Source organism: Homo sapiens, chromosome 3 (assembly GCF_000001405.40).
Source record: "Homo sapiens chromosome 3, GRCh38.p14 Primary Assembly".
NCBI lineage: Eukaryota > Metazoa > Chordata > Mammalia > Primates > Hominidae > Homo > Homo sapiens.
Window position 1 is genome coordinate 94,893,236 of NC_000003.12, and position 144,179 is coordinate 95,037,414.

Below are 144,179 nucleotides of genomic sequence, written 5' to 3' on the forward strand. Positions count from 1 at the left end.
AAAATAATGGTTGCTCAAAAATTGTATTAATTGAAGATGAAGCCATGTTGCCTGACTGAAACCACAAAATCATTTCCTTCATGTTGCTTTAAATTTGGCTATAGCCCATCAGCTTTATAGCCTTAAAATGCATCTCTGCTGTGGCACATGATACTCTAGGAATAAGCCTTCCTGGTGATAGCGGACTAAACTCTTGAACATAAAATGAGTCAAAATCATTTGAGTTCATCTATGATGGTTTCTTTGAAAGATCTTGATGAAAAAGGGGAAATATGAAGTTAAACAACTGAAACTCAAAGCTCTTAAAACCTTAAATTACTCTAAGCCTTCAGAGGAATGTGGCTATGTGGTCTGAGTCCTGTGCATGCAGCTGCAGCTTCTGCCTTTTTGTTTGTTTTCTCTGTAAATAGTTAAGAAGACCAAGTATTTCCAGAGATAAGACTCCTTTAGGTCATTACACCTTTTAATAGAGTAATCATCTTCCTCAGAATGTAGCAATCTGTAACCAATCAAATCACTGTAATATGCGCACTTGTCTTCTATGGAAAATGCTGCAATACCAGTAAAACTTCTGTATTTCTGCCTGTAAAAGTGAAACTTTAACGTTTCCACTTCGGAGCACTGACCCCATTGATTTGGAGTTGCTGTCTTCCAGATAGCTGTCCTCAAGCTTTGTGGGCAAATAAGCTCTATACTTAATTATATTTTTATATTTTCTTTCTTTTTTTTGAGACGGAGTCTCACTCTGTCGCCCTGGCTGGAGTGCAGTGGTGTGATCTCGGCTCACTGCAATCTCTGCCTCCTGGGTTCAAGTGATTTTCCTGCCTCAGCCTCCTGAGTAGCTGGGATTACAGACACTGGCCACCACGTCCAGCTAATTTTTGAATTTTTAGTAGAGCCGATGTTTTGCCATGTTGGCCAGGCTGGTCTTGAACTCCCGACCAAGCTGATGCGCCCTCCTTGGCCTCCCAAAGGCTGGGATTACAGGCCTGAGCCATCGCTCCCGGCCTTAATTATATTTTCTGCATCTTGTTATTTAAGGTTAATTTGACTATACTACCTTGGGCAAGTTATTCACCTGTAAAATGATAACTTCTTTCATTCCTTCTTTCCATCTAAAAATATTTATAAAACACTATAAGATGGGAGAATCAGATTCTATAAAACATCTTACAATGGTTTTCATTATTTCATTTCTTTGAATTTAGTTTGCCTGTAGTTTTCCTACAGAATTTTCTTTACTGTATATTTCATTATAGTTGTCTGTACTTTCTTAGTCTTCATATTTATATGGCATCTGTTAGAGTATTTGTGCTTAAGAGTTTAGTTATATCTTGTCATAGCTTATCTTTCTTCAAGGCTTTTACAGGCTTAAAAGTGGAGGCTCAATTGAAAAATAAGAATAATGCATATTATTGTATATAGTATTTAACAAGAGCAATTAAATATTGTCTCTCTTTCGCTCTCTCTCCCTGTCTCTCTCTCTCTCACACACACACATATAAAAATTAAGGCTTACTAGAGTCGATAACTTTTCTTCCTTTATGTTACAATCAAATACTCACTGTTGTTTTAATTCTTATTCCTAACTCTTTTTACATATACTTACATGCAGTAAAAACAGAAACATTGTCTTTTACGTGCCCTACATTTGACCTGCCTTCCTTTATGCCATGCATTAAAAGGATAACAGCGTCCTAAGTTCTAAGAATGCAACAGTGCATATCACGGAAAAATAAATTCTTAACCTTATTTTAATTCCGATTTCATTTTAAGTTCTATTATTATTCACATGTATCAGAGTCAGGGAATAGGTGAGACTTCAATAAAATCCATCGAGTGCATATATGGGAAAAGAGTTGTAGAATATTATAGTTCCAATTTAGTTTAGACATAGGACTAGTTCTTTGCAAATAGAATTTTAATTATGATAATCAACATTAGGTGTCTAATTAGAAAACGTTAGTCAAGTCTATATCTGTGTCAATCTTTAGTTTATCAATTTGACCAACTGCGGGGGAAAAGTTTAGCTTCAGCGGGATTAGTCTTTGCTGAAGAAATACATCGGGGAAACAGTTGCTTCTGTGAATTTGTACTACATAAGCAGGTTTTTTCCTAGAGGCTTTAAGTCTTTGGTATCAATTTCTTATACCCGCTGTAACAAATTAACACAAGCATAGTGGCTTAAAGCAATAGGTATTTATTATTGTACTGTTCTGAATATCAGAAGTCCAAAACTGGTATGAATCAACTAAAATCAAGATATCAGCAGGGCTACATGTCTTTCTGGATGCAAATAGCCAACCAAGTTTTCTTCACATCCCACACTCTGACTCTCTTCTGCTTCCCTATTTTGCATTTAAGGAACCATTGTGATTGCATTGTATCTATCTGGATGATCCAGAATAATCTATTTTATTTTAAGGCTAGTTAATTAGCAAACAATTCGATCTGAAACCTTTTAAATTCTTAATTGTCCCTTGTCACGTAACCTAACACATGCACAGGATCTGGAGCTTTTGGGCGTCGGCATTTTTTGAGGGAGATCATTATTCTTCCTGCTACGTTCTCAGCTATCCCCAACACTAGGTGGATACTTACTGTCTGAAGAAATCCCGGGTTTTCTTCAGGGAACTAATCCTTTCAAACAAACAGTTCTGGGAGTAGAAGTGAGAGGTGTGCTTATTGTTGTACAAAACGGGAATAATTTTCCTCCTCCTGGAAAGACTGATAAATTATCTTCATTTGATAGGTAAAGAATGACTAGTTTTAACCTAGAAGGTCTGAATTTATTACACAGTTGACACAATGGTATTGGCTCTGCTGAATGAAGGGCAATTATTGTTTACTTTGCAATATATTAGTGTTCATTTTTCTTAATTCTTTTCTGCTTTGGGATGTGACTAGAATTCCTACGAACTTGAATTCTCATAGACAGTGTAAAATTCCTAAGTCTTGATTGCCATATCATTTTATTTTTGCCCCTTTACTTTTGTTCTTACCATACCTTAAAGATTCACGTGAATCCCATACACAACACTTCTGATATTTCTTCCTTTCTTTATTTTTATTTTGGAGATAGTTGTTAACAAAAGGGAAACAAATACAAGTGTTTCTCTTTTGTTTTCCTAAAAAGGAAAACAACAACAAAAAAATAAAGTTAGGGGAATGCTGCTACAAGCTGTGAAAACCAAGAGGTATCTTAGTTTAAAAATGATCTATTGGCCGTGCGTGGTGGCTCACGCCTGTAATCCCAGCACTTTGGGAGGCGGAGGAGGGCGGATCACGAGGTCAGGAGATCGAGACCATCTGGCTAACATGGTGAATCCCCGTCTCTACTAAAAAAATAGAAAAAATTTAGCCAGGCGTGGTGGCGGGCACCTGTAGTCCCAGCTGCTCGGGAGGCTGAGGCAGGAGAATGGCGTGAACCTGGGAGGTGGAGCTTGCAGTGAGCCAAGATGGCACCACTGCATTCCAGCCTGGGTGACAGAGCGAGACTCCGTCTCAAATAATAATAATAACAAAAAAGATCTATTAAAAGATGCTATAACTATCTTTTAAAAACTTGTTTCTTAGATTAAAAATTGAAGTCTTGATAGGTTAAATGTCATGTTCAAGTTTACATGGCAAAGTAGGACCCAAATGTGACTTAGAATTCGGGGTTCTTAATAATATTCTGCACTCATCTCGACAAAATAGTGAAGTAACATATTAAACAGCGGTTATGGGAAGAAGTGTGGCTAAAGCCTTTATGGTTCACAACAGTCAATGAAATTCCAGTAGCATTGTTCCAAATTGGACAAATACCATATGAATCTGCCTGCACTTGATAAATATTACCATTTTGACATGATTCCTTTAATGGTAGTTTCACAAGCTATTAATGGTTGTGGTTGAAAGAACATACCTCACACAGTCTGATGTGTCATAATTCATGCTATAGTCACTGTTTTTTTCTTCTAGGTTGATGGCCTCTTTTTGACTGTAAGTATAGCCTGTCTCCCTATTCTAACCTTACATTTAGTATATCACACTGCATGATATGATTACACAACACTGAAAGCCTGCAGTTATAAATGCCACTTCTATAATTATATAACCTGTGCTATAGCTTTGCTATATACAGAAAAGATGCAGAAGCAGAAACAGTTGAACCTTTGTAAGACATGCAGTGAATGTTCTTTTCTAGTATTATTGATTTGACATAAAACGTGGAAATTTATGAAACTGGAGTTGCAAAATCAAAACTGGAAGGCAGAAGTTTGTCAAATATGTAATTTTCATGAAAATGTTAATTATCTCCTAAGAATATAATGGATTAAAATAATTACATTCTGGTCTGACAAGGACTTAACCCAACTCCAGAGTGAATCCATAATTGTAAATTTGTTATTTGGCATACAGATGATGAGTTATTTACATTATACATAACATGCTAACAATGATATCTACCACTTAAATCATACTAAAGTACAGCTTTATCAGTTTTCATTCTCAAAACCATACACAGTAATAACAAATTCATATTTATGTGCTGAAGATTAGTGCCATCCCACCTCTCTTGAAAAATTATTCTTTTAATATTTTTGTTAGTGTTTGTTCACATGTATACTTTTTTATTATTTAGTGATATTAAACATCATTCGTGTTATGTTTTTAACAAAAACTTAACAAACCTAAATTTCTCTCTGATGGCTACTCTATAATTTACTAAATCATTTCCCATTAATTATATATTTATTTAATCTTCAGTTTTTTACTGATATAAATAATTCTGTACTGAATATTTTTATTATTAAAAGTGGCCTGTTTATGTAAATTAATAATTACTTATGATGTATTTTCAGAAAGCAAATTGCTGAGTAAAAGAACATGACATTTTTAGTACCTTTTGATTCAAGTTTAGATATTGATTTTCTCTTAGTTTTTGACAAAAGTTTCACTCACGTTCTGTTATTCACGATTAAAGATTAGTGTAACATTAAATTTTAAGAAGAAAAAATATGAGCATTTTCTGTTTATACTCTAAGATTGGAAACAATATTTATGGATTATAAGTGTAACTGTAGGAATAGTAACTTTAGGATTAGAACACAGAACACAATATCAGCTTATCCACATGTAAGTAGTTTTATTTTTTCTTAAAGTGTTTATAAGCAATACATATTTTATATCACAGGAATCCTCATTGTAGAATGTCATTAAAAAGTTATTATAAATATACTATAAAATATTCAGAAAAAATGACCAAGAAATCACAGACTTGTTAAATATTAGAACTAATTATCAAGATCTTAAAAGCAAATGAAAATTTCAGTGAATTTATGAAATTAAGCAGTTTAGTACCTGATCATTCCACTGCTGGAAAAAACAGGAAGAAAATTAATCAACTTTTGTATGTTCTAGGGAAACCAGGATGTATTTTCACAGTGTTTTACATGATTCTAGAATGTAAATATAGGGATCTTTTTTATGGGTAATAAAGATTGTTGATGTTTTTTATTCTTTTTCCCCAATTTTAAAGGCTGATCATCAAAGCAGGTTATATAAATTAACATAAAAATCACCATGGGAACTAGTGATACTGTGTGGCTATTTATATATGTCTCTAATTTTACTTGGATAATTTCCCTAACACTTTTTTTTTCTACTGAATAAATAGCAAGCCCCTTCCAGAGCCTTAAACATTAGACAAGCCTTAAAACAATTGGTGGATTTTCATATTTAACATCAGTAAGATTGCCAATCTATATTTTTTTATTTAAATAGATAAATCCTGAGCTAATTACTATTTATTTACATGTGTATATTTTGTCCTATTTCAAAGAAGATTCTGAGTGATTCCCTGTCACTTATTGGCAAAGCCAAGAAAAGTTTTCTAGCTTACCTGGAATATTCAAATTCTCTCAGAGGAAATAAAAATAACAAGTCTTAAGATCATGATTAATGGTGAGAATATAAGGATGCCTCTAAATTGAACTAACTTCCTCTTTGCTTGTTCACTGCTTTTTTCTTAGCATTTACCAGTACCAGCTTTTAAAAATCAATTGTACAGGAATAGTTGGTCATTTTAGCCTTAATTATTTAGGCTAATTCCAAAACACATCCATCTGAAAATATATCAGTTTTACACAGTGAGAGGACAGAGTGTTTGGGGTTTCTGTCTGAAAGTTTTTGGCATATATCAGTCGATGTTGTCTACTCCTTTGTCAACATCCCTAGGTCCTATAGCTTGTAGCTTTTAGCCTTACATTTTTTATCTTTTCTTTATCCTTCCCTAATTCTCACAGTTTCTCCTACTCTCTCTCCTGCTTTTGGGAAACTATTTTAAAGAAGTTGAGCCTGAGAAGGATTTAAAGTCTAGATTCTGGAAACTTTGGAGATAAGAGAAAAGCTCATGTATGATTGGCAATCTGTGATGGACGGCAAGGAGTGGACGTACTCAATACTTACTACTGAAAAATTAGATTCATTAAAAAAAGAGAGTCTTTTGCATTTTGGCAGGAGCTATTTATTTTACATTTGGTTTTGCTGTATTCATGCCATAGCATTCAAGGCATTCACTGACCCACGTGCTTACTTTGTCTGTCTGCTGAGATGAAAAGCCAATGCAGCGACAAACATATTTTTAGGAAAAGGTGTCAGACATCTTTTTTTTCATCTCAAAAGCTTATCTATTTTCTATCATAATTAAATAAAAACCAGAAAAAAATGAAAGAATAAGTAGTAGAATCAGGATCAAAATAATTTATGTGTAATTGTCCTACTAATATAGCAAGATACATAGACTAAAGTAAAATTTTTTTAAAAAGCAGACTAAATTGTTGTGATGTTGTTAGCATATTCTTTTCAAACTGTATATTAAGAATGGACTTAAGTATAAAGTAATATAGTTTTAAAAAGCCTTTAAATTAATATATTTTTTGTATTGAACTTATTATATACCTAGTGCCATTTTGATGTTTGGCCTTTGGAATCTAGGTGCCCCATGAATGTAAGATTTTTACCTGCTGAAAATGACTAATCAGGTTTATAAGTCTTCATTCTGTTAGAGTTCAAGAAAAGTGTTTTGGTTACATGAATTCACAAATTGAATTGATTATCTAAAAGGTTTTTCTTATAAGCCCATTTTATGAGTTCAAACAATAAATGCATATACTGTTTATGTAATTCTCATCTATTCACTAGGGCTTGTGCATGTGATTTGAACATATTTTTAGCAATTTTCTGAGCCTTTCCAATTATTGATTTGCCATTATATACACTGCAGAAACATTTCATTACCCAAGTATTCTGTTTAACTAACTATATGAGGCTATTCCATTGTCATAGCTGGAAAACAATTTACTCTAAGGCCACATAAATCTGGGTTCAAATCACAACTATACCCCTTATTAATTCTATAATTTTATACAAATTGCATAACATCTTTTTAGCCTTTTAATTCTCATAAACAGTAGTGAAAAAAATACTTAGTATATTTTATGGTCTATGTAAATAAATAAAATAATTCTCAATTAAATTAGATTTTTTTAAATGTTTCAATATAACGGTTATCACATTCTGTAAACAAACCAGATTAAGTCAGATAGTATTTTCTAAGTGGGAGTTTTCTAATCTAGAAGCTCCTCTCTGTAGACCTGGGTAGCATCTGTCTTTTATTCCCTATGAGTTTTATACTGTCTTTACACTACATTGCCTGGGTGAGTGAAAAAGTGACTGCCCATAATACATTCTTTTGCCAAGGTTTGTGTTTTCTCAGAAATGCTACCATCAATTGATCCATCATCATTAGTTCTATAATGACCAGCATTGATCACAGCCCCACAAGAATTCAAGTGGTAACAAGCTTCCTTCTTAGTTAAAGGTTTTTGAATTTCCCATATCTTCACAAGGAATTTGATTCAGGTGATAACGAGCTTGCTTCTTAGTTAAAGGATTTTGAATTTCCCATATCTTCACAAGGAATTTGGTTCAAATGAAAATATATTATAATGAAACTGTAATATATTTAAATATTAAGCATTTAGAATAGCACTGAGAACAATGCTATACATGTACAAATTTGTAGACATTAAAAAGGACATGGAAATCAAATTTTCTTTGCCTTTGTATGGTTAAAATGAGTGACTCTTAGACCATTTACAAACAGAAAATACAAATATTTTTGAGCCCTCTTCATAAAATAATTCTGAAAGATTTCACACAAGTAACTGGAACTATGGCTTAAATATAAAAAGCTGGTTTCATTTGTGGATTGTTTACTGTGCACTGAATCTGAAATAATTCATGGATTCAAAAGAAGACAGATAAATTTTGTATTAAAAACTGGTGGTAGAGCTTCAGTGAAGGGATTCAGAAGTTACTGAACAACAACAATGGACTTGATTTTCACGGCAGAAACAGGCTTCTGTATATTTGTAACTGAGTTAGTTTGAGGCCAGGTCCTGAAAGCCTATTTCAAATAAAGACTGTGTTATTAGATGACTCCTTGATAGAATTTCTATGTGAAGCTTTAGATCACAATTGAACAGGTTTGTAGTTTGACAGGTAACATATGATCCAACTAAATACACAGTCCTGATTCAGAGAGACTAGAAATATGCCTTTCTTTTTGGTGCTGTCGGTAACAAAATGAATTTGATAAAAAAAGAATCTGGGGAGACAGCCTTGACAGTATCATTTCACATTTTTTTTTTAACAACCTTTTTACATCTAATCTTTTGGCTATCTAATGTCTCTAAAATTTTTGTTTGCTGCCAGTTTTTCATAGTGACACTCAACGAACATCCAGATATTTATTTGTTTTTGCTATACATAGTAAGGAAAACTTATAGTTCAACACTGATATGTTTGTAAATATTCAGCTAAGCTAATTTTGAACTTTCAGTGAAATATTAAATTCTTATGCACTGTTTTCCAGTACTTTGCATTTAAGGACCTTTTAGAGCCAGACTTGGAGGTATGTAGAGGGACTAATTGTGGATTAACAAGGCCTGACAGCTTCTTTGCTATAAAACCCCTTTCCCAGAAGGGTTAAAAAAATTAAAAGTGATTGATTTAACCAAAATATCAGTTTCTTGATTAAATTAATTTTCTTTAAACATCTGTCAGATATGATTAGTTCTAGTAGGACATTTGTTGTGTGTGGTGATGTGGATGGAGACCTGACTTGGTGCAGGTGATGGTACCAGTAACTTCTATTATCTACCTGATAATAGGAGACAGAGCCTGTGTGGTTCAGGAACTCTGAAGCTATGCCAATAGTCCACATTTGCCCTCCCAAAAGCACCATTACTAGTAAGAAGCAAACGGAAGGGAAAGCAGAGCATTAAAAGAGTAGCCAGATCACCTTATGAAAAATGTGAGACTATGTTCCACATTTCAACTTTAATGAAACAGTAAATGTAATCACTTCAAGAGTGAAGTTACTGCCACCATCAGTTAACTGATCAGTTTCAATAAGACATTGGGTCTCAATAAATTTGGAGGAAGCAGAGAAGGTAGTGTTGATAAAATGGCTGAAAATTCTAGATGTAGATTTTAAAATATTTACATATACATGCACTCATACATATGTATTCATTTTTGACTTTGATTCCTTTTGGCATTCTTTACAATACAATTTCCATCTTTCTTTTTCTCTCAAATTATTCTGACTGGTATTACAAACTATCTTTTCTAAATCCAGTATGAATGTCTATCTGTAACCACAACTTAGGTGATTTATCTATTGGCTGATTTCTCCACTTATGATGCTTTACCCTTAATTCCTTCCCGGGAATTCATGATTCTATTTTCTCCTGATCCTTTGTATTTTTAATTTTACTACTGTTTGTGCTATTTTGTGCAAAATATTTTTATTCTTTCTTTTCTTAGTTACAGTTATCTGCAGAACTCACTTTTTGTTAAGCTTTATCTTGTTCTTTAAGAATCAATGCTCCATATCAATTATGACTTAGACATCAGTGTGTACCATATTTATTGTATGACTGTATACAAGGAATATGATTACTGCTATTGCTTCAAATAAGGAGTTAAATAGTGGCAAATACAAAAGTAACTAATAATGACAAGGTTACCATTAGGTTTGCACATGACATTATTTTGGATATAATTGTAAATAATATAAAAGTAAAAAGAATCTGAGTAAAACATCACAACCGTAGTTGGTCAAAACTAGAATTTTAACAACATAAGTAGAAGGCAATGTAAAATCAATAAATTTGACATCTGAATGAGAAAATGAAAGTTAGGTATACAATATGTCATTTAAAAAAACATAATTTAGTTCTGGTTACATTCTTTCTATTAGAAATTTCATTAAAATGTCTAGAAATCAAAATACAAAGATAAGTTAAATAAAAAACTGCAGTATCCATTCAGCTTCAAATACAAATTAGCAATTACTTCTTTTTTTTTGAAAAAAAGATATCTATATTTTCCAATATTTTAAGTAGTCAGACTTCAGGTAATCTATGTTACATTTGAAAAGATTGTATTGAAAATTAAACTCATAAAAATTACACATTTTTCTTATTCTTTTTTACCTTGGGCTCCAATTAACTTTAAAATTTTCTTTAAATTAAACATTTCTTCAAAAATGAATTCTACATGCTTCCACGTGGAAAGAACTAAAATTTGTTTTGTTTTCCAATACATTAATAAAATTTAACAGGAAGCACTAGTATGTTTGTTAATGACAAGAAGCTTGTTACAAAATCTCTTTAGTGTTATTATTATATAGGTATCAGATCAATCTGTTTAAAAGTTTGAACCTAAGACTTCCTTTCATTGAGTCACATACTGAGAATTATTAGAAATTAAAACAACTCTTGGTGCCTCTGTGACATTAGAGATGTCATCTAACCTTCCAGAGGCTTAAATTTATTTCCATAAAATTAAAGTAAACTCAGATAATGTCCAAGATCCCATTTAACTACAAGGCTCTGTTTTGTTTGTTTGTTTTTGTTGTTGTATTATACATCACCCTCAAAAATTCAATGACCTGTCTCGCTTTCTGTTTCACAGTGTGATTTTTTTTCTTCTCTATCTACACATGGACACTGTGAATTGCCTGACATGTTACTATGACTACTTCAAACCAGGAGGAGGCCCTCAGCTGTGTGTGTGTATGTGTGTGTGTGTGTGTGTGTGTGAGAGAGAGAGAGGGAGAGAGAATTATTTTTACCTTCCCAGCTCACCTTGACAGTCATTCTGAACAAGAGGCCTGGGCTGGTTTTATTGGAATCCATGCTACTCTGCTTCCAAGAAAAGCTGAAGTGAATGCGAAGTGGCTACAGAATAATTTGACAGTGACAACATGTTTGATAAGACCCTGTTGAAATTTACTGCCAGATCCCATGCAAGCTAGGCATTTTGATTAAAGCTGTGCTATTGCTTCTGCTTGACTTCTAATAAGTTTAACATTTTCTGATCACTGAAGCCGCCAGCACAGCTTCAGTGCTGGGATATCCTGAGAGTAATGAACAGCATAAAGAATCATGTTCCCTCTTTTCCCCAGCATTCTCATTGTTTGTGGAGTCTCCTCTGATTCAACCTGAATTCACCTTTTACCTAATACTAGTTGTGAACTCCTAATCAGCACCACAGTCTTCACTGTAACTAGCGACACATTAATTAAACTCCTTGATTGAGGCTTCCTTACGTACTGAACTATAACAATCTAAAATGATACAAAATATAGAATTGGCTTTCCATGGTTGAAAACATTACACTTGGAAGTAAACAGTTTTTAAAATAATGTGTAAAACATAATGTTACACTGCACTCCAGCCTGGGTAACAGAGCAAGACCCTGTCTCTAAAACACACACACACACGCACACACACCTACACATGCATGCACACGGTTACCTTTTTAAATAGATATTTAAATCATTACTAATTAACATGAGAAGAAAGAAGAAAAATGATTAATAAGAGAGACAAGGGAATGTGAATATAAACACAGGTGAGACCCGGCTCTGTCACAGCTATTGCTGTGCAGATCAAGCAAGACATGCAATTGTATACGCACACATGCATATATTATTTTGGTAAAACAAAAAGTACTTCTCACCCTTTGACCTTCTATTATCTTTTGCTTTGAAAAAGTCCATAGTAATGGAGTCTTTCTCTGTTGCCCAGGCTGGAGTGCAGTGGCACAATCTTGGCTCACTGCAACCTCTGTCTCCCAGGTTCAAGCGATTCACTTGCCTCACCCTCCTGAGTAGCTGGGACTACAGGCATGCGTTCCTATGCCTAACTGATTTTTATATTTTTAGTAGAGATGGAGTTTCACCATGTTGACCAGGCTGGTCTTGAACTCCTGACCTCAACTCAGGTGATCCACCCACCTTGGCCTCCCAAATCACTGGGATTACAGGAGTGAGCCACCGCACCCAGCCCCAATATCTTTTGGAAATGAAAATATATGTATGTTTTCTGATGGGCGAAATATCTTAATATTTGTATTTTAGAGTTTATTTGTCCCAGGCCTATGCTATGAGGCTCCACGAAACAACACTATAGTATACTTTGATGCCTAAGTCTGTATGGGCCAAAGAAAAATAAGTTATGGTTGGCTTACTTCATAGGAATTTGTGATGAAAATCTTCCTGCTACAGGCTGATGGGTGGTAAATTGAGTGATTTAGGTGTCTGGTCCTATTTAAGTCTCTTTCTGATAATTTGCTGTAGTAGTGACCTGTGATGAGTGCTATTATTGCCATGCTTAGGTACCATCCATTACTATTTAATAACTTCCATCACAATTGCTTTTTATATTATTAAGTTGTCACAAATAATTTATTTGGACATTGTACAATTTATTTTAGGAATTAAAAATAAAAATTTCTAGTTTTCTGTTATAATTATTTAAACATTGCATCACTTTGTTATAGATAAGATTGAATTTTCTGTGGTAAAGAATACTGAAAAGGAACCTAAAATTAGATATCAAACCCCTATTTCAGGAATAGATTTTTATGGAACTTTTTTTTTCTTTGATTAATGTCTGTTTACAGAAATGTTTTAAGTAATTATCTGGCTTGAAAGCTATGTTTTAAAATGGATGTTTATTTACCTCTTCTACCCTGAGTGACATTGACTTATAGGTTTAGTACCTAATGCCAATTAAATCATCTTAGAAACAACTGCATTTGCACATGGGAATATTAGGGACTTTTAAACAACTATTATTGGGAGAATTTCTAGCAGCATATTGACAGTATTATTGAAAATATATCTTTATACTTTTAATCTCCATTGCAGCCATTGTCATTGTGCTACAGGGCTCGAAACAACACGAGATGGTGCCTTCCATCTCGTTTTTTGATCTAAACTTTTAACCTGGTGATCTTATTTCTTGATTCCTAAGGAAATACTTTTCTCAGACTATTGCATTGGGCTTTTTCCCAATCCGTTCAAATTATCGTAGAAAAAACAAACAAACAAACAAATAAACAAACAATTTCCTTCTGTTCTGATTGTGTCACTCCTCCCTGGACAGGTTATCTTCTGGTAAAACATAAACTATTCTCATAAGCACCAAGTACCTCTGGGCTACTTGAGGTGAACAAAATTGCACCAATTACTTTCAAGCGTAAGTATTTTTGCCTGAAAGTGCTGAGGAACTTTTGAGTTTATAAACCTGTTCAATCACAGGAGTCCAGATTATATATAGCACCACACACTGCAGAAGTGTCCAAACCCCTGAGGCATATTGCTACTTATCAGATTCATAAGTAGAAGAAAGGAGGGCTTATAAAGAAGAATTTTTTTAAAAAAGATATAATGACCACAGCTCAAATAAAGGACTTAGATGAGCCAGATAAAATGAGTCTATCTAAGACTAGGAAGTTAGTGATGTTTCTAATTGTGGGGCTGACAAGGAGGAGATTTGGAGAAGGAGACGTCATTTATAGCTCTATGTACATGGTTAATCTGAAAATGCAGTTAGAATCATATGGATGGTTTGCTTCTTTTGGTACTAAGTCATGCTTTGGAAATGCAATGGAGTGTTTCTGAAATCCAGGTCACTTTAGTGTCTGCAAGACAATGGCTTGTCAAATTTGAGAATTTGGGGAATTTTTCTATTGCTTTTAAATTTGGAAGACAATCTAAAAAAATTAATAACTAAGGTAGTGATTAAGTGATTTTAATCATTATGTTAATTATTTTTTAGTCAAGTACTCACTGGAGTCACAGTTGTATTTGTGAATTTAGAGGGTTATCTGAAATCCCGTGAAAAGTTGTCACACTAGATATGAATGGGTGTGGCTCACATCAAATGAGATGGACTGAGGAGGCTGGGAGATGTTTGAAGTGTGTGTGTTTTGTGTATTCCTACTGAACTCAGTTCACTCAGTTGCAGTTTTCCGCATTCATGTACTTTCTCATGGAAGATACCATTCATAAGCAAGCACAGTATTTGTGTTATGCTTAAGTCGTTCCCTAATAAATCATTCACTTTGGAACAAATCTGCAATTTTATAACTAGCATTACAGCAAAACTGATTGTGTGTAGATAGGTACACATACTGTAGTGGTTGTCTGAATATTATTCACATTTTGAGGTGCAAGTTAGCTTTACCAAAACAGCATCATCTATCTCGTTATAATTGAATTATTCATCTGATTTTCACTAAAATTGTATAATTTTAAATTTTAAATTTGTATTGGATTTCTTTTTTTTTTTTTTGAGACAGAGTCTGGCTTTTGTCTCCCAACCTGGAGTGCAGGGGCGAGATGTCGGCTCACTGCAAGCTCCGCCTCCCGGGTTCAGGCCATCTTCCTGCCTCAGCCTCCTGAGTAGCTGGGACTACAGGCGCACGCTGCCACGCCTGGCTAATTTTTTGTATTTTTAGTAGAGACGGGGTTTCACCGTGTTAGCCAGGATGGTCTCGATCTCTGACCTTGTGATCTGCCCGCCTCTGCCTCCCAGAGTGTTGGGATTACAGGCGTGAGCCACCGCGCCCGGCCAAATTTGTATTGGATTTCTATATAGCTGCATAAGACCTATGTGCATGGAGATTTTATGCTGAAGTTGTATTTTTTGTATGGCAAAATTACACTCTAATTCAAAATGATTTAGCACTGGAGTTCTGAGATATTTTTCCCCTGTAAAATTCTTAGTTTCAAGTTGACGATATATGTAATGTTATAGAAAACTTTTGTCATCTTTTCGCATTTCTATCTCCCTAACAGCTTCATGTCAAATACCAAGCAAAGGATCCTAGAATGAACCCGATGGTATAGTTCATTGCCATGTAAATACTCATGCTAAAAGAGATATAACATAATCTGGTAGATATGATTAATAAGATTTATTCATTACAAGCCACCTTACCTTCCATCTTCCACTTTTCTCTCTTTTGGCTTTCAATTTGCTCATAGATATTTTAAAGAAAAATTATAAATTAAAAAAGAGAAAAAAATGTGAGAGGATATTACACATATGGCTATATTCAAATTTAAAATTTCTAGAAGCTAGAAATTATGTTTTTAATATTTCTTTTGCAAATGTTAGACTGAAAAAAGCCTATTCTTTAAGAGCATACTTAGGATTTCGGAAAGGTATATTAATTACTTAAGTCCAGAAGGTACTAAGAAATGTCTAGTGTGCCTATCATGTATTAGGCTTCAAACAGCTAATTCAGGTACCAAATCCACAAACATTTTTCTCTGTGGATGAATATCCAGCCTTTTCTATTTCCAAGGGAATTAAGAATTAATAACTTCTGGCTAGTTTTAGCGAATAAAAAAACCTTATCTCTATCATTCAATATTTCAGTTAAAAAGTGTTTCTTGGTTTTGAGTCATCTATTATTATTGCGTTACTTCTTCACTCCATTATTCTCTGAGATGTCCATTTTGGATCAATATATATTAAATATCATTCATTAAACAGCTGAAATTTGTTGGGTTGAAGACAAATTTCTGGGGAAGATAATGTGTCATCTCACATGTGAATTTCTGCTAGGAGGCTGTTACAAGCAACTATGTTTTAACCATTATTGCTGTGAGACTGATTTAAACTGTTCTAACAAGTAAAACTAACACTTCAGCATGGTATCATCACAGCAGTTCTCTGACATATAAAATTTTCATTTTTACTACTGTTATTTTTTTCTGAAAATTAAAAATTGCAAAGACTGTCTCCTTTCCTTCTTACTACCTCCCTCCCTGGTCCCCCACTTCGTATCTCTCTCTCTCTCTCTCTCATCATTCAAGTCACTTGCAGTATACAGAAAAAATCTAAATATTTTTGCATATGTTCTAATAGAATGATTCTCATATACTTTGAAGAGAAAAAATAAACATGCTAATTATATATGTAAATAATATACATATGATATGAAGGATCTCAGAAAATGATACTCCAGAATGAAGGCCTCAGAAGCAACTCTCTCTGACTTTCTCCTGTCCTGCTATCTCTGGCCTCTCAGTTTCCCTCGAGGATAGCCATAGAAACTAGAATTTCTCTTAACCAAAGTGGGTCAGAGAAACCAGAACCCTTTTTCCAAGAAGCCAGGATTAAATGTTTAAAATTACTCTAACTTTTTCCACTCCTTTTTGTTAAAAACTGCCATAAAGAAATGATCTGACTTACCTTTTTTGACGGTATGTCAGAACACCCACATTCCAGAGATAGATGTCGCACACCAAAAAAGAAGGAATGCTTCACAGAGAGGCCAAGAGGAATCTGGACAGGTCAGGCAGATTCCAACAGTCTTTTAGCATTAAATCATAACCTTTTTGTCCAATTGTCTTTCTACTTGGCTGTTCATACTTTTTGAACCTAAGCATAAAAATGAACATTTTTTTTCCTGTATCTTAAGGTCCTCATTCAGAAGGCTTTCATGTAATGTAAAATGGTGATATATAAATTGGCATGCCTTTTCTCCTATTAATCTGCTTCTTCTCAGTAATTTTCAGCAAACTTTCAGAGGGCAAAGAGGAAATTTTCCCTTGGTCTCTAGAAACATTATAATTATATATATATATATATATATATATATATATGTATATAAAATTTTGCATATTTAAAATATGAGATGTATAAGGCATCATGTTTATATAGAAATGATTATCTGTCTACTTTAAAACTTAGCATAACTCTTATAGGATGTTTCAGGTTCAGGTACACTTTAGAGAAAATATATTTATTAAATAAAAAATTACAGGTTTTTTAAGTGCTTCAAAGTAAAAGTGAAGAATGCTAAAGTCAAAATAATTATAGTTTGGGAAGTGGCATGGCTCGGGAAAGCTGAAAGTGGAAGCACAAATACTAGAATGTTGAATTAAGCAGAAGTGAGGTATAAGTATTTTTTAAGTACTTTTTTTGCAGGCAGAACAGTAGGTATGAGAGCAGTAAGAGACTGATTAGTATGACCATGATACACACCTGGAGGATTCTACAACACTCAAAGAACACTGTGGCCTGGACTCATGGGTGGTCTGTGGAGATGGAGGGCACTAAACATGAAAACAATATCTACTTTGAAAGTAGATTGGGGATATAAGAGGTTGAGGATTTGAGAAAAGATAAGAATATTGCCCTTACACCTTGATGTATATTACATGCATGCACTCTTTTCTGATATAAAAAATAAATCGTCTGGGTGTGGTGCCTCACTCCTGTGATCCCAACACTTTGGGAGGCTGAGGCAGGGGGATAACTTTAGGTCAGGAGTTCGAGACCAGACTGGCCAACATGGTGAAACCCCGTCTCTACTAAAAATACAAAAATTAGCCTGGTGTGGTGGTGCACGCCTGTAGTCCCAGCTACTCAGGAGGCTGAGGCAGGAGAATCGCTTGAACCTGGGAGGTGGAGGTTGCAGTGAGCTGAGATCGTGACCCTGTACTCCAGCCTGGGCGACAGAGTGAGACTCAGTCTCAAAAAAAAAAAAAAAAAGGAATGAAGATGAGCACTTTGTGGGGAAGAATATGATGTTTTGTGAAATCTTTGACTATGTGACAGATTGAAAAGAAGATGTAGACAGGAAAGTATGGCTTAGAGTTCCAATTTCTCACCTCATAACTGAAGTTATGAGAAGGAGGAGATGACCTGAGGGTGTGTTGGTATGTGTTAGAGTAGAAGTCCTGAAACAGAAATTGGAGATGCACCGACATATAGCAGTTTTCTTGACAAAGTAATATCAGCAGAACTGATAGAAAGGCTGGCGGTGCAAAGAAACATGGACTGAACAGGGAAGGGAATATATTTTTGGAAGGAAGTTGTCCTGACGTTTTAATAAAGGTGGAAGCTCAAGTAAACTAAGATGAGGTAGATGTTTTTTAGCTTCAACTAGACAAGTTGTGAACACTACTTTTTAATCCTAGGATATTTTTATCACTTTCAGGTTTCTCTATTCATAGACAAAGACCTTGAATTTGGTAATCTTTGGACATTTTTCTTTACATGATTTTCTTAGGCATATTTGATAACTGATAGCCCCTGCAAAAATTATATTATACTTGATTGGAGTGGAGGTAATTAGTCCTACAATTTAGTGAAATTCTAGATTTAGAAGAACTACCACAAGAATACTTATATGAACTACTATATGATCTTCAGATATCTTCATATTTATTTATCCTTTTGAAAGTAAATGACCCTTAAGGGTATTGTAAATAATTTAAACATGTAAGGTGGAACCATATGAAGTATTTATATAACTATGCCTTCTATATATGCATTAAGTATATTGATTTGTTTTAAAAGGCAACAAATGGTGAGCCTTTTGTGACTTTTACTCCTCTTTCATAAACTACTCAAATATTACTTTCCCTGTAATGCATCCCCTCTATGCCGTCCTCTTGATGGAGCAAATCACTGTGCCCTTGTACCCACACTGTAACTTGAGCACAGGTGAGCATATGTTTTAACAACGCTTTAGATGTTTATGCCTGTTTACCAATCCCTGTGCCTCAGGGTTTATTCCTTTCTGTCACCAGTGCCTAATTTACAGTTTGATACAAAGTAACAGCTCAAACCACACTTATAAAGAAGTATTGCAATAATTTTCTTGGAGAATAAGGATTATAGAAATAAAAGTGTTCTTAGATTCTTTTAATTTAATCTCTTCCATTTTTAGGTGACAATATTGACAGCCCAAAGTATTAAATGCCTGCCAAAAAATTAGTTATTATTAAAGGCTTAAAAATGATCATTTAGTTGGCAAAACATGTTTAAAAAGATGAAAATCAGTACAATGAATGTATTTTACTTAGAGAAACAAAAACTGAGCAACATAGCATTTTCCCAGGGTAGGGTAAAAAAGAATGCCATAATATATAAACTAGGGAAAAATATATATATCCCCATTAGGAAACATGAGGTGAAGGTGCACTCATAAAAGTTTTGGTCTTAGATATGTTTCTTCTCTCTAAACATATTTGAAGTAACTTGAAAAAAAATTATTCACATTTCATATACATATATATGTTCCGTTGTATATGGGTAGAGAATATTTTTATTTTGTGACAAAAAGGAATACTTTCATATAGTAATCCTAAAAGGAGGCATGTTTTCTACTCACATTACATAAATATAATATTCATTTTTTCTAAATGCTGTTGAAACATGATATCTGAGAAACCAAATTAAGCAGACTTCCCTTGAGTCACAAGTGGAGAATTTTCTCTCCATCTGCGTAACAGTGGAGTAGTTTCACCTTTGGGGAGATTGTATAATAACATACAGAAAGCATTTATTTTGGGATCAGAATGAGTGCCTACTTCTCTCTGCCGTGGGATTTATTTACACATCATCATAAAATCTAGACACTGCCAAAGACTTTGGGATTATGCAGTCTAACCTTCTACTAGGCATTTGGATTTCCAGAATAAGATTTTTAACAAAATTCTTCTCCTTCTTGGACCAATGCTAATGGGTTCCTTAATTGCTATAGAGTTTTACTATGTCTTTGAAAATTTCAAATTGTTAAAAAAATCATCTTCATAGTCAGCTAAATTATATCTACGTATAGTCTCCTTTTACTTATTTCTATTTTTTAAAGTCATACCATTGGAAAATCAAATGTCTCTCAAAATGATACTTCAAATATTTGAATATCGTTGTCCTATAAATTCAAAGTTTCAATTTATATAGGCAAAACCTTATTTGTTTCAGATATTCCCTTTGTGAAATACTATTACTATGTATCCATGTTTTAATCGCTATCCTCTGATGCATTTTCTTATTTGTCTATATCCCTATCAAATTGTATAATCCGGAAGTGAATAAAGTATACTAAATGTGATTTCACGAGCTCAAGAATTACTGTTGCTCATTTGGGACATACATTTATTTAGTAGCTATTTATTGAGCACATACATATGAGAAGCAGCAGCTTGCTATGGTCAGGACAGTCAATTCCCCTGCCATCATGGAGTCTACTAATTGTAGACATTTTTTGGGGATTCTCTGCTCACTGTTTAAGCTTTCCAGTGTTGTTTTGAAGCCACCTCATACAACTCAATGATGCATTTCTCTTAACAGTTTCGTTTTTAATGATATACCAATGGCAGCTTGAAATTGGCCACAAAGAAAATATTTACACCATGGAAATCTGTTAATGGTATATATTTTTGGTGGTTGTTTTGATTGGTTGTTTTGCTTGGTTTTGTTTTAAGGAGCTGGCTGCTAAAGATTTATTAGCATATTATTACTCTTCTTTCATTTGGAGCTCCTTCTTCCCACACTTTTGGAATCCTGGCAGTGGGTTTTTACTAAAAGATTTGGTGTTATGTCTATAATTGATTAGGCTAATGGTGAACATAAACTAGGCCATTTACAGATACTTGAAAATAATGGTTATGCTATGTTATTAGGATATAAAATATATTAAAACACATTAATTATGCTTATTCTCTACACATTAATCAATACTTTTAAATTTAATTCCTACATCTGATAACAATGATATTAATATACAAGCCATGTTGAAAGGGCTTTATTGCCCTATTCAAACATAAGCATCCTTGAGTGGACTGAATTACTCTTCATTTGGAAGATATATGCCTCTCTCATTTTTTATTGATGCTTTTGATTCATGTAATACTTATTTCAATTGCCATCTATAGTTTAAAGCAAAGCTTGTTATTATAACTTCCAAACACTGAAATCATTCAAATATCTTTAAGAAGACACTCTTGCCTAGTTGAGAACAATATTGCCATAATACACATATGTTTTATGTAGAAACATCATCTCAGGCATTCAATAAAAGAATTACTACTCTGAGGAGATGCAAAAATATAAAAGCAACTTTAATGGACATTACATAGAATTTTATAATTCTAGATGGGCAGAAATCAATGTATTTATACAATAAAGATCCTTGTATTTAGAAAGCGTGGCAAAAGAGGGAAAGTAGCTCATTGAAGATCCTGTTACTAAAACTGGAACTCAACAAGGCTAGGGATTATTGCTGGATGTGCCATAAACAATAGACTATGTGGGCCGGGCGCGGTGGCTCAGGCCTGTAATCCTAGCACTGTGGGAGGCTGAGGCGGGTGGATCACAAGGTCAGGAGATCGAAACCATCATGGCTAACATGGTGAAACCCAGTCTCTACTAAAAATACAAAAAATTATCCAGGCGTGGTGGCGGGCGCCTGTAGTCCCAGCTGAGGCTGAGGCAGGAGAATGGCGTGAACCCGGGAGGCGGAGATTGCAGTGAGCCGAGATCGTGCCACTGCACTCCAGGCTGGGCGACAGAGCGAGACTGTCAAAAAAAAAAAAAAAAAAAAAAAAAAGAATAGACTGTGTGGAGTATCAACAGAGTTTAGTTGACTAATACCTGTGACAATTATATCTGCAAGCAAAATTAAAAAAAAAATATCTGACTAAATGGAAAGTGTTTCTCATAAACACTTAGGTACAGAAAATGCCTCTGAAATTGCTCTAGAAGCAGCGTTGGCTGCTTTTGTTGTGTTTTACTTGCTAAAATGTAATAAAAAATGTGATCCACTTGTATTGTTTGGTAGACAAAAACATTAACTGAACTTACTATGGTAGCTGATTAGTATTTGCAAAAATTGCCAAGATAAGAAAAGGTAACTTAGGTTTTATAAATCAAAAGCTTTCAAATTTTAGGAAGTAAACAGAGAGTTTATAGAGGTTGAACTACAGAACAAAATCCATGTAAATGTAGAGAATTTTTACAAAGTCTTTTATGTAATAAGCTATGGATTCTCTGAGAAGAAAGATATACATTAAAAAAATCAAGACAATCAACCTTATATCAAAACCTTTCCAATGTCTGACCTGAGATTAGAATTATGCCCAAAATGCACAACAAGCGCTTTCTCTTTTTAGGGCAGTGTGGGAAAACTTTATTAACATTTATGCTCAATTATTTCAATTATTGCCACTAGATCATATTGGTATTTATGTATTTAGCATGCTTAAGTAGTATCTAAGGTTAAAAGCTCATTATCACAGAGCTCAAGAGTTGGATCCCCTAAAAGTCTTACTGGTTTTTACATCTGTACCGATTTTTTGTTGTTGTTGGGGGAGACAGGAGTTTCTATTTTAGATTGATATGCAGGTACAGAATTACTTCTCCCTTATTTATAATAAAATAAAACCTCTTTTTTTAAGTTTAGGTATGTTATATATTTTCCCTCAGATACAGTCTATTTAGAGTTCTCTGCTTAGTAGAAATGTGAGATCACTCTGCCTTAATCGCTTGTAAGAATCAAAATCTACTCTCTCACAAATACAAAATACATATTTTTTCTCTGTTGTCCATTTTTGTTCTCAACTCGTAACAAATTCATATTTATTCAACATATTTACCCAGTTAAGACAATGCTGAATTCAACTAAAACACTTCTCAATTTTTCCAATAGCCTTTCTATACAAAATCGTAGAAAAGTACACATCTCATTAAAGAAACATGGATTTGTGCCAGACACGATAAAATAATTGTTGTAATTTTTTCCTTTTTTCCCACTGAAACGAACTTACCTACATATTTTTAATAAAATGCAGTCCCACTAAGTGGTAGCATTATATACTACCTTCTTTTTATATTCATTAATCTTTGTGGTCTCTCATGTTCTTTTCCATTTCATGTTCTCCAGTATCTTTGATTAGAATTCTTTAAGGTTACCCTGAAAGTTTCTTTATTATTTCAAATTCTTAGAACATTGCATGAATCTACGTTTCCTGAATATTGTGACTTTTATTCAATATATCAGTGACCTTTACTAGCTGTCTCCTCAATACTAGCATTAAAAGAGAGTCTATAATTTTATTTCATTTTTAGCACACAGAGATCACAAGCCTTCTCAAGAGTTACAACAGTTATGTGTATCCTGAATGTTTTACTTAGGGCAGAATTGCTCTGCAGGAGAGCATGCCCGTCTTCTTCCTGAGTGAGGGTTATCCTCAAAATTGCCAGGTCAACTACAGTTATATGAGCGCTCACTTTCCTGGGCATGACTGGCTATTGTCAACAATGTATGCTGAGAAAGGCATCAAGGACTAATCCCCTATTACATTTAATGCAAGGTAATGCTCAAATCCTCAGTCACAAACACCTTCAGAAGGTTTTTCATCCTCAAATAAACCATTTTCAGGTCTTGGAGATTTGGAGTCTGTGATTAAAGTAAGCTTTTACCTAATGTTCTTCTGGGAAAGGATTTGCTTTAGGAATAATCATGTAAATTAAGAGAACAACAATATCCAATTACCTATGCTAAAGAAGCCTTCTTTATACACCTAAGACAAATTTTACCTTTTTCTCCACATATTTCCAGCCCATTTTTATGAAAGTTATATTTAGGTATATTTATCACTTCAATTTATGCCTAAAATGTAATCTACTTATCCAGTATGTTTTCTAACTTGCAGCTGCTTCTACATAGACAAACCACTGATTAAATAAATTATTTTTGTGACTAGACATATTATTTTTCTCAATCATCATTCAACTGATTTGGTGGTCTTTCAACTATGAAATCTTACCATATATAAATAATGAACGTATGAATTTTTTTCAACTTTTAAATTGCATATTTTCTATTTTACTTGTATTGCCTAATACTTTAATATCAATAATGAATAATACAATATTTGTCACTGATCTCTTGTATCTGACTTTAAAGAAAAGCCATATAGTGTATCACCATTTGTAAAGTAATAGCTTTTCACATTTACATTTATTTTGGATTTTTTTGCCTTTTCAAAGGAATTTTACATTATTCAGATTTTAAAAGTTTCTTCTTTTCTTTCTTAAAGAAGAAGGTTAAAATTTTGGAAAAATAACTTTGCAGCTAACATTGCATATTTTTTCTTCTTTGTTTTATTAACATGACAAATATTTTGTTTTAGATTTTTGCTTTTATTATGGTTGAAATAAGTTTTAAGGCTTTTCTGTGGTTTGGAATGGTTTAAATAATAGTGAATTTATCTAATCTTTGAATACTACATATTATTTATGACTGAAGCCTCCAGGCTTGATGTTTTCTGTGTTGATGTGGGGCAGATTATGGAAACTCTTGAATAATTTCAAGAAGTTTCCAGACTTATATGGTTATTTTAATTTTCTGCATATATCAACACTATTAAAATTATACAGTTAGTAGAAAGTAATATAGATGGATTTTCATAAGGTTTCAAAAGTACTCTAATAATATTATTCTATGAACTTTTGCTGTGTTTGTGATTATGTCAATATATTGTTTAACATGAAATTTGTTATATTTTCTTTCTCATTGTAATTTATGTTTATTTTTGCTTTTTTTCTGTTTATTACTTAATGAATTTATCTCATCCTATTTGATTGGTATTTACTGTGGCTATAACAAATTAACACAGATTCAAACAACAAAAATCTATTATCAGTCATTCTGTAGATCAGAAGTCTGAGATGGGTCTCTTGGGGCTAAAGTAAAAGTATCTACAGGGTTGTGTCACTTTTTAACTTTAAAAGGAGAACCCATTTTGCTGCTTTCCTGTTTCTAGAGACTTCCCATATTCCTTAAGCAGTAACGCTTTCCTCCATCATCAAAGCCAGAAACTCTGACCCTTTTTCCATTGGTATATCTTCTTTTGACCTTTGCTAGAAAAAGTTCTCAATATTTAGGGAATCGTGTAATCACATTTGTGAAGTTCCTTTTACCATGTAAGGTCACATTCATAGATTGTGGAATTAGGACATTGCCATCTTGGTGTTGTAGTAACATTATTCGGCTTCTATCTTTGATCTTTCTTTCTCCTCTCCTAAGTTACAACATTTACATTTTTATTATTAGGCTCTTTTAAACATCAATAAGATTCTATTTGTTAATTATACTTATTCTTTATTTATTGAGTTTAAGGGATAGAAAATGAGAACATTATTCACTTATTAATCTTTAATCCTACTAATATTTTTGAGCACCTACCTGTATCCTATTGTAGATAATGGAATTATAACATTAAACAAAATGTAAAAAGAAAATCGTTTCTTTGGAGTCTACATTTCAGTGAGTGTGTAGAAAATAAGCAAATCATGCATAGTATGCCAGAGGTCATTAATTCTATGAAGAAAAATAGAGAGGAGAGGAAAATTGGGAAGGCAGGGCAGAGGGGAAAGACTACTGTTTTGTGGAGGTGTTCTATTTAATTAGGTGACATTTAAACAAAAATATAAAAAAAATTGAAGAAGTGAAACATGAAGATATCCAGACAACTACTGGAGGCAGAAAGAACTCCAAATACTAAGATGCAACTGAAATGTGCTTGACAAATTAAAGAAACCTAAAGGGAAGGAAAGGTGGAACAAGCAGCAGAATTGCGAGAAGTAGACTGAAGATAGAGTTGAGGACTGTATCACAGGTCTTTGTTGGATTACTCCTGGGGTTTGTTTGTTTGTTTGTCCAGGCTGGAGTGCAGCAGCACAGTCTCTGTTCACTGCAATCTCTGCCTCCCAGATTCAAGTGATACTCCTGCCTCAGCCTCCCAAGTAGCTGGAACTACACCATGCCACCACAGCTGGCTAATTTTTGTATTTTTAGTAGAGATGGGGTTTGGTCATGCAGGCCAGGCTGGTCTTGAACTCCTGACCTCAAGTGATCCACCTGCCTCAGCCCCCAAAAGTGCTGGGACTACAGGCATGAGCCAACATGCCCAGCCTTACCAGGTTCTTGTAAGAAGTTTACCTTTTATTCTGAGTAAAATTTTAATCCTTGAGCAGAGGGTGTTGAACTGAAGGCCATGATTTATTCTGTTTTTAAAAATGTACGCTGACTGCTGTATTGAGAATAGTCTGCAAATGAGCATTGAGAGAAGCAAAGATATCAGAAAGGAGGTCACTGCAATAATCCACAGGAGAAATATTACTATGATGAACAGCAATGTTAGCTATAGCAGTAGGAGAAAGTGTGAGTGATTCTAAGCCTACAAGATTTGCTAAAAGACCCAATATTTTGTATAAAAGAGACATTCAGTGGTAGCTTTAAGAGGACTGTGACAGGAACAGGTCTGGGGAATGAAGGTGGGAGGAAGTGTCATGACTTGGGTTTTATAAATGTTATGTTTGAGACATCTCTTAAATACCCAAGAAGATTTGAGAGAAGCAGTTGAGTAAATGAGTCAAGAGTTCAGGTCTTCAGCCTGAACTGAAGATAGAAAGTTGTAAGCACTATAGATAGTATTAAAGCTAGAAGAATGGATAACGTAGGTATAAAAGGGGTTCAAGAGGTGAGTCCTAGTAACTCCAAAATTTAGAAATTACAAATTTGAGAAAACATCAGCCTGAAAGCAAAAATAATAGATTAGTTTAAAGAAGAATAAAGAAAATCAGGAGTGATAAATTGCAAGTTAAGAGAAGAGTTTCAAAAAGAAAGTGTGGGCAACCGTGTTAAATGCTTCTGTTAGGTCAAATAAGACGATAATTCAGAATTCATGATAAGATTTATCAACACACAGTTCTTATCAACTTTAAAAATAGGTTTTTGTGGAATAGTACCAGAAAAAGTCAACTCGAATGGATTCAAGAGAAATAGAGTGGGAGGAATTGAAGAAGTGAGTATTGAATATACAGCCCAAAGTAATTCTTCATGAGTGAAATATCGGTGTGGAAAAAGGAAAAGATTTAACAATGGCTGTAGGAGTTTTCTTCTTTACAATTAAAAAGTTGAGGACAGAATGTAATAAGATGGGAGGGTCACATTAGTGGACTATTTTTTAAGAAGTTTTTTTTTTTTCTTTAAAAGAAGTGAAAAAATGTGGATTATATGTATATTTTGTATAGAAAATATCACAAAAACTTGTATATTAATGAAATACTATTAATAGATATGTAGCACTTAAAATGTGCCAGGACCTATGAATTTATGAATGAATCAATTTAGTCCTGACAACAAACTTATGAGGTAGACACTATCATTTTCTTCCCCTTTAGCTAGATGGGTAAAACTGAGAAACAAATTAACTTGTTCAATTTCACACTGCTAATAAGTTGCAGAGCCAGAATTTAAGCCAAGTTAGATCAGCTCCAAGGCACAACACTTCTTGAGTGTAGTAGGGGAAAAAATAGATGATTCTGAAAAGAGAATGGATAGTAATTTTTTATTAGGCACTGCTATGTCTTGAATATTTGTGCCTCTTCCAACATGTATGTTGAAACTGAATCTCCAATGCAACAGTATTAAGGGGTAGAGCCTTGAATAAGTGATTTAGTCATGATGGCAGAGCCCTAACGAAGGGGATTAATAATCTCATAAGAAAAGTACATGGGAACTGTTTGTCCTTTTTTCCCTTCTGCCTTCCACCATTTGAGGACACAGCATTGGTGACCTCATGATGACATAGCATCAAGGCACCATCTTGGAAGAGGAGAGAGCAACTTCCATGTGACACCAATGGCAAAACTTTAATCTTGGATTTCCCAGCCTCCAGAACTGTGAGAAATAAATGTCTGTTGTTTACAAATTACTCGGTCTCAGGTATTTTTTTATTGCAGTAAAAGAGACTAAGATATGCACAGAGACAGAATTTAGTAATCAAATGGAAGGGTTGCCTTAGATCAGAGAAAGTACAGTTTATCCATAGTAATAACAGGAGAAGAAGCGTGTAAGGATGCCATCATTGCTATGTTGACAGGGATTATGGTGTGCAAATGTAGAAGTTGTCTTCTAATTGTTTCTATTTTCTCAATGAAATAAGATTAAAATAAAAGTCATAAGCCAAGAATGAAAATGAGATGAGATGTTGCACAGTTCAGAGTAGAGAAGAACATGTAGGTAGTTACCTAGGAAAGTGGAAATTGAGAGAACTAAACCAATATGGCATTATTGCAGGCACCCTTAAGGGAATGCTCAATAAATTAATATTCATGAATTTAAAGTAGTACCATTCATCATGTTTGGGTGCTTTTGATATACAACTGCGTTGGCAGAGGTAATTGTCTGGTTTTAGACTGCTACAACTATTCAGAAAAAGAAAATTTCAAGGATTACTTCTGGTAGAAAAAAAATGGCACACATTTTTCTTCAATCTCAACTTAAATATCCTTATTATCTATTTTCACTTCCGCCCCAATCAAATGAAGGTAAAGATAGACAAAAACTTGACATTTGAATATGACTCTATTGATTCCCAGGAAAGAAAGAGTCTATTAAATGTGGATTGCTATGTGCCTTTTCTCTTTGGGTGACCAATTGCATCCATAATATTAGGTTGGTGCAAATGGAAGATTGGAAGTGTTACCAGTTTTAGTAGGCAATTACAGTAGTGGGTAAAGACTTTCATTATATGAGTCATTCTTTCATTTTATCTTGACCTATATACTCTTCTCTGTTCCACATTCTGTCTCTCTTTAAACAGTGAAAGTATTCATAAGTTTTTCTTTTCAATTTTGTACCCTTGTTTTTGTGAAGTAGGAAAAAGGAATGTTGGTGGGAGTAGCTATTGCACTACTTTCTAGAACATTTGTTATATAACTAACATGGCAATTTTCAATGGTCATGTTTTAAGGCTATTTTTCTACTTCTTTATTTGTTACTTGAGTGCTACAGATGTATGTTCATTCCTAGATTTTCCTTTCTTCACTTGTTCATTTTTTTGGGGGGGAGGACAAGCTGTGTTATTAGCTTGTTTAACTGTCATACAGAAATTCCTTAAGTTATCTGTTTAATAAATAAGACTATAGTTCTGTTCTTTTAAAATTAACACATTTGTCTGAATTTTTCTTGTTGAAATAGTATGTTCTCAATCTAATATATGACTTCATATTACCATTTCTGAACATTGGAGCTGGATTTGCCCATCAAAAACCTCTTAGTAATTCCATTTTGTGTATGTGTTTTTAGCAAGGACTACTGGGATTGATTAGAGTATCATATTTTCTTATTTTTTGATATACTTAAAATTCTTGTGTTTGTGTTTGTAGAAATAAAGTAGACGTACTATAAAAATACCTATTGCAAAATTTCTTGAAATATCTGGAGAAAATATAACATTTTAAAAAGTCCATTGCTAAGCTTTGAAAATTAAAAGAAATCCGTAGAGGCTACTAAAGTGGTTTGTGGTATATACGGAAGTAAAATATATGAGAGTCAAGTCAAAGGGCCAAGAAGGAGAAAGAGAAGTATTCATTTGTAAAGTTATTACAGAATTCATTAAGTACTATCAGTTAAAGATAGGATGTGTTAAGTTAAAGATACATGCTATAAAACCTAAAGCAATCAAAATAGCGGACAAGTTGTTGTTAATTAGATAGCAGGGGAGAAAAAAATGAATCATAAAAAATGCTCAACACAAAGGAAAGCAGAAAAAAGAGAAAATAAAGTGGCATCAAGAAAAGGCAGAGACCAGAATCAGTGGCGCATGCCTATAATTCCAGTATTTTGGGAGGCTGAGTCAGGAGGATTGCTTGAGGCCAGGAGTTCAAGCCCAGCCTAGGCAACATAGGAAGACTCTGTCTCTATATGAAATTTAAAAATTATCTGGTGGTGCATGTCTGTAGTCCTAGCTACTTAGGAGTCTGAAGTGGGAGGGTTGCTTGAGCCCAAGAGGTTGAGGTTGCAGTGAGCTATGATCGCACCACTGTACTGCAGCCTGGGCAACAAAGCAGGAGCCTGCCTCAAACAAACAACAAACAAACAAACAGAAAATAAGAAACAACAGAAAATTAATTGCAATACAGTTGGTTTAAATCCAATTATATAAATTAAATATATTAATTGTAGATGATCTGAGCAACCTAATTAAAAAGCATAGATTTTCAAAATGAAAAAGCAAGGCCCTACTATATGTTGCCTACAAAAAACAATTTTAAATATCTAGATACAAATAGGTTAAAAAAGAGAGTGGCAAAAGTTGTATCAGGCTAAACTGATAAAGATGGGCTGGGTTTGTTAATGTCAGATAAAAGTAGATTTCAGATCAAATAATATTACCAGGAATAAAAAGAATCATTTCATAAATGATAAAGAGGTAAATTCATCAAAAAGGTAAATTCATCAAAATTCATCTTAAACATTTATGCATTTAATAGCAAATACATGAGAAAAACCTCACAGGACTAGAAGAAGAAATACATGAAGCAAAAACCTCAAAGGACTAGAAGGAGAAATAAATAAATTATAATGAAGCAAAAGCCTTATAGGACTAGAAGGATAAATAAACAAATTATAATTATATTAGTGATTTCAACACCTCACTCTCAGTAGTTGACATAAGAAGTAGACAAAATATTAGTAGGATAGTAGACTTAAACAAATTGTAGCAACCAACTTGACCTAATTGTTAATGGTAGAATACTCTGTTCAACAGCACCACAATACATATAATTTTCAAGTGTATGTAGAACGGTCTCCAATATAGGCCTTATTTTGGAGATCCCTATGAAAACTCTTCATAACGCTAATATTTTCCACCAACACTAGAGAGAAGAGAAAGTAAAACTGTCTTGATTTCCACTTACTATATGAGTGATATGCAGATGCAATAATTTGGATCCCAGCTGTCATGAAGTTTATTTAATATTATAGAACTGTTTCTTCCTAATCTGTATGACAGTAATGATAATGTATAATTGTCTATCACGTTAACACAAAAGTTAAATGAAATTGCTTTAAAGTTTCTGTCACATAAATGTTACACATATTTTAATCTCACATAAAAACACATCTGCCTGAAGACACAGACACTAAAATCTCTCTCAGTGACACTATTTTCATTATCTTTGTACCTCTGTCTGCTATTTCTAATCATACACTATTGGTTTAATTTTCACAAAAGTACTAAACTCTCTTTCATGGAAAAAGTCTGGAAGATTTAAGAGCATAGGATACTTTTGTTTCACAATTGAAAAGCCTTTCACCCAATATCTTGTTATTTATTTGAAATTCATGATTAAAATATTCCTACTAAAATTAATCAAGTTCAGTGTTCTCATCTACTCCTATTTTTTAGACAATCAGGATACTGAATTACCATAATTGGATGGGTTATACATGTCAGATGTTTTTTTCTTAAGTTAGTCATTTATCTGAAAAAACTTATCTATATTACAAAGATAAAAACGTGGTTCATTTATTTTTATTCATTCATAATATAGAGACATTAAACTTGTTTTTGGAAAATTAATGGAAGAAAGATAATTTAGATAGCAAAATGTTTGGACTACAAAAAGATATGTAAAGTGTAACTCTTGGATATATGTAAGAAAAAAGCTTTGCGGCATCTATATCAACTGCTGATAATGAATATGACAAATGATTCTTTTTGTGATTATTTGATTATTTGTATCTTTTGCATATTTTGATATAAATGTATATAAATTTTGCAGAAAACATGCAACCAAGATATATTCAAATTATGGGAAAAATCTTATGAATTGAATAACAGAATAGGTTGTGTTCATAACCATCAAGTTAGACAAACATGTAATCAGTTCAATCATGTGTCTTATTTTCTCCAGAACTGGCTGATGTTTGATTCACTTAAATTGATTCACAATTTTTTTCCACTATCATCTAGGCAGTCTCTTAGAAGTACTTTTGAAAGAAACCTTCTGCCTATTAAACCTAGTTTTTTTGTTTTTAAAAAGCAATTTTTTCAGAATTCATTTCTTGCTACAGGTGCTGCTTTATGAATATACCATTTGTCCATTGGGCATTCAAGTGGTTAATAGACTAAATCTGTCTAATTATAGAGGAAATCAAGATGTGTTGACAGCTCTGTTATTTTGGTGGAGTGACAACCCTGGGTGCCTGCCACATTCTGACATTCAAGCTATACTTGTTAGTATCAGAAATTCTTTGTAGGTGGCTCACTGAAGAAAACAGTGGCGTGTATTTTGTCAGATTTGTCTGCTCAGCTGTGACTTCAATTTTCCCTCACATTGCTCCAGATTCAAAGTCCAAAGAGTTAGCAAGCCGGGCGCGGTGGCTCACGCCTGTAATCCCAGCACTTTGGGAGGCCGAGGCGGGCGGATCACGAGGTCAGGAGATGGAGACCATCCTGGCTAACGCAGTGAAACCCCGTCTCTACTAAAAAAAATACAAAAAATTAGCCGGGCGCAGTGGCGGGCGCCTGTAGTCCCAGCTACTCGGGAGGCTGAGGCAGGAGAATGGCGTGAACCCGGGAGGCGGAGCTTGCAGTGAGCCGAGATAGCGCCACTGCACTCCAGCCTGGGCGACAGAGCGAGACCCCCGTCTCAAAAAAAAAAAAAAAAAAAAAAGAGTTAGCAACAGAATAATGCATTTTATTGCTACAAGGATCCTTTCCTCTCAGGGTTAGTATGGAATTGCTGAAAGGGCATCAGGGTGGGAAACAAGAAACCTGGGTTCTGGCCTTGGTCTACTTTAACAGATAAGTATGACAGATGCAATAGCTGAAACCCTATCTCTATAACTTGATAGGGATTTACTTTCTCATTAAATAATTAGATTAAATCTTCTCCAAGCTCCAATTTGGATCTAAATTTCTGCTATTTTATTTTTAATTCATGTATGGATTTTGGAGGAGAACAGTTTACTAAGTCTTTAGGATATTTACATTTATCTTAAGACAATAACTTTCGTATATTTGCAAGGCTAGTTTTCATGACACATTTCCTCTCTTAATTCCTGTTTCATTTTAAATATCATCAGAAATAATTTCTCACACAAAAGACTTTGGATACTTTTATAAATATTGTTTATAAAAAGCTTTTCATCATTTAGTAGGTATGGCTACAAAGAATTATATATCTATATCATATATCAGATTTATATCTCTATATCATTATCTATGATCTATATCTATTTATCAATATACACACATATTGTTATAAAAAACCTGTGTGAACTTTTCTCCTATATTTCAACAACCTCTGTCTGATAGACTGAAAACTTCATTTTGTGAATAGTGAATAATATTCTTGCTTCATTAATCAAACTTGGGAAAATTTATGAAATATATTTTCATATGCTTCTCAGATTCCTTATTTATTTCATGAAATTTGGAATAATTAAGAAAATTACAGCTAATTTTGCTAAAATAAAATATGATGAAAGATTTATATAAAGTGTTTTCATATGGAACACACATGATTCACTTATTGTAAATAAAATCAAATTCCTAGAAATGTTTGAACATTTTGAAAAATAATTTTATATTTGATATTACATTTTAAAATTTTAAAACATTAACAATGTATGTTTAGCTCTAAAATATGTATATTGGTTTATTTCTATAGAGCTTGTCAAAATTGGCAAAAAAAAAAAGAGAATTAACTCATTAACTTTGGTAGGCAATCTTGAATGTGTGGCAAATATTTTAATTCATTAAATCAATAATCCAGAAGAAAATTAGAAATAATTTAGTACCTCTATAAGCATCCAAGTAGAAATCACTTAATGACTCCAGTTAAATTAATGTCTTTTTTTTTTTAAGGTAAAATAAAAACTTTCATTTTTCTCATTTTTAATTGGTGTGACAGTAGGCAGTTTGTTCAAAATAGTAATAGCAACAATGTGCTTACGTGCAAATGAAAGGAATGACAGCAATGATACAAGAGATGGGAGGGAGGAATTAGAAATGTTTTGTAATTATAAGATACTTGCACTCCTCACAGAGCAGTATAGTGTTACAAGGATACCAGGGGGCTCTTGTGGGTTTGGCTCCAGACCACTGCAATAAAGCAAATATTGCAATAAATTGAGTCATGTGAGTTTTTTGTTTCCCAGTGCATATAAAAGCTATATTTACCCTATACTGTAGTCCATTAAGTGTGCAGTTACATTATGTCATAAAAAATGATGTACCGGCTGGGTGTAGTGGCTCACGCCTGTAATCTCGGCACTCTGGGAGGCCGAGGCGGGCGGATCACCCGAGATCAGGAGCTCAAGACCAGCCTGGCCAACATGGTGAAACCTAATCTCTACCAAAAACACAAAAAATTAGCCAGGCATGGTGGCGGGCGCTTGCAATCCCAGCCACTCAGGAGGCCGAGGCAGGAGAATCGCTCAAGCCTGGGAAGCGGAGGTTGCAGCAAGCCGAAATCGCCCTAGCACACTCCAGCCTGAACAACAAGAGCGAAACTCCAGAGATATATCTAATGTAAATGAGGAGTTAACGAGTGCAGCCTACCTACATGGTACATGTATACATATGTAACAAACCTGCACGTTGTGCACATGTACCCTAGAACTTAAAGTATAATAAATGAATAAATAAAAATGTACCTACCTTAATTTAAAAATACTTTAATGCTAGAAAATGCTAACGATCATCAGCCTTCAGCAAATTATAATCTTTTTTTCTGGCGGAGGGTCTTGCCTCATTGTTGGTTGCTAAAGTAATGTCTTAAAAATATTCTCCCACTAATCACTCTTTATCATGTCTAAAATGTGAAAATTTGACAAATGTGTGGTAGTCAGATGCTTTAAAGATAAAATTCAAATTCAGGTCACTCTTATCTCACTATAATTGAATTCCATTGTTACAAATATGTATTATGGCTTGAAATTCATGTATTTTTCAAATAAGAAAATAATAACACTTGTTTTCTTCTGTAGTAAAATAACTGTTTTTGTCTCTTTTTTGACAGGGTCTCCCTCTGTCACCCAGGCTGGAGTGCAGTGGCACGATTTTAGCTCACGGCAATCTCCGCCTCTCAAGCTCAAGCGATTCTCCTACCTCAGCTGCTAATTTCTGTATTTTTACTAGAAATGGGGTCTTACCATATTGACCAGGCAGGTCTCAAACTCCTGATCTAAAGTGATCTACCTGCCTGGGCCTCCCAAAGTGCTGAGATTTCAGTCATGAGCCACCATGCCCAGCCTAGAAAATTTTTTATTAATTAGTTTCTCCTTTTATTTTCATGCGTCAGCTTGTGTTACTTGAGCTATTTTTTTTTTTTTATCTTTCATGCATCACCATACTACTTTTACTCACTGTAAACAAGAGGCACATCTACTCCAAATGGTCAGAATAACAGCCATAATAAAAATAATGCCACAAGCTACCATGCTTGTTTAGGAAATTTTGTACTTTTTTAAAAGGATAATATATGTTTGAATTGTTGGTGAATCCCTTTATCATACGTTGATTTTTTTTCAAAACAAAAACCTCCCTTTAGATGTGTGGTAGATTTTAGCACTGGACCAAAATCTCCACTAACCCCCATGCCCTTGACCTTTGCCTTGTGAATTTGTCTTGATCTTCTTTTTGCTCTTATATATAATTCTCAGTCCCTGGGGTCAGCCGTATTTTGCCCAGTGAGAGTGTTGAAAAGGATTTATGCGATAGGATTTTGTCTCTTTTGTCCTTTTATCATTACAAAGGGAATAGCATACTTAAGTTAGTCTTCTGGTCTTAGAAGGGTAAGAGATAATGTAAAGTAAAGTAGAAATGTCCTAGACTAGAATGAGTCAGATGCCTCTCTGACGCAAGAACGGCCTTGGTTGAGATCAGATAACTTCTAGCAGAAACCTAGACTTGTGAGTAATCAGCACATATTGTAGTATGTCACTGAGGTGTGTGGTTGTTTATTTTGCAATAGTTTGTGGTGACAGCAAACTGATACAAGAGCTTTTCAAAATCATCAGCTGTATCAACAATAATTATAGCAAGAATGGCTGTCTCAAAGATACTTTTTCATCAGAAGAATCAATGCCCCAGTATTGTGGCAAATCAATTGTGAAAGCATTATTTCACATGTAAAAATTTTGTGATGAAATTCTGAATTTGTCCATAGTACTAGATTTTAGATCTGTGCTGTGCAACATGTTTCTGTCAAATTATTTTGTCTTCTTCAATTTTTGTCACTTTTGTTGTTAACTAAAAAAAATTTCAAGGTGACATAATTTTTAAAATCACTGAGGGACTTTTTGTTTAAAATTTGAACCAAATTATTTTTTCAATAATAGGCATTTGGAATTTATTTTGAATAATTGAGTAGAATAATATTCAGATCAAAAATACATTTAATATTAAATCAAAAATTCTCCTTTTTCTGTATTTTCATTTCACATTTTTAGTATAATACTTAACATATAAATATAGGTAGACAGATAGATAGATATAGATAGGTAAACAGATTTTTTCAACATGCTTATCTCTAAGGGAGCAAAATATGTATTTCTCATTCTTTATAATATAATATATATAATTTATAATTGTATATTTATAATATAATATATATAATTTATAATTATATATTTATAATATAATATATATAATTTATAATTATATATTTATAATATATGTAATTTATAATTTTATATTTATAATATAGTATATGTAATTTATAATTTTATATTTATAAAATAGTATATATAATTTATAATTTTATATTATATAGTTGTAAGATACTATATATAATTTATAATTATATATTATATATGTATAATATACTATATGTTATATATGTATAATATACTATATGTTATATATGTATAATATACTATGTTATATATGTATAATGTACTGTATGTTATATATGTATAATGTACTGTATGTTATATATGTATAATGTACTGTATGTTATATATGTATAATGTACTGTATGTTATATATGTATAATATACTGTATGTTATATATGTATAATATACTGTATGTTATATATGGTTAAAAACACAACAAAACACGACAGGTAAAATCAATGAATATTTTATGATGCAAAATAATATTTTTTGTCTTATCTCTCTTCTTTCAGGCAGTTACCTTTACCAGCTTTCTGTTTTGAGTACATCTTATGATTACCTCAATTTTCTAAATACTATGCCAAGACACTTTTTCATTATTCATCAATTATGTACACTTTTTTCTGTGCTCCCATTATGATGGATGAAATCCTAGCTTACTCAAACAATGTGATGCCTCTTCTTCCTGTTATCTCTTGACATATTTATATCAGTATTTTCAGAGCCTCTATTTGTCACTCCAGCTTTCAAACAAATCAGTATTATATATTAATTTTTTAATCAACCATATAAATATCTTTATTTTTTCTTTTTAATGATTATAAAATATTCCTCCTTCCCTCTCTTTTCCATCTCCTTTTAATATTCCATCTCTGTTCATTGATTTACTTTTATATTTTTAAGGTGAATACAATCCATAATTTTTTCTATAACTATGTTTTGTGGTTTTCTTTTCCAGTCATTGTACAATGATCCTTTAATCACGTTCTGATGTGCTCTATTTTTTATTCTGCCATTACAGTATTTTCATTTTCTTCATAGGCACTTTACTATGTGAATATTTGAATTGTCCTCTCCCAGATCCAGAGATCCCCTCTTCAATCTCCTCTTGAAGGCTCTGTCATCTTGTCAAATTTGTTATTATCATTTTACGGACCTGCTGATCTTTGATCCTGAAATATACACTTTTCTTAATAGCACATCTTTCTCTACAGTAACTTTGATAGAATGAATCTTTAAATAATTTCTAAGAAATGTACATGAAAATAATAGTTCTGAATACTAGAAATTTCTTTATTCCTGAAATGCTTTTGTTTTTCCCTTCCACTTGAATTATATTTTAGGTAGATACATTATTCTACATTGAAAATAATTTGTCTCTCAGAAATTAGGTCCTTTTTCTTTTCTCCCCCAATTTTTCTAATACATAATACAAACAAAAATTTTATGTATTCATAGTGTATAGAATATGTTTGTATGTATGTAGACATTATGGAATGGCTAAATCAAGCGAATTAAAGTATCTGTCACCTCACATACTATCATTTTTTGTGGTGAGAACATTTAAGCTTTACTGTCTTAGCAATTTTCAAGTGTGCAACACATTATTGTTTACTATAGTCACCATACTGTACAATGGATCTCCAGAATGTATTTATCCTAAATGAAACAGTGTACCCTTTAACAAATATCTCCTTGTAGGCCTTCTTTCTGTTTATTGTACCAAAGAATTTTGTACATGGGTGTTAAGATGCTAGACAGATTTCTGTTCTTTTGTAAAATATTTGTGTACTCATTTCCCTGCTTGCCCTATTCTTACATTCTTTCTAAAAGCTCTAGAATTTAATTTTAATCGAGGTGATCTAGAACAGTGCTAACCCATATGATGGCCACTAGACATTTATTGGTATTGAGTACGTGAAGTTTGTCTAATGCAACTGATGCAAATGTCTTTACATTTTATTTTAAATAGTTTAAATTTGTATTGGATAGTTTAACTAGTTATTAAAAACTTTAAAAAATATTTAGAAAAACTTGTTCATGTAAATCTATTTTTTTGAGCTGTAGATTTTATAAAATCTAAATATAGATTAAATACTTTGTACAAAAATTTAGCATCCAAATGAAATGTGTTATAACAATAAATAGTGAATTTTGAAGACTTATACAAAAATGAGCTCCAAATATCTCAATAATTCAGCATTGATTAAAAGCGAAGTTATGATATTTTGGGTATAGCTGGCTTCAACAACGTATCAATAAATTTATTTTTAACCTATTTCTTTTGCTTTTCAGAAGTGACTATTGAAAAATTTAAAATTACATATGCAGCTCAAATTGTATTTCTATTTGGCCAAGAATCATCTGTTATTCAGAATATAGTGCCCTAAGTAAGGGTTTTGTTTGTTTGTTTGTAATGTGTCAGTGTGAGCCCTTTCAATAGAAAGACCCTTTTCTTAAACTCTGGAAAATTTTCCTGTAATTTTTATTTAATAAATTCGTCTTTATTACCATCCAAGTAATCTACTTTTCTTATGTTATCTCTGTAACTTTTAAAAATCAGATAAAATCAGCGTCTTACTGTTTTATTCGCATATGCTTCATTTCTTGTTCTTTTTTTCTTCTAAATATTCTTTTAAAAAACTTTTCAGCTCTTTTACTGAATATTTGACTTTAGTTCTTGTTCTTGGACTTTTTTTTAATCTTCCTAAGTTTAGATGCTGTGTTTTTCAAATATTGTTGATAATACAAATCACAATTTATGATCTGTGTGCTTATCTGTTTGCTAAAGTTCCTTACTCTTCATGATTTCAGTATATGAGTTTGAGTTGATTATCTCAGTTTTTCTCTTTGATACTGCAATCTCGTAAGATATTGGAGGCTCTTGGATATCCATTTATTTTTATTTTATGGCAACATAAAAGCTGGACTCAATTACTGTGTATTGAGGCATGACTTGTGGACTTTTTTAAGAGAATTCTTCAGTCGAGTTACTGATTGATTTATTGATTATTGTTTGATGATAAAGTGCCAATCTATCTGCCCAGAGTGGTGCTTGAGCAAGAGAAACTTGCAGCTGGTCTATATGGACATTCAATCTATTCATTGTTTCAGCTAGCCTTCTGACTTGAACTTGCTTGTCTGGGGGTCTTGCCTTCATCAGGGTTCTGGAAGTCAAAGACTTTCTCATTGCAGATTTTATTTTGTCACTTTGTCTTCGATTCATCAGGCTCCACTTCTCACCTGATTTATATCATCTAAACACTTTTTATTGCTGCGAGTTGGTCTTTTAACTCTTTACTGAACTTTTATGATATCATAGGAAAGGAGATGAATGAATGTGCTCAGATCATAACCCTGGAGTAGATTGTCATTAGAAGGTGGATGGTCTTTACCATATTTTCATCTCTTAAAAAGTGTAATTTTATTCAGGCACTTTAGTGAAGAGGAACTAGAAATAAAATTCAGTTATTCTAGCCCTTATGATTAAGAAAAATTTTGTTGAAATGTGATAATTCATTCCCTATTTCATTTTAGTTATTTTGTCATTGTCCATGGTCAAGTTTTCAAAATAATACACTGTTCTTTAATCACATCTTTAAAGTAATAGTAAAGTTGCAAGCTTAAAGACATCCTTGAAAAATGTCTAAGAGCAAGGGAGAGGTTTGGGCTAAAGACAATGTAGTTCAAAATTTAGAAGATCTATCATACTAACATTCCACCAAACGAAATAAAAACTAATAACCTTGCAAATGAGTGAAGATATCTTTTTCTATTAGATATACATTAAGCAAGGAAAAGTTGAGTGAAATTTAAATGCATTTTATCATTGCTAAAACAATAAAATTACCTGATCATGCAGTCATTAGCAGCTTTGAGAAGTTTGCTGTGAATTAATTCATCTCTGTTGGGAAATAATTGCAAAAGTTTCTAACTTTTAAGGTATGCTGACACAGAAAATTTTACTTTATAAAGCACACTATTCAAAATTGGACTATGGTCAGCATAACTAATAAAACAAAAAGGCCATACTTTTTTACTCAAGGGTCAGGTCATTATTGTCCTCAGTTCTAAAAAATTTGTTTAAACTTTTATATCAAATGTAGTATCACATGTTGAGAACAAGGGTTATTTCACTTCAAAAATTTATTTTGGTGGAGTTAATGAATCCACTAAGAGGTTTGGACTAAAGACAATGTAGTTCAAATTTAGATCCTTCTAACCTTTTAACAGTAGTAATTTTTGTAGTGGCCTTCTGTAAAAATATTGTTCTCAGCTGCTTTTTTAACATTTTTAATGTGTAGACATGGTTACTTCATGGAAAATAAAGTTTGTGCAAAATTTGTATATTTTCATTTATAAGTTGTCTTTATCATAATAGCTTCTAATTATATTTAGTGTGGAGGTGATATAATTTTACATTATCTCTTTCCTATTCATGTTATTGTTTTATATTTTAAGTGTAACTTCAGAACAGTGAAGTGATGGACTTCATAGAACATCACAGGAGTAGTAAAGATTGTTTTCTAATCTACAAATATTTGTCTTTTTTAACAGAATCTAAATTTATTGGAGATGACAAGTACCCTGTTAAAATCCTGTATTCTGTAGCACTAATTGAAGAAACAACTGAAGCTACAGTTACCATCTTAAAATTGACCTTAAGGGAAAGGACACAGACTTATAGTGACATCAACCCAGAAATCTTTGGGTTGCTACTTTAGATTAAGACTGCCTGCTTTCATTCTTGTTGTTACTTGAAAAAAATAAACCTCAATCTTGTTCAAGTCACTATTATTTGAGATTTCTCTTGCCACTTTTAAAAGGTGCCCCAGGAGAATCATGTGAAGCTCAGGTTGAGAAACCATCCCTCCAAGTGTTCCATTTGGTCTATCCACTACAGGCATGGTGACTTGGCTAAAATAATTAGTCCCACTTCAGAAATTAACTTTATAAATATAATATATACTTTTTGTAACTCAAGTTCTGGAAATGACTAAATGTCCCTTGTATGATTCTTTTAAATGTGATATTTTTCAATAGTTAATTGAACATGATTACTATTATTATTTTTTATTTTTTATTTTTTTTTTTGAGACGGAGTCTCGCCCTATCGCCCAGGCTGGAGTGCAGTGGTGTGATCTCGGCTCACTGCAACCTCCGCCTCCCGGGTTCAAGCAATTCTCCTGCCTCAGCCTCCTGAATAGCTGGGATTACAGGGATGCGCCAACAAGCTCAGCTAATTTTTCTGTATTTTTAGTAGAGACGGGGTTTCACCATATTGGCAAGACTGGTCTCGAACTCCTGACCTTGTGATCCACCAGCCTCGGCCTCCCAAAGTGCTGGGATTACAGGCCTGAGCCACCGTGCACGGCCAGGTTATAATTTTTAAAGTTAAAATAATAAGGAGTAGTGTCCTGAAATTATCTTGTAATACTTCCTCACTATCAGGTATTGACAACGAAAATATTTCCATTCCAATTGAAAAATGGTATGTGCATATACGTGTTTATAAATAAACATTATGAAAAGACAAATGTAATGTTGTGTAAAAATAAATGAACTCATGGATATAAAGTATCCCTTTAATCTCGTGTTATGTTTATTAATTTCAAATGAAACAAAGCAGTGGCCATAATATCATTCATTGTGTCCTATGTAAGAAGTCATATGATAAATTTTCCTTAGAATTTAGCATATAAAGAGTTTGATATACTTTATAACACCCTATCCCTAAATGCCACAAGCCAGACACAGAAGCCATGCAAAAGTGACTATCACACACAGGTACAGAGTACCACCAAGCAGAAAGGGGTTAATACTGCAGAGAGAGCCCCAAAGTACAGCTTGAGGAACACAGGGAGTCATCCCAAGACCTTCACTTGGCTGCCATGGAAACAGCAAACACTATAAGCTTTGCTTCATTCAGTCTTCCGAAATGAAACGTTAATAGGGAAGACTCACTAACACTTGTGGTGAACACGGTTAGCAAGGATGCAATGTGTCTCCTGGGCTGTAGGACTCCGTCTGCTTCAGCTGAACTCTCAGAAATTACAGATGAGAGAGATATATGCATATGCACATACATATACACATATCTGTATGCACACAGATGTATTTAAATGAAGGTGCATACACTGGGCTAAAATACAAACAACAGAAATCAAAGGTCATATAATAAAAGGCTAAATATAACACAGGCCTAGAACTAGCTCCTGGTTGGGAGCTGGGGAAAGGTACACAATTTGTGGTGGGCTGGGAAAACTATGTACACAATTAGTGGTGGGCAGGGAAGGCATCAGTGTAGAGAACTCAGACTCACTTCACAATACTGGCCCACAGGAATGTGTGATGTTATCTCATGTACATAAATAGACTCTAACCTTGCTTTTGTGCAAACCAAGCTTGGTAGGCACCCAGGAGGACCGTGGGTTTGTCTTGATGACAGGGCACTGCACCACACTGCTGCTAAACCTTCCAGCCCTAGGAACTCACCTGCTACCATCCCCTTACACTCCCTTTTAGGCCCTTGGGCTTTTTCCCATCCAACACCTAGAGCCTGAGGCCTGCCAAACTACCTAGCTTCACATGACTAATTGCAGTGACTAACTTCATGGCTTCCTGCAAGCAAGGTCCTTCTGTATCTGTCTCTTTCTCTGACCCCAATATGAAAACATTTCTGTAAATGTCTGGCACCTAATAAACATGATGGTTGTGGACAATGTCACAAGTACACAGGAAGACCCAGTAACAAGACATGCAAGGTGAGGGCAAGGGGCGCTGAGCTGCTCTAGCATTTCAAAACCAGGACTGTAGCTTTCCATACATTCAGCGGGGTAGGAGAAGGGATGTGCAGAGCTGATGACTTCACTGGCTCCTCAGCAGCATGTACATTCAAATTGAAGATGTCTTGAGAGCCCCACTATACCCAAATCGTGAGTCTGGTCACTCCTCTAGCAGAGCTTGGTGCAGTGACAGCTAGAAAAGCTGAGTTCCAATTGAGTCTGTTGCACCAGAGTTCTTTTGAAGATGCTCAGCAAAGTAATTATTTTCTTTTGAGCAGATGTACAGCACATCCATGAGAAGGCCAAGTAAAGGATGCTCTCCAGCCCAGTCAAATGATCCAATCCCCCTACTATCTCAGACCCCTCTGAGTTTCTTCCTATGGCCGCCCTCACTGTACAGAAATAGCGGAGCAGCATCAGGGTGAGTCATCAATGGTGGGCAGCCAGAAGACCATGCTGGAACACGCACTGGCAAAAGTCATGAACTTGGGGTTGAACTGCAAACAGGTAATTGGGCCGGTGTGTTTACCATCCAACACAGCTACTTTTATACCACTCTCTCCATTCCAGACATGGATCTTGCCATCCTCTGAACCAATCATAATAAACTGAGAATCTGGAGTAAATGAAGCCTCCAGTGTGACAGCTTTGCTGTTGGCATAACCCTCAAACGTGTGCATCACCACTCCTTTGAAAGCATCAATGAGGGAAATGAAGCTGCCGTTGGTGGAAATGAGGATGACCTTGCCATCGTTGCTGAATTTAAGTCCTGTCCACTCACAAGTTCGATTACACTGCATCCTAAAGGTAGTAAATGGCCCTTTATCAAAAGAACGAAGGTCGTAAAGTTTGACCATCTCAGAGTTGACACCTGCAGCCAAAATTAACCCTTCTGGATCAAAAGAACAAACTGGCTTCCCCTGTAGACTCATGAGGCCCTGGCAGTTAGGAGCCCGGAGATCCCAGAGTCGAATGGTCTTATCAAGAGACCCAGAAATGAAAATGTCATCCACAGGTGACATGGACAAGGCCACCACTCTTTTGCTATGTCCAGGAAAGTATCTGATGTATTTGTTGTCATGCAAGGACAAGTAACGAATAGTATCGTCTATTTTGTTAGAGCTGTAAACAGCTGTGTTTGCCTCATGAGTGTATCTGATGAGGTCCACGCCATATTTCTTACTGTACAGGGTTCTCTTTGGTTTGCCCTCCTGGCAGTCATATAGCACGATGGAGTCGTCGTTGCTGCTTGAGATGACCGTCTGGCCGTTGGGGCTGAAATCGAAGCAGTTAATCTTGTCCGAGTTTTCGCAAAACACCCTGGCGACGCGGAAGCTCCGCAACACGCTGTCGGTCAGCTTCATGGCGGCGGGTGGGGAAGGCAGCCGGGACTGGCAGCGGGCGGGCTGCTGAGGGGCCAACCCCTGGTGGCGGCGGTGTTGAGCCGGTGGCTAGCGAGAAGTCGGCCGGCAGTGGGGCCGCCTCCTTTTCTTCCTCCTGCTTGGACGACTGTCTTCCGCCTCAACTGTGGAGCCTCGCCGACCGTTAGTCCTCACAGACACCTCAGGGGCAACCGACGCAGCGCCACCTCATCGTGTCCGCCATCTTGGGGCGACGGCCAGAAGTCCAGGGCTAGGAGCCTCAGCCGGCGGACGCCAGGAAACAGGTAGGGATAGATATTTTCATTGAATATGAAACGCAGGATTGGAAGGGATTTTTTTTTCCCTAATGGAAATTTTAGGATTTTTAATTTTTTTCATGTATTTTCTGTTGAAATTCATCTCTCTTATTATTGCTGTTTTGAAGGTAATGCTTCTTATCTTGCTCATTCAGGTAGAATTTTTTGTTCTTTGTTTTCTGAAGTCTTCCTATGATATGTCTGTGTGAATTGAAAATTATTAGAAATCATTTTTCCTAGATTTCGCAGAGATTTTTGTGTATTTGACTTGGCGAAGTCTTTTTTCTCTTCTTTGCTTCTAGGATTTCAGTTACCATAATAATATTGGATCTTTGCGGTATGTCTTTTACACTTTTCATCTTTCTGTGCTTCAATTTGGGTATTTTTTTCTGTCTCATCTTCCAGTTTATTTATTCTCTTCTTTTTGGTGATATCTACTGAGTCACTAATATATCTTAATTATATTTTTCCAATTCTAGAATTTTTATTTAACTTTTTATAGATTTTATTTAACTCTTTATAGATCAATATTGATATTTTATATTTGTAATTGAATATATATAGAAAATATAAATGCAATTTACATTAATATTATATATGCGAATATAAATATCTATCATCTACATATCTTTAATGACAGAAGAGTGCATTAGTATCTGGTTTAGTGATTTAAATATTTAATAAAAATTAAGTAAGATAATCTTTCATGGTATCTTCTAGAAGTCTACTACATCAAGATAAGCACTAAACCAACATTTGTATTCCCTTAGTACATGTAGATTTTACCCTTACCTGAGAATTGTAAACTACAATCAAGTGTGATATAATTGTATATGTGTTTGTAACACACCTTTACTATAACCAAAAACTTTGAATGTGAAAACCATTATTTCAAACTACAGCATTTATTGATATTTTATTAAACTTACTATTTATTTTTGCTATCCGAGAGCAATTTAAAATTAAGAGAAGCAGCAATGGACATGTATTATTGAGAATTTCAAATCTAAGATATCATTTTTCTTTTAAGCACAAGCAATCTATATAGTTACTATATTTGAAGTCGTACTCTGACCAACCTCAATTTCAAATTTGTAGCTAGCTGACCCAAAATAATGATATTGGTCTGGCGACTTCATGCCTTATGGGACTTGTGGAGAAAAAAAAAAAAAACATAATCGATCTTCTTTCATGAGATGTTGAGCCCTGTAGGCTTCCTTCAAAGGAGTTCTTTGTCCTCATGTAGAAAGAGTAAAGGAAAGGAAGAAGGAAAGAAAGAGCCCAACTGGGTTTTAATACAGAGTCTGTGAAAGTGATTCAGTGAGGCAGAAAGCTTCATTGCGAGTTTATGATACAGGTCCAGTTACAGGCAACAAAGAGAAAGTAAATTCCAAAAATCTTTTCAAAAAAGTAGATTTAAAAACAACAATGATAACGCTGGAAAGCCAGATCAAATCAAGAGTTGTAACCCCCAAAATTAACAAATCTAGAGAAGTGAAAAAAAAAATTCCTGTGCTAAATTAGTTTCATTAAATGGCCATCAATTCATGTTAACTTCCTATGGTGGTAACACTATCAAAAATGTTTTTTCCTATTTCCTTTGTTTCTGGTAACACTATTATCTATCTCTATCTATCTATCTATCTATCTATCTATCTATCTATCTATCTATCTATCTGTCATCTATCTATCTGTATTTGGAAAATATATTTTTAGTATAATATTTAGGCTTCAAAGCATAAAAGCCTAATGTTCAAGTTAGACAAAAATAATGAACTTTTTTTTAAAGAAATGAAGACCCATGTACCTAATATACCCTGCAGTTGTTTGTGTGTGTTGATGGGAGGTTGCATGTGTATGAATGCTTGTGCATTGTGCATGTGCATGCTTTTCTATGTGTGAATGTGCTTTTATTATGTGTGCACACACCAAATATAGTGTGTGTGTGTGTGTGTGTGTGTGTGTGTGTGTGATATTTTGGCTTACAATATATTAACCTATAGCATAATAATGTTAACCTATAAAATTCATGGCCCTTCACATAAAAATCTGGATTTTCAACTTCGCTTAGAAGAGAGAAATATGGGAAAATACCAGGCCAACAATTTGCTATGGAAATAGTTTGCTGGAGCTCCGCTCTCTTTAGACTGTGTACATTCCTTTGCCATAGTACTTATTTCTCTTATTATCTGCCAGATTGAGATGTTTGTTAACTTTTGTGGAAGCTTGGATTATTTAATTGTAAATTTAGGAGAAAGATTTTTCTTCATGCGTCTATGAAAATATGAAAAAAAAGGCTAGTGGTCTGTGCACTTTAGATAAATGGTAGTAAGCACTGTTCTTAGTAGAAGTGAAGAATATTTATTCCTTTTTATATTCAAGGTGTGTTGTTGTGAAAAGAGTAAAGACACTGTTTAAAAAATAAGTCACATTAAGATACATGCCAGAAATTAGAATTTTTAAATGACTAAAGAAGGAAAAAGAGCAACCAGAAATAAAAGTGGCAAGCCAGCATGTTTTATTTTAGATGTTGTGCTGCATATAAGCCCTTCTCTTTGAACACCCATATCTTTTTAAAAATTATTTTTGTTTTTCTTTATTTCTTCTAAAAAAAAACCAAAATGGGATATATATACATAATATGCAGGGTTGTTACATAGGTATACATGTGCCGTGGTGGTTTGCTGCACCTATTGACTCGTCCTCTAAGTTCCCTCCCCTCTCTCCTCACCCCCCAACAGGCCCTAGTGTCTTTAGTTTCGCTCTCTGTGTCCATGTATTCTCACTGGTCAACTACCTATTACGAGTGAGAACATGCAGTGTTTGGTTTTCTGTTCCTATGTTAGTTTGTGGAGGATGATGGCATCTAGCTTCATTCGTGTCCCTACGAAGGACGTGATCTAATTCTTTTTATGGCTGCATAGTATTCCACGATGTATAGGTACCACATTTTCTTCATCCAGTCTATCACTGATGGGCATTTGAGCTGGTTCCATTTCTTTGCTATTGTAAACAGTGCTGCAATAAACAAATGTGTGCATGTGTCTTTATAGTAGAATGATTTATAATCCTTTGGGTATATACCCAGTAATGGGATTGCTGGGTCAAATGGTTCTGGTTCTAGATCCTTGAGGAATTGCTATACTGTCTCCCACAATGGTTGAACTAATTTACATTCCCATGAACAGTGTAAAAGAGTTCCTATTTCTCCACAGCCTTGCCAGCATCTATTGTTTCCCAACATTTTAATAATCACCATTCTGACTGGCATGAGATCATATCTCATTGTGGTTTTGATTTGCAGTTCTCTGTTGATCAGTAACGTTGAGCTTCTTTTCATATCTCTGTTGGCCACATAAATGTCTTCTTTTGAGAAGTGTTCATATCCTTTGCCCACTTTTTGATGGGGTTGTTTGTTTTTTTTTCTCATAAATTTGTTTAAGTTCCTTGTAAATTCTGGATACTAGATGCTTGTCAGATGGGGGTAGATTGCAAAAATTTTATCCCATTCTGTAGGTTGCCTGCTCACTCTAATGATAGTTTCTTTTGCTGTGCAGAAGCTCTTTAGTTTAATTAGATCCCATTTGTCAATTTTGGCTTGTGTTGCAATTGCTTTTGGCATTTTTGTCGTGAAGTCTTTGCCTATGCCTACATCCTGAATGGTATTGCCTAGGTTTTCTTCTAGGGTTTTTATGGTTTTGGGTTTTACATTTAAGTCTTTAATCTATCTTGAATTAATTTTTGTATAAGATATGATGCAGTGGTCCAGTTTCAATTTTCTGCATTTTTCTAGCTAGTTTTCCCAGCACCATTTACTGAATAGGAGATCCTTTCCCCATTGCTTGTTTTTTTTCAGGTTTTTTGAAGATCAGATGGTTGTAGATGTGTGGTATTTCTGAGGTCTCTGTTTTGTTCCATTGGTCTATATGTCTTTTTTGGTGCCAGTACCATGCTGTTTTGGTTACCATAGTCTTGTAGTATAGTTTGAAGTCACGTAGTGTGATGCCTCCAGCTTTGTTCTTTTTGCTTAGGATTGTTTTGGCTATACCGGGACTTCTTTGATTCCATATGAAATTTAGAATAGTTTTTCCTGTTTCTGCAAAGAATGCCAATGGTAGTTCAATGGGAATAGCATTGAATCTGTAAATTACTTTGGGCAGTATGGCCATTTTCAGGTATTGATTCTTCCTATCCATGAGCATGGGATGTTTTTCCATTTGTTTGTATCCTCTCTTATTCCTTGGGCATTGGTTTGTAGTTCTCCTTGAAGAGGTCCTTCACATCCCTTGTTACCTGTATTCTTAGGAATTTTATTCTCTTTGTAACGATTATGAATGGGAGTTCCTTCATGATTTGGCTCTCTGCTTGTCTACGGTTGGTGTAAAGGAATGCTTATGATTTTTGCACATTGATTTTGTATCCAGAGACTTTGCTGAAGTTGCTTATCAGCTTAAGGAGTTTTGGGCTGAGATGATGGGGTTTTCTAAATATAGAATCATGTCGTCTGCAAAGAGAGACAATTTGATTTCCTCTCTTTCTATTTGAATGCCCTTTACTTCTTTCTCTTGCCTGATTTCCCTGGCCAGAACTTCCAATACTATGTTGAATAGAATTGGTGAGAGAGGGCATCCTTGTTTGGTACTGGTTTTCAAAGGGAATGCTTCCAGCTTTTGCCCATTCAATATGATATTGGCTGTGAGTTAGTCATAAATAGCTCTTATTATTTTGAGATATGTTCCATCAATACCTAGTTTATTGAGAGTTTTTAACATGAAGGGATGTTGAATTTTATGAAAGGCCTTTTCTGCATCTATTGAGATAATCATGTGGTTTTTGTCATTGGTTCTGTTTATGTGATGGATTACATTTATTGATTTGCACATGTTCAACCAGTCTTGCATCCCAGGGATGAAGCCAACTTGATTGTGGTGGATAAGTTTTTTGTTGTGCTGCTGGATTCAGTTTGCCAGTATTTTACTGAGGATTTTCACATCGATGTTCATCAGGGATATCGTCCTGAAGTTGTCATTTTTTGTTGTATCTCTTCCTGGTTTTGGTATCAGGATGATGCTGGCCTCATAAAATGAGTCAGTGAAGAGTCCCCACTTTTCAATTTTTTGGAATACTTTCAGAAAGAATGATATGAGCTCCTCTTTGTACCACTGATCAAATTCATTGGAGAATCTATCTGGTCCCGAGGTTTTTTTGTTTGGTAGGCTATTAATTACTGCTCCAATTTCAGAACTTGCTATTGATCTATTCAGGGATTCAACTTCTTCCTGCTTTAGCCTTGCGAGGGTGTATGTGTCCAGGAATTTATCTCTTTCTTCTTAATTTTCTAGTTTATTTTCATGGAGCTATTTATAGTATTCTTGATAGTAGTTTGTTTTTCTGTGGGGTCAGTAGTGATACCCTCTATCATTTTTTATTGAGCCTGACTCTTCTCTCTTTTCTTCTTTATTGGTCTAGCTAGTGGTCTATTTTGTTAATTGTTTTTCAAAAAACCAGCTCCTGGACTCATTGAATTTTTTTTTGGAGGACTTTTCATGTCTCTGTTTCCTTCAGTTCTTCTCTGATCTTAGTTATTTCTTGTCTTCTGCTAGCTTTTGGATTTGTTTTCTCTCTAGCCCTTTTACTTGTGATGTTAGGGTGTCAATTTAAGAACTTTCTAGCTTTCTGATGTGGGCATTTAGTGCTATAAATTTCCCTCTTAACAATGCTTTAGCTGTGTCCCAGAAATTCTGGTACATTGTCTCTTTGTTCTCATTGTTTTCAAAGAACTTCTTGATTTCTGCCTTAATTTCATTATTTACCTGGGAGTCATGTAGGAGCAGGTTGCTCAGTTTCCATGTAGCTGTGTGGTTTTGAGTGAATTTCATAATCCTGAGTTATAATTTGACTGCACTGTGGTCTGAGAGACTGTTTGTTATGATTTCAGTTATTTTGCGTTAGCTGGGGAGTGTTTTACTTCCAATTATGTGGTCGATTTTAGAGTAAGTGCCAGGTGGCACTGAGAAGAATGTATATTCTGGTGATTTGGGATATAGTGTTCTGTAGACATCTACTGGGTCCACCTCATCCAGAGCTGAGTTCAAGTCCTGAATATCCTTGTTAATTTTCTGTCTTATTGACCTGTCTAATACTGACAGTGGGGTGTTATAGTCTCACACTATTATTGTGTGGAAGTCTAAGTCTCTTTGTACATCTCTAAGAACTTGTTTTATGAATCTGGGTGCTCCTCTATTAGGTGCATATATATTTAAAATATTTAGCTCTTCCTGTTGAATTGTTCCCTTTACCATTATGTAATGCCCTTCTTTGTCTTTTTTGATCGTTGCTGGTTTAAAGTCTGTTTTGTCAGAGACCAGGATTGCAATCTCTGCTTTTTTTTTTGCTTTCCATTTGCTTGGTAAATTTTCCTCCATCCCTTTATTTTGAGCCTATGTATGTCTTTGCACATAAGATGGGTCTCCTGAATACAGCACCCCAATGGGTCTTGACAATTTATCCAATTTGCCAATTTGTCTTTTAACTGGGATATTTAGCTCATTTATATTTAAAATTAGTATTGTTATGTGTAAATTTGATCCTGTTATGATGTTATCTGGTTATTTTGCACACTAGTTGATGCAGTTTCTTTTTAGTGTCATTGGTCTTTATATTTTGTTGTGTTTTGCAGTGGCTAGTACAGGTTTTTCCTTCCCATATTTAGTGCTTCCTTCAGGAACTTTTGGAGGGCAGGCCTGGTGGTGATGAAATCCCTCAACATTTGCTTGTCTGGAAAGGAATTTATTTCTCCTTCACTTATGAAGCTTAGTTTGGCTGGATATGAAATTCTGGGTTGAAAATTAATTCATTTAAGAATGTTGAATATTGGCCCCCACCCTGTTCTGGCTTGTAGGGTTTCTACAGAGAGATCTGCTGTTGGTCTGATGGGCTTCCCTTCGTAGGTGACCTGGCCTTTCTCTGTGGCTGTCCTTAACAGTTTTTCCTTTATTTCGACCTTGGAGAATCTGATGATTATGTGTCTTGGGGTTGATCTTCACATGAAGTATCTTAGTGGTGTTCTCTGTATTTCCTGAATTTGCATGTTGGCCTATCTTGCCAGGTTGGGGAAGTTCTCCTGGATAATATCCTGAAGTGTGTTTTCCAGTTTGTTTCCATTCTCCCCGTCTCCTTCCGGTACTCCAGTCAATCATAGGTTTGGTCTTTTTATGAGGTCCCATATTTCTTGGAGGCTTTGTTCATTCCTTTTCATTCTTTTTTTTTTTTTTTCTAGTCTTGTCTGAATGTCTTATTTCAGCAAGGTGGTCTTCAACCTCTGATATCCTTTCTTCTGCTTGGTTGATTCAGTTATTGGTACTTGTGTATGCTTCACGAAGTTCTCATGCTGTTTTTCAGCTCCATCAGGTCATTTATGTTCCTCTCTAAACTGGTTATTCTAGTTAGCAACCCCTCTAACCTTTTATCAAGTTTCTCCGCATCTTTGTATTGGGTTAGAACAGGCTCCTCTAGCTCAGCGTAGTTTCTTGTTGCCCATCTTCTGAAGCTTACTTCTGTCAATTTGTCCATCTGATCCTCTGTCCAGTCTGTGTCCTTGATGGAAATAATGTTGCGATCATTTGGAGAAGAGGCACTCTGGCCTTTTGGGTTTTCAGCATTCTTTCATTCATTCTTTTTCATCTTCGTGAGTTTGTCTAGATTCAATTTTTGAGGCTGCTAACCCTTGGATGGGTTTTGTTGGGGGCTTTATTTGTTGTTGATGCTTTGTTGTTGCTTCTGTTAGTTTGTTTTACTTTCAATGGTCAGGTCCCTCTTCTGCAGGGCTGCTACAGTTTGTTAGGGGTTCACTTCAGGTCCTATTCATCTGATTCACTCCCACGCCTGGAGATGTCACTCAAGGCGGCTATAGAAGAGGAAAGATGGGTGTCTGCCCTTTCTTCTGGGAACTCTGACCTCGAGGGGCTCCAATCTGATGCCAGTAGGATCGCTTCTGTATAGGGTATCTGACAACCCCTCTTGGATGATCTCACACAGTTGGGTGACATGGAGAAGGGGATGTATTTAATGAAGCACTTTGTCCTTGGTGGAGAGGGTGTGCTTTGCTTGTGGGAAACCCGCTCATCTGGGCTGCTCTGATTCCTCAGAACTACCAGGAGGAAAGGCTAAGTCTGCTGCTCCGGAGACTATGGCCACCTCTCCCCCAGGGGCTCATTTCCAGGGAGATCCAGGTTCTATCCCTGAGCCTCTGGCTGGAGTTATTGGAGTTCTTGCAAGGAAGCCCTTCCCAATGAGGAAGGATGGGTCAGGGTCAACACACAGATGGCCACAGCCGGTGTGTTGGGCTGTGGAAGACCAAGCTATCCAGCCTCCCTGGCTGCATCAGGGGAAAAGCCCAGTCTGGAGCTATTGAGATGGATGCCACCCTTCTCCTGCTCAGGGAGCTTAGTGTGTTAGGCAGTTGAGAGTCTCAGTGTTGGCTGCTGCCCCTCCCTCAAGGAGCTCAACTGGCTTAGCAGGCAGTGGCAGCCGGTGCTGGTCACCCCTCCCCCCTGGAGTTCCTTAGTCTTCAGCAGATTCCAGCTGAGAGGCTGTTGAGAATCTGTGCATTCCAGGGTTGGGACACTAGGCTCCGGTGGCACGGGTTTGCGAGTGGGATCTTCTGATCTGTGGGTTGCACAGTTCCGTGGAGAAAGCATGGTTTCCCCGGCTGGGTAGCACACTCACTTACTGCCTCCCTTAGCTAGGGAGAGGGGTGTCGCTTGCTCAGTGTGGGTCTCAGGTGGGCTACCACACTACACTGTTCTTCCTTCCTCTCATGGCTCATGCCAACCTCTTAGTCAGTTTTGATGAGAGAACCTGAATACCTTGGTTGCTGGTGAAAGATTCACACAATGATCACAAGGTCCCACAATAGGCCGTCTGCAAGCTGAGGAACAAGGAAACCAGTTGTGACTCAAAGCTGACAAACTTGAAGTCCTATGTTCAATGGCATCCAGCACAGAAGAAAGATGAAGGCTGGGAGCCTGAGCCAGTCTTGAACACCCATATCTTAACAATCTTTTTAAGTTTCAGGAACTTGAAATATTATCATTATCACCTATGATGTGATATATAATAAATATTCTATCAGTGTTAGTGGAAGGCAAGGCCTAAGGAGGTTGAAATGTATATAATCATTTTCTCAGCCATTCTTGTTGCCAGAGTTTGGGCATGTGATTTGAGCTACATCTATCAGATGCACTGCCCTAGACTTTGAATTAAGAGTAAAAGGTTAAACCATTTGGGGACAATAAGTATCTCTTTCTCTTGTTCAGGCTAATTGCAGCAAGATGGACTCTGAGGTGGCATGTGCTTCATGCCAATTACTGATCTAGTGCTATTAGTGTCAGTAGAACCACATCTAGATTACAGTGGAGATGGTCATGGTTTTCTCACCTGTTTTGAGCAGTGATTTGGGACATTGTTACTGACACTGAAAACTCAATTAGCGGAAGTTAGTTTCTTTTATTTCAACTAAGGGCCCTTAGAGTCAACTCAAATTGGTACCAAAACCCTTTCAGATTTTCAGAAAATCTTCATTAGTTACCTGGATTAAAGGCAAGAGAAATAAAAAGTACTATACAGGAATGAGATTCTATTAGCTTGTAGTAAGCTATAGACAGATTAAACCAAACATTTTCCAGAAGTGTGTAACAAAGGGGGCAGGCTTAAGTGAACCATAGGTTTAATCAAGATAATGATGGCCACAGACTCTAATAAGGGTAAAAAGAGAATAAAGAGGTGGTAGGTTTAGTGGATTGTAACTTCAGATTAGTTTGAAGTCCATTGGACTAAGTGTTTTAGAAAAAGTTGTTTGAAAAGAGTGGGTTTTATTTAAAGAATTGATTATTTTAACAACAACAAAAAATTAGCCAGGCGTGGTGGTGCACACCTGTAGGCCCAGCTACTCAGGAGGTTGAGACAGGAGAACTGCTTGAACCTGGGAGGCAGAGGTTGCAGTGAGCCAAGATCCCAGTGCTACACTCCAGCCTGGGCAACAGAGTGAGACTTCTTCTAAAAATAAATTAAAAAAAAGAAAAAACAGAATTGACTATTTTAATTTCAGATGTTGGTATGTGTACAGTTCTCCTCTGCTGATACTTGCTCTATTCATACCACACATTTTAATTTTACATAGGCTGTAAGTCTATTAATTATTGTCTTTTTTTAAGCACAATTATCTTTTAAATATATTTAAATAATGTGATAAAAGATTATTATACTTACGCACTTACCATTTCTGCTATTTCTTGCATTTTTGTGGGGATTCACAGTGACATCTGGCATCATTTTTCTTGCTGAAGGACTAATTTTGACATTTCTTTCTCTTAGTCAGGCTAAGGAGTTGGCTGAGATGATGTGGTCTGACAAGCAAAATTGACTTTCTTGTAGTACAGATCTGCTGTATTGCTTCAGCTTTCCTACTTCTGACTTTGTAAGATTTGTTTCAGCTTTTGCATGACTGAGAATGTCTTGATTTGGTCTTTGTATTTGAAAAATATTCCTTTTTTCTTTTATTACTTTAAATAAATTGCTTCACAATTTTCTCACTTGAATTGTTTCAAGTGAGAAATCTGCTGTCCAGTTTAATCTGTACATGATGTGTCTTTTTCCTCTGGCTATTTTTAAGACGTTATCACTGGTTTTAAGCCGTTTAACTAAGGTGTTGTGTTGTGTTTCCATGCTTGACTTTGAACTTCTTGGATCTGTGGGTTCATTTATTTTCCATTTTTTTACAACATCAAAAAATTGTTTTTATTAGTTATTAACATAAGAAAATAAATTAACATTCAGCTATTCATTTTAAAACTTTAATTTAAAGATATAACTTTTTTCTGTGTTTCCAAAGCAATAGTTTTTGAATATTTGTGTATGTGGGGTGTGTGTGTGTGTGTGTGTGTGTGTGTGTGTGTGTGTAATTTAGTGAGTCTTGACTGCTGGATCATCTCAGTATCTCTCATTCACCAGGTAAATGATTTCAGTATCTCAGTATCATTCATAGGCTATAACTAACTTCTTTATCTGGAAGTTATTTACTTAAACTGGCTCTGCTATAATATAAAACACTTATTTAGTTGCATATTTAGCTCTGGCTATATGGAAAGTACTTTGTTTTTGGAGAACTAGAGGTTCTCCTTAGTTAGCATAAATGTGTAAAGCAATATTGTGTCCACAGTATATTGCTCCTGTGGCTTTTCCTAATTTTTTGGTCTTCCTACTATCTTAAAATGCAGTAATAGCATGTGCATTGTCTAACACTATTTGTACAATATTGGGAAATGTAATCTTAAAATAGATAGAGAAGTCCTAATAGAAATACTGTGAATATGCCCTAAGAAGTCACATAGATTTAGTAAGAGACAGTTTTCTTCTTCAATCAATTAAGATTCTATTCCCCTAAAGTAAATCTATAGATTCAATTTAAAAAGGGTATAGTATTCTTCTCTATAGTTCTCACCCTCCACTAATATTTCTCAGGATCTCTTCCTGCTGTAGGTAATGAACATTTATTCTAGAGCCTGTCATAACATTAATCAACATACCTACCTTCTAGTGCTATTAAAAATTTGCATCTTTTTACTTGCATTTTTTTAATGTGAAGTCAGGTGCTGTGATGGTTAAATTGTGTGTCTAACCTGACTTAACAATGGGTGTCCAGATACTTAGTCAAGCGTTATTCTGGGTGTTTCTGCGAGGGTGTTTTTTGATGAGTTAAGATTTAAACTGACAGACTGAATAAAACAGATTACCCTCCATAACATGAGTGGGCCACATTCAATCAGTTGAAGGTTTGAATAGAACAAAAAGCCTGGCCCTTCATTATAGGAGAAAAATTCCTCCTGCCTGAATGCTTTTGTGCTGGAACGTTAGTTTTTCCTTGCCTCTGGACTTGAAATGAGACATTCACTCTTCATGCATCTCACTCCTGCCAACAGCAGATCTTGGGATTTGTCTGCCTCCAAAATCATGTAAACCAATTCCCCATAAGTCTCTTTGTGTGTGTATACACACACACACACACACACACACACACACACACACATCCTGTTGCTTATCTTGTTTTCTGGAGAACTCTAATACAAGCATGGGCTTAAGCAAAAATCTTACAGAATGAAATTTTGATTTTTCAGCAACATTCAACAACTTAGATAAATGGCAAATTTCCTAACTTCATTTGAAGAACTGGCAGCAAAACCTATTAATGTTACCTTGAAAAGATAAAAAAAGTAAAACAATCTAGTAATGAGAGAATAATTCTTAGGAAAAAATATGTAGCACGAGCAGCAAGAAATATGCTAGTTCTGTCCATTGAACATTCAAATATGGTGACATTGGCAGCTTTGATAAAATATAAAATGACTAGGGAACTTAGTTCCACCCCAAAAGACAGGCAAGAGAAATACCTGCTGTTTCTCTTGGCACAGTTAATAGTAAAAAGTATCTGCCAATAAAAGCTTGGAAGTATCTCTAAGCATCAGAATTCTACCAAAATTTATTTTCATATAATTTTGATTTTGTTTAAACAAAGTAGGAGGAAATATTAAAAGACATTGTTTTACAATGATAAAGGGTTATCGAAGAACGAATTCCTTTTTTTTTGAGGAGTTTTAGTATGAGTTGTCTCAAGTGCATCAGTATTCCCAGACTAAATAATAACTATTTGATGTGCATGCACATTATGGAGCAGTGATAAATGTGCGCTACTCTCTTCTTTCCGAAAACAGCAGCATTCCCTCCATTCTGATGCTTACACTTACTCTCAAAGCCAACATGTGTATTATTCATTGTAAAGATATGGTTATATTCTAACGGCAATCACATTTTTTAAACTACACGTCATATCATTGTTCATGGATAGTGGTGGTCATGTTTGAATTGTTAAAATTTTAATGGTTTTATTCTATTTATCTGCATAGATCCTACCTTACTGACCAATTTACACTGAGTTGTTTAGTCTATTCTGCTTTCTTTTTTGAGGGAAAAATAATGCATTACTATACAAAAAAAAATAACATGATCCAAGTGGCCTACCTTTCTAGAACATTTGTGAAAAAATATTAATTAATATTCATTTATTAAATCAAATCAGTGGAGATGTTTTTCTATTAAGAATTTATTCTTAGTCTTTGTGGAATAAAAAAATGCTCTTTTAATGTCTTTTCTTGTATACACCTGGAATGTTTTATCTGCTTCTGAGCTCCCACTGGGAACATCACATGTGTCTCCTTGTCTCTCTCTCTCTCTTTTCTTTTAATTCCAGATAAAACTTCTCTGCTTTCATGAAGGTCTCTTAAGTAAAAATGATAATAGTTCTAATCTCTTGAGGACCTACTAATAGAATGAAACAATACTGTATCATATTGTCATTAATCCTATAAACAATTCTTCCATCTTGTCATTATTATTCTCATATTCAAATGAGAAAATTAAGAAATAAAGCTGTTAAATATCTTATCAAAATTCATAAAACATGATTTATATTTATTTGTATTTTGGTGTTAATCCTTTCTAGCTCCTAGTACATTTTTTGACTACATGTTCTCTTTCATTTAGTAAGCTGTGAGCTTCCTTAACATGTAAAATATGTCTTATTCATATTTCTATCACTATCATGCCTTCTTTATGACCTGAAATTCAGTATGTGGTTACACACGCATTGAATAAAAGTGAAATAACATAAAATATATTTATGAGTCTGATTTTCTCTTTTTTAAAGTCTGAGTGACTTTGTCACAGCAAATACTTGTTAAAATATTTCATACACATTAAATTAACATAAATTATGTGTATTATTCCTATTTAATAATGTGTGAATTTTAGTTTTTGAATTTAAGAATTAACTGGTAAGACAAAAACAATCATTGTTAGATAAGACTGACAAAAAAAAAAACAAGACAATTAAGGTCCCATTCTTCCAAGTGGAAGGCAGTTGAAACTGGGCTCTTTAAAAAAATTTGAGCAAGGCTTACAGAGAAACTGTGTGATTATGATATTACAAGGTCCTCAAAAACTGTTTGGAGAAGAAATAATATTAAGAGTCTTTTTTTTCTTTAACAGTACTGAGTTGGGAGATACATATTTCTTATGTCCTACTGAAAAATAAAACACACCTCAGGGAAAAAATTCAGATTAACACTCTCTTACTCTTTCTGATAGTCTGGGTCCATCTTTCCTAAAATTCTAGGGCTGATGTTCAGTTTTCTCTAAATATAACTGCAATGCCCTAAAGCCACTGCAAATGGAGTTTTCCAGTTTTATAATAATAGTGTAAGAAAGTATGATAAGAGTATAGAAACAGTGTCCCTATATTTATTTCTAAACAAATTAAATGAACAAATCATAACTGGACTTTTTATTTTCTATATATTATATTTTGCTTTTTAAAGTAGAAACTTTACTTTTCAACTGCTTTTCTGTTAGCTTTGATGTTCTCTGATACTCTCATTTTGCTATGGACAAATAGGAATTATAAAGGATGTTCAGTCACTGATTTCAAGTAATAGCCAATTTTTTGGAAGAAAAGGGACATATATTTAAAAAATTTTCTACACATATAAAATAAAAACACACCTCAGGGGAAAAATATATATACATATATATTCTCCAGAAACCTTATATAATTTACAGTGATGCAAATTGGCATATATTGTAATGATTATGAGTGATATATGATTAATATCTATAAAGCTCAAAAATTCAGGAGTATTCAGGGGTCTTTTTTATTTTGTAAGTTGTCAGGGTTTACCAAGTATTAAGAAATGTGTCTAATTTTGAGCAGTTTTGCTTCCTGCAGTAAAATGTGTGTGTGTATGTGTGTGTCTCCTATCATAGCACGGATGATTTTTATGTGACTCTATTGGAATCCTATAATTGTTGAAATGAAGAAAACACATGCTTTATGGCCTGGCTGCTTTTGTATAGTAAAACTTAACCATTGAATCAATCTTAATTTATGAAATTATACTTGGAATTTTGTCTCAAGTAAGCTAGAGATCCACAAGTCTTGTGTGTATGATAAGCAACCTGGCAAATGCAAATGCCTGGAATCTATGCTCAGAGTTCTGACATTTTGGCCATGTATTTGGCCTAGACATCTGCATTTTAGTTTTCTGTCCATGCAAGAAATCCTGACGTAGGTGGCTAGTAGAGAACTTCCTGAGCAGCACTACCCTATGCCGTCAGATGAGAGCAGGGTTCTGGCTATCTTACCTACTGCCATATCTACAGCAACTTGCACAGTTTTTTTTTTTTTTTTTTAATGGAAAGAATGAGATTGTCTTAAGAGAAGCTTAGTTCATTAAGTAGGTGTTTATTTAGTAATTTAAAAATGCCCTTTATTTATGGAATTTGAATATTTATACTGGGATTATGGATTCAATTTTGGGAATGCGGCAATAAAACAAGATTTCTACCTATCAGGAAATATATGAGAAATTGTTAATACAATTTGAACATTAAAATAGGCATGGGCATGAAACAGAAGGAAATCATGTCCTTTGCAGCAACATGTCTGCAGCTGGAGGCCACTATCCTAAGCAAATTAATGTAGAAACAAAAATCCAAAAATCACATATTCTGACTTATAGATGGGAACTAAACATTAGGTACTCATGGACATAAAAGTGGCAACGATAGATACTGGGGGATATGGAGGTGAGAGAGAGGGAGGGGGAAGGGTTGAAAAACTAATGTTGGGCACTATGCTTAATACCTGGGTGACGTGATCATTTGGGCAGGCTTTAGCATCACACAATATATCCATGTTACAAACCTGAACATGTACCCCTTGAATCTAAAATAAAAGTTGAAATTATTTAAAACATGTAAAACATTTTTTAAAGTGATTGAACTATATTCAGAACTCGACAGATTTGAAGAGATAAAACCTATACTAAATTTCACAATATCATTGGGGCCCCTGGATTGATATATAACAAATAATTTAATAGTGTATAAATCCCTACTGTTCCAATTTATCCCATCCTTATCCCATCCTTATAAGGAATAATGTATTGAATAAAGATTGTATCAGTATTTGTAATTCAATAAACCAGAACTTGTGGAAATAAATATGTAGGAGACATAAATATGGTGTCCTCAAATTGAATTATGTGGGAAAAAAGTGGGGTGGAGTTAAAGTCCAAGCCAATAAAGTTTGTAACATTAAAGAAAGACAGGTATGGGATGCAAGGTGCAAAGAAAAGGTCATCATATCTCATACTGGGGTGAGATAGAAGACTTCCTGAAGTAGGCGATGCCTATATTGAATCTATAAGGACAAACTGGCATCAATATGTCAGGGAAGACAGGTTGAAGGTGGTCCTGCCAGAGAAAGGAGCAAGGATAAAGGCAAGGAAGCATGTAACGTCATTGTTTGTGGAGAAACCTCAAATCGGCTGAGGAAAAACGACTCAGGTATGTAGTAGGGCACAGTATGAGGAGGAATATGGCAGGAGATACAACTAAACAGAGACGCAGAGACTAGATCAATGTGAGGAAGGACAAGTTACAATTCTAACTTGATGTTTACTCTGTATATGATAGGGTCACACAAACTGTGGAAAATCTATTGTGTTCACATCAAAATTATAGCTCTGGCAAAGGAGGAGATACATAGATACATACAGAAGCTGACCGGATGAACACTCATTTTCTTTACTTGGGTCACCTCCCAAGGGAAGAAAAGAGGCGGTTTACCAGGTCTAATAACTGTGTCATCTGGACTCTAGGTTGAAAGACAAGTGATATTTGCTAGGAAGAAGAAACTTTATCTTTGAAGTGCCTTTAGCAGAATGTCCTTGGTTAAGGATTGCCTATAGTAAAGAGTATCTATGGATTTATGAACCATGGCTCCCTGGAGTAGTTAGTGCAAGCTGTACAACACCTTGTTGTACAAAACAGAAATGTTTGAAAACTCACATACTCTTTCTGCTGTTAGCTCTCTTGGAGACCTCATCTATTACTCTGTAGAGAAGGACACATTTCTGTTGTGGGAAAACAGGACATAGGGAGCTGCTCTTGATGTTCCAGGCCCCTCTCTGCTTCATCTGAGCCTATTGACTGATGATGGCACCCTTCAAATTATTAGTAAAGCTTGATATTAAGCAAGATATTTGATTTGTATTAGTCTGATTTGACAGTTCAATTATTAACGTCGTCCCATGTACTGGGTAGCCAATTTAGTATAGAATAATGCAATTATTGTTTTAAGCAGGAAAAGTGCAGAAATATACTTAGAAAAATAAATGTTTATTTGTGCTATACTGAAATTTTCCTGGTCCTCAAAAAAGGAAGAGGGGATAAGGGTAATATTTACTTTTTATCATCATAAAAATGGGAAAAACTAAGAATATTTGGTGGATGAGACAAAGAAGCAAAGACAAAACCATTTATGATCTGTTTCTGATTACTGATGATACATTTCCTTCCATAATTAAGTGAAAACTAGAAATGTCATATTTAAAGAGAAGTAAATATTAAATAGGAATTATAGCTGAGTTCATCTGAGAAGCAGTCCTGAGGAAAAACTCAAAGGTTGAAATGAAGGGTGGGGTAACAAAGAATGAAATTGCTTTTACAGTGGAAAATCACTTTCTTGGCGTTAATAAATAAAACTTAGAATACTGAGTTAATTCCTGCATACTTGTATCTCTTACAAAACTGGTTAGCTATTACAAATAAGCTACATAAGTTATTCATCCATATCCCTTCACATATTCTATATATTGGACTGCTTTATAGAGAGAATTACAAAATTGGGATAAAATTAGGCTCATTCTATTGGTATAGTGACTTTTTGCAAGCCAGCTTTTCTGCTTGGCAGTTATGGCTGCTTGCTTCATTGATTGCCCTCGCTGACACTTGCTGCTTCCAAAGGGGACAGGATATGTCCAAATGGGGGTAAACAGAAAGTACCTTGTTTGGTACTATGTTTAAAATGCAATTAAGTAAAAAGAAGAAATAATGCTACTAATGCTTTTGCCCCGGGATCTTATAACACCACAGAAAATATAGCTTAATGCAGGAAAAGCCTCTTCAGAGGCTAAGTCATGAAGTCATTTTGGCAGGAAGAAAAAAAAAGGAAAAAATAAATAAAGCAAAGAAGAACTCATAGATTGATATTGTGTAAATCCGGAGAGTTAACATCAAGATCTTAAAAATCAATTCTCTGCTTTATTGAGACCTAGTGGAATTATCTAAATACAGAGGAGGTAATGTGATGGAAAGTCCCCGTTCCTGGCAAGATGAGAGGCATTCAAGTCTGCTGTAACTACAAGTAAATCACAGGAAAAGAAAAACTGAATCAGTAAATAAAATGAAAGAAAAAAGCAGAGCAAAAAGGAAAGATTCCAAACATTTTGGACTTTTTCTACAGACACATGATAGCAATAGTATAACATAAAGCTTAAATATACGGTGCAATTAAATAAAATCAAAGGCAAGACCTGTTAAAGTTAACCACCAATACTTTGTGCTGGAAAAGGCAGGTAAATGGAGCTCCAGTTGTACAAATATATCAATGCCTACAAAATATATCAAATGTTACACTTATTTGTACATGGAGACATCTATTTACGAAAAAAATGAATCAAGCATCAGATGTTGTGTGCAGCCTGGAAAACAATTAAGTTTCAAAATTCTTCTCATTTAATCTATTTGTCGGAGAGATTTACTGCTCTAAAAAGACATGTTTTTCTTTCTTTTTTTTTTTTGGCAGTATCAACCAATCAACCTGAATCTTAGACAAATTGAAAGTTTTTATCTAATCGGTTTATATACATATATGAATAGACACATATTTTAAAATAATAAATAAATGTGCTGAGGTACTATTTTTAGAAAGTAAGTTATTGAATATGTTTTTGTTTTCTAAGCATTCAGGTTTTGCACCTTTAAATAACATGACTCTTTTTTCCTCCCTATCACTTTTTCCTTTCTTTCTTTCCTCCTTTGTTTCCCCTTCCTTCCTTTCTCCCTTCCTTCTTCCTTTCCTCCCTTCCCTTCTTTCCTTCTTTCCTCCCTTCCTCCCTTGCTTTTTCTTTTTTTTCTTAAAACAGTATTACCACTAGACATTATTATTCAAAAACACCAATATTTAGTCTAATAATCTTTACTGCCAAGGAAATAAGATTCAAGAATATAAAATAAGTTCTTAAATTTTAACACAAGAAGTGACAAAGTCAAGTGTAAATAATTATATTACAGTAACTGAAATATTTATTTATTTAGTTTGGGGGTAAGAAATTCATTTTTATCATGCTTTTTCAAAACTACATCTATAGAGAAAAAAAACTATTGCTTCAAAGTCACACCTCATTTCAACCCAAATATAATATTCCTCATGGCTTTACCCTGCTAATTATACCTCCCAAACCCTCTTATGTGTTTAAATGCAAAGTATTTATTAATGATCTATAGAGGCTATTTGTCTATTTGTTGTGGTATATTTTCATAACAAATAGTTTAAGATACAGTTTTCTGCAGCTTTATCAGTGGCCTTTTCTGGACCATACTGTCTCTCTCTCCGTGTGTGTGTGTGTGTGTGTGTGTGTGTATGCACACATATGTGCACCCTCCTTTGTGTGTGTGTGTGCGCATGTATATAGGCACAAAGGCATATATATGGAGGAATATATATGTATATATATGTGTGTATATATACATACATTCTATACCTTTTAACTTCATTTTCTTTGTAAATGCAGAGTTAAATAATTTCATTGTTTTTGTTTGTTTGTTTGTTTTGAGGTGGGGTTTTGCTCTTGTAGCCCAGGCTGAAGGGCCGTGGCACTATCTCGGCTCAATGCAAACTCTGCCTCCTGGATTCAAGTGATTCTCCTGCTTCAGCCTCCCAAGTAGCTGGGATTACAGGTGCCTGCCACTATGCCCAGCTAACTTTTGTATTTTTAGTGGAGCTGGGGTTTCACCATGTTGGCCAGGCTGGTCTCAAATTCCTGACATCAGGTGATCCATCTGCGTTGGCCTCCCGAAGTGCTTGCATTAAAGGCATGAGGCACTGCACCTGGCCCATTGTTTTGATTTTATTGGTATGAATGCAAACTTCAATTTTTCAAAACCATTTCAATCTTCTAAAAACTTTCACTGAAAGGTTAAATTTCAGTCCTTCATATCTTAATTCACCAAGTGCAATCAATATTCTTGTTCTGAAGTAATAGAGACGGTATCTGAAATGAGAAAAATTAAGAAAACAAGCTGCCTCATTATGAGGAACTTGGAATTCTAGAGGTGAGTGGATAAAATAAATAGTCATGTTTTGAATTGCATATAACCCCCCCACACACACACACACCATTGGTTTGAGATTTAGATGTTGGTTTTCTATAATTAAAATACAGAAAGTCTAGTCTTATTGTTGGATGAATAAAATACTCTCCCTGATTCCTGATTATCCTGCACAATTAGAGCTACTGCTTATGGAGAGACATTTGACAAAATGGGTAGACGAGAGTAGGTAGAGAATGTTTAGTCCTATTTTTTCAATAGTAGTCTCTGGTATTATCTTTAAATAGTACTCTCTGGTATTAATATGCATTGTTAATAGAATTAATACTATTATGCAACACCATAAAATGTATACAGATATTATTTTATAGCCCCATCATGTTTAGATGTTTATTTGCCACAACTATTTTGTTGCACCCTTGTTATCATAATTTTCATTACATAGTAAATTACTTAAAATTAGTTTATCTTTTAAAAACTAACTGGACCACATAATTTAAAGGACACAGAACATTCTATTATGATTTCTAAGTTAAAATAAAGATTTGAAAAAAAACTCAGATGTGATCTTGAAGTAAGGACAAATACATTGACTGGGACATTCTATGTAAATATTATGCAATTGATTTATGGCATGAGGTTGAGGGCGTGGAAGCAAACTTTAAATAGATGCAATCAAATAAAAGGACAACACTCAATTAATTCCTGCCTTCTACATTTTGCCACACAGTGCTTCAATTCCTTCACTAATATCTGCAGCTGGTTTGTTTCGGATCATAATGACCATCATGACTGTTGATTGTTTTTGGTGAAAAATTACTTTCTATTGATTTGTTTAAATATGACCTTTTATCTTTCTAACCAATATGAAAAACTAATCTTTATATTTTTGTAATTTGCAGTAGCCCTAAACAGAATCAAAGGACAAATATACTGCTCAGCTTATTTCAGATCTAATAACAATAACAAGAAGATTTTTAACACCTTAGGACAATTGTTTCTTTCTTTTCTTTTTTTTTTTTTTTTTTTGAGACAGAGTTTCACTCTTTGTTGCCCAGGCTGGAGTGCAATGGCGTGATCTCAGCTCACTGTAACCTCTGCCTCCCAGGTTCAAGTGATTCACTGCCTCAGCCTCCCGAGTAGCTGGGATTACAGGTGCCTGCCACCACGCCCAGCTAATTCTTTGTATTTTTTTGTAGAGACAGTGTTTCTCCACATTGGCCAGGCTGGTCTTGAACTCCTGACCTTAGGTGATCCACCCGCTTCAGCCTCCTAAAGTTCTGGGGTTACAGGCATGAGCCACCGGGCGCAGCCTGTTTCATTTTATAGGGTAGTTAGCAAACCAAACTCTTGATACTCTCAAGATTCAAATAAGGTAAAGAGAATAGTCTGTAGCTTGAGGTTGGTTACCTTTTTTGCATGCTGCAGAGTGTGAGCCACCAGTCAAGATCAGGATCTTTTAAAATAGGAATTTGGAAATTCTAAAAATTATGAGAAAATCATGCACTTTTATATGGCCTACAATGTAATCAGCTTCTTCATGGCAATGATAATTTAGAAATATCTTAAATATTTGTTTGTGGTAAAAATATAATTAATTCAAGAAAAAAATGCAGCTCTCTTAGCTATTCAGTTGTAAAAGGACCTAGAGTATAAAAAGAGACAGAATTAGTAATCACTAAGATTCATTTTTCTAGACTGAACTTAGCTATGCATGTATTTACCTGTTATACTCTGAAATCATTTGCTTATAATGAACACTTAAACTCATGCACTAAGACAAATGAAGAGTGTTTTGACAAACCTACAAAAATCTGAAATAAAATATTTTAAATGAATTTAAACATAGGAAGAAAGCTTATTGTATCTTAAAACTCCTACAGTATGCTTATTGCATATTTATAAAATGAGATTTATTTTTAGGGGGTGGAAATTTAAATAAATTAAGAGAGGGAAAGAAATAAAGCAACAAATTTTCAACGTATAAAACTCTATTTTTAGTAAATGCCATTGTTAAATGCAATTTTTGGAGATTTTTTTTTCTCCTACAAATGTTAAGGCCAAGTATGGTAAAAAGTGTAATATTATAATTATAATGCTGTAAAATATTTTAACATATGCATTATAATATAAGTATTCTTTAAAGTACTCTATGTGTTAGGCATCTTTGTTTTTATTTTTCTGGTGTTTCTTCTACAGATAATTTTTTTCCAAGTATCCCAAGCATAGTTTCGATGAGGCTCCTTTTTTTTTTTTTCTTAAAATAACTGTTCCCTTAGATTATCCATTCGGGCTGCTATAATAAAATCCCACAGAATGGGTGAATTATAAACTATAGAAATTTATTTCTCACAGATCTGAGAGCTGAGAAGTCCAAGATGAAGTCTCTGGCAGATTTGATGTCTGGTAAAGACTTTCTTTCTCATAGATGGCACCTTCTTGCTCCTAATCACCACCCCAGATGCCCTGCTTCTTATACTATAACGTTGAGGGTTAGAATTTCAACATCTGAATATTTTGTGGGGTACAAACATTCAGACCATAGCACCTGTCTATACACTCTCTGGGCTCCACCTCTGTCCTACCTTGAGTCATTAAGTGATTTGCAGTGTTGCTAAAGTTTTTAATTTAATTAATTTAATTCAAGATAGTGTGAGTAATTATAATTAAAAACAAAAATTTTCCAATCTGGAAAACTCCACAGTAATAGTGGAGAAAGATAGCATCTTTACCATTGGATAAGTACAGTCATGAACTGCATATATGCCAGCGGTGCTGTAGATTGTAACACTTTATTTTTACTGTACATTTTTTACTTTTAGATATGTTTAGATACACAAATACCGTTGTGTTACAGTGGTCTATAGTAGCATGCTGTACAAGTTTGCAGCCTATGAGCAATAGGCTATACCAGATAGTTTGGGTGTATGGTAGGCCATACCATCTAGGTTTGTGTAAGTACACTCTACGATGTTTGTACAATTACAGAATTGCCTAAGGACACATTCTCAAATGTGTCGCCATCGTTGAGCAAACACAGCTCTATTAAATGAGAGTATAACGAACATCACAGGCAATCCGCTAAAAGATTGTAAATCTCACTCTTGTACATAGCCAAGCAGATATAACCCATTACATATATGTTTTCAAGATAAAAAATAGTCTTTAAGTAAGAGCACTTGATAGTACTATTTATCACATGTAGTTTATCCTAACTTTACCTGGCAATTGTGGTGACCACCTGTGTTAGCTTATTGACTTTATCTGGAGGAAAAACAGGCTTATCAGGTTTTCATGGCAGAAGGTAATTTTACAACTTAAAGCTTGGTATCCACTGACATTAGGTTTCTACCCTCCCAAGAAACTGGGAGATATGGGTGCTATCTCTCTTGATGTTTACATGTCAGAGAGATGTTTCAGGTCTTTGAGAAAGACATTATTGGGTCATAAAGTTGACAAAAGGCCAATCTAGTCTTCGAAAGGATTTATATACATTTCAAAAAACAGAAAGTGTGTACTTATAAGTTTTAAAGTAAATGCCCAAAGAAAAAGGGAGAAAGGAAAATCTTTTCCCTTATTTTCAACAGAGAATTAAGCCCCTAGTTTTAAATTTGTATTTGGTCCTTACAATAGAATAGTAGAATCTATGTGTTTGACTTTTCTTAAAAACATTTTTATGATGATTTGCCAATGTTTCCTTTAAAAAGTTTGTCCTGAGGAGTCATGCTGTGCTTTCTTCAATTTTATTTTTAATTCTCTCACTTGCCTCTCTGTAGGTCAAATAGAAAATATATATATTTTAATAAGTTAAAAGTCAATTGATAAAAATGTAATTTCTGATTCAAAATTTATCCTTCTGCTTTATAATTTATTTTCATTTAATCAGTGGATGTTTGATTTTAGCATGGTGAGAAAGAAGCTAATTTAAAAACTCAAATTGAAATCTCAGCATTGCACAGTGTTTGATCAGAGTCACATTAATCACAGTTCATGTCAAATTTCTCAATGCTGTAAAGTATCATTCTGAATAATGACTTGCTCTCCAGGGTTCTTAGTTATTAAAATAGAAGTTGAGGAATGGGCTATAGCATTTCTATAATCATGGGTTTCACAGTATGCATTTTAGTAATAAAGATGAAGGAGTAAGATTTTTGATACTTTTTCAGAGTATTCTCATTCAATACACATGTATCTTGAAATTATATTTGATCAAAAGTTGTTTGACTTGGGAACTATCTTCTGTTCAGAGCTTGTTTTCTTCTAATTACAATTAGCAGTTACTGATGCTACAATATTCCTTTATGAAGCCAAGAACTGAACCAAAATACAAACAACATAAACTACCACTTGATGAGAAGAACTTCAAAGTCAAATTGCAAAAGGTGACTAAAAAAGGGGAGTACTTTCAGCCGTTTTCAAAATAATCTATGATATGTACTGGAAAACTTCTAATAATCCTTGTCATTTTACAAGTAAGTAGAGAGTAATAGAAAATTCACCCTTAATAGAAAAAATGTAATCATAGGATTAAATTTAAATCAATGACAAATTATAGTAATAAATGAACACTAGGTTGAATGTTTTGAAATCTTAGAGGTTTAAAATAGATAAATTCCTTTAAGTGAGCCAATTCTGTTTCCATTTATGAGTAGAAATTCAAAATAATGTTGATAATTTTTATATATACATTAAATATCTTTTATTCCTAGACCAAAATTCATTTATGACCTTCAGAGATCGTATAAGTGCTTTTGAGAAAAGAATTTAAATATTATGTGGTCATATGGAGAATGAAGTGCTTGTACTGTAAAAGGAAGCTATAACAATTTCCTGACTTCTGTGCTATCAAATAATATTATAAATGTATATTTATTTTTATATGCCATTTTTTGAGACAGCTTAAATAGAATACTAAGTAACAATTTATATTGTAAATCACAAATACTTTGCTATTAAGAAATAATGTATATAATACTTGAATGATTTAGTATCTTTTTTAATAATATAGGATTTTCTTAAAGCTTTGTCTCTGAATAAGACTCTTTCAAAGTATTTTTAATCATCATTATGCTGTGTAATCCTCTGCAGTACTGAAATGGAATCTCATTTCATTATAAGCATATTAGTTTCTTAGAATCACACACAAAAATCTAATTTATAACACAACTACTTAGAATTTCATGGTTGGGAAAAATATATAGGACTTGTCTATGGAGTTATTTAGATATCTAGCAAATAAAATAATTTTATAAAAAGTACTCACATTTTGAATAACAATTTGGACAATGGAAAATAAGTGAAAGAAAGCTAAAGTATTTTTAAAAATACCCTGTATACAGGTAGTTCATGCATAAAACAGAAATGTAATGGAATGATTTTGAATTTTTTGCATTAACTATTTATACCTGCATTTATCTCTTACAAATCTCTACCATAGTCAGTAAACTCTGAGTACTAGAGAAAGAGAAGAGCTAAAATTAGAATAGAGATAACAAGTTTATGCCGCAGTTCTGCTTTTCCTATGTATATTTTTAACTCATCAGGCTCATCATTGAATGACAATAATAGTGTATATTATTATCGCATTTTTGAGGAAACTACATACTGTGTTCCATAGTGAGTGTACCATCCTACATTCCTATCAATCGTGTATAAGGGTTCTAATTTCTCCACATCCTCACTGACACTTGTTATCTTTTTTTTTTTTATAATAGTCATCATAACAGATGAGAGGTGATAATTCATTGTGGTTTATATTTGCATTTTTCTGATGATTAGTGGTATTGAGTATCTTTTCATGTAACTGTTGGACATTTGTATGTTTTCTTTGGAGAAATGTCTATTTAAGCCCTTTGCTCATTTTTAAATTAGGTTTTCTTTTCTTTTTCTTTTTTTTTCTTTTGCTATTGAGTTGTAGGATATCCTTACACATTCTGCTCATATAGTTTGAATATTAACCAAACCATGAGATAGATGGTGTGCAAATAGTTTCTCCCATTTCATATGATGTCTTTTTCATTCTTGATCATTTTCTTTCCTGTACAGAAGCTTTTCAATATGAAGTAGTCCCATTTATTTTGAGGGGTTTTGTTGTCTGCGTTATCAGTGTCAAATTCAGGAAATAATTGCCCAGACAAATGTCAAGAAATTTTTCCCTTGTGTTTTCTTTGAGAAGTTTTTCAGTTTCAGATCTTACATTTGTCTTTAATACATTTTGAGTTGACTTTCATATATCGTGTAAGATAGGGGTCCAATTTCATCCTTTTGCATATGGAAATTCAGTTTCCCTAGCATTATTTGTTTAAGAGACTATAATTTTTCCCATGTATTCTTGGCACCCTTGTTGATCAACTGAAAATATTTACATCCATTTATTTCTAGGGTCTCTATTTTGCTACATTGGTTTATATTTTTGTCTTTATACCAATATCATACTATTTAAATTACTGTAGCTTTGTAATATATTTTAAAGTAAGTAAGTGCAATGCCTCCAGCTTTTTCTTCTTTCCCAAGACTACTTTGGTTATTTGGAGTTTTTTGTGGTTCCATATGAATTTAAAAATTGGTTTTTCCTATTTCTGTGAAAAATGACATTGAAATTTGATAGGATTATATTAAATCTGTAGATCACTTAAATAGTACAGATATTTTAATAATATTAATTCTTCCCAACAAACAACATGGGATGTTTTCCTTTTATTTGTGTTTAATTTCTTTCATCAGTGTTTAATAATGTTTTGTTTTTGTTTTTTATTTTTATGTTTTTTAGTCTTTAGGGTTTTCTATATACAAGAACATGTCATCTGCAAACAGAGACATTTTAAATTCTTCTTTTCCAATATGGGTGCCTTTTATTGCCTAATTGCTGTAGCTAAGATTTCTAGTACTGAGTTGAATGGAAGTAGTAAGACTGAGCATTTTCATGTTGTTGCTGATTTTATAAGTTCCCTGACTTCCTACAACAGAACAGCTTTTATTTTTTCACAATTGAGTATAATGTTAGCTGTGGATTTCTTATATGTGGACTTTATGATGTTGTGGTACATTTCTTGTATACCCAATTCGTCAAGCATTTTTATCATGAAAAGGTGTAAAATGTTGTTGAATGCTTTTTCTACATCTGTGGATGACTGTGTAGTTTTTATCCTTCATGTTGTTAAAATGATGTAGCACATTTATTGATTGTCTTTTGAACAATCCTTGCTCCTTGGGATAAATCACACTTGATTACGGTGTATAATCTCTTTAATGTATTTCCATGAATTTTGTAAATCAAACTACAATTAAGCTTTCATCTCTACCAGTACAACAAAACAGTCTTTGCCAACTCAGCAATGATCTTCACTTTGATATACCACGTTTCATTCTTAGTCTTTTATTACTTCTGTCAATAGAATTTGATACAGTTGCCCACTTCCTCATTCTTCAAACACTTTTGCACATTTTCCTTGGTTCATTTCCTATATCATTAGTTGCTGTTTTTCTGTCTTCTTTGCTGTTCTCTTCTAACTTGTTTACTTTACAGTACCCAAGGTTCAACCTATGAACCCCTTCTCTTTTCTAGTGTCACTCACTGTTTCTTATTGACATTGCTTTAAGTGTTGTCTTAAAGTTTTATGACTTTCTACTATACTTATCCAGCCCTGATATTATCCCTCATGTACAGACTGGTATATAAATTGTCGAGTTGACATTTTCAGTCAGGTATACAAAAGCACCCAAGAACTAGCATTCAAAAGTTACCTTTTTATTTTCATGTCTTATATTGCAATTTTTGCAACCATATCCATCTCAGAAAATGTAACTCAAATATTCTAATTGATAGAAATAAAAAATGTGGAATTACAGTGGGCTGGTCTCTTTCTTTCACATCACTTCTTAGTAAATATTGTAGGCCCACTTTAAAATGTATTCCAAATCAGAGTGATTTTCACTACCACTACAACCCTGGCCTAAGCTGCCATCATTCATATCTGTATTACTGCAATAACTTTCTCACCTATCTCATTCCTTCTGCCCTTGTCCTCCTGTAGTGTATTCTTCATAGAGCAGTCTATCTGATTTAAATCTCATCATATCACCCCTCTGTCCAAAAGTCGTTAGTAGCTTTCATCATACTCAGAGGAAATAAAGTGTCTAACAAGGCTGTATCAGTTCATTTCCTAGTGGCAACAGATGGCCTATTCAAACTAGATAACTGAATCTATTTACAGAGGTCTGATTAGTGTTTATGGAGACCAACACAGTAGAAAGTGGTCTTGGCCAGTCGCAGTGGCTCACGCCTGTAATCCCAGCACTTTGGGAGGCTGAGATGGGTGGATCGCGAGGTCAGGAGTTTAATACCAGCCTGGCTAAGATGGTGAAACCCCATCTCTACTAAAAATACAAAAAAATTAGCCGGGTGTGGTGGCAGGTGCCTGTAATCCCAGCTACTGGGGAGACCGAGGCAGAGAATTGCTTGAACCCTGGAGGCTGAGGTTGCAGTGAGCCAAGATCACACCACTGCACTCCAGCCTGGGTGACAGAGCGAGATGCTGTCACAAAAAAAAAAAAAAAAGAAAGAAAAAGGAAAAAAGAAAGTACAGTCTTCTGGGTTTTGTAGGTGGAATTTTTTTAGAGAAGTAGATTCTGAGACTGAGTTTGGCATACAGGATGTTTATTAAGGAGTGCTCTCAGATCCAGGACCAACAGCTGTGGAAAAGAAAAAAAAGGAAAAAACCAACATTGGATAGAGATAAGATTCCAGCACAATGTGAGCTCAAGACAACCACAGCTAACCATGTGGTAGTAGCTCAGTAGCTAAAATCAGAGTTGCTTGAGTTATGCTGCCCCAGAGGAGGTGGAGGTGGGTAACGCATTCTTTGTCGAAGGGCAATCTGAGTGAAGCATTGCAGTTTCCACCATAAAAGAAGGTCTAGGCCTGCCAGTTAATAAAAAGAAAGAATTACTTGTACCAAGAATGTGGAGATGTTTACTTTATAGTAGCTTAGTGTTTAGTAAAAGGATGCTATCATCCTAAGCCAAGCAATGGGATTAAGCCAGGACAAAAATATACTTATCTGCCTTTCCTTTAGCTTCTAGCCTCCAACAGGTACCCCCTCCCCACCCACCCATTGCTCAATCCAGATATCAAAACTGCCTGTTGAGGTAGTACATACAGGCTTGACTGCTGGTTTCTAAGACAAGATAGACAAGGGTCGTGAGTAAATACAATAAAAAATAGAAGAATGTTTGCTTCTGGATCAGCATTTTTTAAAGATTTATTTTACCTTTACTGCTGCTATACCATATTTCCTTCTAGAGTCCATCTGTTTCCAATTAGGAAAACAAAGTTTACATCAGATAGTTTCATAGAGAAAATACAGGGAACGAATTACAGATAGAAAAACTGAAAGTTCAAACTGGGGAAATTGAGGAAACGGTATTTGTAACTGTAGGAAGCTGCAACCTAAGACAGGAAGAATCAAATTACAAGGTGTTATTACTGGAGACCAGAAGTTGGTGCCACCTATTATAGGCTTGATCCATTGTAGGGATGCCAGATTGGAGCTGGACCATAGAGATGACACAATTATTTTAGAGAAGCTGTCTAAATGGGTAGTGATGCTCTCTGCATTTTCCCTTCTCCTCCTCTGTAATATTCCTGAGCAAAAGCTCACAGGAAGACAAAGGGGAGGGGAATCTAGAAAATGCAGAGGCAGAGAACTGACATAAGATAGAAAAAGAAAATTACCAGCCAATTCCTCTTCTCTCCTTTCTGACTTTACTTGCTTCTCTCAAAACAGCATCATGACTAAAGCTTATGTTCCAGATCAGTTGCACCAGGATTCTTGCTCTGCCACTTACTAGTGTGAGCCCTAATGACCTATTTTAGCTACCTTACTTGCCACTTATCTAGTAAATGGATATGGTAATAATACGACCTGCATACTAAAATGGCTATAGGAATTAAAAGAGAAAATGCACATAAAGTTCCTGAACAGTGTCAGGCATACAAACAATTTAATACATTCCAGCTGCTATTATTTTGTCCCTGTAAATGTTAAGATAAGTCTGAGAGAAGACCTAGTTTCTAAGGAGAAAAGATTGGGAAACAGCATTTGGATTCCAGGAAGGTTGCAGTTCTGATTATTTGTATAGTTTTTAGTAGTGTCTCAACTCTGATCTAGTATCACATCAGAATCATCTAGGGATCTTGTTAAAAATGAATATCTTGGGCAACATCAATTCCAAGTGTAATATAATGAATAGGGGCATAGAACATTTAACAAGTTTTTCAAGTAATACTATGCACAAAAACTTAAGAAACAGTGCCAAATGAACCCTGAGAAAACAACTCCCCCTTCCTTTTTATCTCCCATTTACTGAATGAGCTGCATATGGAGGTACTTGGATTTGTAAGTGATTGCATGGGCATCTCTTCCGGGATCCAGGTAACAGGTTTCACTATCAAGTCATCACAAATTTGGAACTGGTTTATGTTTGAACTTTGGTGCTTCTTGTAAATTTTTCTCTCCCCTTTGGCTATTTTCACTCTTACTGGAGACAACAAAAACAGCAATACCGTATTTGTGCTTTTCTTAATATCCAAGGGAGTGATAAAGTTGGTCAAGCTGACCTCACAATATTTTGATAGGTTTTGTTGCTGTTGTTTTTAAAAGAACACTGTTTTTAGAGAACAAGCATCTAACCTATTTTACATGAAAACTCAAATATCACGGATTCACCAAAATCTTTAAAAAATACTCAAATCAAATGTGTCTGCTGAATTGTTGTGATTCTTTACTTCTTTGCAGGTACACAGCTTTTTCTTGTTTTAAAAAAATTTTATGTATCAAGTTTTTCTCACATGACACATAATCACAGAATTTCCACTCATTAAGCCTCATACTTTATACTGTTAAAAATTAGTTTTTATAATTAAAACCCAGAAAAATTATACTGAAGAATGGAATACTTTTAAAAGTGTAAAATAGTATCTGTAATCTGAGGATGTGGTGTTTTCTTCTCAATCATATAATCCAGTGTTTTCTGTTCAATCCTAGATTTATAAAATAAGTATAGTGTTATTTATGTTGCTGCTTTAGTGCAGCAGGAATAAAGACCATTTCACGATGGGAAAAACTGAACATATTAGTGGAATGATTGACTCATGGGGTATCAGACATATCAAGTAAGCTAAAAGCAAGATTAGTAAACAATGATTTCATTTCATGTTTTATTCAAGTTAAATCAAATTTATCATAATTGAAATAGTTTTACTGATTTCAGTCATTGAAATGACTCCCTGATCACAGTCAAATTAAAAATATTCTATACAGTATGCACATTTATGAAACTCCCAAAGGATCCAACTTACACTTAATTTCTAGACTTCGCTCCACTGATTATAACTTGTATATTTCCTTCATCTTCATGTGAAATAAGTTAGGAGTGGAATTATTTAGAGTTTATCACAATTTTTAGGCATACTTAGAACTTGTCTTAATCTATTGCATTTGTTTTTTTGTATCTGACATCCCACATAACATTGATGGCTCTCAGAATTTTTTTTTTTTAAGTATTTTCCATCTGGTGTACTTAGGCTTTGACACAGACCCATAGAAATTTCCTGGTGAATAACAATATATATGACTTTAGTTGCTCCAAAGATCATGATTATTATTCCAGTTTCTCCTTCTTGTGGAATAACAAGGAAAATTCAGCAAAATTATTACTTCTAAATGTGTTCCATAAACCATTGTTAAATCACCATGTCTCAACAGCCTGTCTTCTTTCAAAGTTTACACACCATTTATTTAAAACACACCCGAAACACTCTCATCTACTACTGTCCAGGATAGTTGCTGACCTGCTAAAAAAAACTTTAGCACAACATTCATGTCTCCATCCCAGTCTCTGTCTTTTCTTTGTTTACATCAACAGAAGAATTGATCATTTTAAAGTATGTTTGATATACATTGACTTCTTCCCCACTTATGAGTATTTCATCTATTTCTTTTCAACTATCCTTAGATTGAAATAACACAAAATATTTTTAGATAGAACCAGTCTACTTCTAATATTTAAAATAACGTATGCTATAATTTCATTTCTTCTACACTAAGCACACCATAGGCTCTTCTAAAAAAAAACCCACTGGTTGCTAATATTCCACAAAATTAAGTGAAAATTTTCTGACTGATATGGAGACTTATCTACAAACTGACCTAAATTTATCTTTCTAATCTGTGTCCCAATAATATAAATAATCTAGGAATTTATTTATAATTCCCAGACTGTAGTGGCCATTTTATAGCCAATGCTTGCATATTGTTTTTGGCTGACATGTTCTCCTCTACCAAAAAAGGACTTACTCTTGTCTATGTTCTAATATTCTTTAAGAAAATATTTAAATATGAGGATCCTATAGAGGATGTCTTAACAGCAAAATAAGTACTATTTACATTATTGTTGGAAGTAGTAATCGTATTTATAGGTAAGAAAAAGAACATGAACAAATTTTCTGTTATTTAAGGCTGTTAAGAATGTTTACTATCTCTGGAACATAATAGATATTCTCCTCAAATATGTAAATTCAGATAACAATAAATGACATGAAGCAAATGATAACTAAAAATAAATATTTTTCTTTCCATTGCAATAGCTTTCCCACAGTTAGATCATCAGCAAATGTCACTTGGATCCCTAGCTAAATTGTTCTTCCCAGAAAATAGTTATCTCCACTATGGTAAGAGTTGTCGTTATAAAATTTAAAAACAATTATAGCATACCTTTAATAATTAAACATTTAACATTTGAGTGATTTCACATTACTGAAATATGGATTCCAGTTTATGAATGTGGCTTCCAAGGCTTTGAGGATATTTTATACTATTTAACTCTTTTCCACTCTTCTTTTTAATATCCACCCTTGAATTCTATCTCCATTTTCACCAGACATCTTGTAGTTATTCTAATATCTTATGTTCTTTCACTCCTGGCCTTGGCACAGTTTATTTTCTTAATCTAGAAGATAATTTTCTATTCCCCCACAATATTTTTTGTTTAACTCATAATTTTTTAATTTTATTTCAAATGCTAGTCTAGATATCACTTCATTTATGAATCCATTCCTTACTTTAGAAGCCATTCTAAGTACTACAGTAACACTGCACTTCCAGTGTTATAAATATCATACTCTTTAATATTTGCTTATCTTCTTCCTCTGGTATAGTATTTGTTCACTCAGCCCGGGTAGCATACATCGAGTGTGCTTTGCTGATTCCTTATCACCCAAGATAATTTTAGGAACATTGTAATCCTCCAGTCAACCTTTGCTATATAAATGGATGTGGATTAGTGGATAAAGGTTTAAAATTCATGAAATTTTGGATTGTAGATTAAGCTTGAAAATTTGGGGAAGGGACTTCCCTTCTCCATATACACATTGTATTACTCCTTTGTGTTGTTGTAAATACATATTTAAGGCTTAGTAATTTACAAAGAAAAGAGATTTATTCAGCTCACAGTTGTTCTGCAGGCTGTACAAGAAGCATGGTGCTGGTGTGTACATTGGGTGAGTGCCTCAAGCTGTTTCCACTCATGAAGAAATGGGAAGGGGAATCCATGCATGCAGAGATCACATGGTGAGAGAGGAAGTAAGAGAGAGAGAGGAAGTGCCAGGCTCTTTTGAACAACCAGCTCTCTTGGGAGCTAGTAGAGTGAGAACTCATTCATTACTGTGAGGACAGCACCAACACATTCATGAGGTCTCCACCTTGTAATCCAAACACTTCCCTCTAGGCCCTACCGCTAACATTGAAGATTAAATTTCAGTGTGAAATTTGGAGGGACAAACATCCAAACTATAGCACACAAACATAACTGAAAACATGTTTAATTAAATATATGGGACTTAAGTCAAGTGCCTATGGCGGAAAGAACTGTCAAATGGTTTGGAGTGTTAGGCTGTCAATAGTGATGCATATATCCCTAATAAAATCAAGAAAGAAGCCAAAATTTCACTAAGCCACAGCCCTTTTACAGAGAAGTTTGTATTAACCATTGGAAATAATCTGCTCTAAAAATCTAGATACTTTCATGTACAGGAATGCTGCAAGGGTAATTCCTTGTCCAGGAATGAAAAAGCAGAGAATACCTGGTGTTCCTGAACAAAGTAACTCTTCTTTACTCCAAGGAACCATGGCCCAATAAAGCTTACTAGAAAAGTAGGTTAAAAGAAAATAATGAAATAAAATAAAATAAAATATTAGAGAGTGTATTTGATAAGTACTAGAAAAATCTAAAGATGGCAAATTTCATTAAGCATTCCAAGCATCTATGTCAAGGCATAGCTGAGAGGATCTCTGCTCTCAGAACTTTCTCTAAACTAATAGGCATAACTGTGTGTATGTGTTTTTCAGTTTTCTTATCATCCTGCTCAGACATCTTCATTCAAGCTTACCATGCATGAACAAGATTTGTTTATCAAACAACTTCCTTAATATATCTAAGATCTGGAGGACTAGTAACCCATATATGATGTGTTGATACCCTCAACAGAATGCCTAGCTTGGTGTTTATTGTTGTAAAATTAATTGAATTTTTATTCTTCTTTCTCAATATGTTTCTTTTTTTATTTATCTCAACTGGTTGCCTAAGTTTCTATTTTTTACTCTAACCTTCACCATCACAGTTCATTTATTTTCTGCCTAAAATATCAAATATCAATCACTGATGGTTTTTCAGCTGCATGTAAAGATACTTTCATCTGGTGGTGGCAACTGTGACAGGGGGCGGAGCCGCCTGGATCACACTTTGTCTGTGGAGGCAGTATTCTAAAATGTCAATTTATGAAAATCAGCAATCCTAAGAGGACTCATAGACCCTCTGAAGGAGGGAGACTGCTCCTGCAGGACCCAGGAGACACCACAAATACTGTGAGTGCCCCAACGGTGGAAGTGGGTAAGGGAGAGCCTCCTCTCCCGAACACACACACCCACTGGAGAAACTGAAGAAGTCACAGCAATACCTGCCCAAGGAGAGTCTGAGCTCAGACACACTGAGCCCTGTCCCCTCCTGATGATCCTTCCCTACCCACCCTGGTAGTGGAAGACAAAGGGCATATAATCTTGAGAGTTCTAGGGCCCCACCCAACACTGGTTCCTCTCCATACTACCACAGCTGATGCTTTCTGGAAAGTGCCAACTCCCAGCAAGATGCCAACCAGCACAAAAATGGAGCTTTAAACCGCCAAAGCTAAGAACGCTCATGGAGTCTATTAACCCCCCCTCTCCCCACCACTTCCACTTGAACAGGTGCTGGTATCCACAGCTGAGAGACCCATAGAAGGCTCACATCACAGGACTCTGCAGACAACCCCCAGTACCAGCCTGGAGGCAGGTAGACCTTCTTGGTGGCTAGACACAGAAGAGAGATAACAATCACTGCAGCTTGGCTCACAGGAAGCCACACCATAGGAAAAGGGGGTACATCAAAGGAAGACCCTGTGGGACAAAAGAATCTAAACAACAGCCTTCAGCCCTAGACCTTCCCTCTGACAGAGCCTACCCAAATGAGAAGGAACCAGAAAACCAACTCTGGTAATATGACAAAACAAGGCTCATTAACACCCCCAATATCACACTAGCTCACCAGCAATGTATCCAAACCAAGAAGAGATCTCTGATTTATCTGAAAACAGTTCAGGAGGTTAGTTACTAAGCTAATCAGGGAGGCACCAGAGAAAGGCAAAGCCCAATGCAAGGAAATCAAAAAAATAATACAGAAGTGAAGGGAGAAATATTCAAGGAAATAGATGATAGCTTAAAGAAAAAAAAATTCAGGAAACATTGGACACACTTATAGAAATGCAAAATGCTTTGGAAAGTTCTCAGTAATAGAATTGAATAAGTAGAAGAAAGAAATTCAGAGCTCAAAGACAAGATCTTTGAATTAACCCAATCCAACAAAGACAAAGAAAAAAAGAATAAGAAAATATGAACAAAGACTCCAAGAAGTCTGGGATTATGTTAAATGATCAAACCTAAGAATAATTGGTGTTCCTGAGGAAGAAGAGAATTCTAAAAGCTTGGAAAACATATTTGGGGGAATAATCCAGGAAAACTTCCCTGGTCTTGTTGAAGACTTAGAAATCCAAATATAATAAGCACAAAAAACACCCGGGAAAATCATCACAAAAAGATCATTGCCTAGGCACATTGTGATCAGGTTATCCAAAGTTAAGATGAAGGAAAGAATCTTAAGAGCTGTGAGGCAAAAGCACCAGGTAACCTATAAAGGAAAACCTATGAGATTAACAGCAGATTTCTCAGCAGAAACCCTACAAGCTAGAAAGGATTGGATGCCTATCTTCAGCCTCCTCAACCAAAACAATTATCAGCCAAGAATTTTGTATCCAGCAAACTAAGCATCATATATTGAGGAAAGATAGTCTTATTCAGACAAACAAATGCTGAGAGAATTTGCCATTACCTAGCCACCACTACGGGAACTACTAAAAGGAGCTCTAAATCTTGAAACAAATCCTGGAAACACATCAAAACAGAATCTCTTTAATGTGTAAATCACACAGAACCTATAAAATGAAAATACAAGTTAAGCAAAAACAAAAAACAAAAACAAAGTAGCAGGCAACAAATAACACAATGAATTAAACGGTACCTCACATCTCAATACTAACATTGAATGTAAATGGCCTAAATACTCCACTTAACTGCAGAATGGCTAAGAATTCACCAATCGACAATCCATTGCCTTCGGGAGACTGACCTAACACATAAGGACTCACATAAACTTAAAGTAAAGGGATGGATTTCATGCAAATGTATGTCAAAAGCAAGCAGGGGTAGCTATTATATCAGACAAAACAGACTTTAAAGCAACGGCAGTTAAAAAAGACAAAAAGGGACATTATATAACGGTAAAAGGCATTGTCCAACAGGAAAATATCACAATCCTAAACGTATATGCACATAACACTGGAACTCCCAAATTTATAAAACAATTACTAATAGATCTACAAAATTAGATAAACAGCAACACAATAATAGTGGAGGACTTCAATACTCCACTGACAGCACTAACAGGTAATCAAAACAGAAAGTCATCACAGAAACAATGGATTTAAACTATACTTTGCAACAAATGGACTTAACAGATATATACAGAACATTTCATCCAACAACCACAGAATACACATTGTATTCAACAGTGCCTGGAACTTTCTCCAAGATAGACCACATGATAGGGCATAAAATGATCCTCAATAAATTTAAGAAAATTGAAATTATATCAAACACTCTCTCAGACAACAGTGGAATAAAAGTGGAAATCAACTCCAAAAGGAAACTTCAAAACCATGCAAATACATGGAAATTACATAACCTGCTCCTGAATGAGTATCGGGTCAAAAACAAAACCAAGATGGAAATTAAAAAATTCTTCAAACTGATTGACAGTAATGACACAACCTATCAACCTATTAAAACCTCTGGGATACAGCAAAGGCATCTTTCTATGAGGAAAGTTCATAGCCCCAAACACTTAATCAAAAAGTCTGAAATAGCACAAACTGACATTCTAAGGTCGTATCTTAAGGATATAGAGAAATAAGAACAAACCAAACCCAAACCCACCCAGCAGAAGAAAGGAAATAACCAAGATCAGAGCAGAACTAAGTGAAATAAAATTGAACCAAAAAATAAATACAAAAGATAAATGAAACAAAAAGCTGGTTCTTTGAGAAGATAAATAAAATGGATAGACCATTAGCAATATTAACTTGTAGCAATCTCACTTGTAGACACACAAAAGACTTGAAATTCATTTGCTGAAGACATATTTGCATGCCCATGTTGATTGCAGCATTATTTACAGTAGCCAAGTTATGAAATCAACCTCAGTGCATCAATTAATCAAATACCACTTAAAAAGTGGTATATATACATAATATAATACTATTCAGCCTTAAAAAGAAAGAAACTCATTTACAACAATATGAATGGAATTGGAGAGCATTATGCTATGTGAAATAAACCAAACAGTGAAAAATAGATGCATGTTCTCACTTACATGTGGAATATAAAACAGTTGAACTCACAGAAGCGAAGAGTTAAATGGTGGTTACCAGAGGCTGGGTTAGGGGGAATGGGGAGATGGTAATCAAAGGGTACAAAGTCTCAGTTATTAGAAGGAATAAGTTTGAGGGTTTTTTCGCAGTCTATCTCACACCATGGTGAATATGGCTGATAATAATAATTTTTTTTTGAGACTGAGTTTCACTCTTGTTGCCCAGGCTGGAGTGCAATGGCATGATCTCGGCTCACTGCAACCTTCACGTCCTGGGTTCAAGCAATTCTCCTGCCTCACCCTCCCAAGTAGCTGGGATTACAGGTGCTCACCATCACGCCTGGCTAATTTTGTATTTTTTTAGTAGAGAGGGAGTTTCACCATGTTGGTCAGGCTGGTCTTGAACTCCTGCTCTCAAGTGATCCACCTGCCTCGGCCTCCCAAAGTGTTGGGATTACAGACATGAGCCCCCACGTCCGGCCCTATAGCTAATAATTGAATACTGTACATTTCAATACTGCTAAAAGAGGAAATCAAACATTCTCATCAGAAAAAAATTAAACATTTGAGAGCATGGATAGGTTATTCAGCTTGATTTACTGATTCCATAAAAATAATAAATATATCATAGCATCACTTTGTACCATACAAATGTATACAACTATAATTTGTCAATATTTAATAAACAAAGGTAAACTTAAGGGTTCTGATGGTCAAGACTCTTTCTCTGACATCACTGAATTTAAACAGCAGTCTTCTCTGTTCAGCATAAGGTTTATGATCTTCATGAAGACAAGGTTTGTGTGGAAATAAATACAGACAGGAGTTGTTGCTGTTCCACTTTGGCACAGAAGTTGGATCATGAAGGTGATAAGTGGTGAGATTTAAATGCTAGATGATGAGAAGTCCAGTAGGGACAAAGGAGCTTTGAAATAAAAAAAATGATTGGTATGATATTTATTTCACTTATTTTCTAATTAAGTATAATACAGTATGGCCCAAACCTGAATAATGCAAATAAACAGTCATTTGTTATTAACAAGTTATAATTATTTTACATAAATTTAAACAAATACTGTTACTTTGGAAATATGCCCTGTTTGGTGACAGAAAATTCAATTTTATTGCTGTTTCTATTTAACCACCTGTCTTGTTTTACATTTTAAAAATTATTCAAATTAGAAACCATAAGGTATTACTTGCTAAATAAGATCCATCTGGAGGCTATAAGTATCCTCAATCTTAAGGTGTGCTATGGTTTTGGTATGGTTTGTTTGTCCCCAACAAAACTCACGTTGAATTTTGATTCCCAATAATGTGGTTTGGGGAGGTACTGCCTGGGCCTAGTGGGAAGTGTTTGATCTATGGGGTGGATCCATCATGAAGGGCTTGGTGCTGTTCCTGCAGAGGTAAGTTCTTGCTCTCACAAGATAGTTTACTTCTCTTCAGACTGGATTAGTTCTCTTGAGAGGGACTTGTTTAACCCAGGACACCCCACAGGTTTCTTTCTCTTTGCATGTGTCTGCTTCCCCTTTCACCTTCTTTGCTAAGTTGCAATGCAGCACTAATGTCCTAGTCGGAAGCCAGAGCCATGTCCTTGAACCTCTCAGCCTGCAGAAACAAGAGCTAAATAAACCTCTTTACCCAGTCTCAGGTATTATTTCATAGCAACATCAAGTGGACTAAGCAAACTAACACATGAATAGAAAACCAAATACCACATGTTCTCACTTGTAAGTGGGAGTTAAATGATGAGAACACATGAACACACAGAGAGGAACAACACACACTGGGGCCTATCAGAGGGTGAAGAGTAAGAGGAGGAAGGGGATCATGAAAATTAACTGATGGATACTAGGCTTAATGCCTGGGCGATGCAATAATCTGTACGACAAACCCCCATGACACACATTTAGTTGTAACTAACCAGCACATCCTGGACATGCACCGCTGAGCTTAAAATAAAAGGTAAGAAAAAGAATAATGAATGCACACTAAAAAATTGGACTAAGACAAAGTGTCATCAAAGAATATTTTGATGCTGCTACCATATCTGCCTAAAGCATATACTGTATATTATAAATGTCGTCTTTCTAGTTTTACTCTATTTCGTTCCTTTTCATCACCTTACCTTCAAGTTTCTATGGGAAATCTATAGGGGAAAAGAGTCGTGAAAAATTTCCTAGGATCACCTTGAAACAATATTTTTACTGTGAGGTTTAATTCTGGGAGAGTTTTACCTCATCACAGATATGGGTATCTCCCCCTTTAACAGGAACATTACGGCATTTTTTAATATAAGATTTGAAATTGGGTTTTGCTTATGTATGCAACTGCTTGTCATTTGGTCTAGCTTCTATATGAAACTATTTGCATAGAACTATTTCTGTGTTTTAACATGTATCTCATTTGTGATACATACATATATGTATGATATGGTTTGGCTCTGTGTCCCCACCCTAATCTCATGTTGAATTATCATCCTCAGTGTTGGAGGAGGGACCTGATTGGAGGTGATTGGATCATGGGGGCAGATTTCCCCCTTGCTGTTCTTTTGATAGTGAGTGAGTTCTCACAAGATCTATTTGTATAAAAGTATGTAGCACTTCTGCCTTCATTCCCTCTTCCACCTGCTCCACCATGTGAAGAAGGTGCTTGCTTCCCCTGCACTTTCTACCATGAATGTAAGTTTTCTGAGGCCTCCCCAGCCATGTTTCCTGTACAGCCTGCAGAACTGTGAGTAAATTAAACCTCTTTTCTTCATAAATTACTCAGTCTTAGGTAGTTCTTTATAGCAATGTGAAAATGGACTAATACAATGTATGTATAAATATACATATATATGTATATACACATATATACATACATACGTGCTATATACATATATATGTATATACACATATATACATACATATGTGTTATATACATAGAGTAAAAACTCTCCCAGAATTAAACCTCACAGTAAAATTATAGTTTCAAGGTAATCCTATATATATGTACATGTGCCCATGTATATGTGTGTATGTGTATACATATAATTAGCCATGTTGATCTGAGTAATTTTGATAATTTGCTTTCATTCAATTCTCTGTTAAGAATTTGAAAAATTTTAGTTAAATGCAGAAAAAACAATTGAGGAAAACCTTAGGAATGAATTTTCCTTGGGACAATGTAGTGTTGGTATGGCAGTAATGGGAAGAAGCAACTTGTTTTAGGAAAAAAAACTAATTCTCTTCTAACATTCCTTATCTAATGTGCAAATATCCATATCTAAAAAGTAAAATGTTACTAGAAATCAAAACAAAATAACATTACACTATATCCATGACATGAGTCATCTTTTTTAAAAACAATTATTGCTTTCACTTTTTACTTCTTCACTTAAAATTCAAAGAGAAAAAGCAGCTGTCATCTGTAGGAGGAAGACATATACATTCATATTTGATAAGTTTAAGTTCCCATGAAAAAGCAACAAATAAAATAAAACAAAAGCAGATCTAAAAAAGACCTAATTTAATTCAGTACCTTAGAGAAATTTAAAAATATTTACAGTGAGTTAAAACAGGTAGATCATTTATTTTTCCACATTTCACTTGTAGCTTTTTTCATTTCTTGACATTTAAAAGTACAGTTACATTTTTATCTTATTATCTTATTTTGTTTCATGAAACAGGAAAGTATTTTATCAGAAGAATTCGTAGAAGTAGAATCTGTTTGTCTTCAGTTAAACAAAAGAAGAACCTCATTGCTTTCCAACTGGGCCCCGGCCATTTTCCAGTTGAAACATCAAATATTTTATTTGTGTCTTTCACTGCCAATTAAAGGGCAACAGAAATGGTACAGGTAAATCATCTTCTCTTTGGAGGTCTTTCCAAAGAAGACTTTAATTCAAGCATTTCCTAGAGTATGTACCATAAAGTCTTATCTGCAGATTTAGACTTGAATATGCATTACATCATTGGAAAATATTATGTCACTGAAATTGGAAAAGGTTGAGTTAAACAAAACTAAACTATTAACTGTATTACAAGATCTCTGAGATTTTGGTTTGGTAGCTTCCAGGGGCGTCTTACGTAGTGATGCTGTTTAGGGGCATCTAGAGATCAGGAACAACACTTGTTCTGCTGATACAGATTTGGGAATGAAATCTGAAAAGGCATGAAATAGACTGGTAGAAGGGAAAAAATGTTAAGAAAAGAGCATTCATATTTTATTCTAGGTAACAGCTTGATAAGTTGATACAGAGGGAGGAGAATAATAAAAAGAACACAAGCAAATATTTAGAGAAGTATCAGTGAATTATAAGGTTTTTATGTGATTTTTCTAGGGTCTTTGTTGATTTGTCAAAGAAAATCAAGAAAAATAGCATACACTTTCTTCTTTAAACCCCTTTTGTGTATATGCTTTTGTGTCTGTGTGTATAAAATATGTTTATAAATACATTAAACTATTTTTACTAATTAATTCACACAGGTCATTTTCTATTATAGTCAGGATCAGTTATACTGTGGTAGTTAGTAGTAAATAATTTATTTATAAAATGTTAAAAAGGTTCCCAAGGACTTGCACTTTGTTCATTAATTTTTTTAATTATAGTTTTGAAATATTGCACACATTTGTAAAATGCAAACAATAGTAGAATGGGTCCACATTACTTAACATCAACTTTTCAACAATTATTCTCATATCATTTGATCTATAATATTTTAGATCATATGTTTATAACGATTTTAGTTTTTTAAAAAATTAGCTGCCATGCCATTATTGCTAATTTTTAAAAATACATTTCTTAAAAGCAATTAAATACTAATTAGATAACTGGAATATCTGAAATCTTAAGTCAAATAATATGTATTTTTGACATGTATTTGAAGTATTGCGAATGGTAACAGAAACCAAGCTCTGTGAATTAGGTTTGTTACTGGTGTACCATTCTTTCTAGACCCTCTCAAGCTGACATAGTTAAGAAATACAAGCACATATATTAAACTTTGTGTACACATATCAATAACTATTCCTATATATAAATGTCTGCATCTGTATTAAGCTAAACATGAGTTCATACAGATGTCTCTAACTCTAATCTGTTAACATATGGTTCATTGTAGCCTCCTCTCCTTACTTATCTGTAAACTCCCAGTCTGACAATAAGAACCTGGCTTGTAACGTCTGTCATCCACTTGCTGAATTGTTTAATTTTACTATTCATGTATGTCAGTTTCAGAATTGTTAATTCATACCCACAAGACAATCACCTTAACTAGAGCATCGTACTTAGGTATAGTTTCTTTTAGTTTTATGGATGTTTTAGAAATTCAAATTTCTAAAGTTTCTTAGGTCAGCACCTCTCTCCCAACTCATCACTATTAGTGAGGTTGTTTTATGCATTTTTAATATAGTTAGATTGCATTGTTACATTCTGCATTGCATTGATGGATTCCCCAGACTCTCAAATTATTTTTATTAAAATTTTCATACAATACAGTTTACGATTTGTATAATGTTAATGGCTTTTGACAAACACTGAATGTCATACATCCAACATTACAGTGTCATAGAGCACAATTTTCAATCCTAAAAATTCCCATTCTCTACCTATTCAATATTTACTCTCCTACAACCAAACCCTTGATAACCACTGATTTTTTAAATTATATCTATAGTTTTACCTTTACAAAAATATAATATAATTGGAATAATACATTATGCATCTTTTTTTTAGGCTGGCCTTTTTTCACTTAGCTGTAGGCATTAAACATTCAACCATATATTTTCATGCCTTGATAACTGATCTCTGTTTATCCTTGAATAATATTATTTTCATTGTAGGTACCACAGTTTGTTTATCCATTCATCTGTGGAAGGACATCTTGGTTACTTGTAGTTTATGGTGATTAAAAGTAATGATACTATAAACATTTGTGGACAGGTTTTTGTGTGGACATAGGTTTTCAATTCAATTGCATAAATACTTAGTTGGATTGTATGGTAAGACTATGTTTACCTTTGTAATAACTTCCAAACTGTTTTCAAAAGTGGTTTACCACTTTGAATTTCCACTGTCAATGAAGGGTACTTCTTCCTGCACTGTGCAATCACCATCCACTGATATCCTTACTTTCTATTTCTATTTTTATACTTTAACCATTCTAATAGATGTGTAATGGCATCTCATTGTTTTATTTGGAATTGCTTAATAATGAATAATTAATCATTTTCTTATGTTTATTTGCATTTGCATATCTTATTTGGTAAAATATCTGTTCAGATTTTTAAATTGAATTGTTTTCTTATTGTTGATATTTGAAACTGTTGACCTTTAAACATTCTTTCTATATTTTGAATATAAGTATTTTATAAGAAATTTGTTTTGCAAGTACTTTCTCTTATACTATCAGTTGTTATTTCATTTTGTAACAGTGTATTTCTCACAGCAGAAAATTTTTATTTTATAATGCCTAATATTTCAAATTTGTTAATGAATTGTGCTTTTGGAGTTGTATCTAAAAACTTATCACTAAAATCCAGGCCACCTAAATATTCTGTTGTTTCCTTCTAAAAATTTTAATTTTGTGCTTTATATTAAGGCCTGTAAGTCATTTGAATTAATTTTGTGAAAAAATATATAATATATATTTAAGTTATTTTTTGAGGGATGGGGGGTATTGATGTTCAATCGTTTTAGCATCACTTGATGAAAAGATTATCCTTTCTCTCTTGAGTTGCCTTTCAGCCATTGCCAAAGACAAGTTGACTATTTTTGTGTAAATCTATTTGGGGCTGTATATTCTGTTCTTTTGATTTATGTGTAGATTCTTTCATAAATATTATGCCGCCATGATTGTTGTAGCTTTATAGTAAGTCTTCAGATTTGGACAGTATGGACCTTCCAACTCTTCTTCTTCAGTATCGTGTTGGCTTTTCTAAGTATCTTAGAGAAAAAGCTCAAGTGATGAACTGAAGATAACACCAGGGCTTTATATAGATTAGCAAAGAATGCAACATGACCTAAAGATTGATCCACACAAATTCTCTACACTTTCAAACATGGCTCTGAGAATACTTAAGTTGCCATATGGTACTTGGGTAGGTAGAAAAGACATAATTATAACTAATTTGAGTATGACTTTACCCTCATTGTCTCATTGCAATTTAGAAAAGAATTCTCGATATTTTTGATGACTAACTGTGGTTTTGGGAAATTGCTTTTCCAAAGAAGTAAGTTAACAAAACAATATGGAAATCTTGACACCAGAAGTTTAAATATTAAAGAGAGTAAAACTCTTATACAATAACTCATTATAATAACAAAAGAATATTCCCTAAACAAGTGCAAAAAAATCTAGTAAATATGCTTTAATTGGAGTTTTCACTAGGGTAGGGTAACATCAAATGTATATATATATTTTAATTTATTTTTTGTTATTATACCTTAAGTTCTAGGGTACATGTACACAACGTGCAGGTTTGTTACACATGTATACATGTGCCACGGTGGTGTACTGCACCCATTAACTCGTCATTTACATTAGGTATATCTCCAAATGCTATCCCTTCCCCTTTCCCCCACTCCACAGAAGTGTGATATTCCTCACCCTGTGTCCAAGTGTTCTCATTGTTCAATTCCCACCTATGAGTGAGAACATGCGGTGTTTCGTTTTCTGTCCTTGGTGATAGTTTGCTCAGAACGGTGGTATCTAGCTTCATCCATGTCCCTACAAAGGACATGAACTCATCCTTTTTTATGGCTGCATAGTATTCCATGGTATATATGTGCCACATTTTCTTAACCCATTCTATTATTGATGGACATTTGGGTTGGTTCCAAGTCATTACTATTGTGAATAGTGCTGCAGTAAACATACATGTGCATGTGCCCTTATAGCAGCATGATTTATAATCCTTTGGGTATATACCCAGTAATGGGATGGCTGAGTCAAATGGTATTTCTAGTTCTAGATCCTCGAGGAAACGCCACACTGTCTTCCACAATGGTTGAACTAGTTTACAGTTCTACCAACAGTGTAAAAGCGTTCCTATTTCTCCACATCCTCTCCAGCACTTGTTGTTTCCTGACTTTTTAATGATCGCCATTCTAACTGGTGTGAGATGGTATCTCACTGTGGTTTTGATTTGCATTTCTCTGATGGCCAGTGATGATGACCATTTTTTCATGTGTCTGTTGGCTGCATAAATGTCTTCTTTTGAGAAGTGTCTGTTCATATCCATTGCCCACTTTTTGATGGGGTTGTTTGATTTTTTTCTTGTAAATTTGTTTAAGTTATTTGTAGATTCTGGGTATTAGCCCTTTGTCAGATGGGTAGATTGTAAAAATTTTCTCCCATTCTGTAGGTTGCCTATTCACTCTGATGGTAGTTTCTTTTGCTGTGCAGAAGCTCTTTAGTTTAATTAGATCCCATTTGTCAATTTTGGCTTTTGTTGCCATTCCTTTTGGTATTTTAGTCATGAAGTCCTTGCCCATGCCTATGTCCTGAATGGTATTGCCTAGGTTTTCTTCTAGGGTTTTTATGGTTTTAGGTCTAACATTTAAGTCTTTAATCCATCTTGAATTAATATTTGTATAAGGTTTAAGGAAGGGATCTAGTTTCAGCTTTCTACATATGGCTAGCCAGTTTTCCCAGCACCATTTATTAAATAGGAAATCCTTTCCCCATTTCTTGTTTTTGTCAGGTTTGTCAAAGATCAGATGGTTGTAGACATGTGGTATTATTTCTGAGGGCTCCATTCTGTTCCATTGGTCTATATCTCTGTTTTGGTACCAGTACCATGCTGTTTTTGGTTACTGGAGCCTTGTAGTATAGTTTGAAGTCAGATAGTGTGATGCCTCCAGCTTTGTTCTTTTGGCTTAGGATTGTCTTAGCAATGCGGGCTCTTTTTTTGTTCCATATGAACTTTCAAGTGGTTTTTTCCAATTCTATGAAGAAAGTCATTGGTAGCTTGATGTGGATGGCATTGAATCTATAAATTCAATGGGCAGTATGGCCATTTTCACAATATTGATTCTTGGGCAGTATGGCCATTTTCACAATGTTGATTCTTCCTATCCATGAGCATGGAATGTTCTTCCATTCATCAAATGTATTTTTTAAAAACCAGTTCAGCATGAACACTTACCAAGCCAAAGCACCTTTACAGGCCTGGACGGCTTCTATTGATTAATACTTGCTGTACATCAGGTCTAGCTTTCTCTTTTGTCACAGATGAGAGTGGGAAATTCAAATCCCTTTCAGCTATTTAAAGGAGTAATATTACCAGTGACTCAATTGTCTTTCATTGCCAAAGCAAATAGAGGTTCTCTTGGAATCTTATCTTACATATCCCTAATCTTTAAAATTATGTTTCTAAGTACCTTAGGTTTAATTTTTCAGAAAATGGAATTGATAGATCTACTTTGTGTTTACTGAGCTTCTGTTCACCACGTAAGAACTTAAAAGAAATTTCTGTCAAAGGGGAAAAAGGGATTTACTTCATTTGATGTGACTGTTATATCCATCATAAAATCAGCTTGCAGTAGTTCAGCTCTTAAAAGGATCTTCTAAAAGAATCTTGATAAGTTGACAAGACTATTTTTGCAGTTTTGTTTTTTTAAGAATTAAAGGGATTTTTAAGTTTTTCTCTGAAATGCTCAGGCTATTTGAAGAAATAAATGCTTAATTATAAATTAAATTTCTGTGGGAATGAATAATACTTTAATTTCCAGTAGATAAAGCTAGATCTTGCATTCTTATAATTCTAGCTGATACCAATTATAAATCTAAATTTTTGATATTGTTGCTTCAGAAAAGCAGGGTATCATAAGGGGATGTTTTTAGGCAGACAAGAAATATACATTCTATTAAATAAACAAACCAGAAGTTATTAAATAGCTGCCACATTCAAATTATTGTGACAGATGCTGTTGAGATTATAACAAAAGAATGAATGCTCACAAAATTCTCCCAATCAAGTTTACACAGATAAGATTTTGCTTGCAATAAATGACTGTGAAGCATATTTCATATGAAAAATGATTTCTGAAGTTTTGTTTGGATTTCATTAAAAACAAAATTAAATCAAGAACAAGTAAACCAATTTTTAAAACACGTCTGTAAGTCTAAAAAGCTTTGCTTTTTTTTAAGGCATTTTGGGGTGCTGCAATGATACTTAAATCTTATTTAAGAGTGTGACCAAAAAAGAACTCATCCGAAGGTCTTCATTTAGATATTTCTGACACTATTGAATAAAGAATAAAACAAAACAAAAATTCTCCACATAAACAACAAAAATATTCATTAAAATTAAATAAATCAAATATATTCTGTTATTAATGCCCCAAATGTGTCAGCTTGGTCAACTTAGTAAAAAAAAAAAATACAGTTCCGTGATTTAAGGAATATTTCCGGTTTTTTTTGTGGTATCTCCCTGGTAATCCCCAAATAACAAAATAATATATTTAGTCATAGTCACTTTTTAATTTTTCATCTGATTAATGTGGTGTCTCATACATGCAAACAAAGTACCTTTTTCTGTTGCCTTAATGCCTCTTTACAATGGACCCGATGGGAGATAAGCAGACATTAGACATACAGGTTGATAAAATACTTATGTAAATATAGTAAAACAATGTTGAGACCAAGTATAAGAGAGTGTCGTTATTTTTACTGGTTACAGCAAAATACCTGGGGAGCATTTTGGAAATTAACATTTGGTCACTGTAAGCCAGTATAGATTCCATTACGGTAACTTCCATTGTTTTGGGGCAGACATTTCATCTATGACAGTTTACTTGAGAGTACTGAACATATTTCAGTTTGCCAAAGTAAGATACTCTTGTTTTCTTGCACTGTTTTCCTATGTGCATCGGAAAAATATTACCTTTTTCAGAAATTTTGATTTAATGGTGTTTGATATTAGGCATGTTTTTACACTTAACAGTTATTCAGTGAAAACTAATTCTGCTCATTTTTTGTCTGAAGATATTGAACATGAAAATTTCAATAGGCACCAGTGCTCTTGTTACTTAAGTAAAATAGATTTCTGTGATTTTTATTCCTCTTCTATTATCTTCCTTAATCTACTAAATTACCTTATTCGCTAATATTTAAAACATGTATTTTCTAGGAAACTGTCATGACTACTAAGTTATCAGGCACTTACTGTATGCAAAGTATTTACAAATTGTGTAAATATAGCACTCACCACCATCCCATGTACATGTATGTTCCAGGAAGGAAGTTTTCCTTCCAACTCCACAACTGAATTATAAGGAATAGTATCTGTGAGCTTTCTATAGTCAATCAAAAATATTGGTGTGATAAGTGGAAAACATAAAAATAGATCTCCTGCCATCAAGAAGCAAATAGTAAAACTAGGCAATGTTAGATTAAGTGCTACAGGGTGAGGAGTCCAACTTCAGGTCGAAATGCCATGTGCGATATTTCCGGCCCAAACATAGGTAGTTATAAAAGCTTTACTTCGCAGATCTTAGCAGGGAAATCTTCCGCTTGCGGGGAAATGTGCTGGTACACAGCCAGCACATTTCAGTCTCCGAAGGAGTTGTAGTCAAGGACTCAGCTCTCCCTGCCTGGCCATGTCCTTATGCATAGCTGCATTTTTAGCCCAAGTGCCTTCATTTGGAGGTGTCTTTATTGAGGACTTTAGCAGGGACCTTCCTCAGTCGCCTCTATTGAGAGCTTATGGGTAAAAGAAAAGGCAGGGAAACTTGACACTTTTACTCTACTCTAACTCAGCTTTTTTCCACTGTTAGCCCTTTCTTGCTTTCCCTCTGCCCTTCTCCGTGTCCTCCACACCATCTAGGTCGATAAAACTATGGGATCCTTTTGTTTTAGGCTCCCTCTGCAGTGGAATTACCCTTATGTCTTTTCTGTCTATGCTGATCCACCTGATCTTGAACTGGTGCTATTCCATGGGGAAAATTGGAACATGGGGCAATTAACACTTTCTCCACTTTATCCCATCAACAGTAAGTACTGAAAGGCTTAAATGCTACTTCCATTTTGACTGTTTGTCTTAAGCAGCTACTCTGACGTCCAGAAGCTAGGTTCTCTTTCGAGTTTAGCTGAGCTTCTGACACAGAGAAGAGTATACATGAAAAATACCTGTGTAGCCTAGAAGTCGGGGAAAATGCAGGAAGTGGAGAAGAGAGTAGCATATAAATTATACGTATACATGGGTCAAGAACAAAAGGTATCAACTGAGGCTCAGGGATCCTAAGAGACATTAAGAATTTAGTAAGGATATGAACCTGTTCAAATGAAAGCTTTCAGTTGGGGTTACAGCAAGAAACATGCCTAATAAATCAAGTGAGGAGATTTTATATTAAATTAGAATTCAAGAAAATAGAATTAGTTTTTATCCTCTTTAGACAATGACAAAGTTATGACATGTTTGAGCAGAAGAGTAACGTAATAAAACTTGTGTTTTCGAAGTGTTTTATCTAGCTTTTTGGCCAGCCTAGCCAAACATTTACTTGGGATATCCTCTTGAAATATTGTGCAAGATACTGAAGTGTCTTTGAATAGCTCATGATCTAGGAATATGTTGCATGTTTAAACAAAGCTGAGAATTATCTGACAATGTGACTTAACAGAGACATTTTAATAATATTACAGGGAAATTGAAATATAACCAACTAACTCAGGAGACATCATGGAAGATGTCACACAGTGAATGATGATGAAGCAGAATTTTTAAAATGTGTAGGATTACGAGAAGTGGGCAAGTACTTATGAAAAGATACCATAAACAAAACCTATTTTACTTCAGACATTCTCTAAACTTTATTTCAACCTTTAGAAACTGTGAATAAGTACATTTGTCCTTCAAAGTTATATAAATTAAAGGGCTATTTTGCCATATAAATGAAAGTATTTCCAATTCCACAAAAATGTCTTATGATCAACAAATGAATCTTGGTATTTATAAAGTTCTGGTTGTTACTGATATTTTATAATCTGACCTAGCTTAACTGTCCAGGTTAATTTCCCACCAATTTTCAATAGGCACATTTCATTTTGACCAAACCAGGTTACAACTGAAACTATCGTATCTTAACCAATCTGTAGTAGTATTTAATTAAAAATACTTGTTAAAGCAGTAAATTGAAAATTATACTTAGGTATTATAAACATTGCATTTAACATGAACCATATACATAGATATTCATTTGTCAAACTTTTGTTGTAGGGTCATTTTTCTTTGTGTATGGTATTGCTGATGCAGTTTAATGCTCCATTACTTCTAAATTTTCATCATAAGCTAGATTTTCCAGTTGTGGTTTCTATAAAGAAAAACAAACATTCTGAAGACAGTTTTTCCAGATTTATTCCAGATATCGATGATTAACTTTTGAAGGTAAGACTATTATCTTTTCACACATAATTTGACTATAAAATTTTAAATGGCTCACCTTTGTCAAGTAGTTACAAGTAATTTATCATAAAAACTATTGGGAACTAATTTAGTTGATGTATGTAATATTCAAATTAACTACATACTTATCATAGTAATTGTAAGTGGCATAAATAGGATTAGAAAGAAAACCAACTGCTTTTGATGATACAACTTAAAATGAAAAAGAAAGTATATATACAAATGGACCTGATGGGGGAAAAGTGTGATTTAGCTACTTGTGAGCATTTAACATACTGTGAGTACTCCTCAGTATCTTTTTTACAGCGAGAAGGTTATCTGAATAAATGGGTTGGATGGATTTTCCTATAAATGTCTGCTATAATTATCATAATGTTCCAAACTTTCATCTATTTACCTTTTCACATGTTGCCCTCTCTGCTGAAATGCCTGCCCACCTATCATTCTGGGAAATTACTACTCATTTTTTAAAGCTCTAGGAGAAGCAATTTCCCTGGAAATCATTTTCAAATTATTTTTCACTAAAGAGCATCAGGCAACCTTGCATTTGTGTTCCCTCTCTGAATTGCTGTTGTTACTCTTTTTACACAAATGTTAATTATAGCTAATAATTGCTAACCACCTTATTCTTGTATGCTAAGCCCTGTTTTCAGCAATTTATTAGTATGAACTTATTTAATCCTCATAACACCCTCTGAGATTGATACTATTATTATTCTTCATTTTATAATTGTGAAAAGCATATAGAGTTTGAGTAATTGTATAAAGCAACATAGTTATTAGGTAAATGTGTCAGGATTAAACAAACATTCTGTCTTCAGAAGTCATGTTTTTAGGGTCTGTGCTAGTTGTCTTTCAGTCATGCATTGCACTTCGGTTGTTGGTACTCAACAACAAGCAATTGGTTCTTGAGATTAGAATTCTGTCTTTTTCATTTTACATTTTTAATATGGAGCACAATGTCTTGCAAATAATACAGTCCTAACATTGTTTTTGAATAAATGAGTGAGAAATCAAATGGAAATACATTTTAGCCATTTGAACTATAGAGGGCTGTCTAACCTTTCACAGCAGATATGCCTCAGGAAAAGTAGATGACAGTTGCATGTTTCTCATATTCTAGCTCCTCTGTTGATTTGAACATCCGCTGAAGCTTATTTTTCACCTCAGAATAGCATCAACATTATTTGAAATTCAATTGTACTTTCTCGTTACATTAATAAATCATGGAAGTTGAGAAAATTGATGTATCATTGAATGAATTTAAATGACTTTTTTTTGTTTTGTACCATTCTATCCATAAAGTTGAAAGCATTGGTTGTCTGAGTTCATAAAACATCCACTGGATGGATAGGTTAGAGCCATTCTATAGAATCAGTGTCACACAAACCATGTGGGTTGATGGATATTTTCACATCAAACTGTCATCTTGTCTCTGCTGTTACATTATATTTGCTGCCTCAACAGTGACTCAAATTGTTATTTTTTTACAGCCGGTGTCCCAACTACAAAATAGCCCAGTATATTTTTGACCACCCATTTAACTATTTATTGATATCTAAAGGCTTTAGTTTTTTATCATAAATATAAGTCTAAAAAGAGTCTAGATTTTGGATGGTGGCACATATTTAAAAACACATCTATGCATAGGATTCTCGCTGTGGATAGAAATTATTTTACAAATCAGGGTTGACTTGTTGATATAACATTTTGTTCATTACATTTATTTATTTATACCAGTTACCACCCAGCTTATTGGAATGACATTTTATGATGACTACTTCCTGATGCTCCAGGAAGCCTCTAGGGGAATGAGAATGGTCTCTAGGGGACTGGTTATTTGTGTAGGCATTTCTGGTCACAGCCAGAGGATCACACACATATTCACAAATATCTATTAGAAGGCAATTTTCTGTTAAACTGAAGGATTCTGAGTTCTGGGAGATGATTTTACATTCTGAAGGATGCTTCCACCTTTAGATAAGAATGCCAGGCTCTCCCAAAGATGGTTAAAGAGTCTGCCTGAAAAAAGAATGTAAAGAACAGTGCAGGCAGTGGGAACTATGATTTAAATTACAGAGAGAGAACAAAGGAAAAACTGATCTGGGAATAAATAGAGTCACGCACCATTGGAGTTGCATGTGTGAGCAAGTGTGTCTGTATATGTATGTGGGTGTGTGTCCCTGTTTATATTTTGGAAATGAGGTTGAGAGATGTAAAAATAATAAAGATGTAAAAATTAACAAACATGCAAAAAATATCTTCAATAAGGAAAAATTGTTTATATTTTATATAAAATCTACTAAGAAATTTTTAACAGGGTATATACAATCAAATGTCTGTTTTAGAGTGTTTAGTTGTATAAATATGGAAGGAGGAAAGAAATGGCAGAAAGACCAAATATGCTATTCCTGTAACAATCGTGAGATATCTGGACTCTGTACTGAGGTTGTAGCAATGAAGGTAAGAAGAAAAGAAGGATTTGAAAGAATTTAAATAGAGAATTAATAACTCTTGGGAAATTAATATACAGGAGGGGGAGCAGAATGTCAGGAAAAGGGACAATGTGAAGAATGATGGCACAGCTTCTGGCCTGTGCATCTGGGTAGAGAAGCTCATTGAGATAATGAAGGGAAATGTTTAAATATGTTGGTGAGATGAGGGGAGAAAGAGTTTGGGGTAGACAATTGTTTATGGCATAATTTAAGGTTATTCTTATATATTATACAATAGCAGGGCAGTACAGAGGTATCTGGAGCTCAGGGAGAGATTTGAACTGACAGTGTAGATTTGCAAATCCTCACCATATACCTGGCCATTACAGTCACAGGTGCCAGGCTGATCATGAAGACAAGTCTCAGAGTTGTAAATGAACCACCAAGTAGGTAAAAATTACAACAGAATAAAGTCAACATTTCTTGCACTCTGAACATCTCACTGTACTCCACAACACTCACCCTTTCTTAGTTCCTCACTTTGGAAGATGCTGTTTCTTGTATCTGGAATGCTTTCATTGGATTTCCTACTTTAGGCTCTATCCCATTCACTGTCTGACATCTCCTTCACTGGCATTAACCAGTTGTACCTAATATGTGAGTTAGACAAGGAATCTGAAGGCGGTACAGAGCAAAAGGAGCCCGCCATGCTCAACATTTAATTTGATCCATCCTTAGGCACTTATGAAGAGCAAGTTCAAATGGTAATTGTTCCTTGGCTCCCCAGGATGACATCTCTTTGTTGCTTGAGCAATCTGGCCATATAATTTTTATGGTACTTAAATAATTGCTTTATATTCACCTATTTGCATGTCTTTTACTTCTCATGGTGTAACAATTTTTCACTGTCCTTGGGGGTTATTTTTGGTCCTCTAGGAAGCAGATCCCCCAAATAGGATTAGACATACAAGAGATTTACTGGGGAGGAATACCTATGAAGAATAAAGCAGGTGAAGGCAAGAGGATATGACAGTGCCTTTAGACCATGGCACGGGTCTGACACTTGTGAAAGGAAAGTGGAAAAAGTAAGCAGAATTAGGAAAGAATAGGTTCAGATCTCAATGCAATTTTCTGGAAGTCTCCAGTGGCTTTGGAGTGAATGCTGTAGCAAATTTGAATGAGCAGCAATATCCCCTGTGTAGGTGCAAGAAAGGGGATGTGTGCACACACCTTGCCTGCCACACTTTGTATTTTAAATGCTACCTGGAATAAGTATGATATACAATAAATAATTATTATATGAATTAATAAATTTAATGATTAACACTGTACAGTTTTCCAGTAGTTGTAATGAGTTTCCTTTCTTGTACTTAAAAAAAAAAGGGCTTTATTTGCTTGTCCTTTTAAAACCAAATGCATGTACTGGAAGATAAATGGTAAGGGAGAGGTTAACTGACAGAAAGACTTTGATTTTATTAGGATCACATACTCACCAAATGAGATTACTAGCCAGATAAATTATAAAATTGGTAGTTATAGTCCAAAATCAGTAAACATATTTTGGTATTACTACATGTCTATTTGCTTCCCTTTTTATGCCTCACATAGACTTAATTAAGAAGCTGTGGTTACTCTCTCCCATGTTATGCCCTCAAATAAAATTTTTCTATTATTGTTGCTAGTCGTTTATTTATTTGTTTATTTATTTATTTATTTTTATTTTTTTGGAGACGGAATCTCTCTCTGTCACCCAGGCTGGAATGCAGTGGTGCTATCTTGGCTCACTGCAATCTCCACCTCCTGGGTTCAAGCACTTCTTCTGCCTCAGCCTCCCGAGTAGCTGGGACTACAGGCACACGCGGCCACGCCCGGCTAATTATTTGTATTTTAGTAGAGACGGGATTTCACCGTGTTGCCCAGGCTGGTCTCGAACTCCTGAGCTCAGGCAGTCTGCCCGCCTCGGCTTGCCAAAGTGCTAGGATTACAGGTGTGAGCCACCGCGATTGGCCTGTTGTTAGTCATTTCTATACTACTTATAGGGAAGGGAAATTAGCCACACAATAACATTGTTATCATAACAAAAATGTCGGACTCCTATTGCTTCAGTAGAAATTAATATTGGAAATTAATGAACATCTTAATTAATTTTAAGAATTTTTTTTCAGTTGAATTGAAGCCCTTTTACTTAAACAATGCAAATCGATGGGTTTTCAATAGTCTGTTATTGTTCACTGAAATGATGGAATAAATTTAAGATGTTGAAGTAAATAAAATTTGACTAAACTTTAAAAATCTCGCATTTTATTTTCACTTGATTTAAATTTTATTTAAGTATCATCCTTCATTTTGAAATAGATAGAATAATGACATGGTTTTCTATACAAAGTATAATATATTTTTCTTCCTAATAACTTATTTTCGGCTTTTTTGTGTGTATATGATAAAAATGTGCTATTTTTAGAAATAAATGCATATATTTCTAAATGTGAGATTGTCTGAAGACATACAAATATGATGTATTTGACCAGACTGAAAGTGAAATATGATTTTTAATCTGAATAATAAAATTAGTAATTTATGTAAAATAATTGTGTTTTCTTTTTGCATGCTAACCAAACATTTTACATTAAATACATCAGGTCAAAAATAAAATTTAATCTTGAGTTAAGTTCAAAATTACAGATTTATTTTAAATAAGATTTTTTTTAAGAAGAAACTAGGATAACATTTTATATTAAACATGTATGTGCTTTAGTTTTCTAGGGCTGCCATAAGTAAGTACAACAAACTGAGTGGCGTAAAAGAACAGAAATTTATTCTTTCACAGTTTTGGAGGCTGGAGATTTGAAATCAAGGTGTCGACAGAGTTGAATAATTTTTTCTCTGAAGAATCTAAGGGAGGCTATTTTCTTGCCCCTTTCCAGCTCCGTAGTTTCTGGTCATGCTTAGCGTTCATAGGCTGGTCAATATATCACTCTGATCTTTGTCTCTGACTTCAGATTGACTTCCTTTCTTTGTGTCTTTGATCTCTCTCCCTGTTGTTATAGGATGCCAGTCAGACAGGATTTAGGACTCACTCTACTTTAGTATGTCCTTCTCCTAACCTAATGAATTCCATTTCTTAAGATCTTATTTTCAAATAAAGTTGCATTCTGAGTTTTCAGGAAGGATTTGAATTTATTAAATAATTTAAATATATATTTTATACTTTTTTAATGGCATGGATAAAGTGTTTAGACAGTTTATTAAATGCTATGGGAGAAAATTATACTGTTAGTCTAAAGCAAAATAACCGAGTTGGTCACTATTGGCCCAAACTCTAATTAATATACACATATACCCATTTATGTGACTGTATCATTATTATAGAGTGATCAATCAACTTAGTGCTCTGGGGTTGTGGGGCTGTACCCCAAACTGTATCATTTGTAATATGAACATTTCCAGTACTTATCTTTTTAACACTTGTTAAAAATTAAAACATGTAGCTAAAATATATTAGTTACAAATAATGTGATACAGTACATATACTTAACAGTCTTCATTCCATTCTCATTGAGAATGAGAAGCAAGAATTTACCTAAAACATTTATGAAAGCCTGAGTGGTGAAATAGGACTTGTGATACAGGGAACAGATCATCAAGAGCATCAGTTGGGAACCTGAAAGGAAACAGAGAATAAGCTCCATGTGAGTTATTTGCAGAGGGTTTAATAAATGAATTATTTTAAAAGATGGGCACAAGGTGTAGTGGAGCTTTAAGGTATCCAGTACCCAGTAGCCAAGATCTTTCCTTTCCTTGACCTATATGGAGAGGGGAGGAAGCAGTTCCTTGGAACCCAGAGACAAAGAGACTAAGGAGAGAGGATCACCTTATAGATGCTGGAAGAGTGGGTCATGTATTCAATCAAATGAAACCAACCTCAAAAAGGGGAAGCTGGAGTAATTAATATGGCTTAAACTTTCCCCCTCCACACTCCTGCCAGTCTCTTCATTGTCAGATTATAACCAGAAGCCAGAAGCAAGACAGTCCATTGATGTGTCCACACAGAGCAGTCTCAGAGCACAGACCTGGGTGGACAAGGATATACCGTAGAGCTGAAAGTCCAGCCAGTTTAATTTCATATCAATCCTACAACATTGTTTATACTTTTTGATAAAAGTTAAAGAATACTTCTATTTAAAATTTCATTTTTAATATGTTTTTATCCTAGTGTCAAGCTTTCTTTTTGTTTTATAACTGAAAGTGGAAGTGTAGGTGGATCCTATAATCAAAATTGTAATGGGGGTAGGGAATCACTGTGTCATTGGTTTTTTGTTACATGTAGAAGCAAGCACTCTACAATTGACAGTGACATTACATGGTGTTTGCGTAGTGGGCAGCAAATTCATTCTAGCATGCTTTACAGCAATTGCTGCCATTTGATAAGTAACTCCATATGGACTGAGGCCGAAGCACTAAATCATTGTGTCTCCTTCATGCCAAGCACTGATTCATTGCAGTGTCTTGCACTGCAACTTATTGCTACTACATTTTAGAAAATATACTTGTTTTCTCTCAAACACGTTATATTTAATTTATTCTTGCTGTGGTTGAATTTGACTATGCTTGTTATTTTAGCATCACCATGTGCATGGTGAACTATTTTTAATCAGACATCTACTTATAATCATATCATAGTTTGAAGGGACCTTAAAGGTCATATAATCTTACTTCTCACCACATGCACACCATCCCCAAATAATAGTCATATATCTGGCTTCTGCTTGAATAATTCCAATGACAGGGAACTGACTACTTGAGATGCAGCCTTTTCTATGCTTGGCTAGCTTTCATTGCTAAAAGTTCTCCCTTATGTTGAGTAGAAATTTATTAACTCTATTTTCCACCTCTTGGTCCTAGATCTACTCTCTAGAACAATAAGTTAAACTTTATATTCTTTTGTTAACTCTTAAATATTCACTACTGCAGGCTTTTTTGTGAAGCACACATTATTTGAAGTATATACAGTGTTCCGTAAAAATCATATAGAACAAATTTGTTCTGATCCCTGTTTTAGGAAGCAGTGGGTCTTTTTAGATTCTATATGGAAATTCTAATTAAAAATCAAACTATAATCATAAAAGTGTAGAACTCAAAGGGCTGTTCGAAAGTATATAGTGGTATCCTGATTCTCTTTTGGACCCCATGGTATAAGTAGTATATGTAGAAATTTAAGGAAAAAAATTCATTTCTATATGAATGGCATTGTTTATGAAGAATTTTAATCTCAAAGCCTAAACTTGAAGTACAAAATGACATAAAGATGGGAACAACAGACACTGGGGACTACTAGAAGGTGAAAGAAGGGAGACAATTATGGATTGAACAACTATCTATTGGGTACTATGCTCACCACCTGGGTGAATGCACCCTCCCTATCCCAAATGTCAGTATTGCTCGATATACTCATGTAACAATCCTCTGCGTGTATCCCCAGAATAAAAATAAATAAATAAATAAAAATGAAAAACAGAGATAACATGATAATCCTTGTGAAAAATCTGGTGGAACCTATTAAAAATTATTAGAATTAGTAAGTGAATTTTGCAAAGTGTCAACAAGCAAAACTCAATTGCTTTTCTACATGCTAGCAGTGAAAAATCAGATACAGAAAAAAAAAGTATTTTTATTTTACTTTTTTCTTTTTTTTAACTATACTTTAAGTTCTGGGGTACACATGCAGAACGTTCAGGTTTGTTACATAGGTATACGCGTCCCATGGTGGTTTGCTGCACCCATCAACCCTTCATCTACATTAGGTATTTCTCCTAATGCTATCCCTCCCCTTGCCCCCCACCCCTCAAACAGGTGGTTGATGTTACCCTCTCTGTGCCCATATGTTCTTATTGTTCAACTCCCACTTATAAGTGAGAACATGCGCTATTTGGTTTTATGTTCTTGTGTTAGTTTGCTGAGAATGATGGTTTCCAGCTTTATCCATGTCCCTGCAAAGGACATGAACTCAATATTTTTTATGGCTTCATAGTATTCCATGGTGTATATGTGCCACATTTTCTTTATCCAGTCTAACATTGATGGGCATTTGGGTTTGTTCCAAGTCTTTGCTATTGAGAGTAGTGCTGCAGTAAACATACGTGTGCATGTGTCTTTATAGTAGAATTATTTATGATCCTTTGGGTATATATTCAGTAATGGGATTGCTAGGTCAAATGGTATTTCTAGTTCTAGATCCTTGAGGAATCGCCACACTGTCTTCCACAATGGTTGAACTAATTTACACTCCCACCAATAGTGTAAAAGCATTCCTGTTTCTCCACATCCTCTCCAGCATCTGTTGTTTCCTGACTTTTTAATGATCACCATTCTAACTGATGTGAGATGGTATCTCATTGTTGTTTTGATTTGCATTTCTCTGATGGTCAGTAATGTTGAACTTCTTTTCATATGTTTCTTGGCCACATAAATGTCTTCTTTTGAGAAGTGCCTGTTCATATCCTTTGCCCACTTTTTGATGGGGTTGTTTGTTTTTTTCTTGTAAATTTGTTTAAGTTCCTTGTAGATTCTGGATATTAACCCTTAGTCAGAGGGATAGATGGCAAAAATGTTCTCCCATTCTGTAGGTTACCTGTTCGCTCTGATGATAGTTTATTTTGCTGTGCAGAAGCCCTTTAGTTTAATTAGATCCCATTTGTCAATTTTGGCTTTTGTTGCCATTGCTTTTGGTGTTTTAGTCATGAAGTCTTTGCCCATGCCTATGTCCTGAATGGTATTGCCTAGGTTTTCTTCTAGGATTTTTAAGGCTTCAGGTCTTACATTTAAAAATTTAATCTATCTTGAGGTAATTTTTGTACAAGGTGTAAGGAAGGGGTCCAGTTTCAGTTTTCTGCATGTGGCTAGCCAATTTTCCCAACACCATTTTATTAAATAGGGAATCCTTTCCCCATTGCTGGTTTTTAGTAGGTTTTTCAAAGATCAGATGGTTGTAGATGTGTGGTGTTATTTCTGAGGCCTCTGTTTTATTTATATATCATAAAGTATGTTAAATAATCAGTGATGGATCTTCCAAAAATATAAAACAACTCTACACTAAAAACTTTAAACATTGTTGAAGGAAATTAAGAAAGACCTAAATAAACAAAATCCATATTGAATTCATATTTTGAAAGACTAAATGTTATTCCTTCCAAATTGTTTATAGATTAAATATGATCCCAATAAAATCCCAGCAATGTAGAAACTGAAAAATTAATCCTAAAATTCATATGGAAGCACAAAGGACCCAGAGGAGCCAAAACAACTTCCGAAAAGAACAAAGTTGGAGAATTAACATGACCTGATTTCAAAACTTATTATAAAACTACAATAATCAAAACAGTAGTACTGACATAAAGGCAAATACATCAGTGGAACAGAATGAAAAACACAGGAAGACTCACTCATATAAAAGCAATTGATTTTTCACAAAGATGCTAAAACAAATCAGTGGAGAAAGGATGGTCTTTTCGACAAATGATGCTGGGAATATTGGATGTATACAAACTAGTATATCTGCACAGTGGAATTCTCATTAATGAAGATAAATAAACCTACTACATTCAGTAGTAGGTGATACCCACTACATCATGAATGCATCTCAATGTAATTACGCTGAGTAAAGAAAAACAGTCAAAAAAAGAGTACATACTATATGATTGCTTTTTTATAAAATTCTAGAAAGTGAGAACTAACATGTAGATACAGAAAGCAGATCAGTCGTTGCCTGGGGTCGGGTCTGAGGGGAGAGAGAGATGAGAATTCAATATTACAGAGGGGCATGAGGAAACTTTGGGGCATGCTTCATCACCTTGAATGTGGTGATGGTTTCAAAGATGCATATGGATGTCAAAACTTATCAAATTGTATCCTTTAAAAATATATAGCTCATCTTATGTCAGCTAAATTTTAGTAAACCATTATTAAAACCTAAAAAAGAAAATGGATCTGAATTTTTAGTGGTGCCCGTTGTTTTGCTTTTTCTATCTAAATCTGAAAAATAGAAGAGAAAAGGTGAATATATTAACAAGAATGCTGTGAAAACATAACTATTGGCTATATATTAATCATTCATTAAACATTCTGAACATATATACCTAACATGCTATAGCCTAAGTGCACTTTCCCTAAAATGTAATCCTCCAATGTTCCTTTCTCCACCATCCCTCTTTCCTTTTTATACTACTCATTCCCCTGCTTCTTGTTCATCTTCTCTCCCAAACTTTTCTCAACTTTGCCTGCTAGGCAGTGGTCTATTCTGCTAAGCAAGTCTTACCATGGATTCAAGGAAGTGTAGTTGATTTAGTTACTGATAAGTAATTATTTACACAGTCAGATGGCAAAAAAAAAAGTTAGCGAAAACTATGGAAATGACTTTATTCCAGGCCTTAGTTCTGTACATCACACTCTGCCTACATTGGGTTTCTAAGCACTAATGTCTTGCAAATAATTTTTTAAAACTGTCATCTAATATTATCTATCTTATTTGAATTTCATTCCACTAAAACTTGTTGCAGATATTTAGATTTGGGAAATGTCTCTGAGGTATGCCCTTTAATGTAGCTGGAATCTAATTTTGTTCTTAAGATAGCTAACCCTCATATAGTAAGTATCTTGCTCAAATTTCTTTTTCATTTTGTCAATTAATAAGGCAGCATCTGAAAAATTGAATCTTATTGAAAAAATTCAGATAATTCATTTTGCTCATGTAGGTACTACTATGGCTAAGGAGACTGTAAATTCTAACAATTTATTAAATATAAAAATTTAAATTCTCAGCTCATCCAGAATATTTAATACTTTCTGTAATATTTCATATATACTCTACACTTTAAGACAATCTTATTTCTTTTCTTCTGAATGATGTACTTAAATTAATGTTTCCACATAAAATCATTCAATTTAACAAATCATATAGCCAAAATAAAAATATTATTTAGTATTATATAAATTATTTACAGTCAAATGGATTAGTAATCCAGGATGATTTATATATTAGTTAAGTAAATAATATAGCTACAATGGAATTGGGTTAAGAAATAATCAAATTTAATGGTATCACCTTTATTTATATTCATAACAACACTTTAATGCCATTTTTACTAATTTGCATCTCTAACTAGGGCTTGTTAACAAAGTATAAGGCCATCAGAAAGCATAGGGAAAAAAACATTTGCTATGGTAAAATAACATAATCGCTTCCCTGTAATAAGCAATCCTTAACATACAAACTGTATTTAAAGACAATTTTTATAAAGACTATTGTTTAAGTCACTTTTTGGTACCTGTACTTAACTATAAAGTTTCAAAAGCAAAATAATTTTCTACATGAACCCTAGAATAATTAGTTTTAAATGAAATTTTGCATAATGGGTAAACATTTTTTCCTTGGAACAGAACAGCTGTGTACTTTAGGTAATGTCAACATATTTATGGAACTATTACATCATTTGTCCAATGCACTCTTTATGCTGCATTACACAAATGAGGTGCAACCAGCAGGATATTATTTATGTTGCACTGTAGTTTTGAAAGTGACACCACAATCTTTTTAAAGTTATTAATTTAGCAATGAAAATATAGAATTCTTTTTTCCTGATAGTCACAATATCCAGGTTCTTAAAAAAGGAGAAAAGTTTACATGACATGCTTGAATCTTTATTTGTTTGCATTTTAGTAACAGATAAACATAGTAAAGAAAAAAAACAAAAATTTCCCATGGTTCAAAGTACAGACTATTTGATCAACATGTTTTCAACCATTTTGAAGATGTGTGACCTCTAGATCATTTCTACCAAAAACTGAATTGAACTGGAATAATTTAGGAGTTTGGGATTTCAGCAAGGCTTCCTGAGCTGTGTCAGTGATTTATTATTAACTGACACCTTTTGGAGATCTGTCATGAAAGAAAAGGTTCCTCTCTGAGCTCTGTTTTTCAAGTCTTGATATATAGCAGTGTTTTTATTTTTCCCATGTTTGCAAACTGTGGGCTTCAGTTACCAGCTTCCTGGTCTGACAGCACTGCTCCAAAGCACAAATGAGCAGCTAAAACACTATATTACCCAGCACCTGATGTTGGGTTCCTCCTAGCTCACACACATGAGAAGCAGTAATGATTTTTCCTCCTATCCTAATTGGCCCTCACTCTGTTATAGGTTCTTTGTAGTTTCAGAGTGATGATTAAGCACAATTAGAATGGAGAGAGAAGGAAAAAATGTTTACTGTATGGATAATTAGGCACTGTGTAGGTCTTCACATATGTTATTAATCATTTCTTTTCTGATGTAATGACTCTTTACATCTCTCTACTGAAGTACTCAGATTCCTGATTAGATCTTCCAGTGAAACATGCAGTCTTGGTTTCTGGCTGGTCTTTTTTCCACATTTCATATTTGCTTTTTATACTGGCAAACAAAAGAACTATGCATTCTTTCTTTCTTTCTTTTTGCTCATCTCCCTGAAAGCCTAAATTCCAGCCAAGTCTAAGAGGTAAGTTCCAATGATTGCCCATTTTCCTGAGTCTCATCCTGGCTGCCCTTGCCTTCCAAAGTGGAAGGTACCAACATATTACTTGTCTTTTATTTTTATTTTTTAATATTGGAAAAACAGAAATAAATACAGGAACTCTGAGCATCACTTTTCTGTTCTCTTCAAAGGTAGAAATGAGACTTGAACTCTTTATGAATCTTAGATATATATATACACACACACACACACACACACACACATAACCTTTGGTTATTCAAATCAAAGGTGAAATAGGACATTTTCAGACAAAAGTTGAAAAACTTTTCCTTGGTCTAACTGAGTCTTACTTTGACATATATCTTATAAAACCCAAACTGATAGCACACCAAAACAGATTTCTAGATGTCTGTCTCTGTATAACATTCTAGTCATTGGTATTCTGCTCTGCAATTCCAGCTGCCTTTGACTCTCTGAATTTTGATTCCTGTCTTCCAATCTCAGCAAAGTCACTGCATTCAGGCATCCCTACACAAGTCTCTAGTAAATGTTTCAAGGCAGAAAGCTGGTTTCATCAAACCACTCACTTGACTAGTTTTCCTAATTGAGCTGAGACAATATCTTTAATCAAATAAAAACAGTAAGGGTAGAAATAGTAAGGTAAAAAAGAGGTTGGTGTTTTTACTTTCTCTATTTAGGTAAGCCAGTGGAACTGAATATAGATAGTCCCTGACTTACAGTGGTCTGACATACACTTTTTTCAAAATTTTTTATGGAGTCTTGCTCTGTCACTCAGGCTAGAATGCAGTGGCATGATCATGGCTGACTGCAACCTCCACCTCCCAGGCTCAAGCAATTCTCCTGCCTCCACCTCCCGAATAGCTAGGATTACAGGCATGCACTGCCACATCTGGCTAATTTTTGTATTTTTAGTAGAGACGGGGTTTCACCATGTTGGTCAGGCTGATCTTGAACCCCTGACCTCGTGATCCACCTGCCTCAGCCTCCCAAAGTGCAGGGATTACAGGTGTGAGCCACCGCACCCAGCCTGACATATGCTTTTTTGACTGTGATCATACAAAAACTAAACTCATTCAGTGCCCATACAACCATTCCATTTTTCACTTTCAGTACAGTATTTAATAAATCGTGAAATATTCAACACCTTATTATAAAATAGGCTTTGTCTTAAATGATTTTGCCAGATTGCAGGCTAATGTAAGTGTTCTGAGCACATTTAAGGTAGACTAGGTTAAGCTATGATGTTCGATAGGTCAGGTGTATTAAATGCACTTTTGACTTATAATATTTTCAACTCATGATGAGTTTATCCGGACCAATCCCATTGTAAGCTGGAAACATCTGTAAAGTTTCCTACTTGTTTACATCAGTGTTAATGCTTTGCATATCTACAGAGCTAACCTACTGGGATATGAATGGGCACATTTGTTCCTTTTATCCTGTAAAACTACCTAGATCTCTCCAAACCAGCATAACTTAGTGTAGAATGACTTTTTTAAAAAAATCAAACTTTTTCAAAAATAAAATTTTATAACAGAAGCAATACTAATTACATATGCCTTTCTAGTGATAAAAATTTATACAATGAAGAGAGTATCTGTGAATTTGCACCAAGCAGTTGTAAGCACCACCTTTTTCACAGTTTAATGAACCAATTTGAACTAGTAGATAATTTTTATAGAATTGTATAAAAACGTTATCTGAACATCTGGAAATATTTTCAAAAAATTAACAAAAATTGACTTTTTTCTCTGCTTTGTGAAATAAGAAATGAATATGTGTCTACAGATCAAAAACTACATCAGGCATTATTCTGGTGACCTCATAAGATTTCATTTAATCTTCATCAAAGCCCTTTGAGTTATATACTATTATTTCTCCTTTCTATACAACTGAACTTAAGATAGAACAAGTTTATTGATTTCCCAAGATCTAACAGTGCTGGAATTTCAACCTAATTATTTTACTCCAGAAACTGTTTTTTTTCCCTAAGCATAATACTTTTTGATTATTACGTCTTACCATCTCCTAATTGCACACTACATGTTGTAATTATACATCCAAAATTCTTACAAGTGCAGTGGGCAAGATATAACAGAAAATGCTTTTCTCCTTTTCTCCTTCCCTCTGAACTCCAAGTCACGTATGTGTATGACTAATATATAGATACAGAATTTAATAGAATGGAAACAAAGGAAGGAAGACACGGTCTAGTGTCCACACATACCAGCAAAACAAAACAAAACACCAATTGTGATATTTGTTTCTGAAAAAATCTGTATTTTTCTGTTTTTTCACAATGCCTCCATTTTTCTCTCCCCTCTCTTCTATTCTCTCATGGCCCCATCTTCTTTCTTGCTCTCTTCTCTTGCCTCTTCCATTCCTGCAACTTTTAGCCTATGTTCAGTATCTACTAAGGTTTTCCAACATTTTTCTTCTTTTAGTGGATTAGTTCATTTTCACACTGCTAATAAAGACGTACTGGAGATTGAGTAATTTATAAAGAAAAGAGATTTAATGGACTCACAGCTCCACATGGCTGGGGAGGTCTCACAATCATGGCAGAAGGCAATGGAGGAGGAAGGCACGTCTTACATGGTGGCAGGCAAGAGAGAGCATATGCAGGGGAACTGCCCTTTATAGAACCATCAGATCTCATGAGACTTATTCACTATCACGAGAACAACTTGGGAAAAATTTGCTCCCATGATTCAATTACCTCCCTCCAGGTCCCCTCATGATACATGGGGATTATTATAATTCAAAATGAGATTTGGGTGGGTACACAGAGCCAAACCATATCATTTAGTCATCATCTTTGTTCCCTATAAAGTTAGGTACGTGTCCTAAGAGGCCTAACAAAAGCAAGTTATCTCAATAATTCAAGTAAAAATATGTCATACAATCTGCTAAGAGAATATGTACTCTTTGTGTTATTGTACATGTGTATTTTTAATATAAAAGTTCAAATTTAACTGTCAATATAAGTTAAAATCAACAACAAAAAGTAAATATGAACTCTAATGCTTCCAAAGCAGTGCTACATAACAATTAAAATATATCTGAAATTTTGCACTTCATATATATTTTTTTCTTTTCTTCACTCTACTAGGTAGACAGGTACTAATACAATAAGAATAGTTGATAACAATGAAACAGTAATATCAGTGAAAATTAAGCCTAAATAACTCTTTTTAATACTCATAGGATATAATATAGTTGACATCATAGATTATTAATATTTTATAAGTATAAGGACACTTAGTCAATTCCTGAGATATAATTAAATGTAAAAAACAGAAATGATTTGGATTTACTGATGCAGACTGAGAATCCCTAACCCCAAAATCTAAAATCCAAAATGCTCCAAATTTTGCAACACATAAGTACTTAACACAAACTTTCTTTTATGCACAAAATCCTGACAAACTTTATGTAAAATTACCTTTGATCTATGGGTATAAAGTGTATATAAAACAATAATGAATTTTGTGTTTAGTCTTGAGTTCCATCCCCCAGATATTTCATTATGTATATACAAGTATTCCAAACACTGGAAAAATCAGAAATCCAAACTTCTGGTTCCAAGCATGTCAGATAAGGGGTATTTGACCTGTGTGAATCCCAACAACAAATTGGTAATGCAATTATTTATCAATATTCTAAAGGATTTTCTTAAAACTTGTGAGTGATTTACATTCACACTTACCTTTGTGCTATAGCCTAAAATAATATAAAAATTGAAGAAATGATGTCAAAGTGCCAGAGCAGCTTTGATAGTCTACATGCTGTTACTTTATACTTAGTGAACATGACACAATAAAACAGTTGGTGTGTTTCACAATTGCAAGCCTTTCCCAGTCGTGTTACAGCATTTTACTTCATGTGTGCATGTATGAGTGTGCATATGTGCATTTATGGTTGTTATACTCCTTTTTTAAATCAAAAATACAAACATTTGATTTAGAAAATAAAATAGTAAAATCCCCAAGCAATTTGACCCTGATGAGTTAAAACTGAATTAGTTATATAAGAATAAATATAACATTTTTGGGGGGACATGCAATAATTGATATAACATTTCAGAATTATTTCTTGAATCATGATAAGTTTTTAAGTGAGCGAAGGCACAGATAATTCAAATAATTATGTCAAAGTAACTTCTATTAGGGCCTTGAGAGGTCTAAAAGTTATTATAAGGAAAGTGTTTTAATGATCAAAGAAACAAACGTTAGAATTTGGAAAATAACCTGAATTATCCCTAAGTTTGTCACTGTAGCGTAGAAGTAATACAGAAAAGAAGCCCCTACAAACTATTTTAATAGGAGTTACTGAAGAAATTAAAATGTTTAGCATTGGGAATAACCTAATTTGCTCACTATTTTCCAGAGTTTCTAGGACAATAAGCTCATTACAGCTGAAAGGCCAACTGAAGGATTTTTTTTTTAATGAGAAGACTGTACTTGTCATGACTGGAATAATTGGTAGCATTTTATTTAGAAACATTTTTTAAAGTAAAACACAATAATAATTCGGCTATATTGCTCTAAAATCTACACTAAAATTAAGCATTTAGTTATATGGCATTATATACCTTTTAATCTTAGGAGAAATAATAATATAAAAATTCTCTTAAGAGTAAAATTGCCATTAACCAAGATTAATAATAGAGATAAAAGTATTAAATGCTAATTTACAGAAGACCTATGAGACTTTCAATACACAGATAGCTAATGCCAGAATGTTTTAATAACTTTTTAATTGTGTGTTAATTATTTATTCATTAAATTGTTTATTCTAGTACTTCATCCAGAGTCTCTGGTGGTCCTGGATGAAGAAATTTAAGCCCTTCCTTGCTTGTAAACAACCAAGTAGGCATTTTTATTGCATTTAAATTAGTTGTGATGGGAAAACGTGTGAGAACAGGCATGGAACTCTGTCAGACTTCATGAACTTTCACTTACCCCTGAATCATAAATCTCAACATTTAAATGTTAGCTCTAAAATTAATATGATTATGTTGACATCATTTTTGGACCCTAACTAGATTATATGAATTTATAGTAAATGTATGTCATAGAGCTGGGCATGGTGATGCACACCTATTGTCCCAGCTACTCAAGAATGGTGAAGCAGGAGGATCACTTGAGCCCAGGAGTCCTGGGTTGTAATGCACAATGATCACACGTAAATAGCCATTGCATTCTGGGCTGAGCAACATAGTAAGACCCTGTTTATAAAAATAAATACATAAATGTATATCACTGGAAGATCAGGACATATTATTTATAATCAGAATTTTCTATTACATGGAACCATAACTAAGCAAACAATATATCCTTTCTTTTACAATTACTTATGAGTCAAGGATATGGACTAATACAACATGATCTCTTTCCTTGATGTGATCATGATCTAGTGGAAGATACAGTGGTGAAAACAAAGTACTAAAATATGATGAGATAACGGTAGAATATTGTGAATTTACAAAGGAGAAGGCAGAGTTTGGACATTAATATTCAAACTAGCTTTTGAAGGATCACCAGGATTTAACCAAATTAAAGAAGTTATTCCCAAGGAAATGCCCAACAGCTTTAGAAGATGTTTTAGGAGCAGCAAGATTAAAGGGAATAGAGTATAGGGACATATATACAGAGAAGAAGATAAAACTGAATGTAAGTGTGCATTTCACTAGTAAATAGTACTTTTCATCAATGTTAAATTTTTTATTTTGTTTCATAGATAGCAAACTATGACTCTCAGTTTGTTATCTGCAAAATAAAATTTTAAAATATATTGCAAAAAGTTGATAAATTGTATTTTCCCTTTGCAAAAATAATTCTGGTATCAAAGGAAAATATGGATGAAAATGCTGATTTCCTTGAGGGTAAGGAGAACAGAGAGAATAGATAAACACTATAGATAAGAGATAGTTAAGGTCTGAGCAAGGAAATGGCAATGGGGTTGAAAAGCAGCAGGGCAATTTTAGGAAACTCTGCTGAGGTTGTTAACTGATTCTATGTGGGTGCAAAGTGGATAAATTGCCAAGTATAATTCTTAAGTTTTTAGCTTGGGGTTATAATGAAGCTATTAACTAACATGAGGGATTACACAGAAGTGGAATTAATTTTAATCGTGCTGGAGGTGCTTGCTTTTTTGTGTCCTAATATATCCCAGGACTTAGATGTGCCTTTTCTTTTCCATTGGATCCTATTACACTGGAAGCACTGGGTGGGCAGCACTAGAATTCTAACAAGGACTTTCACTAGTTTTTGTAGTCAAAAAAGTCCACTGGGTCATGTACAATTTACAGAATGGGGAAAGGTAGTATAAAAAGATCTGAGATTTAGATTTTTGACAAACTTGTGAAATTACCTAACCTCAAGTTTCATAGGGAAGTTAAATTTTCAGTATATCAATTTACATCTGTAAAAGTAGAAAGTCAATTCCAAAGAAGTTTTTCAGTCATGCAAAAAAATCAGGAAACATTCAATGTAAGTGTATACGCAAGGGTCCAGAGATCAGGAGCTCATAGGAGGCAACGAGAAAAGCACATGCCCGTAAGGTGAATGCCAATTACCTGGTAAGTATGTTTGATCTTTGTACTGTGTGATGGTGCACTCAGCACCCAGCAGAGGTGATCATGCACTTTAGAATATCGTTATGCTTGTCACTATACACTGTGACTTTAATAAGTTATGTAGGAACTATGAAAGAAAATATTTCTTAAATGGATTATTTAGTTATCAGGGAATAGAATACAAATACTTGTAGGATCATAAACTTCAGAAAATAATTTCAATTTGTATCAATTAGATGACAGCAACCTACATAGCTCATCAATTATTGAATAAAGTAACTTTTGAGAATATATAAAGTATAAAAATTCATTTAAGTAATTGCTAATACAATTTAATTTCAAAATAATTGTCATTAAAATATATTTATTTACTATCAACTTTTTTTGTGTTTTAAGCGTTTTATATTATTGCAGAAAACAAATTATATGTTAAGAACAGATTTTACAAAAAAACGTTTTTAGATATTGTCAATTAGGTTGAGATGCTAACCCCAAATTTTGTGGAACTGAGGCATTCATTAAAAAAATTACAATGAACTTAGGTTATTTTTTAGATTACAAGTGTTTATTAAAGTATTTTGTTCTCCTACACACACACGTGTGCGTGTGCACACTCATGCACAAATACACATGCACACATTATGTAAGTATATAAGCAAGGTCCAAATGGAAGTTCTGAAAAACAAAATTTTAAGGAGCCAGCTAATATTCATTTACTTTTGAATTTGCAGAATCTTTGTCAATGCTTTGGAAGCATTTATTTTTTCTCAAAATATCAGCCCTGGAAGAGCTCCAGATGTATGAACTAATATTCCACATAATTTTTTTATATAAAAGAACTAATTTTTTAATGCAAGGTGATTTATTTGGGAAAAGTACTTATTTTGACATTAAGAATAGTTCACTACAAAGGTGTGTGAGTTCAAGCCCATTCTGCATCTAGTCTCTTGGACATTGATGATTATTTCTTCTTTAAGCTGAAGAAGAAAAATAAAAATGAAAATTTTAATTTGATTGCTAAAAGATATTTACATTGAAAACTCTAGGAAAAGAGTAAGTTCTCCTTAAATGTTTGATTATAAATGTAATCACATTCCTTGCAAACAGGAAACTTAAATTTCTAAAACGGTACTGCCATGAAAAAATGTCAACCTATAGATTTAAATATTTGTCTCACTACCAACTTGGACATTGGAAAACTGACTCTATAACTTTTTGCTTTGTTTTGTTTTCTATTTGGCCAATAGAAAGAAAAGAAACCAACATCTAGAAGTGAAATATATTTATTTGTTTCTGATCACGGAGAATATAAAATTTTTGTAATAACTTCTAAGAATGTTTTGTTAGCAGTTTCATAACTTCGTTATTTACCACATCATTTTTAAACACTTTGGAGCTAAATGATTTTCTAAATGTCCATGAATACAGAAAACATCTCAGATAAGTGATTGGAGACATACTCTCTTTCCTGTAAGTCATTTCAGTGTTTTTTGAACAATTATATATTATTTTTATTTATTTCTTCAAGTAACAAAAAATTGTTTCTTATATTTGTGGTTGCATCACCATCAAGTATTACTTTGTATGTACTACAATTACTAGAATTACAATTACTAGAACTAATATTAGCTAATATATATTAGCTAATATATATTAGCTTCCTATTCTGTGCCTAGGTCTTAATTTATGAAGGTGACTGAATGACAACTGGGAGAGATCGATGCCATGAAAGTTTAACGTTACTGACATTCCCCCCAGAATCTCGAGGTGCAACACACCAGGCAAGATCACAAGGGAAGCATCAGATTTTGGTCAGGAAACAGAAGCAGGAGTCAGGGGAAAGGCTTAAGCCAGAGCCTTTAGTGGTGTTTCTGCAGGAATACACAGTTTAGGATTGGCCACTTTGAATAATTCCGTCAGGCTTTGGGCTATGAGAGTGGTCTCTATGTGAGTGGTTTTCTATATAAGAGTGGTTTGGAACCTGGCACTGAATTGATTTACTGCAGAGAAGATAGTGGGTTGTTGTGTGAGAGATAAGGAGTTGAGGGGATAAAGAGCCAGGTGAGGGCCTGGCCTTGGATTAGCTAGTTTGATCATAAAAGGCATGCTCCAGGCAAGTTGTCTACCACCCCCAAGAATTAGCTAGGAGAGCTAGTCATTTCCCAAGTCTGGAAGGCCCCCAAGAGATGTCAAAACATCATAAAATATAGAAAATAATAAAACATAATGAATATACTTATTCAGTGAAGATATTAAGCATCTTATGGGGGTTATCTCTTTGATATTCATTTTAAGTGTATAATCCATTATAGTATATAAATATTACATTTCAATTTCAATTTTCCAATTAAAAACTGAGGCTCAAAGAAGTTACCTTATGTGCTCCAGTCTGCATGGTAGTACGGTGGAGGAGCATGGGTTCAAATCCTTACCTATATAGCACAAAATTCAGGCTCCTTGTCACTATACTGTACTGCTTTCCCCAACTATGTAAACAGAATATTCTAAAAACAGGCAGATGAGAAATAGTCAATTTGTGGAATATCTCATAGTAAAAGTAATAAATAAGATCTAGAAGAAAAACATCCTTGATTGATATTATTAAAAATCCATGCATAAATTTCTCTAGGCATAGGAACCCATGGGGATTCTCATTCTATGTTTTGGAGTAGATATCGCAACCTGAAATAATCAATTTAGACTCTGGCATACAGTTCTTTCCATGTTTTTTCACTCCTTATCCTGGCTATCATTAGTTTGTTGAGTGGTCATAATTTAAATAATTAAAATTGCTTACAAAAGTATTTTGACATATGAGAAAATGATCTTGGTTTAATGTTTCTCATGTAAATACATATATTAATGTTTACAGAAACCCAACATATGCACACAAACATGCAAAAACTAAGAATAACCTGGACTTCTAATAAAAGGACACATAGGGCATCTTTACACAACTTTAATAAAACTCTATCTTGAAAACTCTTGACAGAAATATTTACAAATATGAAACAATTTGTTTTACTTGGCAGGATCATCAATCAATAATGACAATAAATAAATAATTACATTTCACATATTCATAGAAATTTTTCATTGACATGAAGTTCAAGTAATTTGATTATTATAATATTTCCTGTTTCAATCAGAATAGGCTATGTTATTCTGAAGTTGCTTAAAAAACAAGATTTATTTATTATTTATATTGTATGTTCATTATGAATTGTCTGGGGCCTCTGTTTTAATTCCATCTAAATGCAATGGGATGTGACTTCTAGCATTTGGAATAACAGTCACCTTGGCAAGGGAAAAGGATCTGATGAGTTCTCCGTGGATGCTGAAATATTTGTACTTGCAAATTACATAGAAATTCTGCAGTTATTCCATTGTCCAAAGTAAGTTACATGGTCCTGACTAACTCAAGGATGTATGTTGAAGTAAGGGAGTTTATTTGTCAACAACCCTAAAAAATACATTTTCCTTTTCACCAAATCAAAGAAGAAACATTAATGATAAACCAAATTTCATGTTAAATTTGTTAAAATATATAAATATATAAAAATCTATTTAAGCATAATAGTAATGCTAAATCTAATGAGGAGTTTTATCTTAATATGCTTTCTGGTGAACAAACAGCACTTAGGGCTCCAGGAAAAATCTCCACATCACTTGCTTTATATTTGAAAAGAAAGTTAATTACATGCAAATATCTTGAAATGTGGGTAATGCTGCCACTACTATTAGAGATAAACAATACTTCAAGTTACAAGGAGGATGTGAACAGCAGAATCTTTTAAATTGCAGAATTACAGCACCATTTATTAAATAGGGAATCCTTTCCCCATTTCTTGTTTTTGTCAGGTTTGTCGAAGATCAGATGGTTGTAGATATGCGACATTATTTCTGAGGGCTCCGTTCTGTTCCATTGGTCTATATCTCTGTTTTGGTACCAGTACCATGCTGTTTTGGTTACTGTAGCCTTGTAGCATAGTTTGAAGTCAGGTAGCGTGATGCCTCCCACTTTGTTCTTTTGGCTTAAGATTGATTTGGCGATGCAGGCTCTTTTGTGGTTCCATATGAACTTTAAAGTAGTTTTTTCCAATTCTGTGAAGAAAGTCATTGGTAGCTTGATGGGGATGGCATTGAATATATAAATTACCTTGGGCAGTATGGCCATTTTCATGATGTTGATTCTTCCTACCCATGAGCATGGAATGTTCTTCCATTTGTTTGTATCCTCTTTTATTTCATTGAGCAGTGGTTTGTAGTTCTCCTTGAAGAGGTCCTTCACATCCTTTGTAAGTTGGATTCCTAGGTATTTTATTCTCTTTGAAGTAATTGTGAATGGGAGTTCACTCATGATTTGGCTCTCTGTTATTGGTGTATAAGAATGCTTGTGATTTTTGCACATTGATTTTATATCCTGAGACTTTGCTGAAGTTGCCTATCAACTGAAGGAGATTTTGGGCTGAGACAATGGAGCTTTCTAGATATACAATCATGTCATCTGCAAACAGGGACAATTTGACTTCCTCTTTTCCTAATTGAATACCCTTTATTTCCTTCTCCTGCCTGATTGCCCTGGCCAGAACTTCCAACACTATGTTGAACAGGAGTGGTGAGAGAAGGCATCCCTGTCTTGTGCTAGTTTTCAAAGGGAATGCTTCCAGTTTTTGCCCATTCAGTGTGATACTGGCTGTGGGTTTGTCATAGATAGCTCTTATTATTTTGAGATATGTCTCATCAATACCTAATTTATTGAGAGTTTTTAGCATGAAGCATTGTTGAATTTTGTCAAAGGCCTTTTCTGCATCTATTGAGATAATCATGTGGTTTTTGTCGTTGATTCTGTTTATGTGCTGGCTTACGTTTATTGATTTGCATATGTTGAACCAGCCTGGCATCCCAGGGATGAAGCCCACTTGATCATGCTGGATAAGCTTTTTGATGTGCTGCTGGATTCGTTTTGCCAGTATTTTATTGAGGATTTTTGCATCAATGTTCATCAGGGATATTGGTCTAAAATTCTCTTTTTTTGTTGTGTCTCTGCCAGGCTTTGGTATCAGGATGATGTTGGCCTCATCAAATGAGTTAGGGAGGATTCCCTCTTTTTCTATTGATTGGAATAGTTTCAGAAGGAATGGTACCAGCTCCTCATTGTACCTCTGGTAGAATTCAGCTGTGAATCCATCTGGTCCTGGAATTTTTTTGGTTGGTTAGCTATTATTGCCTCAATTTCAGAGTGTTATTGGTCTATTCAGAGATTCAAGTTCTTCCTGGTTTAGTCTTGGGAGGGTGTATGTGTCGAGGAATTTATCCATTTCTTCTAGATTTTTTAGTTTATTTGCATAGAGGTGTTTATAGTATTCTCTGATGGTAGTTTGTATTTCTGTGGGATCGGTGGTGATATTCCCTTTATCATTTTTTATTGTGTCTATTTGATTCTTCTCTCTTTTCTTCTTTATTAGTCTGCTAGTGGTCTATCGATTTTGTTGATCCTTTCAAAGCACCAGCTCCTGGATTCATTGATTTTTTGCAGGGTTTTTTGTGTCTCTATTTCCTTCAGTTCTGCTCTGATCTTAGTTATTTCTTGCCTTCTGCTAGCTTTTGAATGTGTTTGCTTTTGCTTCTCTAGTTATTTTAATTGTGATGTTAGGGTGTCAATTTTAGATCTTTCCTGCTTTCCCTTGTGGGCATTTAGTGCTATAAATTTCCCTCTACACACTGCTTTGAATGTGTCCCAGAGATTCTGGTATGTTGTGTCTTTGTTCTCGTTGGTTTCAAAGAGCATCTTTATTTCTGCCTTCATTTTGTTATGTAACCAGTAGTCATTCAGGAGCAGGTTGTTCAGTTTCCATGTAGTTGAGCGGTTTTCAGTGAGTTTCTTAATCCTGAGTTCTAGTTTGATTGCACTGTGGTCTGAGAGACAGTTTGCTATAATTTCTGTTCTTTTACATTTGCTGAGGAGTGCTTTACTTCCAACTATGAGGTCAATTTTGGAATAGGTGTGTTGTGGTGCTGAAAAGAATGTATATTCTGTTGATTGGGGGTGGAGAGTTCTGTAGATGTCTATTAGGTCTGCTTGGTGCAGAGCTAAGTTCAGTTCCTGGATATCCTTGTTAACTTTCTGTCTTGTTGATCTGTCTAATGTTGACAGTGGGGTTGTTAAAGTCTCCCATTGTTATTGCGTGGGAGTCTAAGTCTCTTTGTAGGTCTCTAAGGACTTGCTTTATGAATCTGAGTGCTCCTGTATTGGGTGCATATATATTTAGGATAGTTAGCTCTTCTTGTTGAATTGATCCCTTTACCATTATGTAATGGCCTTCTTTGTCTCTTTTGATCTTTGTTGTTGGTGTGAAGTCTGTTTTATCAGAGACTAGGATTGCAACCCCTGCTTTTTTTTGTTTTCCATTTGCTTGGTAGATCTTCCTCCATCCCTTTTTTTTGAGCCTATATATGTCTCTGCACGTGAGATGGGTCTCCTGCATACAGCACACTAATGGGTCTTGACTCTTTATCCAATTTGCCAGTCTGTGTCTTTTATTTGGAGCATTTAGCCCATTTACATTTAAGGTTAATATTGTTATGTGTGAATTTGATCCTGTCATTATGATGTTAGCTGGTGATTTTTCTTGTTAGTTGATGCAGTTTCTTCCTAGCCTCGATGGTCTTTACAATTTGGCATGTTTTTGCAATGGCTGGTACCAGTTGTTCCTTTCCATGTTTAGTGCTTCCTTCAGGAGCTCTTTTAGGGCAGGCCTGGTGGTGACAAAGTCTCTCAGCATTTGCTTGTATGTAGAAAGCTGAAACTGGATCCCTTCCTTACACCTTATACAAAAATTAATTCAAGATGGATTAAAGACTTAAATGTTAGATATAAAACCATAGAAACCCTAGAAGAAAACCTAGGCAATACCATTCAGGACATAGGCATGGGCAACGTCTTCATGTCTAAAACACCAAAAGCAATGGCAACAAAAGCCAAAATTGACAAATGGGATCTAATTAAACTAAAAAGCTTCTGCACAGCAAAAGAAACTACCATCAGAGTGAACAGGCAACCTACAGAATGGGAGAAAATTTTTGCAATCTACTCATCTGACAAAGGGCTAATATCCAGAATCTACAAAGAACTCAAACAAATTTACAAGAAAAAACCAACCCTATCAACAAGTGGGTGAAGGATATGAACAGACACTTCTCAAAAGAAGACATTTATGCAGCCAAAAGACACATGAGAAAATGCTCACCATCACTGGCCATCAGCGAAATGCAAATCAAAACCACACTGAGATACCATCTCACACCAGTTATAATGGTGATCATTATAAAGTCAGGAAACAACAGGTGCTGGAGAGGATGTGGAGAAACAGGGACACTTTTACACTGCTGGTGGGACTGTAAACTAGTTCAACCGTTGTGGAAGTCAGTGTGGCGATTCCTCAGGGATCTAGAACTAGAAATACCATTTGACCCAGCCTTGCCATTACTCAGTATATACCCAAAGGATTATAAAACATGCTGCTATAAAGACACATGCACACGTATGTTTATTGCGGCACTATTCACAATAGCAAAGACTTGGAACCAAGCCAAATGTCCATCAATGATAGACTGGATTAAGAAAATGTGGCACATATACACCATGGAATACCATGCAGCCATAAAAAATGATGAGTTCATGTCCTTTGTAGGGACATGGATGAAGCTAGAAACCATCATTCTCAGCAAACTATCGTAAGGACAAAATACCAAACACCGTATGTTCTCACTCATAGGTGGTAATTGAACAATGAGAACACATGGACACATGAAGGGGAGCATCACACACATGGACACAGGAAGGGGAACATCACACACATGGACACAGGAAGGGGAACATCACACACTGTTGTGGGGTGGGGTGAGGGGGGAGGGATAGCATTAGGAGATATACCTCATGTTAAATGACGAGTTAATGGGTGCAGCACACCAACATGGCACAGTGTACATATGTAACAAGCCTGCACGTTGTGCACATGTACCCTAAAACTTAAAGTATAATAAAAGAAGTACAGAAATTACAAATTTATGAATTTATCAAAGTCTTTCTCTCATATAGCTGAAATCCCTCTATAACTTAGCATTATTTTTCAATAGTCTGAGGTCCCTTATTTATTTATTTATTTATTTATTTATTTATTTATTTATTGCTTCTTCTGTGTTCCACTTAATGCTACTATTTCTGGAAATAATATGCTTTAATGCAATACATCAAAAATTGTACCATACAACTGCAGAATACACATCCAGTAGAAACCACACTTTGCATTTTGATCTTTTACTAGGCTAGTGATAATGCAATATGATACTATTTCACAGTGCTCGGCAGTGGCCACAAGCCATTCTCTTTTTCACTTCTTTTAGTGTAGTAATCAATAAATTACATGAGATATTCAACACTTTGTTATAAAATAGAGTTAGTGTTAGTTTTCCCCAATGGTAGACTAATGTAATTTTTCTGAGAATGTTTAAGATAGGCTAGGGTAAGCTATGATGTTTGATAAGTTAGGTTTATTAAATGAATTTTTGACTTAACAATATTTTCAACTTATGGATTTATCAGAATATAACTCCATTGTAAGTTGAGAAGTATTTGTATAAAAACAGTTGATACAAATAGTTGACAATTATTTTTAGTTAAAATTTATTGAAAATTTATATAGTCAAATACAGGTAAGTTTTATGTATATTTATATTATTATCAAATTAATCTAAATGTGAAAAATTATTACTACATAATTATTGATTTTGTTAAAATGAAGAGAAGATAAACATTTTTTGGAATGCATAATGACTTGTTAAATGCAGTATATTTATTTATTTGCTTATTCAATAACATGAACAAATCATCACAGACATGTATTATAATAATTAATGCTGCTTTTATATTTTGCTTACCAATAGATAAATCATAGCTTTACTCAAGTTTCTTTTTTAATTTTGTCAATGTGGATTCTTATTTTTCATAGTACGTGGATATGTCACCTTTTATGTAACTATTATTTTGATTTTTATATTTTGAATGTTTGGAATTATACTATGTGATCACATTTGTACTTTGTCCCCATTTCTATACATGCTAGAGGAAGTCAGATTATCTCTTTGCTGATGACATAATTTTATACCTAGAAAACCCTAAAGATTCCTATAAAAGATACTTGGACTTGATAAATACCTTCAGTAAAGTTTCAGGATACAAAATCAGTGTAAAAATATCAGTAGCAATATTGGATATCAAATTTTGTAACACATATTTTTGTATATTCTTAAGATACATATATATGTGTGTGTGTGTCTTTTAAAAAGGAACGTAAATACAATGGAATAATTAAACATTATCTCTACTTAATAAAAAATAAGTTTTTTTTGCCTCATGAAATAGTAAGACATTTTACTTTTTGTTTTTCTTTCCCAAAAACACTCCTCTGAACTGTATCAAGCCTTTAGGACATCCATCTTTTTCTTGATGTATTGGGAAAACTGAATAGGGTCAAAAGTGAAATTCAGTGTGACTTGCAGCTTTGCCCTTATAAATCATACATTACAGTGACTTCTACTGTCAGTGTAATATGAGGACATTAGTTAAATCTCCTCTGAACAAAAGTGTTTGAATATGGACTACCTAGATTTTTAATTACTGGCAACTGTAGGTTTTTAAACTTGTATGAATTCGTTTCTAGCTGTCCAAAAATGTCCATCCATTTAAACATAAATGCTTTTTTGCAGTACAGCTGTTTCTGAATCAGGTGGTTTGCATCTATGAATTCATCAAATAGGCTATCCATGTCTAAAATATCCACTTCTAATCTTTTCTCATCTTACATAACACTTTTTAGTCTTCTATGATATATCTTTCTGTTACTCAAAACCTTGAATTCTTTTAGTTCCACTAAGATGAGATTTTGAATACCGTATCTTTATTTATATTCATCGCCTAGAATAAGGGTTGGGTCAAATAGGATCCACCATTTGTTTTTGTTAAGACCTGTGATCTAAAATTGTTTGACGATCTTTGAAAAGGCCGCAGGGAGCCTAGAAAATTTGAACTGACTACAGCTATGTTTTCTGCGTTCTTGGTATGTTTTCTCAAAAACCCATTTTGTGAATAAAATCACTCATTTCTTGAAGGATTACTAGTTCAGAATTCAAAAAATTTACCCACAATGTTAAAGGAATTTCTCACCTTTTTTTTTTTTGCTAAAACTGTTGCTAATTTGGAATCCAACTTTGATTTCACAAATTCAAATTATCTCTATGATTTAAAACTATTTTCTCTGAGAATAGATGTTTTATTTATGATGACATCCAATGTGCTTCAGAATATTTTAAAATGAGGATATTTTAGACATGGATAGCCTATTTGATGAATTCATAGATGCAAACAACCTGATTCAGAAACAGCTGTACTGCAAAAAAAAAAAAAAAGCCTTTATGTTTAAATGGATGGACATTTTTGGACAGCTAGAAATGAATTCATACAAGTCTGAAAACCTGCAGTTGCCAGTAATTAAAAGTCTAGGTAATCCATGTTCAAACACTTTTGTTCAGAGATTTAACTAATGCCCTCATATTACACTGACAGTAGAAGTCAGTGTAATGTATGATTTATAAGGGCAAAGCTGCAAGTCAGATTGAATTTTACTTTTGACCCTATTCAGTTTTCCCAATGCATCAAGAAAAAGATGGATGTCCTAAAGGCTTGATACAGTTCAGAGGAGTGTTTTTGGAAAAGAAAAACAAAGAGTAAAATGTCTTACTATATCATAAGTCAAAAATAAACTTATTGTTATTTTTTGTTAAATAGAGGTGATATCTGTTTAATTATTCCATTGTATTTACGTTTCTTTTTAAAAGACATATATATGTACATATATATCTTAAGAATATACAAAAATATGTGTTACAAAATTTGATATCCAATATTGCTACTGATACTTTTACTTTGATTTTGTATCCTGAAACTTTACTGAAGGTATTTATCAAGTCCAAGTATCTTTTATAGGAATCTTTAGGGTTTTCTAGGTATAAAATTATGTCATCAGCAAATAAATAATTTGACTTCCTCTTTTCCAACTTGGATGCCTTTTATTTTTTTCTCTTACCTGATTGCTGTAGTTAGGACTTTCAGTACTATGTTGAGTAGACATGGTGAGAATGAACATCCTTGCTTGTTCCAGGTCTTAGGGGAAATGCTTCTAACTTTTCCCCATTCAGTATGATGTTGGCTGTATGTTTTTTATAGATGGCTCTTATTATTTTGAAGTATTGTTCCTTCAACGCCTAGTTTGTTGAAGGTTTTTATCAAAAGGAATGTTAGATTTTATTCAGTGCTTTTTTCTGCATCTATTGTGATGATCATGTGGTTATTGTTTTTACTTCTGTTTATTGATTTGCCTATTTTGAAGCATTCTTGCATTCCTGGAATAAAACCCACTTGATTGTGATGAATTATCTTTTTGATGTGCTGTTGAATTTGGTTTGCTAGTATTTTTTTTTGAGGATCTTTGCATTTATGTTCATCATGAATATTGACCTGCAGTTTTCTTTTTGTGTTGTGTCTTTGCCTGATTTGGACTTCAGGGTGATATTGTATTTGTAGAATGAGTTAGAGAGGAATCCCTCTTAATTGATTTTTTGGAATAGTTTCAGTAATATTGGTACAACCTCTTCTTTGTATGTCTGGTAGAATTCAGCTGTGAATCGGTCTCATCCTGGGATTTTTTTGTTCAAATATTATTCATTAGGAATTCAGTTTAGTTACTCATTATGGGCTTGTTTAGGATTTCTGTTATTTCCTGGTTCAATTCTTGGGATATTGTATGTTTCCAGGAATTTGCCCTTTTCCTCTAGGTTTCCAAGATTGTATGCATAAAGGTGTTTATGGTAGTTTCTCATGGTCTTTTGTGTATCTGTGGTATCAGTTGTAATGTCTCTTTTTTAACATTTCTATTGTACTTATTTGAATCTTTTTATCTTGGTTAATCTAGCTAGTGATCAGTCAATTTTGTTTATCCTTCAAATAACCAACTTTTCACTTTGTTGATCCTTTGTATCATTTTTGTTGGTCTCACTTGTACTTAGTTCTGCTCTGTTCTTTGTTGTTTCTTTTTTTCTGTTAGATTTGAGAGTTGTTTGTCCTTGTTTTTCTAGTTCCTAGAGGTGTTGCGGGAAGTCAGGGACCCAAACAGAGGGACCGGCTGAAGCCATGGCAGAAGAACGTGGATTGTGAAGATTTTATGGACATTTATTAGTTCTCCAAATTAATACTTTTGTAATTTCTTATGCCTGTCTTTACTGCAATCTCTAAACATAAATTGTAAAGATTTCATGGACACTTATCACTTCCCCAATCAATACCCTTGTGATTTCCTATGCCTGTCTTTGCTTTAATCTCTTAATCCTGTCAGCCGAGAAGGATGTATGTCACCTCAGGACTATGTGATAATTGCATTAACTGCACAAATTGTACAGCATGTGAGTTTGTACAATATGAAATCTGAGCACCTTGAAAAAAGAAAAGGATAACAGCAATTGTTCAGGGAATAAGAGAGATAACCTTAAACTCTGACCGCCAGTGAGCCTGGCAGAACAGAGCCATATTTCTCTTCTTTCAAAAGCAAATGGGAGAAATATCGCTGAATTCTTTTTCTCAGCATGGAAGGTCCCTGAGAAAGAGAATGCGCACCTAGGGGTAGGTCTCTGAACTGTCCCCCCCGGGGCATACCTGTCTCTTATGGTCGAGATTGCAGAAGTGAAATAAACTCCAGTCTCCCATAGCACTCCCAGGCTTATTAGGAAGGGGAAATTCCCACCTAATAAATTTTGGTCAGACCAGTTGATCTCAAAACCCTGTCTCCTGATAAGATGTTATCAATGACAATGGTGCCCGAAACTTCATTAGCAATTTTAATTTCACCTCGGTCCTGTGGTCCTGTGATTTCACCCTGCCTCCACTTGCCTTGTGATATTCTATTACCCTGTTAAGTACTTGATGTCTGTCACCCACACCTATTCGCACACTCCCTCCCCTTTTGAAAATCCCTAATAAAAACTTGCTGGTTTTTGTGGCTTGTGGGGCATCACGGATCCTACCAACATGTGATTTCTCCCCCAGATGCCCAGCTTTAAAATTTCTCTCTTTTGTACTCCGTCCCTTTATTTCTCAAGCCAGCCAACACTTAGGAAAATAGAAAAGAACTTACGTGATTTTCAGGGCAGGTTCCCTGAAAGAGGTTCCGCATGAAGTTGTCAATTTGAGATCTTCCTATATTTTTGATGTAGGCATTTAGCACTATAAACTTTCTTCTTAGCACTACTTTTGCTGCATCCCAGAGATTTAAGTACATTTTGTCTGTATTTTTTTGGTTTTGAAAATTTTTTTTGATTTCTGCGTTAATTTTTTTTTTTGAGACAAAGTCTTGCTCTGTTACCAGGCTGGAATTCAGTGGCATGATCTCAACTCACTGCAAACTCCACTTCCCAAGTTCACACCATTCTCCTGCCTCAGTCTCCCGAGTAGCTGAGACTACAGGTGCCCACCACTACACCCGGCTAAATTTTGTATTTTTAGTAGAGATGGGGTTTCACCATGTTAGCCAGGATGGTCTCGATCTCCTGACTAGTGATCCGCCCACCTCAGCCTCCCAAAGAGCTGGGATTACAGGCATGAGCCACTGCACCCAGCCAATTTCTGTCTTAATTTTATTATTTTTCCAATAGTAATGCAGGAGCAAGTTACTTACTTTCCATATTCTTGTGTAGTTTTGAGCATTATTCTTGGTATTGATTTTTAGTTTTATTCCACTGTGGTCCAAGAAGATACATGATATGATTTTGATTCTTTATTTCATTGAAACCATATGCTTTTCTCCAAGCACATGGTTGATTTTGGAGAATGTTCCCTGTGCAGAAGATGAGGAAGTTATTTCTATGGTTGGTGAGTAGAATGTTCTGTAAATGTCTGTTAGGTCCATTTGGTCTATAGTCCAGTTTAAGTCCAGAGTTTCTTGGTTAATTTTCTGCCTTGATGATCTATATAATAATATCAGATCTAGTATGTCTAGTCCCCCACTATTCTTGCATTGTGATCCATGTGTTTCTTAGGCGTAGTAGTATTTGTTTGGTGAATCTGGGTGCTCTGGTGTTCAGTGCATTTATTTTTATGCCTGCTAACACAACATTAATTCTGCAGTGCATGAATCAAGGAGTAATTTTAACTTTCAAGTCTTATTAGTTAGGAAATACATTTTATAAGATTATAGCTGTCATAGATAGTTATTCCTTTGATGGATCTGGGAAAATTCAATTGAAAACCTTCCAGGAAGGATTTATTATTCTAGAGGCCATTAAGAACATCCACGTTTTATGGGAGTAGATCAAAGCATTAACATTAACAGGAATTTGGGAGAAATTAATCCTGAACCCAATAGATGATTTTGAGATTTTGAGGGGATAAAGATTTCAGTAGAGAAACAGCTGCAAAGAAATAGAAAGATAACTAGAATTAGAAGTAGAGCCCAAAGAGGTGACTGAGTTGCTGCAATCCTATGAATACAACTTGAATGGATGAGTAGTTGCTTCTTATGGATAAGCAAAGAAAGTGGTTTCTTGAGATGGAATCTACTTCTGGTAAAGATACTGTGAACCTTGTTAAAATGACAATGAAGGACTTAGAATATTACATCAATGTAATTGATGAAGCAGTGGTAAAATTTGAGAGGATTGACTCCAGTTTTGAAAGGAGTTCTACTGTGGGTAAAATGCTATCAAATGACATTGCATGCCACATAGAAATCTTTCTTGAAAGGAAAAGTCAGTTCATGCAGTAAATTTTATTTTCTTATTTTAGGAAATAGTCACAGCCACCCCAGCCTTAAGTAACCACCACCCTGCTCACTCAACAACAATGAACACTGAGGCAAGACTCTCCACTAGCAAAAAGATTATGACTTGTTGAAGACTCAGATAATTGTTAGTATTTTTTAGCAATAAAGTGTTTTTAATTTAGATTTCTTTTTTTTATTAAACCTAATGCTATTGCACACTTACATAGCAATAGACTATAGTGTAAACGTAACTTTTATATGCACTGGGAAAACAAAATATTTGTGTGACTTGGAACCAAACTTATCTCCAAGTTATGCCCAGATAGATAGATAGATAGATAGATATTCATGTATATCTCTCTATATATGTGTGCATATATATACTATATATCTATATATAGATATCATTTATATCTATATATACACATGCATATATAGATATAAATGTATATATCTACATATATATTCTATATATGTGTACATATAGATATATATATAGCTCTCTATATATTCAAAATCAAACACTTAAGTTAATATTTTATAGGTATATATGGTCGATGGATGTGTGAATAAAACAAAGTAGTAAGGAAGTGAATACCACAAAAATAATATTACAGTTACCTATATGTGAAAAGAAACAGAGCAGTAAGGAAATGAATACCATAAAAATAATATTACAGTTACCTACCTGTGCAAAGAGAGAGTTCTCATTAATAAAGGACAAATAGAAGTTTCTGGTATGTAGTGATGTTTTATTTTTTGACATCGTTGTAGATACATAGAGTTTTTGCACTATAAAGCTACATTTATATGTTTATGCAATTTTGTATATATTTTTCACATTTGTGCATATCACATTTCACGTAAAATTTTCATGACAGAAAAGAGAGTCAAAAGTAGTCCCTTGGAAGCCAAGTACAAAAAGTATTTCATAAAAGGGAGTGAGGTGTAATTATTGATTATCTGTAGGTTAGATTGTATTGCTGCTATTTACGGAAAACTATACTTTCTAATAGAAAGCCCAGAATTTAACATACATATTTATCTTCCCTGAATGTGGGTAGGTCTCTGCCACAGACAGACCTGTCCCTGAAGAAGAAAGAAACAAATTTCCCTCTCTGTGGGCATAGTATTTTATTAATACAGAGCAAGGGGTTCCATGCTTAATATATTCTTCCAAATTTATTAACCTCTTATCCAAAGAGAAAGAGTGGGCACTAAGAGGACTACAGCTCATGGTAGCATGTTTTCAGGAGAGTAACTTCCTAAAATTAGTTATTAAATCAATGTTTAATGGAAAATATGGCCATCCTCGCAAGGGAAAACAAGATCAGAAGGTCATGGGACCCCTTAAGATTTATTTGTATTTTATTATTCTCTGAGTAAAATCAGATGAGCTATGACTTCTTTTTTTTTCTTTTTTTTTTTTGAGACAGAGTCTCTTTCTGTTGCCCAGGCTATAGTGCAGTGGAGCGATCTTGGCTCACTGCAACCTCTGCCTCCTCTGTTCAAGCGACTCTCCTTCTCAGCCTCCCGAGTAACTGGGACTACAGATGGGTGCCACCATGCTTGGCCATTTTTTTTTTTTTTTTGTATTTGTAATAGAGACAGGGATTCACCATGTTGGTTAGGCTGGTCTCAAACTCCTGACCACAGGTGACCTGCCCACCTCGGTCTCCAAAAGTGCTGGTATTGCAGGCGTGAGCTACCACACCAGGCCCAGATGAGCTATTACTTTGTCATGGTATAGATTTAAAAACATGAAATATTTTAATATTTTAGTATTTTTTTATTTTATTTAGAAATTAATTGTAAATAATGTGTTTCTTAATTAATTTTAGGTTTTATTATTATTTACATTCCTAATCTATCCCATGTACATATTCTGTTAAGCAAATGATTACACATTTAATTGTATTATTTTTTATTCAATAGTATTTATTGAACTGCTAATATAGTTCAAGAATTACTCTACATATTGATATAAATACCACCAGCTTTTTCTTTTCAGGTCAACATTGTTTTACTGTAAATTATACCAGTACCCTTTTGCTAACACATTATGGCTTTAGCTTTTGTGATTCATAAAACAGATGTGAAAAAAAATCAATGTGGTTCTAAAAGTGAACAATGCCTCTCAGTCTAAGCTACCATCACCACGTGAAACCCATCATTAATGCACAATATAAAAATATCATGAAACCAGTAAGTCTTATTTTATTTTTTTCTCAGGACACAAGGAAAATAATAGAAAGGATGGAAAGCTATGATTTCTTTTGATAAGTTACTGCTTTTCAAATTAGGTTCATTCTCATCAGATAGTCTAAAGTGAGGTGATTATATTTATTATTATTTTAAATTGTTTTAATAGAAATGTTCCCTACTATATTGTATCTCTAGAGAGATGAATCAGTATTTTAAAATATTAATAACTCGTTGTATAATACTTAATGCTTTACATCCTAACCAATTTTACATAGAAAGTGATTGGTGCAGACACAGTGGAGGAGATGGATTTGATGTGAGATATATCATATAAATAGTTGCTTTATAAAGGAATCACAATAGTATGTGTTATAGAAAATCTTGACTTCATCTTTCTCAACATCTACCTCAATTTATAACAAACTTTTCTAATCTTATCAAAAAATTATTTGCTCACAAATTACCAATCAGTTGTCTTATCCTTAACCTCACCTGAAGTGTTTATCTATGGAAAACCTCTAAGGTTATCTTTTTAAAGTTTTCCCACCTGAGAAAATAATGTGTTCTTTGACATAAATGTTGATCTATGCCAGATATTAAGCATATTGAAAACAAGTAGGCATAGATGCAGAGAAAATATGGGATTATTTGTCTGTGGTAAAGCACAATATCACACAAATGTTTACTCAGTAACAGGAAAAGGCTGTTAAGCCTGTTAGAAAAAAAAGTTCCAATTATGTTCACATCTATAAATTGAAATAATCATAACCGGTAATTTGATCCTAATTTTGTTTACATGTGTCAATGTGGAAGTTCAAACTCTAAACATGTACTACAAATTCATTAAAAAATCCATGCTCATGAAGCCTCATATCATTATAGACTCCTTTCCATTTATATTGACACTTGCTTTCAACTGAATCTTTAGGCATACTGAATGATCCACCTGCTTACAGTCCCACATACCTACAGAACTAAGTTACACTATTAAGATACTCATACAAATGACTATATTTATAAGTAAATATATAAGCATGTTTTAAAAACTAATCTATGAAAGTCCAAATAGAAAAGAATAATAAATGTACACTAAATTATGATTATGTAATTTAATAACAATTTAGAGAAAGATTATGTAAAACAATGGATGCACTGTTCTAAATCAGTGGTTCTCAATTATAACTTGACTCTGAGTCACCTGCCGGGCCTGTTAAAACCAGATTCTGCATCCCACCTTCAGAGTTTCTGTATCTTTAGTTCAGGTGTGGGGTTCAAAAACTTGCATTTCTAAAAAGTTCCTAGATAAGGTTGAAGCTGCTAGTTCAATAACTGCATTTTGAATACCACTGCTTTAAAACATTCAAACTGTGATTCCTTTTTTAAAATGTTGCTTTACATGCAACTGTATATAGAATATTAACCATGAAAAAAAATAACTTACAAATAATCCTGAATGGTATTCCACATTCTAACTTTCATTTGAGATATTTAGAAACTGAGACACAAGGATATTAAGTGAATCATTCAGCGCATAACTCAATGCATTTTACACTGAAAATGAATTGTGGATGCATGAGAAGATTCATGGCTATATGGGTTGAAAAGGTGAACAATTAGTAATAGGTAAGAGAATATTTTGAGAGATAAGAAAAGATTCATTGGACTACAGTGACTACACAATACCAGTAAATATATTCTAAATTAACAATGAAAATATTAATTGAAGCTGACTTTTAAGTTTCAGTTTCTACATATAACAAGACTGAAAACATCAATTGCATCCTTACAACAAGACAAAAGCTGAGCAAACGAAAAATCAAAGACATTTTCTTACTCACTGGAGAATTGAGGACTCTGGGCAAACCACCACCCAGGATCTATAAGAGACAAGAGAATACATAAAATCACAGTCAAAATCGGCTTATTTGGACCAGAAGCCACTGGAGTCCTACACTATCTGGAACACTTGTATGATTCTTTTCATGAATTCTGAGGACTGTAAACTAGTATGAGAGTAAGAAATTTCTGGGGACCACAGTCTTTGAATACATTTACTTTCATGAGTTCACTTTCAGGAAATCCATGAGGTTCTTAAACCAAGTAAAATCAGAAGCAGAGGAATGAAAACAGTAACCACAGTGAAATAAACCCATATGTTCTCCATAACAAAGGCTTGCCCTCTAATGTAAACACTGTAATAGCCTTATTGGACATAGGCTGAAGGACGATAATTCTGACAACATCAGTTCCTGGGGAGCATATGGAGCACTGAAAACTCTCATTTACAGTGGGAATACAAAATGGCCTAACCACTGTGGAAGACAGTTTGGTAGTTTTTTCAAATGTAAACCAAATTTTACCATATAGTCCTGCAATCGTGTTCCTAGACATTTACTTAAATCATTTGAAAACTATGTCTACACAGAATATATACAAGAATGTTTGTAGAAGCTTTATTCGAAATCACCAAAAATTAAAAGCAATCAGGATGCTCTTTGATAGGAGAATTAAGAAATAAAATACGGTACGTCCATGCAAAAGAATAATATTCAGCAATAAAAATATGAATTATTAAGCCATTAAGATACATAGGTGATTCAAAGTTCCTATTTCTAAGTTTTAAAAGCCAGTCTGAAAGTCTACCTATTGCATCTTTCCAATTATATGACATTGTGGAAAAGGCAAAACTATAGAGACAACAAAAATTAGCTTAACTTCCCTATAACATCACCTTGGAGCTTAGGATATCAACATGAATTTTGGAGGGACACAAATATCCAGACCATGGCATTCTGTAAGTCTGAAACTGTTTACAAATAAAATATATCCAAAATGTTTTAAGCCTTTAGTAAATGGTTACATTTCATAAATATATTTTTTTATCTGAAAATCTTATTTCTTATGTCAAGGTTAAATTGAAATCAGAATCTCATCATTTCCCTAAATACCTGCCATAAATGATGGTAAAACCTACACCCAAATTCTTTAATGCATCTTTAAATTCTCCTGTCTTCTGGAATGAATGCTTAATGGTTTTGCTTTGTGTGTCTCTGTGTTTTTTAATCCTTTTTTCTTTCATCCTAGTCCTCTAACCCTTTTAGAAGCTAAATTTTGTCATTTTAATCTGATGGTAATTACTATATGCTACTCTATTCAGCATCAGACAGGATTGCCTCAGGGAAAAAAAAGAGATAAGTGCCCTGTGGAGTTTAAATAGATTTGTTCTGCAGATATGCCAAACTACATTTTATTTTTAAATCTCTATAAAGTGAATCTGAATCTATTTCAATTGTTGCATTTTATTGATGGTAAGACTTTTGAATGAGATTCTTTGTTCTACATAAAAAAATGAGAAAAAACAACCTTTTGGTATCAGCTACTCACATTATGTGTCTGATTTTACTGGAAAGTTGACTTAACTAGGCATTTGTGCAATCATTTTCCTGAATTAAATGGTGATATCTAAATAAAAAACATTTGTATGTTGACCAGTAGCAATTTCTTCTCTAAAGAAGGATGGTTACAAATTTTAAGGATAAGTATATGTGTTGCAATCATTCAAGCCGTATACTACATTAGACTAATTACATTAACAGAACATATATTTTGTTAGATTTAATAGTTGAAAATACTAGAAACAGAGAAATGAAATCAATAGATATACTCTTTTTAAAAAAAAGTTGATTAAGATTGAAACCAAAGGCTTTTAATCTTAATTATGGGGCAATTTCACCTAATAAAACCTTAATAAAAATAGACAGAACAAACTAGTTATTGGATTATACTTTTCATAAAATCTATTTTCTTCCAATGTTATTTTATTCATTTATTTTTAAAAATTTTATTATATTTTATTTTATTCAGTAGTTTTGAGAGAACAGGTGGTTTTTTGTTACATGGGTAAGTTCTTTAGTGGTGATTTCTGAGATTTTGGTGCACTTGTCACCAAAGTAGTGCACACTGTACCCAATGTGTAGTCTTTTATCCCTTACCCCACTCCCACACTTCTACAGTCCCCAAAGTCTATTATATTGTTATGCCTTTGCCTTATCATAGCTTAGCTCCCATGTATAAGTGAGAACATACGATGTTTGATTGTCCATTCCTGAGTTACTTCACTTAGAAAAATAGTGTCTAACTCCATCCAGGTTGCTGCAAATAACGTTATTTATTCCTTTTCATGGCTGAGTAGTATTCCATGGTGTGTGTGTGTGTGTGCATGTGTGTATATATATGTAGAATATATATATAGAGAGAGAATATATACACATATAGATATATATAGAGAGAATATATATACATATACAGATATATAGAATATGCATTCTATATAATTCTATATCTGTATAAATATATAGATATATAGATATATAGAGATATAGAGATATATAGAATATATATAGAATATGTATAGAATATCTGTATATAGAATATATATAGAATATCTGTATATAGAATATATATAGAATATCAGTATATAGAATATATATAGAATATCGGTATATAGAATATATATAGAATATCGGTATATAGAATATATATAGAATATCGGTATATAGAATATATATAGAATATCGGTATATAGAATATATATAGAATATCGGTATATAGAATATATATAGAATATCGGTATATAGAATATATATAGAATATCGGTATATAGAATATATATAGAATATCGGTATATAGAATACATATAGATATATAGAATATCGATATATAGAATAATATAGAATATATATAGAATGTCCACTTGGTTGATGGGCATTCTCTATATAGATAGATAGATAGATCTATGTATATATATAGAATATATATAGAAATGTTATATATATATATATATCACATTTTCTTTGTCCACTTGTTGGTTGATGGGCATTTAGGCTGGTTCCATATTTTTGCAACTGCAAATTGTGCTGCTATAAACATACAGGTACAAGTGTCTTTTTCAGATAATGACTTATTTTTCTTTGGGTAGATAGATACCCAGGAGTAGGATTGCTGGATCAAATGATAGATTTACTTTTAGTCCTTTAAGAAATCTCCATACTGTTTTCCATTGTAGTTGAACTAGTTTACATTCCCACCAGCAGTGTAAAAGTGTTCTCTTTTTACCACATCCACATCAACATCTATTATTTTATTTGTTAATTGTGGCCAATCTTGTAGGAGTAAAGTGGTATCTCATTGTGGTTTTAATTTGCATTTCCCTGATAATTGGTGATGCTGGGCATTTTTAAAATACACACATACATATTTTAATATATTAATGTAATTAACATATTTTTGTTTATTGGCCATTTGTATACCTTCTTCACAAAATTGTGTATTTATGTCCTTTGGCTATTTTTTGATGAAATTATCTGTTTTTTCCTTGCTGGTTTGTTTGAGTTCCATGTAGATTCTGGATATTAGTTCTTTGTCAGATGCATAGTTTGTGAATATTTTCTCCCACTCTATGGGTTGTGTTTACTCTGCTGATCATTTATTTTGCTGTGCAGAAGCATTTTACTTTCATTAGGTCCTACCTGTTTATTTTTGTTTTTGTTGCATTTGCTTTTGGGTTCGTGGTTATGAAGTATTTCCTAAGCCAATGTATACAAGAGTTTTTCCAATGTTAACTTCTTGAATTTTTTTAGCTTTAGGTCTTAGATTTAAGTATTTGATCCATCTTTAGTTGATTTTTGTATAAGGGGAGAGATGAGGATCTAGCTTTATTCTTCTGCATGTGGCTTGCCAGTTATCCCAGCACCATTTGTTGAATAGGGTGTGCTTTCTCCCCTTTATTTTTATATTTATTTATTTATTTATTTTTGCTTTGTCAAAGATCAGTTGGCTGTAAATATTTGGCTTTATTTCTGGGTTCTCTATTCTGTTCCATTCATCTATGTGCCTATTTTTATACCAGTGCCATGCTGTTTTGGTAACTGTAGCCTTCTAGTACGGCTTGAAGTCAGGTAATGTCTCCAGATTTGTACTTTTTGCTTTGTCTTGCTTTGGCTATAGGGGCTCTTTTTGAGAATTTTAGGAGTGTTTTTTACTACTTCTGTGAAGAAAGATGATGGTATTTTGATGAGAATTTGATTCTTGCTTTTGGCAGTATGGTAATTTTCACAATATTGATTCCCATTCATGAGCATTGTATGTATTCCCATTTGTCTGTGTCATCTATGATTTCTTTCAGCAAGATTTTAGTTTTCCTTATAGAGATATTTCATCTCCTTGGTTAGATATATTCCTAAGTATTTTATTTTATTTTATTTTTATTTTATTTTATTTGCAGCTGTTTTAAAGGGATTAAGTTCTCAATTTGATTCTCAGTGTGGTTAGTGGTGGTGTAGAAAAGTGCCACTGATTTGTATACATTGATTTGAATCTTTACTGAGTTCATTTATTAGTTCTACCGCTTTTTGGTTGACTCTATGGTTTTCTAGGTATACTATCATATCATCATTGAACAGCCACAGCTTGACTTCCTTTTTATCGATTTGGATGCCCTTTATTTCTTTCTCTCATCTGATTGCTCTGGCTAGGACTTCTAGTAATATGTTGCATAGAAGTGGTGAAAGTTGGCATCCTTGTCTTGTTCCAGTTATCAGGGGGAATGCTTTCAACTTTTTCCTTTACAGTATAATGTTGGCAGTGGATTTGTCATGTATGACTTTTATTACTTTGAGGTGTGTCCCTTTTATGACCATTTTGCTGAGGGTTTTTATTATACAGGGATGTGGATTTTATCAAAAGTTTTTTCTGCATACACGTATCCAAATGATCATATGATTTTTGTTTTTAATTCTGTTTATATGATGTATCACACTTACTGACTTGGGTATGTTAAACCATCCCTGCATCCCTGGTATGAAACCCACTTGATTATGATGTATTTTCTTTTTGACATGTTGTTGTATTCCATTAGCTAGTATTTTTGAGGATTTTTGTATCTATGTTCATCGGAGATATTGGTCTGTAGCTCTTTGTTGTTGTTGTTATGTCCTTTCCCTGGTTTTGGTATTAGGGTGATAATGGCTTCATAGAATTATTTAGGGAGGATTCTCTCCTGTATCTTTTGGAATAGTTGCAGCAGGATTGGTACCAATTCTTTGAATGGCTGTTAGAATTCAGCCCTGAATTTATCTGGTCCTGGACTTCTTTTTGTTGGCTATGTTTTTTATTATGGTTTCAATTCTAGTACTTGTTATTAGTCTGTTCAGAGTTTACAATTCTTTCTGATTTATTCTAGGAGGGTTGTATATTTCTAGGAATTTATCTAGCTCTTCTAGATTTTCTAATTTGTATGTGTAAATGTGTTCATAGTAACCCTGAATGATCTTTTATATTTCTGTGGTATTGGTTGTAGTATCTCCCATCTCATTTCTAACTGAGCTTATTTCGATCCTCTCTCTTCTTTTCTTGGTTATTCTGACATGTGGTCTAAAAATTTTGCTTATCTTTTCAAATAAATAGATTTTTGTTTAGTTTATATTTTGCATTTTTGTTTGTTTCGATTTCATCTAGTTCTGCTCTTTTCGATATTTCTTCCGATATTTTCTTTTCTTCTGCTGGATTTGGATTTGGTTTGTTCTTGTTTCTCTAGTTCCTTGAGGTGTGACTGTAGATTGTCTATTCGTGCTTTCAGACTTTTTGATATAGGCAATTAATGGTATAAACTTTCCTCTTAGCACTGCTTTTGCTGAATTTTATAGGTTTTGATAAGTTGTGTCACTATTATTGTTAAGTGCAAAGAACTTTTTAATTTCCATCTTGATTTCATTGTTGAAACAAAGATCATTCAAGAGCAGAGTATTTTATTTTCCTGAATTTGTATAGTTTTGAGGGCTCCTTCTGGAGTTAATTTCTAGTTTCACTGCATTGTCATCTGAGAAGATACTTAATATGATTTTGATTTTCTGAAATATATTGAGACTTGTTTTGTGGCCTGTAATATGGTTTATCTTGGAGAAGGTTCCATGTGCTGATGAGAAGAATGTGTATTCTGCAGTTGTTGGATAGAATGTTCTGTAAATATCTGCTAAGTCCATTTTTTCTAGGGTTTAAATCTGTTGTTTTTTTGTTGTCTTTCTGTCTTGATGACCTATCTAGTGCTGTCAGTGGAGTATTGAAGTCCCCCACTATTATTGTGCTGCCATCTATTTCATTTCTTAGGTCTAGTAGTAATTGTTTTATAAATATGGGGGCTCCAGTATTAGCTGCATGTATATTTGGGATTGTGATATTTTCCTGTTGGACTAGTCCTTTAATCATTATATAACGTACCACTTTGTCTTTTTTAATGGTTGTTGCTTTAAAGTCTGTTTCATCTGACATAAGAATACATACTCCTGCTTGTTTTTGGTGTCCATTTGTATGGAATATATTTTTCCACCCCTTTACCTTAAGTTTATGTGAGTTCCTAAGTGTTAAGTGAGTCTCTTCAAGACAGCAGATACTTGGTTGGTGAATTCTTATACATTCTCCCATTCTGTGTCTTTTAAGTGAAGCATTTATGCCATTTACATTCAATGTTAGCAGTGAGATGTGAAGTACAATTCTATTGATCTTGCTCTTGTTGACTGAATACTTTGTGGGGCTTTTTTTTCATTGTGTTATCATTTTATAGATCTTGTGAGAATTATGCTTTAAGGAGGTTCTATTTTGGTGCATTTAGAGCTCCTGTTAGTAATTCTTACAGGGCTGGCTTGGTAGTGACAAATTCTCTCAGCATTTGTTTCTCTGGAATAGACTATATCTTTACTTCATTTATGAAACTTAGTTTTGCTGGATACAAAAATACTGACTCAATATTGTTTTCTTGAAGGAGGCTAAAAATAGGACCCCAATCCCTTCTAGTTCGTAGGGATTCTCCTGAGAAATCTGTTGTTAATCAGATAGGTTTTCCTGTATAGGTTACACGATGCTTTTGCTTCACAGCTCTTAAGATTCTTTCCTTCATCTTGACTTTAGATTAGCCTGATGACTATTTGCCTAGGCGATTATCTTTTTGTGATTAATTTCCCAGGTATTCTTTGAACTTCTTTTATTTGGATGTCTAGATCTCTAGCAAGGCTGGGGAAGTTTTCCTTGATTATTTCCTTAAATATGTTTTATAAACTTTTAGATTTATATTCTTTCTCAGTAATCTCAATGTCTATTTGTTCTAGTCTATTGTTTAAACTTTCCATGCATTTTGCATTTCTCTAAATGTGTCTTTCATTTGCAGAAGTTGTGATTGTTTTTTCTTTATAATATCGATTTATCTGGAGAATTTTTCATCCATATCCTCTATTTTTTTAAATTTCTTAAGTTGTTTTTCACCTTTCTCTGATATCTCTTTGAGTAGTTTAATAGTCTAGCTTGTGAATTCTTTATCTGAGAATTCAGAGATTTCTTTTTAGTTTGGATCTATTGCTAGGAAGATAGTGTGATGTTTTGGGGGTGTTATAGAACCTTGTTTTGTCGTAATACCAGAATTACTTTTCTGGTTCCTTCCCATTTGGGTAGACTATTTCTTCAAATTATTCCTTAATGTATTTTTAATTGGACTGTTTTTCTCCCCTCTTAAGGAACAGACTAATGTTTACCTTAGACTAATTTGGTTCTTGGTATTTGTAGGGGTGAAGATTCTGTATGAATTCCTTAGTCATAGAATGTCTTTGTGTGCTGGCTTTCCCTGAAGCTGGTTGTAGTGGTTATATTCTTGGTGTGCAAGCTACTTCACTGTCTCCTATTGTGTTGGAATAGCAGGAATATCTTGAATTTTATTTCGTTCTCTTGTGGTGTATATTTTATTTATTTATTTAATTTTTTCCCTTGTTTTATTTACTCAATTGATGATTCAGGGTTCAGGACAATTGGTGAGGTAAACTTGGGTAGGCATTGGCTGTGGCTAAGGCAGGCAGATTGATCTAATAACCAACAGTGGGCTGAGGTCCCAGCCTTGATGAGGATGGCTGGGGGAGATCTCAGTTAGATGTGCTGACGTTTTATCAGTGTGATGAGTGGGAACCATCTCAGCTCCCCTGCTGGGTCAGCAGGAAATCTATTCACCTCACAGCCTCACTCTTGTTGTAGCATTTCAGCTATTCAGATAAGATAGGCATCTCTTTTCATCTATAGGAATGTTGATGCTCCAAGTAGGGAGGAATGATGACTCTGCCTCTCGTGCAGGCCTGAATCTGGGGTCTGCTCCTCCTGTGGAACTGCTTTCACCCTGGATATTTTCCAGAAAGGCTGGAACTGCTCTCACCCTGGATTGTGCCTTCATGCTGCACTGCTTTGGGGGAAGCCCCACCTGTGTCTGCTGTGTAGTACCAGAGGGGAACAAGGACCCCTTCTCCAAAGCCCTTAATGTTCACAGAGGCTGCCTGCCTGTTGGGGTGTAGGTACAGACTTCGCCTACTGCACCCAGCGCTGCAGTTGTGTCTCTGCTAGAATAAACCACGCACCAATGGAAAGATCTGGAACTCAAGGCCTGCTGTTCAGATTCTTTTGTTGTACAGGATGATCCCTTGATGTGGTGCTCTTCCTCTTCCCCTAGGGATGGGCTTCTTGACAGCTGCGCTGTAGTGATTATTATTGCTTTTCTCAGGATAGTCACCCAGCAGGGCTACCAGCTCTGGGCTGGTTCTGCGGAATGTCTGCAAAGAGTCTTGTAATGTGATCTGTCTTCAGGTGTCCCAGCCATGGATACCAGTACCTGCTCTGGTGGGGGTAGCAGAGGA

General features: G+C 34.3%; 1 long non-coding RNA gene and 1 pseudogene across 1 annotated transcript, besides 3 other annotated features; one reads left to right on the top strand and one right to left on the bottom strand.

The window, feature by feature from the left end:
• WDR82P1 (WD repeat domain 82 pseudogene 1) lies at positions 42,364–45,050 on the bottom strand (annotated as a pseudogene).
• Positions 44,595–45,794: an enhancer, noted in NCBI's record as "CDK7 strongly-dependent group 2 enhancer chr3:94656674-94657873 (GRCh37/hg19 assembly coordinates)". NCBI's record gives its function as "activates an origin of replication core promoter dependent on BRD2, BRD4, P300/CBP, MED14 and CDK7 cofactors, with strong dependence on CDK7, by STARR-seq in HCT116 cells {active_cell/tissue: HCT116}" and the evidence as "EXISTENCE:reporter gene assay evidence [ECO:0000049][PMID:35650434]".
• Positions 45,028–98,093, top strand: LINC00879 (long intergenic non-protein coding RNA 879). Its single transcript, NR_015400.2, has 8 exons — positions 45,028–45,091; positions 69,664–69,861; positions 78,036–78,119; positions 87,135–87,304; positions 95,311–95,444; positions 96,094–96,199; positions 96,668–96,835; positions 97,977–98,093. It is a non-coding gene; the product is annotated as a long intergenic non-protein coding RNA 879 (long non-coding RNA).
• Positions 110,920–111,503: an enhancer, noted in NCBI's record as "OCT4-NANOG hESC enhancer chr3:94722999-94723582 (GRCh37/hg19 assembly coordinates)". NCBI's record gives its function as "activates a minimal SCP1, AML or CMV promoter by ChIP-STARR-seq in primed H9 embryonic stem cells {active_cell/tissue: H9 hESC(primed)}" and the evidence as "EXISTENCE:reporter gene assay evidence [ECO:0000049][PMID:30033119]".
• Positions 143,271–143,798: an enhancer, noted in NCBI's record as "NANOG hESC enhancer chr3:94755350-94755877 (GRCh37/hg19 assembly coordinates)". NCBI's record gives its function as "activates a minimal SCP1, AML or CMV promoter by ChIP-STARR-seq in primed H9 embryonic stem cells {active_cell/tissue: H9 hESC(primed)}" and the evidence as "EXISTENCE:reporter gene assay evidence [ECO:0000049][PMID:30033119]".